This window comes from Rhipicephalus microplus, unplaced genomic scaffold, assembly GCF_043290135.1.
Source record: "Rhipicephalus microplus isolate Deutch F79 unplaced genomic scaffold, USDA_Rmic scaffold_215, whole genome shotgun sequence".
NCBI lineage: Eukaryota > Metazoa > Arthropoda > Arachnida > Ixodida > Ixodidae > Rhipicephalus > Rhipicephalus microplus.
This window is the reverse complement of record NW_027464786.1, coordinates 119108-263286: the sequence shown is the minus strand read 5'-3', so window position 1 is coordinate 263286 and position 144179 is coordinate 119108. Positions and strand designations below refer to the sequence as shown.

At 45.9% G+C, this 144179-nt stretch overlaps 1 protein-coding gene across 1 annotated transcript; it reads left to right on the top strand.

Annotated features, from left to right (window-relative positions):
• Positions 1-41872: 41872 nt before the first annotated feature.
• On the top strand, positions 41873-115270 carry LOC119185129 (suppressor of lurcher protein 1). Its single transcript, XM_075885634.1, has 7 exons — positions 41873-42058; positions 84532-84725; positions 86951-86989; positions 105528-105696; positions 108623-108822; positions 112382-112429; positions 114876-115270. Exons 1-7 carry the CDS (start codon positions 41895-41897, stop codon positions 114944-114946), a joined length of 885 nt encoding a protein of 294 aa, XP_075741749.1. The 5' UTR covers positions 41873-41894; the 3' UTR covers positions 114947-115270.
• The last annotated feature ends 28909 nt before the right edge of the window (positions 115271-144179 follow it).

The window sequence follows — 144179 nt, the reverse complement described above, 5'->3', positions numbered from 1 at the left end:
AAAGGAAGGAAAAAAAAAGGAAAACAGGAGGAAAAGAACGGCATGGAGGTTAAACAGCCTATAGGCAGCGGGTTTGCTACCCTATGCATGAGAGGGAGATGGGAAAGATGAAAGCAGAGAGGAGAGAGGGAAGAGAGAATACTTTGTAGAAAAGGGAGCAGAATCAAAAACTAACAAGTAAACTAATACCAGAGAATTGAACTCAAGACTGTCGTTTCTGGAGACCATGTTTTAGCGCTGCTCAACGTGGTGCTCGCAAATAGGACAGAAAAAAAGAATCGGCGAGATGTTTTGCCAGAGCCACCCTTAATATGCCATATTTTCGAGCTTAGCTAAAATTGACAGCACTAACTCGTCACACGCTCGCACGTGCTCCTGTGGAGTTAGGCGAACGAAACGGTTGTGGATAAAAGAAGCGAGACAGTTTTGGTAGCTTGGTGGTGTGTTCAAGTAGGAACTTATTCCGAGCAATCAAACCCTCGCACCTGCGTTGCACCGAGCACGAATAAAAGTCATCGTTTCCTCTTGCGCCAAAAAAAGAGCACTTGCGAAATCATCGTCTCGGTGCTTCCCGCGTCATTAAAAATAGGCCTTAAAAACCATGTACTACTCATCTGAGTCGGTATAACATGAGCGCCATCTTTCCAACTGACATGTAGGCAAGGAGCGGTCATGTTTTTGCATCACGGAATTGGCGACAGCAGCTGTAGGGAAAAAAGGGAAAGAAAAGAAACAAAGTAAGTAATAATATTCGCTGGTCTACGCATTACTGAAGGTGACGTTAACGTGGGCCCGTTTAGGGAAACGAAAAGGTTTCATTTCTTTGTTCCATACCTTTTTTTCCCGCGTGACATCTGTTCGTGTTCATCCGCGTCGATTCCGTTTCCCGAATTTTTCCCTATCTCTCTCTTTTCTTCGCTGCTCGCTGTTCCTTACAAACGTATCTGGATCTATGGCGGTCTATACCTCTACCTCAAATCCCTTTCATCGCGAATGTCAGAGCGCAGCATCCAACTCGCGTTAGCTCCGAGTTTTTCTTCGGTGGTGAATTTCGGTATGCAGTGTCGCTTTCCGTATCCTCTTACCGTTTTTTTTTGCGAAAACACGAGTTTAAAAAAAGTAAACAGAAGTTTACGTCTTGTACGTGCGTCCCATCTCACAGCCCCAGCCTTCCCTTCTGTTTTTCTTTCTTTATTCTACAGTTTCACGGTGAAATAGCGCCGCTCCGGGTTTCTCCAAAGCGCATTTCTTTCACACTCCTCTTTCAATGTCTTCCTGCGTGGTGTGCTTTGCTGGCCTCAAACCAGATTACGCGAAAAAGCCATTGCATGAAAGGGAGGGTATATCGACTAGCAACTTTTTATTTAGGCTATGACCTAAATTCTCTTCGAACACTTCTTTTCTTATTTTCATTGAGTCAGTGAAACATTGTGCGAGCCACAGATACCGCGCGGATATACAGTACGCAGTTCGCTAGTACGTTTACTCGTTCCAAGCATCGTTCGCGACAACCCTTGCCACAAGCGAGTAATCCGCAGAACCACATATCTTGTATCGCTGCTTCCGCTCCGATAAATTGTAAACCCTCTGCAGATGTTACTGTAACATTTCACGATCTTTACACAGATCGTCAGATCGTAGTGCAAAGACACAAAGACAAATCATGTGTTGTTCGTCATCGTGTATTTGTATTTGTGTTTTATGCTTTATGTCTTGTTTTCTTGTTTCCGGCGCTGCCACCTGTTTCCCCTGATCTAGGGAGGTGGGGACTTCCGAGCCGTTCTTTCGATGAGATCGTTCAAAAATCGAATAAATGGACGCTTGTATACCACCTGTAAATATCCCTTGCTATGGCTTATGCCACTTTTCCTTTAGTCTAACAACGCCTAGCTATGGTTAGATAGACCTGCAAGTAGTTTAAAGGTCTGCTTTTAGTGTCCTTTGTTTATCCCTATCTGAAAGTCAGGAGCAAATACTTAAACTGTTTTGCTGAAGCAAATCTATTCTTAAATCGCTTCAAAAACGCCGGCAGTTCCAAACTTGCGTCGCTCTTAAGCCACAATAACGCTAGTAAAGCCATTGTTATAAGAATCGACTGACGTTCGCTTTTACTTCCTCAACTTTCCAGACTTCCTTATCAACTAAACCGAACATTTAAACCACTATAGCGTGTTCTTTCTCATGCGAAGCTCCTTAGGCGTTCCCTCCTGTAAAAACTTTTTCGACCCCTCTCTCTCCTTATCTCCCGAATCGCTGTGAAGGCACACAAGCAGCTGTTCTTTTCCCCTTTGTCCTCCGCCTTCGATGCCCCGATTGGGGCGCGTTTTCTGGACTGTCCCCTTTAAGCGAGACTTAAATTGCCCCAGGGCTCCGTCGAAACAAAAGGCGTTCGCGACAACAATGGAACAAGTGCCACTGGCGCCGTCTGCCTGCCTGAAGGTCGCTGTCCTCACAACTCTTCTGTTTTCATCCACGCTCTCGTAGGGGCGCCTAAAACAAGGCAGCGCTAAGGTCCCTAGATGAAACAAGTTTAGGCAGCGCTGCAGATGCTGCAGGCAGCGTCATCAAAGTTTTGTCAGTGACTCTGCGTGGCGGTTTGCTGTGCGCTATCAATCGCCTAAGTGTAAAGCTAAGTACGTGGAGAGTAGCATATGCGGAGCGCGTACATTCACTGCTCTCTAACGAACATAGCGGCGCTGTTTGGGGGTTATCTCTTCATTAAAGTATCATTTGTTGAACTTTCGTCGCTTTAAACCAATTACTACAAGCTACGTCCTACGTTTATCTGCAACGAAAGAGACGTACATATGTAAATACGTGAAATCCGCAACCTACGCAGCCAGTGGCCAGCAATTATCTTAATTAATTCAGACATCGATTTAACATATTAGCGATACGAGTAGTGATAAGCTTCGGTTCTGTATTTTTTTGTGTCTGTGTCGAGCTTCAACGCGTACTTGGTCCAATCTCTCACAATGCTGCTCGTATCTTCAACGCATCGTTGTGGGTGTATACGCGTGAGCTTTCGTTCTTAAGCAGCTCTCCACAGCATTCATAGCTCGAAATTGTAGGGACAACTGTGTTCGTTTTAAATACACGCCAGGGGCGCGTATAATTGAGGCTCCGCGCCCGAATCTCCCACGCCTTGTATCAACGCTTTTATTTTTTTATTTTTCAATATTCATACAGCGCTCCTCTTGGAGCTAACACGCGAGAAGGAAGTGTCTTGTTTCCCATTGCGGAAAGAGTGGCCGCATTAACTGAACAGCGGTAACTTGTGTGTTTTGGAGTCCCATCTTGTCTTGGTTTTGAGCGTCGGCCGTGTCGACAGGCTTTAACGATGATAGTTTCTGCACGCTTCTTGCTTTTCTCGTCTTGTTTCCCTTCCTACTCTTCCACTCCTTCGTTGCCAGCGTGTTTCGTTGAAGTGTCACATCCTTCTGACAGCGCACGGACTGCTCCGAAAGTGCGGCGGTCCTGCTGGCATCTTGCGACGACAGCGATGCCATTGTTAATGCTCTCGAAAGCACTCGGAGATGACGCGGAGATGGAGGGAGTTGGTGGATGAAAGTTTGTCAAACCGCGCCCCTTAGTTTATATTCGACCCGCGGCGACATGCGAGAACAAAAGCGTGCAACACACTCCTCTCGTACTCTGTCTGCAAACTGAAGGGTCTTCTTTCAGTGGCGAGCACGCCGGTGGAGTGGCACGTATGGGGTTACTGATGCGGCCGCAGTTTGCATTTGCGGTGAAAGTGAGGAAACTACAGCCATGATGGGAAAGCTTAAAAATAAATACCATATACTTTGTGAGCGTGAACAGACGCTTCCGGGCTGATGTTCACATTTCCTTCAAAGTCAGTATGGAAACAAATAGTAGAAAAGGAATGGTAGAGAGGTTAACCAGTTCAAGGCGACCGGTCTGCTGCCCTTAGGGCAGCAAACCGGTGGTCTTGAAATGGTTAAACCAGTGAAACTTGTGTACACGCAAGGTGATAGGGTCAGTCAGTCACAGTCAGCCATGGCTCTTAACTCTTACACCGTACGCGACATTACTGTCACAGCCGCTTGTCCAAGAATGTTTTTCTGAACAACTTCAGTTGCGCATTCGTCGCCTGCAGCTGCGATGTCTTCTTTCGACATCTCCTCACGTTTACATTACAAATAGTTCTAATAACGTCCCCTATACTTTCCTTCGCTTTAATCTCTGTTAGTTCTTATGGATATTATTATTGATGATTGATATGTGGGGTTTAACGTCCCAAAACCACCATAAGATTATGAGAGACGCCGTAGTGGAGAGCTTCGAGAATTATGAACACCCGGGGTTTTTTAACGTGCCCAATCTGAGCCCACGGGCCTACAACACTTCCGTCTCAATCGGAAATGCAGCCACCACAGCCGGGATTCGATCCCGTGACCTGCGGGTCAGCAGCAGAATAACTTAGCCACTAGACCACCGCGGCGGGGCAGTTCTCATCAATATTGTGTGTTGCAAAGAAAACGAGCCCTTAAATTTACACTTTTCTTCTTTGAACATGTGCAAATAGTCATCGATTGTCAAGGTGCGCCATAATGGACGCCGGTAACATGGTATGCCAGTTCGTTGAACATTCCAGTTCAAGAATCGAAAAGGACAAGTCCACTGGTCGAAACGTCGGCGCCAGCCCTCAACCCCTGTTTACATTTTTTTCTTGTTTTGTTCTCTTATACCGGTCAATCGTATGGAATGCGGTGTAGCCTCTCCTCGCAACGACAGGCATCGCAAAGAGAGTTATCGGCCATATCAATGCGAAAGGAATGAGAGCTCGTGAATGCCACCCCAGCCATAAAAGATTCGGCAGTACGGCCTCTCTTCTGCGATGACCCGTTGGTGGACAAAGACGCATCAGGGAAGACAGGTGGTGTTGGTGAATAACTTGTGTTAGTCTTATGAAATCTCTTCCTAATTGCGTGCGGGTCTGTTCGGCCCTGTTTCGTAGACAACATACGGGAAATGGCAAGCGTATTTTCCTTAGGCACGTTACCGGGTTAGTTGGTTTGCATTCATAATTCACATAGTGTAGCGCACCGCGACAGGGATAGAGAAGAAGGACAGAAGAAGGCGGTAGAGTGTGTGCATTTCCTATCTGTCCGCGTAGGGATGCGATACGTCATATGAATTATTGATGCAAACGTAGTATTGGTTAAAGACACATCATGGAAAAAATAAAGGAGAGCAAGATGGGCTCTCCGTCCTTCATTCCTTTCGTGTGGTTTTTGCACCAAAATTTTGGTTCAAGCATAAACCAGCTAGTCCAACATCGCATGCTGCTGAAAAGAGTTAAGAATAGGTACACTTGAGAAACTAGTCTCTCCGGCTCTTCCTTGATAAGTGAGAGGATGTTCCTATACTGCTCAGTAGATCTCTTTCGACAGAACGTCCAACTTGTTACACTAGGAATCATTAAAACCAAAAGTGTGCCGAACTCACCTGCTGCTCAGAAGGAACCATGGTGGTAACGGGAGAGTGGAATAACGGAACCCTTGATGGGATGACCAAAGCTTTAAAAACTCGGCGAGTATGTAAGCTTCCCGTCTTGCGAACGCAACTATCAAAATGTACCAGCTAGCGCCTAAAGATGTTCTAATTAGCAATCTCTCTCTGTGGGTCTTATGTTAGGTGTCTTGTTTCTCTACTTATGAATTCATAAATTAATCATACGAGTAGGATCAGTTATTAAAGTTATTTCGCGCTTTTTGTAGAATCTCATTGAAAAACAATGAGACAATAGTATCTGGGGTATTACTTGCCGAAGCCACGACATGTTTATGAGGGACACCGTAGTGGAGAGCTCCGGAAATTTTGACCATCTGGTGTTCTTTATTATGCACTGACATCGCAGATTACACGGGCCTCTACCACTTCGTCTCCACCAAATTGCGACAGCCGTGGCTCGGATCGCTCCCGCGACCTTGGGTTCAGTGGCTGAGCACCCAATACATTGATTCACCGTGGCGTACTCAGGGGCATACCATGTTAATGTGCGTAGAACTTCGTACAAGACAACACGTTTCTGAAAAAAAGGTGTAAAAATTCTGTACTTCAGAAACAAAAACATCGGCATTGTCGTGCAGCAGAGCAGTGAAAAGCGACGCATCGTTTTTCGCCGTCACGATGACACTAATAGCAATAATTGAGAGCTATCTTACGGCGAAACGAACCAAATGAAGAACGCTAAAAGGGACCTGTTGCTGCGGTGTCTTTTCAGGGCAAATGAATCGTTTTGAACACAGCGGCGACAAACGCCCAGGGCATCATGGTGCGCGTACCGAGCAACGCGACGTGTACGCTTCTCTTTTTTCTTTTTTAACGCCGACAAGCGAGACAGTTGAAATGAATGTTCGTTAATCGGCAGGGGGGAGTCAACCACTTTGTGTGTTCATAGACATATAGGCGTCGCTGGAGATGACACAACGATTGTTGTCCCGTCTATCGTCGACCTGCCTCGCTGTATTTATTTTGCTATACGCGCGCCACGAGGCGTCACGCCTTTTTTCCGCCCCCGGAGCAACGGGTGAGATTGGCGTCCTCGACAGGACAACCAAGTCCGACGCCTGGCAGCAAATTAAACAACGCTAAAGTGGGTGGTAACGCAAGAACGTTCTTGGAAGAGGCGAAGAAACGCGACACCGCTTCGCACGCCTGTGCGAAAAGACAGCCGAGGAAAACTTCTTTCTTTCCGTTGTGCGTGATTGGTTCCGTTACGGAGCGTTTGGTGGCCTTCCTTTGCTCCCATCTCGCCTTCTTGGCTGTTCCAGCCAGCTATAGGGACAAAAATGCTTAGGCGTTACTGCACTAAAACTGTGCAGTGCGACAAAATCGAGAGCCGCCAGGATTTTCCGAGGAGAAATACCGAATTCGTTAGAACGCAAGTATGGCTTGTTGGGCGCAAATTTAGAAATGGGGAAAATAGCGTTACATTATACGAAGCACAAAGGAAGGAACGCAGTGCCAATACTGCGTGTTCTTTTGCTTTCGCTTCGTCTCCTATTGCGCTGTTTGTTTTTCGTTTTTTTTTATTTAAATACGTGTTATATCATGCCTGCTTGCTATGTAGTAGCGTCGAGTGCTCTTGGAAAATAGTTCGAAGGAGATACAAGGTTCGTAGGAAGGTGGATATTTGATACGATGGACGAATTGCGAACGTGTTGGGTCACTGGTGAATATTCGTGCACTTTAAGGGGAAACAATTATTTCTTATATTGAAACATTGAAAATGAAAAACGAATACCCTATTGGAAAAATTGCCATGGTGGATACTGGAAAACATGGTGGGCATGGTGGAAATAATAGTGGGATTGGTGGAAATAATAGTGGGCATGGTGGAAATTATGATGGCTATGGTGGGACGTAGTGGAAAATATGGTGGTTATGCCGGGACATACTGGGTGGTATGGTGTACAGATGATGGGTAAAGTGGAAATGATGGTGGAAAGCAGAGGCTAGATAGTGGGCAATAATGGGACACTCTGCCCACCATTGCGATAATGCTGGGAAGCCCTAAGCATATGGTGGGTGGTGCTTATTATGGTGGGCTACATGGTGTACCAAGCTGAGAAACTCTTCCCACCATTGCGATAATGCTGGGAAGCACTAAGCAGATGATGGGTGCTGCTTGTTATGGTGGGCCACATGGTGTACCAAGCTGAGAAGCTCTGCCCACCATCGCGATAATGCTGGAAAGCAGTAAGCAGATGATGGGTGGGCTTATAATTGCAGGCAATTTATGTAGTGTACCAAGCTGGGATCTGTACACTACATGTTCTACCACAATGATTTCCACCAAAGGTTAGGCCTACTGACCGAGCCCGTACAATTGTGTTATCCGTGCTTCCGGGTTTCAGAATACACGATTTCGACGATTAAGTATGACAATACAGCGCAGCCATGGCATCAATTAACCTAAATGAAGCATTTTTCATTGTGTATGGTGTCCGCTCAAAGAGCAACAAACATCGATGCGACGCGATTAAAGCACTCCCAGAGAACGTAATTAAGTGTCTTCTCACCGACAGCCACCGGTCGCGATCGCCGGAACTTCTCTAGCTTTTGTACGAGAACTCAGACGAGGCAATTCGTGTGCTTGGTGAACCAATATGATAGCGTAATGTTTCCGGCACACTGCAATCGTTTTGGCCAAGCCGTTATGTAGTTGTTGCTTTAGCGAAAGAGCTACAGCATTGCGCTGGCGCGACCACCCTCTACATTGCACGAAAAGAATCCCAATACTCAATCAAATAAATTAGGCGGGCGTATCCATGGAATGAGCCTAGAAGCGTCATAAAGCGTGAACAGATGTCACCCTTTAGAACGAGCGCGAAACAGATATTAAACTTGGCAGACCTCGCCGGTAAACTGTTGCTACTCCCCAGTCCACTTGGTTTTTTTTCTTGAAGTTAACATAGTGACAATCGTTAGAGGCCGCAGTTGCTTGTGTGTAAGAAATGTGCAATTTTTAGTAGCAGATGTAGATCTTGTCTATGTTGTGTGCACGACAAACATAACTTAACTTGAACTTTAAGTCTATATGCGAACTAAGTATTTAACACACAGTGAACGCCATGTTGGTGTGGCGCAGTGGTTAGCGTCTTCGAATGGGAATCCACAGGTTGCACGTTCGATCCTCCGTGGCGCTCATTTTTTTTTTTACGGGACGGGTGTTTTTTATACCGTTTTTATAGAATTCTTTTTTATTTTTTGTGGCAGCTCGTCACAGTGATTGTGACGTCATTTCGCGCTCAAGTGTTGCCGGCATTGCTGCACCCACCATACCCACCATGCGCCATGGTGGGCGTTTCCCACCATTCACCCACTACATTAATCCACTATAATGGTGCGTGGTGGTTTCCACCATGCCCACCATTAGTTTTTTTCCGATAGGGTAGTGTTATTTGATTGACTCGATTCTTTGCTGCACCCAACTAATGAAAGCAATGGGTCGAGCATCGTCCGCGTGATGCGAAGGTTCTCTGTTGGGATCCCATTGACTGAAGTGTGCTTCTTTGTCCACTTTATTTTTTCAATTTTTATCATAATAGTTGCACTACCGTGAAAAACAGCAAAGAATATCTTCTGTGCTCGAATTGGCTAAATTGTCTGATGGTTTCATTGGCTTTGTCACATGGAAAATCATAAAGCTGCGATATTGAATGTATTCTCGCTGTAAAGTAAAGTAGATCGCGTAACGCATGATACGTGCTTACTAGGGCCGCGCTTAATAACTACTTGCACCAATTTCTCTTTGCATTGTAAAAACTCGCTGCTAATATCGGTCACACCTGCAATTATGTACTTTACTACTGCAACTTTTCATATATAGGTCTGATATATATTCAATCTTCCCTGCAATTATGCCCCGCCGCGGTGGTCTAGTGGCTAAGGCACTCGGCTGCTGACCCGCAGGGCGCGGGTTCAAATCCCGGCTGCGGCGGCTCCATTTCCGTTGGAGGCGGAAATGTTGTAGGCCCGTGTACTCAGATTTGGGTGCACGTTAAAGAACCCCAGGTGGTCTAAATTTCCGGAGCCCTCCACTACGGCGTCGCTCATAATCATATAGCGGTTTTGGGACGTTAAACCCCACATATCAATCAATCCCTGCAATTATGTACAGGTTCGTCAGAATAGAAACGTTTTGAGTTGTTGCCAGACTCGCTCGCGAATGACCAGAGTTCAGCGGAACGGAATAGGTACTCCTATATATTGCTTTAACAAAGCTCGCGTAGCGAGAATCGGCGCTGCACGGTTCTGCTTCCGTGCGCCCAATCGCTGTCAGCTCACAGTGCTTTACCGTATACTTCCCTTAACAACGCTGCACGCTTTGTTTTCGTGTTACGAAACGAGACACGCCAAGCGAGTGTTAACCCGCTCGCGTCTTTCCGTTGTGCGTCCAGAGAGAGGTCGTCCCTCGTCGATCGCCAGTGGACCGTGTTAATCTTGTTTGGAGGAAGGCTCGCCTGCTGCCGCTCTTCTGTCGCTTCTCTCGGGGATGCACGCTCGACTATCGTACCGAGGAGGGTGTGGGTTCGAGACCTTGTATATATATATATATATATATATATATATATATATATATATATATATATATATATATATATATATATATGAGCTTGCGAGGACACGATTACGTGGGGATCTGAGCGGCGTTCGTTCGGGCTCCGAGTCCGGAGCTCGTCTATCTGTCTGTCCGGTGGTGTTCGAGGTTTGCGATTCTTTTTTCGATTGTGCGCGCCGGCCACAGAAGATCGGAAATGAAAACGGCGCTGTGTGCGCCCGAGGGGCGGAGCGGTGAAGCGTGATTGCCTGCTACCGCGCCGCGTCGACCGACCAGCTCGCTGTGGGAGTCCGCGCTGGCCGAGCGAAGGAAAGGGCGGGTCGTTTAGATTGCTGAAATATGGTGGGGCTCGCCCCCCCCCCCCAACTTTCATCCTCACCGCGATCGCCTCTTTTGTCTTACCGTTGGAGGCCGACCGAAAAAGAGTTGGCGGAAGGTAGAGAGAGGGGTCACAGAGCACCCTGTGAGCGTCTCTCCTGTGCCTCGCGGGCGAGCGCTAATAAAAGTGGCGACGTGAGAGCCATGTTGAATTCGGGATTATTAGGAAGGGCGATAGAATTTGTCCTTGGGGCCTGCAGCTTTCGAGGTGTATTGTGCGAGGTCGACTGAAGAAAGTAACCGCAAGAATCTCCCGTTAGAAAGATGGACCAACTAAAAGAGGGTTTGCTGGAGTGGTAAGCGTTTATTTATTTATTTATTTATTTATTTATTTATTTATTTATTTATTTATTTATTTATTTATTTATTTATTTCAATACCCTCAAAGCCCGAGGGCATTACAGAGGGGAGTGGGTTACACAACATAATGAAAAAGCGGAAAATTGGTGGTTACACGGATCAGTGAAGGAAACCAACAAGAAATAATGCACATTATCAGAACAAAAACAGGTATTAAAGAACTACAAAGCTTAACAGGTCTACTGAACAATGAAAATACTATATTCCTGAAAATTATGGCGACAGGTTAGTTATAGCAGCCTTAAACATAGAGGTATTAGACATCTCGACTACAGATGCCTGACTACAGATGCGTTGCCTTTGTTTTATATCGCGATTTCGGGTAAAAGTCTCTGAAAGAGCGCAATATCGTTCTTCTTGTAAGGCCTCGGAGATTTGTTTCTGGTCTTCTACTACGGTAGACTCACTGGTGCCGCTGTGCAACTTCAGAGGCACTCTAACTGGCCTTCGATGTAAAGTTGTTCTTCTAGTTGTAGAGACCAATGAAAGTGCACCTGCATTTACCGTTTGAGGTCCATCAAGATGCAATCCATTCTGTTGCTTTCAACATAATATGAGTGCACGTGCTTTAGTAGGATGCATGCTATATAACTATAGTAGCAATTGTCACTAAAGCGCTCTCAAAATGTAGGCGTCATTTTTTTTTATCGTCTGCAACGAATGCTTTTGCGACGCCTGTCGCGTAAAAATGCGATCTTCAGTTTTACAAGTGCAATCAATAAGTGATAAGGGACATTCATCCACTTTCGAAGCATAGGTCACAATACTTGAAGCTGGTTGCTCCAGCAGATTAGCTAATCAGACAGAAGCCTAGCGTATGTAAAATGCGACGTGGATTGATTTGGTCATCCCAAATTACAGTCATCTTGTGAGATACAACTGCGCACATCGTTTGTCTCTTCGCGGCACTAATGCTTGCATGAGAACAGTTTCCTTAAATTTGGCAAACTTATTTATACGCGCAAGTAAAGCAAGAGTTACACGGCTCTCAGTTCGTATGTTTTAGGAGCGAAACTCCTTATAGCGGCACCCGTTAGTCCCCCGTAGTATGTAACAATCATAACATTTTGACCTCTAAGGTAGTGCCGGGGAGAGACTTCTTCTGTGCGTTGTTGAACAATAAAAATAGTGCTCAATGTACATGTCAATGGCTGCTAATGGCGAATGAGAGACAGGAGCAATCGGCTTTTAGTTAACGCGCAGGCTGTGATCACCATTAGCAGCCATTGGCATGTACATTGAGCACTATCTGACAAGAAAGGGTTGCTACGTTATACTCGCTGGGTGTAACCTCCTTAGCTTTAGAAAGGTTTAGCGAGCGTTGAGCCGCAGTGCCATGAATACAGTGAACTAGTATATACCATGAACTCGAGGTGGTTAAAGGTGGGAAGTGGACCCGAAGCGCAAGCTGTAAGAAAGTGTGCGTGTGCCACCTCGCGTTTAGTCCTTGGAATGTCCGCTGGATGGCGGTGCATCTATATTTTTCTTTCGACTACTCATTGGTCCAATAATGACATGTATCGCATAACGACTGGTTGGCCTCTGTCATAAAGCAGAGCGAAACTGTGGTTGTTAGTTACGGCTGCAGCCTTATTTGTGGACAGAAGGCTTGCGTGTGATGCCGTGCTCGGTTTGAAATCATTCAGCAAAGCAGCTGGTGCTTCGCATAGATTATAATTATCGACAGTTATAAAATAAAGGTTTCAATCGCTTTGATTCTCTCACAAGAGTACAAGAAATTTCCTTGTAGGTTTCGGCATCAAAACTTCATTTTTTTCGTTTTTTGCGGTATGACTAACTAGTTCCGCTTTGCAGGCTTGCTGCAGAGATGCCAAAAAATTGTGCTGGAGTGCGTGTATTCGGTTTGATACATTGGAATAAGTGAGCGTGATACGGGACGGCTTATGCTCTCCCATAGTAGAGTACCAAGTACTCTAAATCGTTAACCATTTTTTTCTAAACACCTTACGGGACGGCTTATGCTCTCCCTTAGTAGAGTACCAAGTACTCTAAAACGTTAACAACTTGAAATGCGAAGCATTTCTCAGCAAACTTCGGCGACATTTGAGCGTATCTATCTATCTTTCGATCTAGCCGCCTACGACTTTTAGCTCTCCTTGCCGTTTCGATAATGGCATTGATACCAAACTTGGTATGGCATAACATGACTGTATGAAGAACATATTTGCCTAGTCATAACATGAAAATAATGATATGTATGTCATGAATGTCATAATTTTCGATTCATGGTCTTGTTCCTCTTGCGGTGGTCTCGTTCACACTACATGTTGCAAAATTGGCATGGCATGACATGATAGCATGGCGAACACAAATGACAGACCCTAACGTGAAAATAATGACATGCATGTCATGTAAGTCATGATTCATGACTACGCGCCACGCTCATCATGTGCTCGCAGCCGTCTCGCTAGCTTCACATGTACCAAATTCGGCGTTACGTGATTTGAATGGATGACGAAGGTATATCACTTGTGCGAACATGATAATCATGAGATGCGTGTCATGTGACGTTATGACTGCAAGCCAGACTCAGGATGCCCTCGCAGCCGTTTCGCTAGCTTCACATACACCAAATTTGGTATTACGGGACTCGAATGGACGACAGAAGGATGCGACTAGTGCAAGCATGATAATAATGGGATGCGTGTCATGTAAAAACATGACTACACGCTACGCCTATGATGCACTCGCGGCCGTATCGCTAGCTTCACAAGTACCGAATTCAGTATTACGTGACGCGAAAGGACGACATGCAAGGCATGTCCAAACAGGAAAATCATGACATGCGTGTCATGTAACAACATGACTACATGCCGCACTCATGATGCGCCCGGGCCCTTTTAACTAGATCCATATATGCCGAATTCGGTATTACGTCACGTTAATGGATGACGGAGGTATGTGACTGGTGCAAACATAATAATTATGAGATGCGTGTCACGTAAGAGCATGAATACATGCCACACTCAAGGTGCCAATACACTTAGACGTGACCCGGTGCTCGTGTGCTCCAGCGTTTCGTCAGCGTCGTTTCGTCGCGTCATGCCGGCGATGTAACGCCAGGCGCCCATCTGCCTAGCATATACTCGCAGGCACGCGCCGCACTGCGTTGCTTCGACGCATGCGCGTTTGAGCACGCCCGGCGTCCCTTCGTCGCGAAGCTAGGCAGACGCGGTGAATTCTGGGTAACGTGGTTGGTGCGAAATGCAGCATGTCGCATTTCGCACGGGTTGCCGCCAGGCTACGCCCACCAACGCTGGTCGCGTCTGGCGTGAGACCATAGAGTGTTCGCGTTTAGCTAGCGTAGCGTCGCTGCGCCCAGCGTGCGCTCGTCAACGTTGCGTCGCAGTATATCGGGCCCTTTACAATGGTCTCCCCGCCGTTTCGCTGGCTTCACATATTCCATATATTCACATATATTCACATATATTCACATATTCACATATTCACATATATGGGTCGGTCACTTCAACAAGTTCAACAGGCGCAGTGGTAATTCCGGAGAAATCCACCACGATAAAGTTCAGGACCTCGCATTTGACATCATCCACGGCGGCAGAACTCGCCGCCATTCGTGCCGCTCTGGAGTTCCTAGTTGAAGAACCGCAACAGACATGGTCAATATTCTCCGACTCCAAAGCAGCTCTCCAGGGAATTGCCTCGTCATATCGTCATGGACCAAACGAACAGCTAATTGCTGAAATACGACTGCTCCATCACCGGGCTATAGAGAAACAACATGACATAGCATATCAATGGATACCAGGCCACTGCAGCATTGATGGAAACGACCATGCAGATGAAGCAGCCCGAACTGCTCATGACGATGTCCCTTGTGTAGCTATACCATTATCAAGAACAGACGCCGCTGCAAGGCTTCGATCACTTGCACGAGAACTGACACTCGCTCAGTGGAATTCACCGGCATTCACCAACGTCCGCCTTCATAATTTGGACCCACACCTACAGCTCCGTCTTCCATCAGGAATAACCAGAGCAGAGGAGACACTTTTGTGCCGTCTGTGGATTGGGGTGGCCTTTACAAATGCTTATTCGTTTCGAATCGGAATGGCCAGAAGCCCGACATGTGACAACTGTGGCTGCGCATTGACTTTCTCCCATCTTCTCTGCGAGTGTCCCCGCTTCAGCGTGCCAAGAAAAGAACTGTCAAAAGCTTTAGATAGAATAGAGAATCGCCAATTGTCGGAAGAAAGGGTATTAGGACACTGGCCGAGACCGTCCTCTGCACGCAAGGCATTGAGAGCGTTGTTGCGCTTTCTGCGGGCAAGTGGTCTTAGAGACAGACTGTAAACAGCGTCGTGGATCGTCTGATGACCTTCTCTCTTTTTTTACAACGTCTCTTTTCTCTCATCTTTTATCCCCCTTACCCCCTTCCCCAGTACAGGGTAGCCAGCCGGTCTGAGAACTGGCTAACCTCCCTGTCCTTCCTCATTTATTCCTCCTCCTCCTCCTCACATATTCCAAGTTTGGTATTACGGGACGTGAATGGATGACGAAGGTATGTGACTGGTTTAAACGCGATAATCATGAGATGCATGCCATGTAACAACGCGACCACATGCCACGCTCATGATGCGCTCACGGTCATTGCTCTAGCTTCACAAATGCAAAATTGGTATTGCTTGACGTCGATGGACGGCGAATTTATATGACACGTCTGAACGTGATAATTATGATATGCGTGTCATGTAAAACATGACTACATGCTACGCTCGTAGCCCGCTCGTGGCCGTTTCGCTAGCTCCACGTAAACCAAATTTGGTATCAGGTGGCGTGATTGATGATGAAGGTAAATGACACGCAAAACATAATACTTATAACATGGAAGTTATGTACGGCATAATATACCTCCGCCTCGTAACGTTGTTCTGATTTTAAGCTGACATATAGACCTTCCTCATTCGTGCTTCGCATATCATCGATTCCCACTGAACTTGGGATCTGCCAATTTTTTCTATACACATAGATGTGACGAAGTTTACGTGCCCTGTTAATGGAATATTATGAAGCCTTTGTGTTCTGTACATACTGTAAATAATTTGTTTTCTAAGCACCTCTTAACCACTGCCACTCCCCTTGCTTGTGTTTACACTAATGGAGTATGTAGGTGGTAGTGGACAAAATTGTTCGTGCAGAGCATATAGTATTCTACATTTAACTAGAGGGTACTTTGACGCTGCGATCGTTCAGCGACCATGGAAATGACGGGTAGTACACGTATTTTCCTACTCTTCGTAAAATCAAGCGGCGAATCGCACTTGTGTCTTCGTTTATTGCTGTGTTTCAGTTCTGTTTCGAAGGACAGAACGAACCCATTTGAACTCTGGGGCTCGATTTGAAATGGTAAGCCTAAAATATTACGGTGGTGAAGCGCAACTGCTAGAAATTTCCTGATTTTTGTTTTGTGACAAAACAGCTTCATGCCACGCAAACTCAAACGGAGCCAGAAGTACGAAGATTAGACAAATCCGTGTACTACCCATCATTCCCATGCTCGCTGAAGCACCGTGCGTTGCAGCATCATAGACACTTAAGGTCCCTATAGATGAAACAACTTGGCCAGAGCTTCCTCTAGTGTTTATTTAGGAAACTCTATGGTGCCAAGAGCTAAAAAAAGAAAACACAGCTCATACGAGAGGAACTCGAGAAATGCGTCGTAGAGGGGGCGGGGGGCATCGCGTGAATGCTGCATAATTGGTTATTGTTCGTAAAAAATTTTTATTTCGTCTTTGATATTCTCCTTTATTGAATGAAGGAGAAGCATTGCTCTCAACGAGTGGTGGGACGCTGATGTACGATTCAGTGTCTACATATACGGAGACCAGTGAACGGTTGTGCAGCTCCAGCAGTTAATTGTTACTAGCAGACGCTGCCTGCGTCGGCCTTGTGAGGCGAGAGAAGGACCTTAGGATCTAGCTTCGCTTACAGGTATATATATATATATATATATATATATATATATATATATATATATATATATATATATATATATATATATATATATATATATATATATATATATATATATATATCGACTACGCCCATTGTAGGGCAAAGGCCTCTCCCATGATCAGCCAATAAACCCGGTCTTCTGATTTCTTCTACCATTGTACCTGCAAACTTTTTAATTTTTTCGGGCCACATAGCTTTCTGTTTCCCCTTCGTGCGTTTGTCTTCTCTGGGGATCCAGTCACCTACCCTTATAGACCAGCAGTTACCCTGTCTACGTGCTACATGCCCAGCCCATGTCTATTTTCTTCTTGATTTCAACTATGATATCCTTAGCCCCGCTTTGTTCCCTCACCCACTCTGCTCTCTTCTTGTCACTTAAGGTTACACCTACCATTTTTATTTCCATTGCTCGCTGCGTCGTCCTCAATTTAAGCTGAACCCTCCTTGTAAGCCTCCAGGTTTCTGATCCGTAAGTAAGAATCGGCAAGATGCAGCTGTTATATACCTTCCTTTTGACGGTTAGTGGTTGATTACCATTCGTGATTTGAAAAATGCATGCCGAATATGATCCACCCCATCCCTATTCTTCTAGTAATTTCACTCCCCTGATTCGGCTCCGCCGTTACTGGCTGTCCCAAGTAGACATACTCCTTTACAACTTCCATTGCCTCTCCACCTATCACAAAACGCCATTTTATGCCAAGGCCCAGATTTCATTCTGCGTACCTCTTCTTTTAATGCTAGGAAGAAACATCTTTAGCCGATCACAGTGCTCCAATTAGGCTTCTTTAATGGCATTAGACTCTTTAATGTACATTGGGGTCACTCGGGTAGACTTAGGAGTGCAAAACTGTTTTGTAGTGAACATGTGCCATCAGTATGACAATATTCACAAGAAAGCAGTCTGCTCTTTCAGTGAACTCACCGAGTTATTTAGGCGCACTAGACAAATGAGAGGGAGGAGGCTTCCTTCTGCGCAGCTTCCTCAATCAACTCCGGCAGCGTGAAATCGCGCTGCGGAAGCGAATTTCGGAGGTCATGCGTGCTTCAGATCTGCTCTTCCATGTTCTGGGACGATCCCAGCTGCTCGCAAGGAAAGAGCTCTTTCAATCTACCCATTCAATAAATTTCTGTTAATTATTCTGACCAGCCCCGCCGTGGTGGTCTCGTGGTTAAGGTACTCGGCTGCTGACCCGCAGGTTGCGGGATCGAATTCCGGCTGCTGCGGCTGCATTATTACCGATGGAGGCAGAAATGCTGTAGGCCCGTGTGCTCAGGTTTCGGTGCACGTTAAAGAACCCCAGGTGGTCTAAATTTCCGGATCCCTTCACTACGGCGTCTCTCATAATCATGTGGTGGTGTGTGGCCGTTAAACCCCACATATCAATCAATCAATCAATTACTCTGACACTCTATTCACTCTTACATTATCTAAGGGTATGCTCTTGAATGGTTTTTAATTTAAACGAACGAGATGGGTAGGACTGGAGTCATTACATCCTATTTATAAGTTCAAATGTTTAGTTGGGGTTTCGTAATGTTCAAGCCATCGCTCAACTTCCGGTTCACTAGAGGTAAATCCTGGTGTACTCCTCGAACAATCTCGCTAGGTACCTGTGGCGCATAACTATACCCACCACGCAGCACTCTGTGGCACATTTTAAAACCAGCAGCGGCATCGGGGTGTCACATTCCCCTTCGCAGAGCACGTAGCGGCCCGAATAAAAGCACGTTATCACGAGACACCGCGTCTCACCGAGGGACAACTCACAATATAGTGATTACGGGCGGGGTAAATGTATACGCTACCTTCAGGTAGATTATCGATGTCTTCGGTGCCGCAGACCTTTGATTTGCCTCTGAGAGAGGAAAACACTTTCTGAAGCGTTGCGACAATTGGACGATCGCCAACTCTCTCCCTCTTCAGATGTTTCTGGAGCGCCGTCCTCGTCTTTCGTCGGCCCACAGTGCAGTCGAAGCCCCCTTGAGCTTTATGAGGATTACGGGCCTAGGGGAACGCCTTTGACCTTTGCATAGTACCACCGCTGCATACGCGTCACCCCATCTACTGGCAGTTTTGCCAACTTTTTTTCCTTCTCTCTCTAATCTTTATTTTCCTGTTTCGCAATCCCCAAGGGCAGGGTAGCCAACCGGTCATGTGCCTGGTTAACCTCCTTTCCTGGCTTCTCTGTTGTTGTTCTTCCTTCCTTCTTTTTACCTTTATGTAGAAAGAAGGAAGGTAGCGGCTACGTTAGACTCAAATAACGGAGGATAGGCAGCGCCACCCCACTAACAGAAGCACAAATGAACGGAAATTTATCATCACCTGCCTCCATTGTCAAGCACCTACTGCAAAGTATTCTCCTCCACGACCGCAGTATATGGGAAGCTGCTTTATTTTGGCAGAACTGCGTGTGGTTTAGAAACGTCCGCACAGTTCATGTATACAACCCAGAGCACAACCTGACAAGAAAGGGGAAGTGGGGGAGTCATCTCTGTCCAGCTCAGATCCGAAAGCCAAAGAGGGCCCCAGAAAACATGCAAGGGCAGCCGCCCGCACCGATGGGATCCCGGATGAAAAATAAAAATCCCACTCGCCGACCTCACTGAAAGACCAAATAAGTGTTTTGTTATCTCTCTCTCTCTCTCTCCATTACCCGCAAAACAGGCGCTAACGCTAGGCGGCGAGGGAGAGTAGGAAAGGATAATAAAAGATACTGGTGAACATTTCGATCGGTCGCATCTGGCTAGCACTAAAGAAATAGAGGAAGTGCTGCTTACAAAGCCAGAAATACTTAGAGTCAACTCACCGCTCTGCATCGATCATTTTTGTAAGCACACACAGCTTAACGTTCCGCGTAGTCTTGTTTACTGGGTCCGAACATTGTAAAGGCAGGTCGCAGAGTACAACCTCCCTGCCTTTTTTTTCATCTTTCTTCTCTCTCTCTCTCTCTCGAGTGCATTTTCTCTCTTTCCCTCAAGTGCATTCCACTATAAAACATGCCCACCTTGCTGAACAAGTGTATTATGTCTGCTACACGCAGTTGCCTCTTTTCAACAAAAGGATAGCTTAACCCTCTTCCATAACGCAGTACTAAAATCGTGCCCACTTCATCTCGGCTGGAATAAATCTACTATGGGTTCCTTATTCCAGGAGACATACAGAAGTTATACCATGCAACCACCTGTATGTATAGAGAACGAACAGGTCTAGCAGATATTATAGTGGACGTCAAGCGGAAAGAAATGAACCAGGGTATGCAACGTAATACATAGGCCAGTCATCAGGTGGAGAGTAAGAGCCACAGAGAGAAAAAGAAAAAGTGTATAGGAAAGGTAGGGAGGTTGCCTAGTTTGTCCATCTTTCAATCCCGCACATAGGGAGGTGAATGGGAGAGAAAACGTGAGAAAAGAAAAGAGGGGCACACTTTACAACACACGCACATTGCAAGGTTTCACAAGTGCTCGCTCTATGCTGATGTCATTATGTACCAGGATCGGTCGTGTGGCTTTCTGGGCTGATGTGCTCCGTGACCAGGCTCCCTAGATCCTTCATTCAGTACAAAGCGGACTGTCGAGTCTCTTAAGGGCACACTGGAGAGTCCACACAGCGGGGAGTTGAGATCGAACCCGGGTTCTTAGAGTGGTTACCGAAGCACGGGCATGCGCAGTCGAGGAAAGCAGACAGTTTGATGAAGTGACAAAATTAAGAACTTTGCCGGAATAAAATCGAATCAACTTGCACGGGATAGAATGAACCAGTGTTCATTTTTGCGACGTCTTCGTCCTCCAGTAATTGTAAATGGTAATGATGTTGATGGGTGTTTTGTTTTCTTTTTTTCTTATTCTATAATGACCGTTGCCACGACAAAACATAACTGTTCAAGGCACGTGTTAGCAGAAAATGAAACACACGTGTGGAAATAAATCTCGTTAGACGATACCGGGTTCGCCTTAGCGCGCCCCTTTCGGTCCGTTTCATCTGCCGCAGCAGCGCCTAATTTCGCGCCAAAGAAAACGCAATAGAGAAAGCCAACACGCGCTGCTTAAGGGCGATGCCGCGCAGACTCAGCGAGTGCTGCGCGTTGACGGTCCGAGCTCGCAATTAACGGACGGACGAGTGACCCTAATTGCGCCTGCAGTTGACAGCGGCGCTTCGTACGGCCCGCCTCCTTCTTCTCCCACTCTCCTCCGGTGTCGATGGCGACGGTGGTCAGGGTCATTTTGTTTTCCGCTCTGCCGGGCTAAGCAAAAGACAACTGCGCCGCCAGAAAAACACAAACGGAATCGATAGAATGGGCTAAAGCTTTTGTCGCCTCCTTCGCGACCATTTGGGGCGTGTGAAGACGTGACTGTGCTTCGAGGATACTTGCTGGAACAATGCAATGCCCCGCGAAGCGTGGCTGGAGCCGACTAATTAGAGATAGAAGTTGCGTAGAGACAGTAATGTCAGCGTAGATGGGTAGGACTTTGGCGAACAAACAATGATGAAATCGGAAGCGCAGGCAAAGGTAAAATGAGAGAGACGAAAATAAGTGATGTGAAGGAACTAGACCCAGAACGCTACACAGAAGGAACGGAAGGTAACGTGGTACCCTTGCCCACACAATGGAACTCCTGCATGTACCAGCCACCCTTACACGAGATAAAGGATTCAAGCCAGCCATCTTTACATCTGCAGCCGAGCTATCTATCACAGCGCCAAATTGGGACGCCCAGAAGATACTTCTCGCCAGAGAAACAGTAGATATCATAGGTGTTAATGGACACGTACTTCATAAAGAAAAGAAGAAAAGCTTTTGTTGAATTAGCAGCTATTTCGGTCATATCAATCAGAAACGAAATCGTTGGACCTCTTAAGTTAGCATTAAGTTTGTTAACTATACACATGCGTCTATGCGTGCATCTTTGTATGGGGGGGTTATGCATGCACATTGAGTAAGTCTATCCGTTGGAAGGGTCACCTGTATCGGCGTCTATGAATCTTTCTACTATGTCTTGTTGTATGTGGCAGAACATGTCTTTCAGCAAATACCAGCTGTAAGCTTCTTTTTGAGCAAGAATAGTACCTGCGTCTGAGAAAGAATGGTACTACTTCCTATAGTAGTGCCGCTTACCTTACTGCTCCTATTGTACTGTATCAGTCATTATCGCAACTGGCCAGTGCGTTTTCTGAAATCGCGATCGTCGTGGTTCTTGTCTTACGCCCAATTGTTCAGTGTCCAGTGTTTCCCGCGCTGCACACTTCCTGCGAGGTAAAAGAGAACGTCCTAAGCACATCTGTCCCTTGCCCGGCCGACCGAAATCTCACGCTTCATTCGTAACTTCTTCCTTCTCTCCCTTTGTTCCGCTCTGTCTCTGCGAACCGAGACGGGCACTGTATCGCACTCATTGGGCCAACGCTAATGCCAACCGACTAGGTCGTTAACTCTAAAAGCCGCTTTTTCCGCGTCAACGCGCGCTCAGTGCCGGCGATGAGTTCGTTATCTGGTCGCATTGTACTCAACCGAAAGTAAAAAAAAAGATATTATTGAGGGATTGAGAGTGAATAAAGCGTGGCAAGAAAACTTTCTCATCCCCGAAGTTTTTGTTTGTATTCTTACTTCTCGATCGTAACAGTTGTTTTTTTTTTCATACCCGTTTGTTTTTTTTAGTCATTTCTTCCTTTCACGTATTCTTTGTTTTTTTTTCGCAACCTTCTGAGCTAGGCATTAAGTTACGTGGCCACTTTTTTTGCAATCTTTTTTTGCGTTCTCTGCTTGAGTTTTCAATTATCAAGATTGAAATTCGTCCCGCGGCACCCTTGCAATGTTTTCGTGACAAGCAATGAATATGTTTTGTGCGCGTCATTTCTTCGTTTAGTTTCTCAAGCTGCTATAGTGCTCTCGATCCTAAAATAAGAAGTTTGCTGCGTCGACTTTTAGCTTATCAGCTCGCTTATCTCTCTTCGACACGTACCGCTTTAATAGGCTGACTGTTTCGCCAAGTCGTTTTTGAAGTGCAAGTAGGATTAGATTTTTTTTTGTCTAATGCACAAAATAATCTAGTTCTACCTTCGTTCTGAATTTTATTCGAAGAAACGTCGAAACAAAACTGAATCGCTAAGCACCCAATTTCATGCGGTGTCCTTTGAGCAGCCTGGGAATCGATAACTCAATCATCTAAGGCCATCTATGTGAGTCGACGGCAACAGCTAAGCCGCGTTCAAAGTTTGCAATCTCTGTGCGAGAAGCCTTGCGCTATGTATTACCATACGAGAAAAAGCCGGCCGAGATGATGCGAAGCTGACACGGTGGACAGCCATAAGTGCGTGCGTCGAATAAGCAATCGTCCTAAGAGAAAAAAATGTACGTTTACTTACGAAGGGCCTCGCTCCGGGATCATGTCTCAATGTTACGAGCTTGCATCTACACCGTTCGACCGCGAAAGTTTTAAAGTCGGAGCCCGCCGCGTTTGGAGAAACAAACCGAAGCATTCGGCCGGGGAAGCTTTTCCGTGTTGAGAGCAGCGTGACGAAGATTGATCGAGCGGCGTCGGAGCTTCGTTGGCGGCCACTTTTGCTCCGGCTTTCGCACTACCGTGCATCGTCTTGCGAAGGCCGCGCGCGGGTCTCGAAATTCAAGAGCGCAAGCACTGATGCGCCGTCGTCGCAGTACCGCACCTCCCCCTGCGCACACTATCCTATCTCGAAGCAGAAAAAAAAAGGAAACATCGGAAGTGCCGGCCGCCGATAAAGAGAAGCGATTGCGCTGACAGCTTTGCGAATTCGACTTCTGATCTGCGTCGATCTGGCCGCAGTGCTGCACTGTTTTCTTTTGAGAACTGGGGAGTGTAGATCAAATATCTCGACTAGAGAAGGATGTCCATATTTTGCTTTGGAGTTTTGCTGGAAGATTGGTTGTTTTTTTACTTGGGCTTCCGCCGAAAGTCTCTAGGCATGCTGTCAGACATTGCAGTATTGACGATAAGGGCTGTTCGGCTGCTCGGCTGTGTTTCCGACATGCCGACCGGATCCGTTGCTGACAGCCGTCGCTATAGTCGGCAGGCCGCGTTCGACTGCATGTACTGCGGAACTCAGTCGTGTCAGGGGCGAGCTTTTTCGACTTGATACGCGAAGAGGTCAAGTACAGGCACTTCCGACTTGTTCCTTAAAGCGGCGATAAAGCGGGAGAGGGAAAAGACACACGAAACATGGAAGTCTAGCGGTGAGAGAAAGGGAAGGAAAGAGGAGTCATTACTCTGATTCAGTCTCCTACGAAATGACGCAGAAAGAAGTTTTCCGAGATACGTGATGGTCTCATACGAGAGTATGGAACGTCGCGTCACCGCTGATGGGATTATGAAAGCGGCACGTGTAGGATTACACTCGCCCAGAGGAGTCCCGTAAAGTAGCGCGACGTCTAATTAAAGAAATGGTGTAGTGGCTCTATTAACATTCCAAAATTCAGAGTGCATCGTTTTACTCCTACATGTGAAACGATCCTCACGTCTCATTTTTTAATTTTTTTTTGTCATCACTGAAGCCAGGGAAACATAAAAGTTGTTGCTCTTTCATACGAAATTTGGTGTCTTTTGACTGAATAATTATCGTCGTATACAACTCGCATTGTTGTGCACGCGCGAACGCGACTGCTGCAAGTTGCGAATGCCTTTAAGTAAGCCCCCCCCCCCCCCTTCTTGCTTCTCCTTTGTAACACATGCCCCGCCGCGGTGGTCTAGTGGCTAAGGTACTCGGCTGCTGACCCGCAGGTCGCGGGTTCGAATCCCGGCTGCGGCGGCTGCATTTCCGATGGAGGCGGAAATGTTGTAGGCCCGTGTGCTCAGATTTGGGTGCACGTTAAACAACCCCAGGTGGTCGAAATTTCCGGAGCCCTCCACTACGGCGTCTCTCATAATCATATGGTGGTTTTGGGACGTTAAACCCCACATATCAATCAAATCCTTTGTAACACAATACATGTAAGTATGACTGCCAGTTGGGCGTGTTGGTAATGGTTCATGATGAGACAAGCGCAAAAAATACACACACTCAGAGAGGACACAGACAAGCGCTTACTAGCAACTGAAATTTTGATTTCAGTTCAAATAAAAATTTCAGTTGCTAGTAAGCGCGTTTCTGTGTCCTCTCTGAGTGTGTGTATTTTTTGTGCTTGTCTCATCATGAACAATACATGTGTTGTAAAAGTGCTAATATTTGAAAATATCCAAGCGTAATACATCGAGGGGTTCTGAGGAATGCGTTAGCTTCTAACATTGTGTGCCGTCGTCCAAGAAATAGTTGAGTCACAAGTTTTTGAAACAGAGATTCCCCTCTACTTAATTTACTCATTTAAGCATATGCTTTCGGCAACCGTGCGTGTAAGGTATTCGCATCCATTTTAACGTTCGCGCGCGTGGAAGAAGGTTGAGGTAAATTAAGATAATCTGAGCTAAAATTTTCAGAACGTCCGAGTGTTCCCCACATGTGAAGCAGTTTTTTGTAGGAACAATGGTTTGGACAAAGTGTGATTCGTTTTCGAAAAGGTTGGAGCAGAAGTGAACCGACGAAACCGTGGGAGCAAGATCTTTAGTTTCAAAAGTGAAATGAACACTGATCGGGCGATTAGCGCAGCTATCACAAAGACACGATGAGATCTACTAAAGTTTTGCCAATAAATTGCAAGAGCACTAGTGGAATAAAATTTATAGGGCTGCAGCGCTCGTAAATATTTGCGAATACTGACACCATTTACCAACTCGGCTTGTGCACTTAGTACACTGATACAGATTTGTGATAATGATATCTATTCCTGCTTACAGCGGTTTGCTAATAATGCTATCTAGTGTGTCGCATGCCAAGACCATGATGTGGACATGCGGATAAATTTCAGACGCTCATAGAAAATAGTATGTGAAATATATTTCTTTTCTGGTTTTGTTGTTTTACAATTCATCGTTGTTTTACGAATCATGCCTTGTTCAAAATTTGTTTTCTTGATTTCTATTTTTCTTCTCTCATTGTTATTTTGATATGTATTTGTGTCAATCCATTCTGCTACGGCCTCTAGTTGGAGCTAGCAGTATTGTAAATAAATCAATAAAAATTCATAAATAAATATTGTTATAAGACACGTCATATATAATGAAAAGTGCTGAAAATTTTGATTGACTATCCGGGGTTTTTCAAAGTGCACATAAATCTAAGCACGCGAACTTTAAGTATTTAGCCTCCATTGAAAATGTGACCACCGTGGCCGGAGGCGAACCCGCCACTTTTGTTAAAGCAGTCGAGCACTCTAGTCCCTGTTCCACCATGACGGCTGTCTATAGAACAATAAACAGAGTTATTTAATCATTTGTTTTTAAATTATATACTTATTGACTTCTAAGCCCCAAAAAACAACACCAGATATCAAGGACACCGCCCAAGATTGATTGATTGATTGATTGATTGATATGTGGGGTTTAACGTCCCAAAACCACTGATGATTATGAGAGACGGCGTAGTGGAGGGCTCTGGAAATTTCGACCACCTGGGGTTCTTTAACGTGCAGCCAAATCTGAATACACGGGCCTACAACATTTCCGCCTCCATCGGAAATGCAGCCGCCGCAGCGGGGATTCGAACCCGCGACCTGCGGGTCAGCAGCCGAGTACCTTAGCCACTAGACCACCGCGGCGGGGCACCGCCCGGGAGGAATCACAAACTAACTTGGTGTACATCCCTTCCAAACTATCGCGCTTTGCCAGATTTATTTTCTACTCAGAAACACGATACTCGAAAGATTTAGGCTTACGTCATCACATATATGTTGGTGCCACAACTGTCAAGCCAACCCGCGACCTCGCTTTCGGCAGCAGAACTCCATAGACCCAAAACGGCGTGCAGCGAGTGTGCTTAAATCGCGCCTCCGTACTCGCCTTGGCAAAATGGGCTCGCAGAGTTTTCATCTCGACGGGTGCGTGAGTACGCGGGTTATTTCTCCCTCTCTTCGCAACATTTCTTTTTAACATCTTTCATTCCCCTCACCCCTTTCCCCAGCACAGGGTAGCCAGCCGGTCTAAGAACTGGCTAACCTCCCTGTCTTTCCGCTTAAACTTTCTTCCTTCCTTCCGCGTTAGCGCCAAGCATATCCGAGACAGCCGTCAAACTCGCGCTAGTGCGTGCAGGCCGCACTTTGGCGGACCGCGCTAAAACGGCATCCGAGAATAGCAACGCCAAGTGCTGCCGCCGGCCTTGCTGGGCAGCGCCGCCTGACGGCAAAATGTCGTGCATCCCGGGGGCGTTAATGGGCAGCGGCATCTCGGTGCAGTGTTTGCGAGAAGCAACGCTGATCTCCAGTCACGCACAGATGCCGAGTCAGTAAACCAGGCTATATATATGAAGGGGGGAAAGGGGGGAGGGAGTTTTTGAACACGCTTGTGAGCAAGGAGGAGGGACGGATGGTTTCCACTCAGGTGGTGCAGCTATTTCGCTTGCAGATTATGTTCGCTGCTTGTGGTAGTTATTCTCTAGTCTAGTCAGGTGCAGAGTTATCCAGTCGTATGTTGCGTATTTTTTGAGGTTATTCGACTTTCTATGCTTCATCGGATGAGATATCGGGCATGAACGCGAAACTCTACACAAGTGCCCCGCCGCGGTTGTCTAGTGGCTAAGGTACTCGGCTGCTGACCCGCAGGTCGCGGGTACGAATCACGGCTGCGGCGACTGCATTTCCGATGGAGGCGGAAATGTTGTATGCCCGTGTGCTCACATTTAGGTGCACGTTAAAGAACCCCAGGTGGTCAAAATTAAATTTCCGGAGCCCTGCTCTACGGCGTCTCTCATAATCAAATGGTGGTTTTGGGACGTTAAACCCCACATATTAATCAATCAAACTTTACACAAGTACCATGTGACCGATCAAGCGTAGCTCGAGGAGCGCGAGCTGGACGTTCAGTTTGTTTTTGCGGCGCTCAAATGAAGAAACAATTATAAAAAAGCTACGCACATAATAAGCGCAATTCGAGGCTCACTTCGTCGCTCGGGCGTTCGCGGTGATGAAAAAGAACGCGCTGCTACACTTCGTGATTATTTGCGAAACAGCAAGTCTGATCGCCAGGCTCACCCTCTCTCTAGTTTCTGCGCCTCTCATTGGTTGACCCTTTCCACTGAGCTTCGACGCTGCCTCACTTAGCACACGTCTTACTGGTTTGCCCTTTCCACCGAGCCTGAGCCGTTTGGCGCGGCGCAGCCCTTTATTCCTCTCTCGCCATGCCCCGTGACCACGTGACCAGCACTACGCCAACAAAAGCGGAAGCCTCGACTAAGAACAGCTTGGGCTCTGTCTGACTCGGCGTACTGCCAGTTGTATACACTTTCGTCATCAAGTGTTATCAAGCCTCGTCTGTCGACATTTCCGAAATACTTAAAACTTAAATACTTGAAATCCCGGACCAGGACGAATTTTTCAGAAACTAAGAAGTTATTTTTTCTGAGCAATCCTTGCAGATTTCGCTGTGGCATCGTGCAACAAACGGGTGGCTGTCTTTTCTCCCTTTATTACTTAAACCTTTGTATCACTTCTCTTTCACACAGCTGTTTCCAAAAATTAGGGTCCCAATTCACGAAAAAAAAAATCTCTCACGCTAGAGTTGTTCATAAAATAAGTTCTCAGCCAATCCCGTGTTCAAATCGCTACCAGGCAGTGGCAAATATATCTTTCAACTTTGCTGCGAATATATATTAGCCTAATGTACGTCAGGAATATTTATAGCCGAGCTTAAATGTGTATTTCGCCGACAGCGTGCTTTTCACATTAAGCGTCACTTACGCGAAAGTTTCCGAATGAATAATCACGCTCGCAATTTCCTTTCGCAGCTTCCGAATTAAAATCTTCAGGTGAAGTTTTTTTTTTTTTTTTGCTCACAGCATCTCATTACCCGAGACTCAAAAAAATGTTGTAAAGGCAACGCTAACCGCGATTTAAAATCAGAGGGATTCAAAAGGCGTACCGAGAAAAATTAAAGAAAAACGAAAATCGCTACTGGTGTAGAGACGCAAGCATCTCATCTGCGAGTTTCGAAGAACTGCAGGGGCATAAAATGAAAAACGTGTCAGTAATAAAGACAGCGGATGAAAAAAAAAAGAGGGCAACTAGCCTCGCTCCCAACACTCTTGGCTCCGGGAAACCGCTTAATCGGGAATGGAGCCTTCTCGACAACGTCGGTAATTTCCGGCCGTAGAAATTAAATTGCCCGTCGATTCAACTTAACGGGTGGTTCCCTAACAAGTTGTTAATGAGATCTGCCGGGAAATGGGCATTGTAAAGAATGAGCGAGATGCTTCTCTCCCGAGCTCTCTCTTTTTTATTCCGATTTTTTACGTGAATAAATTACACACGCTTCGTCGTACTTAAAATTTCGCGTCGAATTTTCTGCGCCTGGCATTGACGATGTAGCTACTCCTAGTTTCGTGCTGCCAGTGGCATTTAACCAAAGAAAAAAAAAGACGGCGGGATAAAGAACAGAATGGTTATGTGCTCCGCTAGTGGGAAGAAATAGCTACGTACGTCACACAGGCTCTGTTCTTTCCACAGAAGCTTAGTACAGAGTTTGAAAAAAAAAACGAATGAATCCAAACGAGCTCCTGTTTGTGACAGGAAGAAACGCGTGTCAGCGCCAGCAAATCCTGCAACACAGAGCGAGGAATGGAGGAAGAATACACGCGCGAATAATTATAAAGCCAAGTGTTACGGCTGAGGCGACACGGACGCCTGTTCCATTTCTACGTTTCCGCCTGCAAAGCTTCAGCACTAGCGTACCGCTTTAAAGCACGATTTGAAGGAGCCCGTAACCAAGCCATAGATATGATCTTGTCTGTTTACATCCGTTTCGTGAATTTCGTTGTGTTTTTGTAATCTCCTAAATGAAAACCTTATTGCCTCTGCGTAACCTCGATGCTGCATTAAACTCTAATACAGGCGCGTTGTTGTTTTTTTCTCTCACGTTTTACTTTTAGTGCGAACGAGGATAACGCCCTATAGAAGTAAGCTTTGGGGGCTCAACAAAAGGGAGCTGTAGAGAACGCGAAAAGTAAATACGTAAATAGATGGTCTCTGGAACAAGTGCTATCACGTCGGATACACGTTCTCCAGAAGGGAAGAAACAAAAAAAAAACCAAGTTCAATTTTCCACGCGCTTGCTTCGTTTTTCTCAGAGGGAAAAAGAAAAAAAAACAGAGTCTATTACGGTCGAGCCAACAACACCGTGAAGGTTAATGAAAAGCTGAAATTGACGTCAAATAGAGCGCACTGACGACCCGTTTCACTATGCCCCCTTTCTCAGTTTCCTATACCCTGCCGATGTCACCCCCTCTCCCTTTATGAGTAAAATAGTAAAGTCATATCAACAAATAACGTTCAATCTTATTAATCATATGCCGTCTTTTTTTTTCTTTCTTGCGGTCGTCTCTGTTCTAACGGTGTGAGTGCTGCTGCAACAGCTCTTCCGTGGTATTGTTCCGAACGCAGCAGGAAGAACGTTTTAGTAAAAAAAAAAACGTGAACGTTACAAAAATCTTCTGTGAGCGCCTCACCCCCTTCGTGCTGTGTATGTTGTTTTGTTCGCCTGTTAGAAAGAATGGCGTCGTCAAGATTGACGTTAACGAAAACTTCGAGGCCTCCTGCGCGCACTGCTCTCATCAAAATTCAGAGAATCCGGCCGGCGTATACGCTCGAGCTTTTGTAAACACGTCTTCCTACGATGCGTTCAAAGGAGGAAGAGAAATGAACGGCGAACTTAGGTCACAGTTTATTCATCAGGTGTGTACACAGTAGAAGTATATAGGTAAGACTTGACTCGGATAATCTGGGTTAGCCAATTTTTTTATGCACGTTTAAAAAATTTGTGTGTTTTACTCTAGCTATGGAGCGTCGTGCCTCTCATTGAAGCGCTAAAGCCACTGCAGCTCCTGTGCATTTGTTCGCGTACTCAGCGCAGAATAATAAGTCAGTGCATGTTGAAAACCAGGTGATCAATGTTTTCGGAGCCTTTTCCTGCATCATATCTCATAACCATGTCTTGGTTTTGTTATTTATTACCCCTGATATTATTATTATTATTATTATTATTATTATTATTATTATTATTATTATTACTATTATTATTATTATTATTATTATTATTATTATTATTATTATTATTATTATTATTATTATTATTATTATTATTATTATTATTATTATTATTATTATTATTATTATTATTATTATTATTATTATTATTATTATTATTTAAAAAGTGGCTACTTACTGGTAAATGTTTCTAAAAAAACGTTTGGGGAAATCTCCCTGGGAAACTTGTCAAATACGTTTTTTTTTTTCATTGCAGTATGTGTCGTTAGGTGGACAGTTGAATGTTTGCGTATGCACTTCTACTAATTAAGCCAACTACGCTTTTTTTCACTTGGTTAACCTATGTATATTTGTTCGAATAATCCGGATAAAAAAAATAGTGTTGTAATACTGGGCATACCCGATTTTTTTTACTATCACAGGAAAACACAGCTGATATGCGCATACTGTACCGCCAGTTCTACATAAAAGAAAAGTGTAAAAAAGATGTCACCTCACATATGCACTGACGTCTCGATCAATCGCGTCACTTACTGAGGGGAAATGCTTCACTCGTTCATTTAGCTCTTTATTAATACACAAAATAAAGTGGCACCGCACAATATTAGAAATTTCCTCACTCTTAGTCGCTTAGTTCAGTGTGTCCTTACCATATTAAACTTCTAAGTTGGTTTCAGCTGGCTCAAACAAAAAATCTGCAATAGCCAGTATACATTGCATTTCCATCTCACTAGTTTCTTTGATATCTTACTCTTCGGTGATTTTTGCCTCGTGCTCACGTAAAATACTCGACGCAATTTTAACGGGCACTGGCAGTCCTATAGTAACTAAATCAAAGTCACATCTCACATTGCTCTAGCACTCGGGGTGCATCAAAGGCATCTCCGAATGTCAGACGAAGAATTTTCGAAATCGGGCCATAACACCTACAATTTACGCACACTTGAAATTGGTGCCAGTTGGTCTATATAACACTAAAATTGTTGCTTTTGACTACCGCTGTCATTTCCGAAAAATGTTATCCGAACAGGCTTATGTTTCCTCATATATTCTTGGTAAATTTTACGGAACAAAGCTTTGATATGAAGCATTCAGAATCGATTTGACGAATTCCACTGAGTCTTCTCTACACATGAAGAATTGAATGCCGGATCATAGATAATTTGATGTACTGATTGAAATATGGTATTTCGCTCGTCTAGTAGCCCTAATGACATTATAGTACAGGCAGTAGAGTAACAACAAAAGATTTGAATTTTTTAGGGGCTTGTTTCTTTGTTAGCCACTACCAGATGATCGCAACACACAGGCCACGTAATGCTTGAAGGGCAATAATTGTTGTCCTTAACTGCGGTTTAGTGATTATGACGTAAAGTGAGGGTAAGTAAAGTGGACGAAAAACCACCTATTCCGTCGCTGTGATCACAACTCAAAACTTTTGGTCGATGAAATACTTTGACTAGCGCCTACGCCCAGACGCACTACTGTTTTTGGCTCATTTGCTCTCAAAACGCGGCCATTTCGGCAATGTCGCAAATATACAGCATCCTGCTCAACGAGGGAAGTGACGCAACAGTAGAATTACTGCTCTCGGTGTTCATGTGGCAGAAAGATCAAATCAGAAAGTAGCTTTAAAACGCACGACTATAAAAACGTAATATGAGTGGTACGTTTCATGTTATGTTCATGCCCCCAAACAGCCCCATGTTTCACTGATAAAATGTTTTCGCCCGTTTTATTAAGCCATTTCATTACACAAAGACCCTTTTCACTTCACTTCAACTCTGGGTTTTGAAAAAAAAAACGCACACGGTTTTAGCGATGTGGAGATAGCGGTGGTTTCCGCAAGCCAATATCAGTGATTGACGTGAGAATCTCCCGTGCGAGGTATGAAGAAGAAGAAGAAGAAGAAGAAGAAGAAGAAGAAGAAGAAGAAGAAAGAAGAAGAAGAAGAAGAAGAAGAAGAAGAAGAAGAAGAAGAAGAAGAAGAAGAAGAAGAAGAAGAAGAAGAAGAAGAAGAAGAAGAAGAAGAAGAAGAAGAAGAAGAAGAAGAAGAAGAAGAAGAAGAAGAAGAAGAAGAAGAAGAAGAAGAAGAAGAAGAAGAAGAAGAAGAAGAAGAAGAAGAAGAAGAAGAAGAAGAAGAAGAAGAAGAAGAAGAAGAAGAAGAAGAAGAAGAAGAAGAAGAAGAAGAAGAAGAAGAAGAAGAAGAAGAAGAAGAAGAAGAAGAAGGAAAAAGAAGAAGAAGAAGGAAAAAGAAGAAGAAGAAGAAGAAGAAGAAGAAGAAGAAGAAGAAGAAGAAGAAGAAGAAGAAGAAGAAGAAGAAGAAGAAGAAGAAGAAGAAGAGAGAAGAAGAAGAATCCCTTCGCCATTCCAATGAATCCACAAACACAATGATCGACGTCCATTTGACCAGCGCCGCCCTTTCGCATACGTGTGTACGTGTTCACTCATTTAACACCCCCTCCTACAACCACGTTAACCAATTTAGCCATCGACCCAAGTAAGTCGCAATTTAACACCCCATTTCACAACCACGTTAACCAATTTAGCCATCGACCTAAGTAAGTCGCACTTTAACACCCCGTTAACCAATTATATGCTCCGCAGCCTCCTCAGTGTTCCCCCGAGGGAAGCTGCGGGCAATTTTTTTTCTTTGTTCTCTACGTATACCAATGTTTTCGCATCGAGTTTTCATCACTGTCAACATCGATGTTCCAACCTGTGTAGAACGCTTTTTCCTGTTTTCGTTTTTAATGGCAAATTCAAGAAATTCGGAGATGTTTGTTCTCATCTCTGCGATCGAGCGCCTCGACTTTTGCAACTCCCCTGTAAAAAGCCTTCCGAGCAGTTAACTCTATAAAACTACCAGCCTTCCTTTAATTCCTTAACTTGCAATACTAGTTTACGTTGTGACCTTCATTCTGACTCGGTTTTTGTTAAAATATGAGAGAGCTTCGCCTATATCATTTAGACCGCAAGTGCCTGACACATCAAATGTTAAAGGAATGGTCCTTCATTCCTCAATATGCGCCTTGTAGAGAGGAAGCCTTATGATAATTTGAAATCGAACAGCAATGTATCGGCTTTGTCAAATCTTTTTCTAGTTTTTGTGCAGAACTAAACAAAGATAGAACTCAAACTTGGTGTTCGAATCACAGGCAGGCGAATAGGTATACAGAATGCTGTTTTTGAAGACGCTTCGAGAATTATTGAAGCTTTGATCGGGTGACACTTCGAACCTTGAAATTAAGAAGTCTGACCTACTCACTCAAAGATAGTGGAGAGTGCAGTAAGGGTAGGCTAAACCTGCAAGGTTAGCTTACGCAGTTGTTCAATTGTACATGATGTGATGGCGTCGGCGCCCCCAGTGGCGCGATCGAAGCGTAATGCCACTTTTCAAGTTTCCGTGTTATATATCCAGTTCGTAGACATGTTAGCTGCCTTTGGGTATGTCTCATCTACCACCCCATCCTATCTGTTTTCTTAGACATTAAAGTTGAATTTGTAAGTTGAAGTGAAGTAACCATCTGGTTGGCTCCTTCACACTCAAGTAAAAAGAAAGCTAGGAAATCAGTGAGAGAATATGAAGGTAATCCGTCAACGCAGATCCCATCAGACCTACTAACTAGCATCACATTCTTTTTTTTCAGAACCACTTTGTAGTGATCTACCCCGCACTCATTAATTCTCTCAATATAGTCCACAGTTTCCCATGATCGTATGCCAGCTGCATTTCTGTACACACCCGTCTGACATAGTAATTGAGGCTGACGGTTCATTCCGGTGCTTAAGCTGCATTCAATGTTTGCTTTCGTAATCTCGTAATTATATGATTATTTGACCATCGAAACAAACCACTAAAATCGCAGTGGGAAACAGCACACTTAACGCGAAGGTGCACTGGCTTAAATCTCTCGGAGAGTGCACCCGCATGCGCAGGGCAGTGTGGACATGTCGACCTTTACGACGGCTATTTAAAGGGGGAACATGAGTTATGGCAGCGTATTTCCGTAAAGCTTAGAATCCGACGTACATCACAATCATAATTCCATTAGTGGCTTAAGCAACAATTAGGCCGTCCCGTTTGTGAGGCACGTGTGCCCGCATAATACGCTTGCGATGACGCCGAATGGTTTATCGGTCGTGTGAATGCCGCCTCGGACTTGAATCCTTAATTGTTCCGTCGGCGGTGAGGATTACCAGGAAAATCATGCGTGTATTGATTGATTGATATGTGGTGTTTAACGTGCCAAAACCACTATATGATTATGAGAGACTTCGTAGTGGAGGGCTCCGGAAATTCCGACCACCTGGGGTTCTTTAACGTGCACCCAAATCTGAGCGCACGGGCCTACAACATTTCTGCCTCCATCGAAAATGCAGCCGCCACAGCCGGGATTTGATCCCGCGACCTGCGGGTCAGCAGCCGAGTACATTAGCCACTAGACCACCGCGGCGGGGCTGTGTGTATTGATTGACCAGCAGGGTCCTTCGAGAGAGTAGAACTACACTGTGCAACATTTCGGTGAAGGCGGAATGCCCATGTTTGTGGGATGTCAGTGCTCGTCAAAGGCGTAGGCAGAATTTTTTTTTTCGGGGGGTGGGAAGGCACCTGCTTGATTTTGGAAGGGGCACCTCCTCGGAATAGTCATTTTTTGCTCTGTATGCTAAGGCAAAAGAACAATTTAGGGGAGAGGGGGTCTTGGGCTTGGGTTCGAGGTGCCATTCCCTGGATACGCCACTGGTGCATGTTAAATAACGTAGGAAATCCGAGTTTAACGGCACCCTGCTCTGTAGTGTCTCTCGTAGTCATATAGTCGTTTTGAGACGTAAAAACCTATATATGGTGTCGTACGCTTCCACCATGGCTCCGCGCTTGTCATTGCTACGAATGTAACACCAGAGAAAGTTCTCCTGCCAGAGGGCACTGCAGTAGCCTGTGTTGTGAATGCTGAGCCTGTCAGCGTCACGCCACCTAAACTTGCCTCTACCAACGACCGTTCTATGAGGAAGCCTGGATCATCCTCTCCCTTCACAGCCCTTATCAGTGATGATTTAACAGCTATGCAGGCACAGCAGTTGCTTGCGGTATTAACAAAACACGCCGGTTCTTTCGACACCTGCTCCTCGACGTTATCGATATTATCAGAAGCAGGACTCATAGTTGGGCTAGTTGGTGATATATTATGGGCAGTAACAGCCCATAATGTATCTTTGTGTATCTTCTCTTCGTCCCGTGAGTTTGTGCACTGTTACTGCCCATAACGTTATTATCAACTACACAGTAGGACGAGCGATGACGCACAGTAACCAGGGTTTCTGAACTAAGAAGTTTTTCGGTCGTCACGCTGTCTGAGCGCGTATTAACAATAACGTCTTATGCTATGAAAATTTTCGTAAGACGATATTTCAGCCAATCACGATGCGGAGCGTATCGTTAGTGAAGCCAGCTGTCCAATGAGAAAATGCGCTTGCGAAAGGAAAGCTTTGTGGATTCGTCACTTGGTTTCTCCTAGAAATTTAATTTGCATTTACTTAAACTTCAAACCTGAATACTATGAGCCGGCGTATCGTAACTCTATGAAATTGAATTTTTTCCCTTCTCTTTTGTCACTCTCAATTTATCCCGCTCTCATTGCTAGTTCGTCAGAATTTTACGGAATAAATATGGAAAGAAAATGAAACGTCGTTCATGAAAACCTGTCTTCAATACGCCCGATCAGCATTTCATATCGCTCCACAAGCGTCGCTCTGCTAAAGAAAAAAGAAACTCTCATTCGTTATATTGCCAGCGCGTGAATGAGAAATGACGCAACAACTTGAGTGTCGTCACAAGTACATTCGATCGCTATTCTACGGAATACTCACTAACTGAATTTTGTGCGAAACATCTTCACACCATCAAAAAGGCGGGTGCCCACTATATAGCCACCTCTCAAAGCGCCAGAGAGGGCAATGCTTGAAAATAGGTTCATCCACGTGTTCCGAAAATCCCTTGACAGCGTAGACGTTCCGCTGCATAATTGAGCAGTCCTCTGCTGAGCACACGTACAGTCCCCCACTTTGCGTGGGCCCTCATTGTGCAGCATAATGGCACATGAACGCGTCGCCTCCCAGTTGAGCATTAACGCTCTGAGACGGACACCTCCGCTGCTTCACTTCTATCCTTGCATCCCGTATTGAAAGGATCGGCGGTATAGGTGTAGGTACTGTCATTTTTCGGTTGCCTAGATCCCGTCTTCCCAGAAGTTGATTGCTCGCGTGTACGATTCTGAGTTGCTGGTCTTGGCTCTCGAGGGCGTGGGCTGGCTGGCCCCTGTCCACTGTTGTCTCACCTCACTCGGCAGCGAACGCTCGTCTAAACGTGTGTTGGCGTCAATGAACATCATCTGGCGCCGACCTCCGCGTCCCTGACAATATTCCGCGCATCGAGTAAGTGCTGTGGTGACGCCAGCCCCGCCTGTCCCTGTTGCGAAACAAGTAATACGTAAGCGTGCAAACGGGGAGAGACAATGTACAGAAAGCGAGACGGGCAATACAGAGGAGCGGTCATTGTTGACTTCGCCTTGAGTGCTCGGGCTGATACCCCGTATTTATCTAATTGCGTGCAGCGCGAAAAGAGCTACGACATGTCCTGAGGCAGATGGTTCCACAATTGAAATAAGTGTCCAGCATTCTTGTGTGTCCGTGCTTTATCTACAATGCCCTTATAACTCAAGCAGGAGGGCTTGGAAATTCATGTTTAATGCCTTGATACACTTTTTTCTGGCGGCGTCCACGCTTACACTTCTTCGAAAATGAAAAATGATTGCTCATAGCTTCTGTCTTCACGGATGTCCATTTGCTTTCTGGCGCAGTGTCCCCTACTTAAGCTGATTTTGATAGTGCTGTTGAGAAAGTTTCGTCACTTAGCGTGAACAAGTCGGCTGCTGGCATTCATTCTTGATTCTCACCGTATAATGTAGTATATGGATACTGGTATTAACGCAACTGTCCGCTCATTCAGCGTGGTGGGTTCGGCACAACTGATGCAATAACGAATTCGATTGAAAATAACAAAGGGAAATGATATTGTCTCACTCGCTCCCCGGCGACACTCGGGACTGTTTGACACCGTGATTGCGCAGCGCATTGCTTATATCTCTAGGCTGCCGGATATTTGTCTCGATAAACACGCGCGCACAATGGTGAGTGAGGCTTCATGTTTGCCTACGGATATGATCCTAATGGTGTCCCCGTATCGCGCGTCAACACTTAATCTCCATGTGTTGATCTTACTAGACAATACGCAGCTGTACAGGTTTTTCACCGCGTGATTGGCTGACGCGAGCTCACACTGGCGCGGCGCTGCGCTCATTTCGATGCGGGGACGAAGAGCTACTGGGCGCGGAAGGCGCGGGCATTATTTATCGCGTCCCCGATGCGCACTCGTCGCGGCTCATCGTGCTCGTGCTCGCCGTTCAGCCCCGTCATTGTCGTCGACGCCATCACTCTTTCAGGAGAGGATCCGTCGCGCTGGCGCCCGTCGCCGCCGTTTGCTCAAGCCCCGGCGGGACCACCGGAAAGGGAGTCCGAGTGATAAATTAATCGCGAGAGCGCGCCCCCAAAAACTTTCGATTGCCGCTCGACGTTTCCCGCTGTTGGCGAAACGGTTGAAAAATAACCCTTGTCGCCACTTCCGTCCTTACCTAAGGAATGGTCTTTATGCACGAAACCCCGGATCGCGCGGGAAACAAAAAATGCATTGATCGGTGTTCTGACATGGAGTCGAATCCTCTTTGAGCCTCGTGCACGTGTTAGGACGTAGGCCTGAAGACGAATCTGTGTTATTAGTTTCTCGCCATTGTTAATAGCCAGTAGTGAGACTTTGAAAACATACATTGCCCAAACCTACTTCGTACAACAAGCACTCCTATGGGACACGAAGCTAAAGTGCCTTATTCTCTTTATCCTTTTCATCTTGCGAATAGTGGCTGACGAAAACTTGCGTTCAATTGAATCCTACGTCCGCTTTTTTTTAGTGCCTTCTGACTCTTTTAGTCTGGTTTACTTCAACCCGTCTGCTCTCGCGAAGGCTCTGTAAGAATAGACAAACCTTCGAAAAAGTTCGAAAAGAAGCCGCTCGAGGCACGTAAGCTGGAACGCCTAATTGTATTTCTTTCATCGGCGAAACCAACAAAACCAATTTATCGTACTCTGTCGATCTACATGGCTGTGCGTGTGTGACTGTAGCAAACGTCGTTGAGAGACAATAGTGTCTGCAGACCGCTCCCGCAAGGTCGCCTCCTTTTGTGTTCTCAGAAGGTTAGCGCGCGCGGTCGTGGCGCCACCGAACGACTGGGTAAACACTCGGCGAACGAGGGTAGAAGCCATGCGGCTCGGTTGCCTCGTCCTTTTCGGTGGCCTTCTTCGATAGAATGTAGATGTTCTGCCACTGACTAGTGACGTGCAGTGTAGTGGAAGATAGAGACGTGGCGGTACGAGTCCTCGCGAAAGAAGGACATATTTCCTGACACGCGGTAAGCGCACTGGCTGATCTCTGTGGTACGACAGCGAGGGCTTTGAGCTTGTCGCGGAGCTCGTTCAATCGCTGGCTGCGTTCTGACAGCAGATCTCAATTAGACAGTGCCAACTGCATCCTCTACTTCGCTGCACCTATCTACGTCGACAGTGTATAGCAGTGGCCCACCGTTTGCTCTAACCCGTACAAGTGTCGACGCTTCGGTCACGAGTGGCCAGGCGTTGCAAGCTGTACTGGAATTATGCGACTCGTCGTTGGAGAGTTTATCTTTGCATTGTACCGCACGGCGTTTCATTCAGAACAGGATTGCTTTGGTCAGGGTGCAATTTCACTGGTTGCTTCTGAACATCCAATTAGTCTAACGTTAATGTGCACTGAACTGTGCGTTAAGGTGATTTTAATTTGGGTGGGTCTACAGAGCGAGAAAAATTATCTTAGCACAAGCATCAACAGGAATGTGGGTAGGTAGATAAACGACTTTATTAATTCATGAAAGAATTGTGTGAGGAGGCGCAAGGGAGAGGGGGTGATGGAAGCAGGACGATGATGACCACTAGGGTCGCTATAGGTGGCCTCTCTGGGCCTAGCCCCCTGTACGGAGCTGCAGCTCCAGTTGCGAGCTGCAAAGAACAATTTACAAAAAAAAACAGAAAGAGGCACAGTATGTAGACTTCACGATGAAGGTATTACTGATTTACTAGTAACAGCAGAACCGCACGTAAGACCATAGTAAGACATATATTGAGGCCATTCCGGAAACTGGGCGAGCATTGTGTAGCTGGTGAGGGGAGCTACTCGCGTATCTGCGTCTGCCTCCTCGACTAACGCCATAGAGATGACAAACAAAAGTTGTTGATTTTGTTATGTTATGCAGGAAATTGATTTGATGCATCTTAGGAGAGTAAACGGAGGTCAGGGAAGTGCCTCCACCATCTTCCTCGGCATGTTCTTCTCCAACACTGACTTTTTTGACACGTGTCAGAACTATTTCTTGCAGGTTAAGTTCTTTTCGACGAACTTCGCAATATCTGCTCGAATCTCATCATCTTGCGGAGAAATCACTATAGTCACTAAAAAATATATTGGCTCAAGCGTATTCGGTCTTGAAGTAATATGGTGACGTATCCAACACAACCGCTGTGATTCATATCATGATGCAAATGCATTGTTTATTGTCAAGGCGTCATATTGGTGTGCTATAGTCTGCGTGCTTTTTCTGTGAGTGTCTTTAGTCGTAATAACCGCCGCAGGATGCCTGCGCTCACGTTTCCTCCACCCCCACCCCTCCCCCACGTCCCCGCGTCACTGTCGCTGAGAGACGTGTTTGTGTGGCGCAGAGGTAATCCGGGCATCGCTTGTTCTTTGATTGAATCGCGCCTAGACGCATGAATCGGATTTCCCGCAGGCGACGTCCCTCATGATACATCCATTGAAAGTTGAGCCGGCTCTCCTGGGTCTCCCATTGGCTGATGAGCGAGTACGCACTGCGTAGCCATGCTTCGCAACATGACCCCGTCTTCTGGTTCTTCGTTATTTTCCGAAGAGCCTGACACCGCCTCGCCTTCGCTCGACATACAATTGTGCTTTGTGTCGAGATGGTCTGGAGACGAAACAATGAGAAATCGCCACTCTGCTGATTATTCATAGCGACGCGAACGAAGCAGAAAAGAATGCGAATATGAATTCGGGAGCAGTCCTCGTGCATAATAAGGCGACGAGCTGTCGATGAATGCAGTCCAGGTCGAATGATCATGCCATATTTCAAATATTTCATATGCGCGAGCGTAGGCTAATGTGAATTTCGGTGCGTAAAAAGGAAGACCATGATTTCGACACCACGGCAAAGACACCCGATGATAGAGAGACAAAAGCTATACGTGCATAATAATGAAGTGACTTTATTAGTCAAAGCGTCTTTGTTTCTGCAAGCCGTGGTTGGCGTGCGCGATGCACTGCCGTGAAAGAATGAAAACCGAAATTTGTAGTAAGTGTAAAAGTGATAAAAACACTTAATTATTCAGTCGTATTGTAGCCGTATATGAGGGAAATATTGAAATGTGTTTTCTGGGGCCACTTTCAACATGTTAGGAAGCAGATTTCTACTTTAACACGTCCCTTATTAGCGGCCGTTGCAGTAATCATTTTAGTGCTTCTAATGTTGGGATTACTGTGTTGAGTAATGTGTCATTTATGAAAAATAACCGAACAGAGGTGCTATCAGCTCAAGCCCAAGCATGGATAATTTTTTATCTTCTTGAGTCTCCGTCTTCTCGGGAACTATTCACTTGTTTGTGTAGATGCAGGAGAGCCTCCGTAATTTTCTCAAGGCACCCGTTTCATTCCTACATTTAAGTCATGAAGCGAAGCGAAGCTCTTGTACTTGCGTTTGTAATACACATCTTTTTTTTTCTTTTCTTCTCCTTGCGCAGGCAACGGTAGCTGTGACCAGGTGATCATGAGCAACAGCTCCAAGAACGGCACCATCACGAGCCCAAACTACCCGAACCCGTACCCGCCAAGCACGCGCTGCAACTACCACTTCCAGGGGGAAGGCAAGGAGCGCGTCCAGATCAAGTTCACCGACTTTGACCTTTACATGCCTCACGAGGGCATCAAGGAGTGAGTCAGCACTTTATTCTATCCTCTACTCGACAGATCCCGCTGATCGAAGTGGCCAGGCTGTTCGCTGCGCTAAAAGTTCATCGCTTCTTCCGATTCAAGTGTCTTAAAGGCTTCGAGGTTTGCTGCCTTTTCAATGTGCCAATGCAGATTATGCACGCTTTATCACGGTTTTTCGTCAGCCACAAAAGCAGTTTTCGCATGATCTTCAACCAATTATAGCGTGAAAATGGCAAAAAATGGCGATATATCTCACACTGCGCCTGATTCACGTGTATGTCAAGGAAACACGGAAGTTTCTGGACATTAGTGTGGTTGACTAGTACAGAAACTTGAGCGTGTTAGTACGCGGCTATAATAGATGAGGAGAAGAACATAACAAAAAAATAAAAATGACATCAAGCTGGGTTCCCTAATTGTGCGCCAGAAATCAAAGTGGCATACGTTTGCACTTGTGCTGTACTATTTGTGTACATTTATATCCTCTAATTCTTGCGAACCTGCTATGGCTACTATCAAGCATATCATAGCAACTTCTTTTTATTACACCATCGAGACTACTATAGGCGGCTGGGACATAATACTTTTTTAATTCTTTGACCAAACTCACATGCAGCACTATACACTAAATTTCAAAAGGCGCTCGCCCGTTCTCCTTATCACTTTTATATCTTTCATCACAAGGAGAAAAATGTCCGTTTCACTAAAAACGTCGCAAGCTTTCAACTTCCGTATACGCCCGCTTGTACAAGAAAAATGCTCGCGACAGCAATCGCCATCATTTACATGTCGTTCGGCACGCATCGCTTTTTCTTTTGTTTTGGCATTAGTTTATTATAAACTAGATACAAAAAAAACGGCAGCAACGCGCACTCGGGACCTGTCCACGAATGTCTACGTCACTCAGCAAGAACGCGACACGCTTCCCTCCCTCCCTCTTTCATGCGTACACGTCGAAACTATTTGTCACCGACATCCATTCCTCTTTCATTTAAATCACCGCACTCTTCTACTGCACACTGGTGACACAGAGGGAGCTGACAAAAAATTCAAAGCGATGTAGGGGACACAAGAACCGTCAGGGTGCTTTTTCATCGTCCCCACTTTAAAAGAAAAGACGCCTGCCGCGAAGCGCCAGCCGGACTTGGCTGTCGCATGTTTTCTGTTTCTTGAGAAGACGCAATTATTCATCCTTCTAGCGCACTCATGTTAACAAACTTAGCCGTTCTTCGTATCTTCTTCGTTCACGTTGTTTTCACGTGGGCCGTGTGTGGCGACTATCTTTTATCGCTCGCTCTTTCGATAACAAATTGAGGCCGGTTGCTCTCGAAGGCCACTCCCTCTATAGCTTGATGTGGACGCCAGGAAAAGAAAGCAGAGCGAGAAAAAAAGGGGGGCCAGATGTATTGCATCATTGAGCGACCCCATAGGCCCACCACGTCGCTCGCGTCGCATATAATCGAGCTGAAAGCCTTCGGGCTTTAAAGGATCTTCCGGCGTACCCGTTCCGAACGCAGGGCGTTCGGTTGCAGTATGGTTCTTCGGTCTTTTGTTTTCTTTGACTCTCTTTCTTTTATCTAGACACTTTTTCCTGCTCTGCCGTGACCGATCTCCAGAACGCTGTGCTCTCCGGGAGGATAGGTTAAAGTCAAGCTTTCAGGAGATTGTTTCAAACGACATTGATGAAGCAGCTTCGTTGCAGCGTTCTGGCATATGCCGCTGATTATGGCGCTCTCCGTTCGAGTTGAACAATGCGCTGGTTTCGGAAAGCCTTTAGCCGCCCACGAAAAAATGACGTTTAAGGGGCGAAGCTCCTTAAAGCGGTACCCGTTCGTCTCTCGTCGTAGTACGTAACATGTGTTACTCTTTGACCTGCAAGGTGGTGCCAGTGAGAGATTTCTCCTGTGTGTTGTTGAACAATGAAAAATTCGCAGCGTGCACGTTAACTAAAGCCGCATTCTTCTGTCTCTCATTCCCCATTAGCAGCCATTGGCATGTGCATTGAGCACTATCTGACAAGAAAAAGTTGCTACTTTATACTCGCTGGGTGTAACCTCCTTTGTTTTAGAAAGATTTAGCGAGCGTTTGGCCGCATTGCCATGAATGCATTGAACTAGTATATACCATGAACTCGAGGGGGTTAAAGGTGGGAAGTAGACACGATGCGCAACCCGTAAGAAAGTGTGCGTGTACCACCTCTCGTTTCGGAAGAAGGCACGTGACTGGAAGTGCTTGGAGGAGAAAAGAGACGTGTCTTTTTTTTTCTCTTCCCCTTAACAAGACAGGAAAATGAAGTGGGAGGGCGCAAGCGACGACGTCTTTAACGGATACTGTAAGCGAGCCGATGTGCGTCCTGTAAAGCGTGCACTTCTGCAATACTTGTCGCTTAGCGGCAGAGTCAGCTTTACAAAAACTTGTGCTTAAAAAAGTTTTGTCAACGGCAATTTTTGACACTTTAGAAGTGTACTTAACTTATTTATTAAAATTACATAGCTGAAAATTAGCGTAACTTTCTCACCCCCCTCCCACCTGCAAACAACGTTATCTAAGAAGCAAGTATACTGAAAGTGCCCAAAAATAAGCCAAATGTAACTGCGCACTATGGCAGTCAAGGTCTGGTGTGAAAAGGCCACCCGCTAAGGTAGCTTAGCATGTAACGTGTCGTGCTGCTAATCTCGAAGGCTCGGGTTCAATTCCAAGCCACAACTACCGCATTTTAGTGGGGGCGAACGGCGAAGAACAAACGTGCGCTTAGATTTAGGTGCACACCCTACAAGAAACGCAGGTGGTCGAAATTTCCTGATATCCCAACTACGGCATCTCTCATAATCATATGATGGTTTTGGGATATAAAGACGCAGAATTTATTGTTATCTGAATACCCTTGCAAATCAGGTACTTAATTTGTGCATTAACGTTGGCAAACGCTATCTTCTTGCCTTTCTGGTGTATGCGGTCAGAATGCTATACGGTACTAGCCCGGAGGAGACGGTTTCTTAGAATTCATGGCATATCAGACTGCTATTAATATGTACAGGTACAATTTATAAAGGTGCGGGGGCTGCGACAGCCGCAGTAGTCTGAATAAATTAAGCTGATTTATGGTACATTAATAGTGCAAAAAGCCGTACATAGAATACTGTGGTTATCTTTCGGTTTTGTGTAGTCAAGAGTTAAGTGTGGCAGAAGCCAAATCGAATAACAGCGCGTGGGACATGAAGCCAGAACACAGAGACATGCTTCGCTCTCGCTTCTTCTCTTTCGTTTCGTTCCACGAGCACTTTTATTTAACTTAGGCATGTAGCAGCTTGTCAAAGTCAATAAACGTACGACAGGCAAAGAGGCGTAGATTCTTTCATAGCGACTTTCTTTATTTTTTTTTATCTTCAGTGCCGTTAGTCTTCAGACATCCCGGTTTTCTGCGTTTTATTCACCAAGTTGAACACTTGTTTTTTATACATCATTTTGTATTTGATTTCCTCCTTTTATGAAAAAGCTTGTTAAGCTTTTTTGACTACCCTTTATCTTGTCATCGGTGCTCAGCGAACTCAAAGTCAATAATCACGCGTCGACTTTTAAGCCACATCAATCTAGCCTTAATTCGGTACTCTGTCTACAAGACAAAGAAGTGTTCGGCTTATTTGTTTGTTTTTTGTATAGTAACACAGAAGGGGTGTTTCCTATGCTTGTTTCACTTGATTTTATGTATCTTATATCAATCCTATGTACCTATGCATTGATCAATTGTGTTCGCAGCATTTTAATGTGGTGAAGGGTCAGTTTTACTTTTTAATTAATTGATTAATATGTGGGGTTTAAAGTCCCAAAACCACTATATGATTGTGAGAGACGCCGTAGTGGAGGGCTCCGGAAATTTGGACACCTGGGGTTCTTTAACGTGCACCCAAATTCGAGCACGCGGGTCTACAACATTTTCGCATCTATCGGAAATGCAGCCGGCCCAGTCAGTATTCAATCCCGCTACCTGTGGGTCAGCAGCCGAGTACGTTAGCCACTAGACCACCGCGGTGGGGCGCTTTTATTTTTTTAATGTGGTATGTATGTATGCATGCATGCATGCAAGTATGTATGTATGTATGTATGTATGTATGTATGTATGTATGTATGTATGTATGTATGTATGTATGTATGTATGTATGTATGTATGTATGTATGTATGTATGTATGTATGTATGTATGTATGTATGTATGTATGTATGTATGTATGTATGTATGTATGTATGTATGTATGTATGTATGTATGTATGTATGTATGTATGTATGTATGTATGTATGTATGTATGTATGTATGTATGCAAGTAGAAAACTTCCACGTTCGCGCAGTACTTTGGCACTGTTCCACCCCGCCGTGGTGGTCTAGTGGCTAAGGTACTCGGCTGCTGACCCGCAGGTCGCGGGATCGAATCCCGGCTGCGGCGGCTGCATTACCGATGGAGGCGAAAATGTTGTAGGCCCGTGTGCTCAGATTTGGGTGCACGTTAAAGAACCCCAGGTGGTCGAAATTTCCGGAGCCTTCCACTACGGCTTCTCTCATAATCATATGGTGGTTTTGGGACGTTAAACCCCACATATCACATCATTATGCACTGTTCCAACACGTGCGCTACCGTAAATGTGACGCAACAAATAAGCGTGTCATGTACAATTTCGGTGCAGCTTCCATGTCGTCCTGTTAACACACTTGCGTTCGCTTGCTTTTTGGCTGGCTCCGGCTCCGTTAAACGTTACGAGGGCTCCGAGGTCGCGAACCTTGCCGACGTTATTACCTTTACGGCCGGAAATACTATGCGCAAGGACGCCGTCCTCTTACGGCGAAGGCCTTGAAGTGGCGGCTGACCCAGGTTCAGCCGCATCGATCGAACAGGTGAAACTGGGACACGGTGGCAGAGAGAAACTTGCGCTTCGCTTGGGCCGCGCCCGCTCGTTTTCTGCATTCGTATAGCGACGACCAACGCGCGGCCGCTCGCTGCGGTGATGCGTGCAAATCAAGGCCAGCCTGCGCAAGCGTCGCCGCCAAGCTCCGTGCGTTATGTTCGAGTCGGCTGCGCTGTCATACGATCAGAAGAAACCTCTAACTCCGCGCGTTCAAAGTTCGTGTGTCTGGTCAAGCTGTTTTTTTTTTTTCAGTTACGCCTGAAAGACGGCTTCGTACGAACCCCCTCGGCCCCACTCGTTCTTGCGGCCAGAGATGCTGACCTACTTCTTGTTGTGTCTGGATCTGTTAACTAACTTAGTCTGCTTAGGTCAAGTTTCTGTATTGAGTTTACGGTTTCTGCTAGACGCTCTGCATGCTGAACAGACAAACTGGACATTGGGGATAAGTCCTGATTGATAACCCGCCACAATGGTCTATAGTGGTTATGGGACCGGGCCGCTGACCCGGAAGCCACGAATTCAAATACCCGGCCTCGGCGGCTGCATTCTCAGTGTGAGCGGCTATTCTCGCTGCCCACGTACATAAATTTACGTACAAGTGAACTCCGTGTGGTTGGAATTTCTAAAGTGCTTCACCACGGCGTCCATCATAACTATATCGTGGTTTGGGACGTAACCCCGGCGATATTATTTATTGTGAATGCAAATTGATTGATTGATTGATTGATTGATTGATTGGTTGATTGATTGATTGATTGATTGATTGATTGATATCGCGACACTGCAAACCTATCTCGGTCTCCTGCAAATGCTTAGCGGATAAATCTAATTCGGTTTGTGATTGCAAAGAAAAGCCCCGCCGCGGTGGTCTAGTGGCTAAGGTACTCGGCTGCTGACCCGCAGGTCACGGGTTCAAATCCCGGCTGCGGCGGCTGCATTTCCGATGGAGGCGGAAATGTCGAGGCCCGTGTGCTCAGATTTGGGTGCACGTTAAAGAACCCCAGGTGGTCCAAATTTCCGGAGCCCTCCACTACGGCGTCTCTCATAATCATATGGTGGTTTTGGGACGTTAAACCCCACAAATCAATCAATCAATCAATCAATCGATTGCAAAGAAAAGATCCACTGTGTTAGCTTCGTTACTAATGCGCCTGCACGTGAGCTCTAGGGCGCGTGTATCGTTCCCGGCAAAGGTGGCCGTACATCTGTGAGGGCGAAATGTAGGAACTCTTTTGTGTTTGGCCGTGGTGCGCGTCAGAAAACATTAGCGACGCATATTATTCCTGGGTTTTCCACAACGGTGTTCCTCATATTCGTATTGTAGCTCTCTAGCACGTATATAAATTAAAGTATTTGACTGTGTACATGCAGCACTGCCAGTTGAACTTGTTCCGTTTGAAAGGTAAATGCACTTAGAGGTGTCCTGTTCACTTTTTACTTAGCTGCGTGTCCATGAACCGGTATGTTTTTTTTTGGACTTCATTGAGTGAACTGTGCAGCCGTGGCCACGCTTGTGTAGAGCGCTTGAGCAGCCGGTTTTCGCTCTGCGGGGCGAAACCTTGAGGCAGTTTCGGGCTCTCGGGAAGTGGTGTATCAAGAGCATGCGCGGCCTAGTTGTCAGGCTGACCACGTCAGAACCTGATACTGCCTCAATGTTTCGCCCCGCAGAGCGAAAACCTGCCGTTTGCGTGCTCTACACAGATGTGGCCGTGACTGTACATTTCAGCTGGCGCTGATTTGACTGAATTCGATAAATGACGAATAGGGACCAGTCATGACTATTGCCTAAAGTGTTATCCAATCAACGTGTGATGAAATGAATGACCCACTACGCGCACTATTTACAAGCACCTTCTCTTGTTTCGGGATAGCAAAACAGAAACATAAAGGACTAGGCAATATCTCAAAGCACTACGCTGTCGCATCATGCGGACGCTCAGTGAATCAGCACCTTGTTGTAGACTACCATGCGCGGTGCTGACCAGACAGGAAAAAAAATTAACCTGTTCTTTCTGTTATGTTGCCTCCTTTAGCTGTCTACCTCATTATTCCGACCACTATCTGTCTAAGCCACTAAGCCATCCCTATTACAATAGTAAAGTTAATACTCTCTCAGACTTCTTAAAGGCCGTCTCAATCGTGTACATCAGCCACGTCAGGAAGCGGTGGACATTTTTTGATATATAAAAGTAGAACCCATGACCAATCGCTATACAGCGGAATGCCAGGGCGTACTAACAAAACGTTGGGATAGTAAGTAAAAATGAAAGCGTATTCACTCTCCGCGTGTGTTGTTCACTGCATTTTGCTGACACGACACCTTGCCTATCAGTAAACTGAATCAGGCTTTATTAAAGTTATGTTTCCAAGATATAGGCACCAGTGTTTGTAATGTTGGTACCGAAATAGGTCTTTACACAAATTTGTGGTTGACTGCAAAGCATTCCTGATCTCTTCACTGTAACACAACAAGCCACGGCAGTCCCTGCAGGTCATCGCGTAGATTGGGCCACAAAGTTTAACGAGCTCGCTTGTTTGTCAGCAAATGCGAACATGAATTTTATTAAAAAAAGATTATAATTTCAGTTCACAAAATTTAAAGACTACAGGGCACAAGGAAGTAAAGGTCATGAGCCCAAGCTTGGCGAGAATTTCGCTTTGTTGAAAATCAGTTTTATGTTTACGCACTGATTTTTAACTCGTCGTGGCTCATGTCACCCGCGAAATCTATTAGGCCTAGCTAAATTGCCCAGTTATCCGTGGTTTGAGCCGGTGTTGTCTTCTCGTGCTTATCTGTAATGTTATGCTTAGCGCAGCTTCTATTGCCCTAAAGGAAAAAGAGTTGTAACGCTCGTTCATTATCGAGGCAGAACGCTGCGTCGACATAGATCATGTCTGGCGCCATGGACGAATCATATATAATTCACAACGACACGACGCGAAAATCAGCATTCGATTCGCCAGCACGTGTTAGCAAACAAGCGAGGCCGTTTCTTAATCGAATAACGAAATACGAGTAATCAACAAAGGGCCGGCTGATACGAATAACGTCACGTTCATGCCTCGGCCGATAATCTAGGGGAAATGCCGCCGCCGCGCTATCACCCAATCATGCTGCGCCATTGGCACGCATCCTATAGCGTCCGCGCGTGTTTTAAGTCATCCCCGAAAACAAGCCGTTTCGAAGCCCGGTCACGTTCGCCGCTGGCAATTTCCTTTGAATCTCGAATGCGGTGCCAAAAAAACTGGCTCCACGACTCCCCCGTGAGCGCGTGAATTATGACTATAGCGGGGAGAAGCGATTTCTTTTTTTTTCGGACACAGCTGCAGCTTTCCTATGCACGTCTAGCAGCGCTCCCTAATCACGCGTCGGAGACGTGCTTACGGGGTTTTAAGGACGACGTGTGGACGACGCGGGGTGATTATCCTTTCATTACGGAAACAAGCTCCTCTGTGCGCAGCCCTTTTGACGGTTCTGTCTTAGAAACAACTTATTCACGACGCATAGTTGGTACTCGTTATGGCATGCAATTACAGCAGATAAGACACATGCAGCGCAGGGCGGCAATAATATTTAGTAGTATTCATGGTTCTTCTTTGAGTCATTTGTGTTACTAGCGGAAATTTTAAGGAATCGTAAAATCGAACCGACAATCAGGCCAAGGAAAACATTAGGGATTATAATTGTTGTGTTTAACTGCAGAGTAGTGATTGTGAAATAAATTGAAGTACATCAATTAATGATGACGTCATCGCATGACAGCATTGATCATAGAGGCCGTGCAAAACCACGTCAACTGAAGAAAGTTCTCAAAGGTGGACGGGAGAGAATAGACAACATAAACTACGAAGAAAAAGAATATACCTTTTGCCTTCGCGTCGTCTTAGGTCAGGACTTAGGGACCCTATTGAGTTTTTTGACCACTTCCGGCGCTAACTTAAAACTATATATCCTACTTAAATCGCGGAAGAGTACGTTCCTGACTATCACTGTACACTTTGTTGTTGTTTTTTTCATCACCACCAACGTTTGACGACATGTAGTGGGCGGTTCTCATTCCCCTTGCGTAGCCACCTCTCCTATAGTTGCCATACTTAACGCTGACCCCGTAAACCTTCACGTTACCGCTGGCTGAAAGAACTCCCGGTCGTTGTGCCCCAGGTCCCGGAATGCAACGCTTGTTCGTGAAATTCCGCTAGCGTTGAACGAGCCTGGCGTCGACCCGAGAAAATGTCACGGCACCAATAAGCGTTTATTCTGGACCCCGCGTATACCGCTGCAACGCCTAGCGACGCGTTCGGTGTAACGAACACCTCACCAACATAAAGCTACCGCATACCTCCGTACCAGCGCCCAATTCTTTGTTTATATAATTATTGCGTCGACTCCCGTAGTAAAAGCGTTCTCCTCTTACAAGGGGTAGGACACGAAGATTGCATGCGCCGATAAAGGCTGTTGGGCTGAGAGTTTGCCGAGCCGCCTCATCTGCTTCTACCGTTCTTTCAGCCGCAACAGCTCAGCGTTACGCCATCGCCTGTGTCATTAGGGAGTTTTAGAATACCGTTTGCAAGCGTTGCGGGCGTTGCGGGCGTAGCGGGCGCCATATGAGTTTTAGTATAGCGTTTTCCCTGCTGCGAACCGGAAGGCACGATCGCAGCGACACCGTAGCCTCGAAACCAGCGCTTGCAGGCCACATGCGGGCCGCCATCGCCGCGCGCAATTTCGTATTTTTTTGCGTGCGGTCCGCGAACGTGAACACCGACTCGCGTTACGACGCACGCGCAGTGGCAGTGACCGCACCGCAAGGACTTGCGGTGCGCTTTTCTAAAGCTCCCTATTCCTTGCGACGGAGGCACGCTACGTCATCGTGTTCTGCAGCACTATAGCGCGCAGCACTGTTGGTGCTATATACAAGTATGCTCGCCTGCGCAAGAATGCGATAACTTTGCGTGGCACAGCGTGCGCTGCACCCTTTTCATTTGTCTCATTCGTAACCCAGCGCTCACGGGCACCGGTTTTTAATTGCCCTCAAGCTACATTTAGCGACGTTTAGCCTTAACCATCTCATAAAATTTTAATTATTCGAGTCCCAGCACGAAACATGCTAAAGATACCCCTCCGCCTCCCCGTTTCTTTTACTAAGATGGGATTACGATGTTTCTTAATTATCGTTCACAAAGCTTTTTGTTCGTCTGTTTGTTTCTTTGTTGTTATTAGCTGACCACTTTCGCTAATGTGCTTTCTCGCGAACGATTCAAGTTTAGAAACACTTATGTGCGAATGATATCCCTGTACGCTTTACGATGGCTGAAAAGCAAGTAATAATGCCGTCGCAGTAACTTTCCACTGCCCTTATGGTATATGTCACATTATACAAGATTACCAGACGTAAAACATAGCATTAGAACCACTGCAAAGAAACAAGGCTAGCAGAGCTCTTTTCTGCATAACAATAGTAACACCGCTGCTGTCAACATAAATATGATTATCATGATGGCCTATATGAATGGCTCACACCAACGTAGAAGGCAGTAGTTCCTATCTTTTTCACCTATATGCGTTTTTTTTTAGCCAGGCTGCATTCTTGTCAGCAATAGAGTTGGTAAGTTAGCACCATCGCGTCGACTGTTAGCTCCTTTGAATAAGTTCTCGAGATAGAACTGTTCTCCGAAAACATTTAACGCCCCCTAAATATCCGACTTTCGTTTAGAATAAAAGCACGGGAGAAGAGTTCATAGCAATTACTTTCAACCTGCCTTTTTTGCGTAAAGCTCGTACGAGCTCGTAAAGGTGTCTATATTGGAGCAGTCGTCGCTTCCGTGGCGGCGGGAGGTGTCCCATCCACCGCGTGGCGTAGCTGTCACATCGTCGACGTCTCTATAAGCTGCTTATAGGAACACTGACACGTCGCTTCGCTCCGGTGTCTTGGTTGTGCCCCATCGGCACTATCACTCGCTGCACGGATTTGAGGAGGCAAAGAGTGAAGAAACCAAGCCGTAAAATGTTGACGCGGATAGAGGTCGCGGCACGTGCCGAGTCGCACCGCCTGGTTACGACAACCTGCAGCCCCGCTATTTCTTTCGCTTTCTTTTTATTTGCTTTGTTGGTATCCCTTCGATTCCTGCGTCTGTCCCGCTTCTCGACAGCTCGCCTCCGTGAAAGTGGTAGATCGACATACCATACAGGTGGCGCTAGAGCGTCTTCTGATCCTCATAACCATGATCGCATGTCTGAATGTTGATAAGGCATTTGTTTAAAAAAAAAGAATGGGTGCTGGGCTGGATGCTTATCTGTTGGAGCCACGCGCTTGGCATTGCGTTTACGAGTGCTTCTGCGCGAAAATCTGAGAGCGTGTTTCCGTGTTTGCGATGTCACGGGACACTAATGGTGTTGTCGACCTTGTGAAACCCTATTAGGCGCTTATATAGCTTCGTCAAAGCTGTTTGCAGAGCTTTGCCCGCGTTGTCTGCACGCATCTTGGTGCTTTTGGGGGAAGGCGTAGCGCGGTGGGCGTCCTTCGCTGTTCCACAACGGGATGCCAGCATCTGGAGTGAACGGACGGGCTGTAAACTAGTATCTTAAAAAGGAGCCGTAAAAATGTTGGGTGTGCGATGATTCTCACGGCTGAAACAAGCAACTTAAGGTTGCGTTCTTCAATTCAAAACTACGCAAGTGCTGTTGCCATAATTAAGTGGCGTGAACATTACACATAGTTGTTGGTCGGGGACGTCAAAGAAACGGGGTATATATGTGGGCGTGTGGTCTGTATGCTGTGTATGGTTGAAGCAATGAGTTGGTTAGATAGTTGGTTAGTTAGTTAATTAGTTGAACAGTTAGTTAATTAGTTGAGCAGTTAGTTAGTTGGTTAGTTAGTTAGTTAGTTGGTTAGTTAGTTGGTTATTTAGTTAGTTAGTTAGTTAGTCAGTTAGTTAGTTAGTTAGTTAGTTAGTTAGTTAGTTAGTTAGTTAGTTAGTTAGTTAGTTAGTTAGTTAGTTAGTTAGTTAGTTAGTTAGTTAGTTAGTTAGTTAGTTAGTTAGTTAGTTAGTTAGTTAGTTAGTTAGTTAGTTAGTTAGTTAGTTAGTTAGTTAGTTAGTTAGTTAGTTAGTTAGTTCAAGTATGCGTTTCGGCGCGCATTGAAAATAGCTTGCCAGATTATTTACTACACCACCAGATTTCACTGAAAAAACGAATTGCGCTCCCGTCTTTTTCTGCAGACTCAGATGAGCAGCATCTCCTACTCAGTGATGCATTCCGATAAATTCATTTTTGCTATGACAGCTGCGAATACGATCGAGAGCGAGGGCTTTCACTGGAGTTACAATGGTAATAATACGCCTTCTGTATACAAAGTTGTAATTTCTGTTTAAATATATTTGCTTGAACACACTAATGAAGACTAGTCGTGCTTCCTCGTAAACACAACTTCTATACCGAGTCGGCCATGGTATTATCATGCAGTGCCATTCGTGTTCCGGAGCGTGCGTAGATTTTCTCGGAACTTTGAATCGTTTCTTGTCGCAGGCAGGGAGAGCGGGGGTGGGAGGGCAAACTACGCCTACAGTTTCGTGCCACCTCCAGATTATAATCGTTATTTTGCTTGCGCGCTCTATCGGAAGCCGTAACGATCGACTAGAACGCTTTTTTTCCTCCGACAGGCTTGTTTCCTCGTGTAAAACACTCACAAACAAATCAGCTTACCTCTACGCGAGTATGTTCACTGCAATAGCGCTTATGTGCGTAGCGTACAAGCCATCAAGTATGTGAAGTGTGCCTCGTAAGGACTGGGCTTTTTTTTTGTTGTTGTTGTTATGTACCGCTTGCTCTAAGTTCATCTCCGGCGCATGCGACACGGATTCGATGCAAGAACGCGGGCGCATTGGCAAGCAAGGTGCAAACGTAAAGAGAACAAAACAGAGAAGCACCAATCGTGGGAACATGGGGCGATGCGTGCAGCCCTCACTTCCGATCGATGGGGGTTCTAAGAAGTGAACACCGATGCGGCGAGGAGAACGTCTTGTTTTTTTTTTTTCTCGTTTTCTGCGCCCTTCTATCTTGCGAGGAACAGCGGTGGTACGTGCGAGAGATGTATAGCTACCAGAAAGCGAAAAGAAAAAGAGACACAAATAAAAGTGAGACGGAAAACGGTGGCTGCAGCCGATTTGCATGAAGGCAGCCAAACGGGCACCGAGCCACGGAGCTCTCCTCTCGGTCCGTCTGCCGCTTTTGGGGAACGAGGCTGCCGCACATGCCGCCACACACTCGGATTCCGCAGAGAAGCGGCACCGTTTCAAAGCACGCTGATGGCTGAGCGATTGGGTCGCCACCAGCTCTCCTCCGAACACAAACAAAACGCCGCACCGCGCGTTAGCGTACGGTGCCCAACTAACGCACGCATTGAAGCCACGCACGCAACGCTTATCCCAAACGCCGAGCGTTCGTCCTGCTGGGAGGAAGAAATCCCCGCTGTTCTGGTTGGCTGCGATGCGCGCCGTTTACTCTCCACCTCGCGTGGCCTGTGGCAGCTGCACCGGCCTCGTGCGACGACCAGTTGCGACGCTTTGGAAAGCAGTGGCCAAAAATCGATCCAGATGGCGCGGTGGCGGGGAAAGGGGGCGGTCCGTTTCAGATTCCTCGGATTTCTAAAGCCGCCGCACTTCGAGTCCGTTGGCCGAAGTGTCGCACAACGCGGCGTGCGCTGCACCTATGTGTTAGAACGGAACACCGCGCCGGCCTCACAAATGCTTTCTTTTTGCGCGGCCGTAGCTCCGGTTGGCAGTCAGTTATGTGCAGCAGCTTGCGTTAATAGGCGAGCGTTTCAAAGAGCACCCGCCCCCCGATTGCGTAAAGTGCTTCGACGTCACCGATTAACTGAAAAAAAAATTCGACAACGCTCATATAGTAGAAGGCAGTGATAATGAACAAGACGTTGGCGTTCATTTAAATACTGGCACACATTAGTATTTCTTTCAGCATCTGCTTCTGTATCTCTCCATTTCTTGAGCCAATTCACTCCATCACTCGCCAGCTTCGAATTCGGCTACGTCGAGTGCTGACTCAGCTTTTCAGTAGTGACCGTCGCAAATGAGTCACGTTTACGAAACGTTGTGCGCGAAGGAACCCGTCGCTCCGGCCACCCTCCGATCTCCTTATTTGTAGCACGAAGTTAGCGCAAGACGACGTGAACGAAGAATGCGCTCATTAGCCATATAACTCGCTGGGACGCCGCACCGCACGTCCGGCTGCGCTAGGCGCAATTTCGACGCAGCCGCCGCACAGAATTAACCCAGGCCCTCGCTGACGACAGACGCTTTCTTTCCTGTTCTTAGAGGGCCTAGGCTATGGCAGCCGTGCGCACTCAACGTTGCCACATTTCGGCCCGGGCGAAAGGAGGGAGCAAATAAGATGTAAAAGAGGAACCACTGGGGCAGTGTGCGTAGATGAAACGAATCTGCATGCAAACACTCTTTTCCAGCTAAAGTGGCGACAATGGAGGCGCGAGTTTGCCGCTACGCCGGCGCGTCCCGTTTCCGGCTGGGTTGACCGGCGGAGGACTCCGGGGGATCGGGTTTCGGAGAGCGCATTAGCCGGCCCACGCGCCATCCGAGAAGGGGCCCATTCGGCCTGCCTTAGTTGCTTTCAGTTTGCGCCCGGAGGTCTTCTGCATGCATTAGCGATGCGGCCGCTGCGCCGGAAAGGACCTAAAGGAGAGCGCTAACTTTCGACTCCGCGAAGCGCGTCAGCTTGTTGCGAAACTGCGAGGCGATTTCTCTGACCCCCTCCTCCGCCTGACTTGTCCCGTTCCACAAACACACACACTCTCTCTCCCACTCTGTGTTACTGTCGTTGCTACTGAGAAAGCCAATCTGATTTGTGTACCAAACGGAACTCGACTCGGGGAACTCTCGGCGTCTAATTAATACCTCTGGCCCGTCCCCACCCCGAAAATCGCCCAGGTGGAGTCACAATTAAACGAGAGAGAGCGCTGGGCGGTGGGAAAAAAACCGGGGACCCAGCCAGCCTCCGGCCAATTTTCGAGATTAACGCTCCGAGCCCGCCAGAGCGTCATGATATTCCGGGATCTATTCAAAGTCGAGTCGATGCCCAATAAGCTTTGTCGGAGGTTCTCCCTGAATTTCGCGCACCGCCTGGTGTATCAGACCCCCTCCGACGAAAGTTACGAAGATGTCAAAGGCGTGTCATACTGTTGGGATAACCTTGCACGAACTACTATAGGTTATTGTTCTCTTTGTTTTTCTTTTTAGCGAGCCTTCGCTCGCTCGCTCAACCTCGGAAGCAAGTTCTAATGTGAGTGTGCATTTTCCGGTTGGCTTCTTTGGTTCTGCCGATTCGTTTCTTTTTTCCCGCTAAAAAATCCGCGTTCCTGAAGTTCCAATTCGGAGATAAGTAAACTCTCCCGGATGACGTCAGCTTACGCGTTCCCACAATAACTTAGCCCCACCGATTTTTTTAAAAGCTGTAATTTCATTGCCCCTTTTACCTGCCTGTTTCTTTTTGCTAATTGCATTTGCCGTGAGAGAGCCGCACTAGGAAAAGCATCAACAAGTACGCTGTTGTTTATACTCACACTCTTGCTTTTCTGTTAGGTACTTTTGTTTATGGTGAAGCCAACTTCAAAAGAAGTGAAAAACCAATATTGATTTATTGGTTCACTTGTCACGAGCGTCTGGGCAAAGTGGTTTTCGAAAACTGTGTGGCGTATGACGTAGGCAGTTGACGTGTGCTGAGATTTTTATTGTGTTTTGTTTAGAAAACCGTTAGCGTTAGCTCGATCAACAACCACAAGAATTGAGATGACAAGAATACTGAAGGCAGATTTGCATGTGTATTTTTTATGCCACAAATTACCAGGGCCATGGGCAGGCTTTAAAAAGAAAAAAAATTCCTAGATTTTTAACTAATTATTCAATGTAAGTAAATCAATAAAGAAGTTAGTATTAGGCAAATAAAATGAGCTACTCGGGACAGATTCGGGTTCAATAAACGTCTAATGTGGGTCATTGAGAAGCACGCAGGAAAATCTCAGTTATTGGTAATTACAGCGTTACGACCGATAAAAACTAAGTGTAGAGCAATGTCAACAGTGATACATTCAGTAAACGTTTTCAATTAAGAGTGAGGTGGTGATTTCGTAAATAAGGTCACCGTTGCGCAAACCGCTTCCAAAAGACCAATAGCAAAATACTAGTAACTGTGCCGTTTGCAAAAATAGAATCCAACAATATAATGCTTTAAATGTTCATAACAGATAAGCCTGTCCATAAAAAAGCATTCTATAAACGCTGGTGCTTTGCTTCGGGACAACTTTCCTGGCAGATGAAGGTAAGCGTACGCTTTAAATACAGTCCTGAATTCACGCCCGTATTTATGATGTGAAAAAATCAAAAAATAATCAATACTCTATTTCTTATGGGAACTTATTTCACAGAGGGCGCAATAGATGCGGTGATATTTACATACGTTTTCAACACGTTGCCATTCAGAGCGTGCTGTTTAACATGATTTTACATACTTTTACATTCGTACTTTTAAGTCTGTAATGCAGTGAGGCTGTAAGATATATATCTTGGTGTTTTCAGATGTTCTTTTTTCTTAATTCCTAGCAGCGTGAGTATGGCGGGATGCAGCCTAATCAGTTCTGGAGGTTCCTGCACTATCAGACAAAAAGGAAAGTAAAAAAAACACATTTTGACAACATCTCTGAGTCTGTGTGTTAAGACTAACACCTCAGTGGAGTATCACCTCGGCACCTATGTAGTAATAGTTTCCAGACAAGACGGAGCGAGAAGTTACTATAAAAAAACGGGCTATTCTTGTCGGCGAACACCCAATAACACTGCGTCGCGAATTGTTTTTCCCGGTTACACAACAGCCACAGGCGTATAGTTCGAACAAAGATTGATCATTTGAGAAAAAACTCTGAAACTTCACATATGTGGTGTTCAGTCTTCCTTCTCAGAAAACCCGGCTGTTGTTCTTTGCGTAGAGTGGGCGACCTAATCTTTCACACTGGAGTGCCCCGGCTCCCAAGAGTTTGTTATAGCGCGCTTCACTCGATGCTGGGATTGGTCACCCAGCGACAGCCACTTTGAACGATCCAAGCTCACTACAAGGCTTCCTTTTCCCGCTCTCATCTGAGCTTTGTGTGTCGAAGCTGGCGAAAGTGGGAGATCGCCTTTAGTCGAGCGACGCCATTGATCCTCGTCTATTGCGCACAATGAAGCGTCTTTTACTCGGTGAAGGTGGCGTCCTCGCAATGGTTCTCGAGAAACAATGGCGCCGCCCGGATTGGTCGCGAATAATTGTGAGCGAACAGGCGTGTTTTATAGATGCTCCCCGTATGGTGGCCGATGAAGTTTGGCCGTCTCCGTGTCCGGAATCTTTGGAGTCTTTGGTTTAGTGTAAGGGCTGGTGTGTATTTGGGCTCCGGATTATGCTTTGCTCATGCGCCGCCTGCTGGACGCCCGTCTACTACACGCTTCATTCTCAAAATATAGAGCGCTCAACACAAAGGCTCCGATGGTTGCGACGATTCCAAGAACTGTCGATCAAAAAAAGTAGCCTCATCCTTTTGGTTCTCACGCTTTCTTAGTGATATATGAACGTACAATGGAAGTCACTGTAAAATCATTGAAGATAAATTTTAAAAAGGGGGCAAGTTTATAAGGCGTGATTCAAGCGGTACAGTGTGAAACCAGTGCATAATCACTCTTAATCTAGTAAAAGACAGGTCAGTTTTGCTTATACTGCCATGCAATGTCATTACGCCCCTGCGCGCCTACATTTTTTGACTAAGCATGGTACCACGTCAAAGTACATGCAAGGAAATCTTGAACCGTGTCTTCAGTATACGGGTGTGCCCTTGTGCTTTCCCCCTTTTTTTCTCTTTCTTTTTTTTCTTTTTTTGAAGCACGTCAGATTTTATGATGCGCATTGTAATGCTAACCAGCGCAGATGGTGCTGACCTGTTATTGAAATGAGCTTTTAAAGCTATGTATGAATTCTTGTCACATTACTCTGGTAAAGGCTGGTCCACCAGCTGAAAACGTAAAGACGCTTCCGTGAAGTATGTTCGGCTATATATATATATATATATATATATATATATATATATATATATATATGTGTGTGTGTGTGTGTGTGTTTGTGTGTGTGTGTGTGTGTCTTTTGCGTAACACTGACTCTTTCCTTCTTACATTCCGGCAGTTAGTTAATGTTAGACCTTCATCCACGTGCTTATCCGCGCAACACGTCTGTTGCCACAGTTGAAAATAGGCGGTCACGCTTGAACCTGAAATGCAACGATGAAGTGTGGCAGTGGAGAAGGACTCGCGACCTCGATAAAAGATCAGATTGCCACATCAGAAACGGCTGATTGTCGACAAGCCCACGATAATGGGAACATTGTTCACTGGAAAAAGGCGCATACAAATACAGATGCTAACGGCATCGCTTAAAAGGGTCTCATTTCGATTCACCTTCATATCTTCACACTATCCGGCACCGGGTTTCTCGCCAGCTCCACCGCCACGATCGTTAACCACGATAGCAGTGTAGTAAGGGACTACGGGACGGCTTCTTGCTCTCCCACAGTAGAGTATACCTCGTACTCTAAAATGTTAACAACTTTTTGCAAACACACAACTTTTGTTCGAAACACACAGAACGTAGTACTTTGTAAGGCCCACGAAACGGCTTTCTGCTCTCCCATAGTAGAGCAGTAGAGTACATCGTACTCTAAATCGTTAACAACTTTTTCTACACACATCTCAAAGGAGACCATCATCTCAAGCATCAAGGTATGGTGGTTTAACATCTTGTAACCGGGATGGCTCAATGCTCTCCCATAGTTGAGTACAAAGTACCCGAAATCGTTCAACACTTTCTCTGAACATCTGTAATTTATACAGGTTCGCTTAGGCTGCCTATAATGTGCAATAAGAACAGCGATATTGGTGATAAACAGTCTAACCTAGTGCGCTTCAAAACTACATGTGCAGTCATGAAGCACAGTTGATGAACAGTTGTCCGGTGAACGCGTATTTACCTTTTACGTAACGTATAATCCCGAAGTTCTTGCTACCAGCGGCAATAAGCTTCATCCTATATTAAAATGTGTTCCGCCAGAATGCACAGAATGAAACTCGTGTAGACTCATATTTTGTCCGTGCCACTTGCTTGCTCACCACTTTCGAGTTCCCGATAACTTGAATGTATCAACGCTTCAAACCTCTTCGCGATTTTTTTTTTTGTCCTGCACGTTATATAAACCGGCAAGGGGCTCTCAATGACAGCACGTTATAAAACATTTTTATAAGGAGCAAGCAGAAACAAAAAAGCGTAATGCCATTCAGAAAGTGTAACAGAAGTTACGTAAAGCCAATTTTCCGGGTTTTGTTCCTTCTTTCTCGTCTTTTCCGAGCCAAGCGACGTCAACATGTTACGACATACAGCCCATGTTTTGAAAGCAGGGAAAAATCCGTAGTGGTTCGAGCACTAAAGAGGACTGAGGTTCTTCCAAACACACGCAGCGGCTGCAGGAGGTTCGTTTGAAATTGTTGCATAAGCTGCCAAACTGGTTCTGTCGGAGTGTACCAAATAACAAAGCGTTTTCAATTTGTATAGGCTGATGTATATTTGTGTCCACATGCGCTCGTCCGTAGATTTGGCACAATGCGCTTATACGCAGTGCCTACGAGCAATCCGCATGCTCGTAAACAGGAAGTGTGCAAGCATTCACGTATAGTTCAGTTCCCGCGAGCTTGAAACTACGTTAACGCTTCGCTTTGGCACAGAATGTTTTTATCCTGGTCCAACTCTCGAGGTAGCACTCTTTCCGGAGCATATTCATGTGAAATATGCCTTACATAATTCTTACATATTTCTAGAAAATCGCAACTTAAATTGTCGGCTTTGTTTGTCAGAATAGAACATGGTGGCCACTCCACCGGAAATTTGAGACGACGCTTTATATTGCAGCTTGTTAAATGAAATGCCATCTTTGAAAATATATTGACACAATGATGCGGGTCAAGATTTCATACTCTCTCATATAGAGATGACAACGCGTGTAAGATATAGCAAAAATGCTACAAGTACAGTGGTATCAGGTGCGAACAGAGAGGTACATCAACGTAATTTAGTATATTATCGCAGTGGTGTTCGTGGTATCGCTTAGGTGGAATTCGCGACTCCAGCAATTCATGCGGCACCTAGCGGCAACATAGGGAAGTTGCGTACTGAGGTCCAAACAGTTCAAGCGCCAGTCGTATACGGTAGGAACACGGTAGGATTGAGCCACCCGTGAAGAAAAAAAAACGAACGGTCAAGCATATTTCTTCTTTCCAGGTGAGGCACCAGAGTTAACTTGGTAACTCGGCACCTATTAAATGACCATTGTATTCAGTGACTACATGTCATTGTGGCACCCAGAGTATGTGAACTTATTTCGCAAAGACACGGTGCGCCATGTGCGTTACACACACAACGCGACCACTTCAAGAACGCCGCTCGCGTTCGCGGGACCACTGGTAAAATGAGATTCTCCGCGTCAGCAACCCGCTCCCCTTCTACAAAGCGGCACGAACTCCAATCACACTGCAGAAAACTTAATGTTTGTGTTAGCGACAGCCGACGCGGTGATCTTCGTGAATCCGTTATGCAGAGACTCCGCAGTGCCCTCTCATGTTCGTTTGAGTTGCGAAATGACAAAACTTAATACCCATCACGTTAACATTCGTGTTAGCTGCCTAAGTGCTTCTCTAGTTTCTGGTGCTACATTTTCAACATCAATGAATACCAATTCGCAACGTTCGTTCATCTTTCTTACAATTCATGGTTGACAAGTTAGAAAATACACGCTGAAAATATAACGAACCACTTGCTCAACGAAAAAGCTAAGAAATCAAAAAGATAAACTGAATGCTGAATTTAAAATGTTAACACTTTGTACAAAAAAATTTGAACTTTTGCAGAAAATAAATTGTTCTAAAGCGCTTTTACAACTATTAGCTCGCATATGTTATTATTACAGTCAGCTGAACATGATTTATGATGAATATAATGTATAATCTGAATAATATACAATATATAATGCGCGCCGTATTTGTCCGCTGTCGCCTTCGCTGGCCGTAACCACTATCGCACGATAACACCAACAAACGAAAAATCACAGCATATCCATGGAGTGAATGATGATGAGTGGGGCGAAGCGTCCGTCAGTCCGTCTGTGCTTCCGTCTGTCCTTTCGTTCTTGCTTCCGCCCGTCCATGCGTTCGTCTGTGTGCCCATCCACACGTCCGTCCATTCATTCAGTAAACACTCTGAGTACCGCCATCTCGCATCTTTTCATAATATATTCGCCGTATACAAGTACTGCCATCAAGCGAACAATCCGAGGACTAAACGAGAGGTGGCTACTACAACTACGACGACGACACGCATCGGAGACGCACGACCCACTGCTTGAGGAGCTTCGCCCCTAAAAAACACCAAAGGCACGATGAGATTCGAACCCGGGTCCCCTGCGTGCCAGCCCAGTATTCTAAATATGAGCAACGCCGGTTCTTGAAAACGCTTTACAAATTGGCCTTAAGCAGGCTTGATGTTGGGAAAGGAATTACGTTAATATTACTAATAAAGCGTTTTAGAACAGCAAAAGAACATTCAGGTGTCACATAATGCAAATTGCGTAAAGAGTGGCTCGTCTAATGCTCCAACCATTTACAAATGCTCGATCTTGTTCACTTATTAACTGTGACGTATACCGACTGTGGGGGATTGTGGGGATGAACAGAGCTTCTGCCATAATTCTTCATTGTCGTCAAGCACAGCACACAAAAAAGGTACCACGCTTCTTCAAAGAATGACGAAGTATGACATAATGAATGCCTGCTTACAACACAATTATTTACGGCGTAGTGAGTACGCTGCAAGTGTACCTGATAGTCACCTAAACAGCGTTTAAAAAAGACTCTGAAAGGCCGCTTTTGCAGCTTTCGCTGTCAGTGCTGCGCGTTCCGCGCAGGCCTGGTGGGTTTTCTTTTTTTTTTCTGCTTTGGTCAGGTTAAGTTTTGTTTCATTATACAAATAGTGACACAAGGATGAGCATAACACAAATATAGACCTCCAACGTGGATTTTATTTTTATATGTTTATTTTATTTTATTTCATTTTATCATTTTTTGCAGTCTCCTTTGAGTGATTCGGTTCTCCCACAGAATTAGAAATCGAGAGGCTCTTTCGTTGTCCACACGCTCGTTAACCTGATAAAGGTGCTGATTAGACATAAGCTGATTAAACCTAATGAGGTCATCTCGCGCCTAATGAGGTCGTCTCACAGCGTCGTCTCACGCCTCTCTTGCGCTTCTAGTAGATTATATCGCACTTCTACAGCAACCAGTTTTTTTTCGTTTATAAGCGACGACATCGAAAAAGAAAGGCTGTGTGAAAGCCGCTTTTACAGAGACCACGAAACTGTCATCGCATTTGAACAGAAAGAAAAATGGCGAAGCTTGTACTTAGCCACGCAGTGCTTCAAACATCGAAGCTGGCCGATTCTGAAGGCTAATCTGGTTGCTATCTACGTTTTTTTTTTTTTGAGCCTTAGCTATATAGGTGCATCAACTTGCTTCTACGTTTCTTCGAGGGTGTTGCTAGGATTTCAGTGAGACGCTTCTAGCCTGTTTGTGCGCTGATTATCAGCTCAGATAGGTTAGAGTTGAACCACAGACAGTCGCAGCAGGCAAGACACGGATGTACAGACCTCAGAGACAGAGACTCTCAGATAGGTTAGAGTTGAACCACAGACAGTCACAGGAGAAAAGACACGAATGTACAGACTTCGGAGACAGAGACTCTCAGACAGGTTAGAGTTGAACCACAGACAGTCACAGCAGACAAGACACGGATGTACAGACTTCAGAGACAGAGACTCTCAGATAGGTTAGAGTTGAACCACAGACAGTCACAGCAGACAAGACACGGATGCACAGACTTCAGAGACAGAGACTCTCAGATGGGTTAGATTTGAACCACAGACAGTCACAGCAGACAAGACACGGATGCACAGACTTCAGAGACAGAGACTCTCAGATGGGTTAGATTTGAACCACAGACAGTCACAGCAGACAAGACACGGATGCACAGACTTCAGAGACAGAGACTCTCAGATGGGTTAGATTTGAACCACAGACAGTCACAGCAGACAAGACACGGATGTACAGGCTTCAGAGACAGAGACTCTCGGATAGGTTAGAGTTGAACCACAGACAGTCACAGCAGACAAGACACGGATGCACAGACTTCAGAGACAGAGACTCTCAGATGGGTTAGATTTGAACCACAGACAGTCACAGCAGACAAGACACGGATGTACAGGCTTCAGAGACAGAGACTCTCGGATAGGTTAGAGTTGAACCACAGACAGTCACAGCAGACAAGACACGGATGTACAGACTTCAGAGACAGAAACTCTGGCTGAAGCCGAGCGTTCGCACCTCTCGTAGATCTGCGAGCATGCACGTAGACGTTGGCGCAGGTCTTCCATCCCTTCGGGCTCCCTTCGCAGCCGCCGTTGCCTTTCCTATTCCCAAGTGTTGGGCTGGCTATCGCCTTCTTCCTGTCTGGTGTGCAGCAATGCTGAGTAGTCGGACTTACCCCATTTTTATGGCACACACCCGTTTGGGATGATAGTTTTCCGATAGGCCGCCCGAATTTCTGTGGCACATACCCGTGGGCTAACTGTTGGGTTTATCTTTTTCTAAATGCGAAGCAATTCTTAGCGTACTGCAAGCACTTTTGGCACCTATCTATCTATCTATCTATCTATATATATATATATATATATATATATATATATATATATATATATATATATATATATATATATATATATCCGTTACGTCAGGGTTGTCTCGTGATCACCCGCTTAACTTGGCGTCAAACAAAATTAGTGTAGAAGGGTAAGATGGTTTGGCGAATATGACGAGCTGGTCAAGACATCAACAATGTCACAATCCCGCCGAGTACGTCGTCAAACACTTCGCCTACGTCGTCAAAAACACGTCGCGCACGCCGTCAAAAATGTGTCACTCCATAGAAAGATCGCAACACGGTCACCCTCTCTCCGCGCACTTCGCATAACATCGATTCTTAAGGTACGTGGGATCTGCCGAACTTTTTTTTTCATATTAGTGGGCCAGGGCTTATTAATGGGATTAACCCCATTTTTGGCGCATACCTGAAAGGCCGCACAAATTGCACCTGCCTTAAGCAGCTTCACTATTAAAAAGTCAGTTTCACCTCATGGGCGAAGCTATAACTACGATAGCCATCAACTTAAATGACATATGCAGGAAGAATAGCTCGACACCTGCAGCGCGCTGCTCAGACACGAAGATGGCCGCGTGAAAACAACACAGAGCGCTTGTCCTGTGTCATCCTGTATGTTCTTTTCGTGCGACTTTCTTTGTGCGTGAGTAGCGCGCTGCAGGTGTCGACTATGCGCAACCGACTAGTCCCTACTACGACTCTTCTAGCCAGCAGCTCACCCTTTCCGCAACCACGGCCACTGCAGCGGACTGAATGGCTTTCGCGCACAGTCTATAGCTTCAATGTAATATTTGCGGTGAAAGCGCTGCATGTGCCCCTTCCTCTTCCTCCTCCCCCTTCCCTCAAGAGATAAGCACGCGAGAGCGGGCGAGCGTGTCGTGTAGTACAGTGTATACAAATCGGGGGCACGCATCCCAAGTCCATCCAAAAAGAGATCGGGGCGACAAGATTTAAAGTGCATCCCTTTACGCCTTTTCGCGGGTGGCAGGGAACAAACCTCTGCCACCCCAGAGCTCCGCGCACCGTCAACAGTAAATGGTGTATGTAAATAGCTTGCCGACAGCTTGCTGGTGAATGTATGCAGCGTGGTGAAGCTTCCTAATGCAGTGCGCTGGCTTGAACTTTGTATATCCAGCCAGTCGCACAGCTCGGAAGAATGGTCTTCTGAACGACACTTGCAGGCAATATTTAAACATGAATCGCCTGCGTACAAGAAATTTCCTTATTGGCAAAGCTCGCAACGGGATTAAGACGTGAATTATCAAGCTGTTGTTGATTGATATGTGCCTCACTACCACTGTCAAGGAGCGACCGAGCATCGGCTGGGGTATTTAGCCAAGCAGGAAGTGTACAACTCCGGAGAAGTTTTCAATTGATCCTAACATAAGACCTTCCCGTGTACTCGGATTTGGGTGCACGTTAACGAACCCCAGGTGGTCAAAATTTCCGGAGCCCTCCACTACGGTGTCTCTCATAATCAAACGGTGGTTTGGGACGCTAAACCCCACAAATCAATCAATCAATCTAACATAAGACCTTGTGCTTTTTTTTGCCTTTTATCTAAGTTCTGTGCGAATCATTACGATAATCTTGTCAAGTTTCGTTACTACCTCGTGCGTATAAGCGCGGTGTATTCTTTAGCTCCACCCCAGAAGTCTTTCGTCGAGGAATACAGACTTGCAGCCAACTGCGCTGCGAAATATGCTTCATCGTCGGCTGCTTTTCTCGCTGTCACACCATTGTCGCTCCAACGCCTTTGGATGTAGACCCGCTGGATGAACGACGTGCTTTGCAATTCCAACAAGCTCCGACGTCAAATATTTTTTTTTCTTTCGGCTCACTGGTCGACGTTAGGAAATCACTGAAAACGTCAAGTCTACACTCAGACTTCTTGGAAGTACAGTGTCAGCACCGTCGATTCCATTTTTCTTTTTCAACCTGCACTCTTCTTTTAGTAATTTCTGTTTTTTTTTTTTTGCGAACTCACTGGAGAGCAATTTTTAAACGCACTGTCGTCAGCAGGGCGGCTATATTGGACGCAGTAACGTTGCCTTGGACTACTCCTCCCCCACCCCAAAAAACAAAAAGAACAGACTGGGCCATACGGAGATGCCGAGCTACGAGGATTGCTGCCGTGGTCAGAACCCTGCGTGACGGAGAATTATGTTGTTTCTTTTTCTTCTTTTCTTTTTACTCCCCCGACTTCTTTGCGGAGATGTGCGCGAAAGAATTTGGGCCTCTCAATCGTAACAATGGATTGCTACAAATATAATAACTTCGAACGAATTCATTAGGCTTTATCTATATACGCTGCAACCAACCGTGCTGACCACCAGCTGCTTCCGGGTTTGTCTAGCGAACAACAATATTAAATTCAATTTCGCTGCTCTCGTTCCTGAGGCCTTATTAGTGTTTCCTCAGTGACGCCGTAGTGAAGGGCTTTAAATTAGGTACGAGTACGTGGGTTTGACCAACGCGTATGTAAAGATACGTGTACGTGTACCATTGGTCTGAACACAGTCTGCATCTTAAACACCATTGTTCTGCCTAATAAACTAGAGCTCTAGGTTATTTTTCTAGCGTAATCTGACTTTATTTGTTTTTTCTGTGTATAACCTTCCCATGTTGTTGCTTTTTTTTCTGTGATCACCATACACTATTTGTTGTAGGTACTTAAAAACTTTTGGCGTATTTTTGGATTTGTGAGCTCAAAGAAAGGCGTTTATTAGCTCTACTAACGGCACGTGAAAGCAAGAGCTGAATGTACGTTACTGTGTGACCCACCGCTTTCTTGGACATTTTCGTAATGCACTTAGTGAGGTGACGCAGTTTCTGTCACTACGCTTTCTTTTGTGAGGAAACAATGTACTAGATTGTCTGACGAAGCAACATTTTTCTTTTGTCTACGTGACGTCAGCGTTCGTACAAATTCATTTATTTTGGTTTCATTTTGCTCATTTTATTGTCGATTGACCCCATCAGTAGACTCGAATATTTTTACGCTTACACTAACGTTTAGAGCAAGCACACATAATCTCGACGCCAGTTTTCATCTGCCGGTGGGGCGGCGGGATTGTTAGGTCACTGTTCATGGCGAGCCAACACCGGTGGCCATTGTGCGACTATTTTTGCACATGAAGAGAAAACTATATACGGCAGAGCTTCTGCGCAGGCGCTACGCGAAGTGGTTTGGTATGGCGCGCGTCTCCCATTGTAGTGGAATTGGCGTTTCATGCCTATGAATACGTAGCTTAGCGTTCGAGTTACTTGTAGTACTCTCGACTTTCTCGCGCGCGTGTATAAACGCAAAGTGACAACGTGTATTCGCACTTTCCGACACCTGTAGGTGGCGCGGAGAGCGTTTCAATATGGCGGGTCGAGAGGTGATGGAGGCTACCCTATAAAGCATGAGCGTCTCGAGAATAAGGCGGCTTTCGAACCTCTGGTGTCTCTAAGCACTAAACATGGAGATATATAATGTCGAAGGAGGGGCAGCGTTTATCGCTGGTCACGTTTTGCAAACTATGTACACTATGCGAGAATTTAGAGCGAACAGCGGTAGCGCAGATGTAAACAAAGCGCCACACGTGCGTTTACGACGAGATGTATACGGTTCCTCGCGCCGACTGAGCTGCGAAACGATCGTTCAAAGTTGCCGAGTGACACGGGCGCTGTGAAACAGGAGTGATTTAGGAGATAGGGACACTACACATGCGTTTGCTTTTAGCTCGTAGCTCGTTTTTCGCCACGGTGCAGCACGACTACGATGAGCCCGCACCCACCTACCATCACCGTCTTCCAGCTTCCGAAAAAAATCCGCATGGTGGCGCTAACTGATCTGGAAAGAGCGAATACAGTAAAGCAGAAATACCTCGCTGGTGTGAGCTGCAAGTGCCTAAAAGAGCTACGTGCATAAAATAAAAGATATCAAAAAAATTGCTGCGCTAACACGACAAGCGCCCTTCGGCTTCTTTCGTCGTGCTTGTCTCGTTATCGTAGCAATGTTTTTTTATATATCACGCACAAAATACGAGCACTATTTTGCGACTACGTGCATCGGCGCTACCTTGCGCGCGATTTAGTTCTTTAACGTTCGCTTCATTCACACATAAAGTTGTCTGTGAATATGTCATTTTTTTTTACTAGATAACGTAGGTGGAGGGCGCCACGAACCCAAGCATAGAAAAATTCAGAAGCCCTTCTTGACCTATTGGGAAATGGGGACAAGAAAGCTTAGGTTGTGCGTGTCTGTCGTACTACCTTCCTTTCTTTCTTTCTTTTTTTCTTTCTTTCTTTTTTCCCCGGTGGTATCGAAATGGCTCTGATTGGCTGCGGGCGTGGTGTGAGGGCGCGCCTACGCACTCGCGTAGGCGCGCCCTCATGTTACGGCGCCGGAACGTGAGGTCGTGCGTTCACATCCAAACAACAATTGAATGTTTGAAATCAGGCAACAACCAATCTACTAGTGATTTCGAAAAACATATCGAATTACCATATCAGAAATGACTGACCGCCAATCAGCCCACACTCGGGAGAGCAAAATTTAGGGGAAAACAGCGCACACGAGTGCGCACGTCATCAGCGCAGCTTTGAAAGCCGCATTCCTGTACCTGGCTGGCACCACTCTATTTATTTATTTATTTATTTATTTATTTATTTATTTATTTATTCATTGATTTTATTTATACGACAACGTTGCCAACGAAATCCGTGACTGGTATGCTTCGCTTGAAAATGAATAGGACTTAGAGGAGGACCTCTACATTCACTATGCCTTACGAGCAGCCACTTGCGCTGCAGTACTGCACAGTATAAGTGGTGCCGCGAAATATACACTTCTGTCTCTTACTATGTTAAACCTGATAGATGTTTTTTATCATTATTGCCTCATCTACGCATATGTCTGTGCTTCAAATGTATATACTTTGGTGTTTCATGTGAACAAGCGCCAAAACCGGCCTTTTATGCCTCCTTTACATATATATGGACACAGTTTCATATATGGGAGTCATCCGCCGACCATTTCGGTCAGTCTGTCGGGCATGTACGTCGTAAAGTACACGCGCACGGAGAAGACTGACCAAGAGGGACGCCGAACTCCCGAAACGCCGCGGCGATTCGCATTTCCATCAAACGCGTCGGCCGGCTGTCGCGGAACGAAAGCACAGATAAAAGGGAGTTGAACTTCCCGGAATTGCGAGCAGCTGCTTTAAATAAGCGTTGGAGTTTTGGCGTGAAGCTAGCGGATGTATCATCTTTTTATTCTTTTTGGCAGTTTCTTACGTACCCATCGTTTCAAAGTGAGACCTGCTTCTAACATGTCTCTCGGTCTGTCAAAATATATCGACCATAGGCAACTTATTCGAGTAGAATATATGTAGTGCAAACGGTACAAAAAAATTTTTGATTTAAGCTGGAAATTCTTTCCGGTTGTGCGGCTCTGAATGTGCAAGATTTATTCATTGGAGAACTGATTTGCGGGTGGAAATAAGACTGCACTAGCGGGCAGGTTTTCGAAACCGCGTTTCTGATGCGTCCGATCATTTTTATACGTTTGGTGTCACTAAGCTACCTCCTCCTATAGCTTCTTCAATCTCGCCATGTGTCAAATATGTAAGCGAAAGAACCTCGCTACCCATCGCCACCAGCGAAGGCGGACCGCATGTGCCCGCGGCAATGCACATTTGTGAACTGGACGCCACTATGTTATCACGCGATATTGAAGATTGGAGATGCGACCTGTTCTATAAGTAGATCGACTCTGACTGTGGCGACGTCCATGCTTGCAACACGGTCACGGAAGGTGGCACCGGATATGAAGTTGTGTGCATCGCGAAGGGTGTACTGCTGGCCAGGATCGGCGTTGGTTGATACGTTGCCCCCAATAGACTACTTTGCAATCCCGTCTTGCGATGGAAATTTCAAGTTTCCTACATGACTACTTTCGAACTATATTTTGGCGCATTTCCTAGACGTTATAATTTAACTCGCAGATAAAATATAACAGAAACCTTAAGAATAACCATTGTTCCAAAGCTTTCCTATCGTGGTTGCGGACGCGCGCGCGCATGTTTTCAATCCGCCAGCCGGTTGGTGCGCACTGCGGCACCCAACGTGTGGCGCGATGCAGAGACGGAGTGACGAAGTTGCACCCACGTAAGCAAATGCTTGGCGATCCCGATGCTGACGCTGCCTACCGTCTATGCTGACGCTGAGCGCCACTTTTTTTAAGCTGCTGCGCAGCGCGTGTTTTCGCGCAAACTCCACAAAAACGAGATATCCGTAACGAAACGAAGCTGGGCTCCTAATCTACAGAGATTATTGCGATACATGTTGCGATACCACGATGTGATTATAAGGGACGCTGCAGTGGAGGGCTCCGGAAGTGGTGCCCACACGTATACTTCTTTGACGTGCACCTAAATCTAAAGGCACGGGCATCTTTCGTTTTCGCCTCCATCGAAAATCCAGCCTCTGCATCTGCGATCCGACTCCACAACATTGCAATCGGCTGTCGAGCATTGTAGACCCACCACGGTCAGTCTTTATCTTCAACCAGGGTTCAATTCTTGTAGCTGGACTATAGTATAGAGATAACTCTACTAAATCAAGCTCTGCTGCGGCTCTGAGGAAAAACATGAAAGTTTAATGTCACTATTGAGTTACGGGATTAAAATCACTCTGGCAAGAAGTGTGTCTATCCTAGAAAAACTCCGTGCTGGAGCACTGGAGTTGCGATAACTTTATGATTTTCAACTAACCTGTGCCTTGAAGGTCAAGCGAGTGGTGAAAGTATTTCACAATTTCTTCTGCGTGTTCCCTTATTCAAAATGATGTTATTCTTAATCAATAAAAGCTGTATTGAAAATATAGTTTCACTTCTGTTTGGCTACAAATGTAGCACGGAAATTTAATGGTATGGCTATTTTTGGTACTTTTATTGACTTGAAGTTTGACTCCCCCTAAAATTTGCCCAACGGCAACCCTGCTATAGGCTATCAGGTTACCCAGATCTATGGCGGTGCGTTAGTATGTGTCCCTACTGGTTTATGTTGCATGGTGGCGCGTCATTCTTTCGTACGACTAGCGGCATATACAGCTGTGGCGTCTTCACACGATTGCAGGTGTATCGCCATTTCGATGCGTTAAAATGAAATGAACATCAGTGTACCTATAGGTACAAGTGAACGCTGAGGAATCCCAGGTACTCGATATTAATCCGTAGTCTCCCACTGCAGCGTCCCTCGTAATATTATCGTCATATTGGTGCGTGAAACCCCAGAAATTGATATCATGGCAGCTGTATCATGTTCAGTGTGCGTGCCTTCTTGACTATTACTAAAAAAATAATACTTTTTGCATCAGCGTCCTTTGTTGAACTGTTAGGCGTTTCCCAACATGATAATTCAATGGCGATTACCTTCGTGCCATCGTCGTGCTCCATCACTAATATTGCGGCACGCGCCGACTATTAGGTTTGTCATTCACGATGCCAAATTCCGCAATCTTGCTAACTCTCACACAATAATAACGCATTTCTGCATTATAATGCGTTGCGAAACGCCGCGGAAGCCAAATCAATCCGAATTTCAAGGAAGGGAGAGGGGGGGATTGTTAAATATAGAAAAGTGAGCCCCGCAAGTGTCTGCATCAGAGTGCGACACCTCAGCAGTAATCCGCGTCCCTCAACAGGAGCTTCACCTCATGGGTCGTTGTGCACTTTCTGGACAAACGACAACGTTGTACTAACTTCCACTGGTTGATATGTCTTTATTCTGGATCAAATTGGCGTATGCAGATCAAGACGCAAGAGAAACATAGCATGCCAACGCCGTCATTCGTGCTGGCAATTTACTATTTTCTGAGATCTTTATTTGCGCGTCTAACTTTTTCTTCCATGAATCACACTTATGCACGTACAACTTGAGGTCAATATATTACGCCGATTTTCTTTCAATATTCGCATTGCGACACCTGAATAAGTAAGCACCAAGTTCTGTGCAAGCAACTAAATAAAAAATAAAGCCTTCCTTCCTCTCGAAGGCTGGTGGCCCCACTCCTTGGGCAAATTCGTCCGATGCTATCTTCCTCTCCCTCTCTCTTTATGTGGCGTCCAATAGATCCGCCGGTTCTTCTCGGGAACTCTGCGCAGTGCATGTTGATGCTGTTTACTGCTCGCCGCGCTGGCGTTGCTGCGGAGTCATTGCTCATTCGTCCAGCCTTTTCTTTCTTCTCCGGCTGCTGCTTGTGTACGCTCGAATGCTCCGACTCACTATAGATGGCGCGCCAGGCGCTCCTTCCAAGTGGCGCATGGAGTGCCACACTCTTGACGGAGATTTATCGCGAGCACCAAAGTCGTGGCGTATACGTCCGGGATTTGCTGCTGTCGTACGAGGCTCGATCCGACGAACCCCTCTAAGTCTTCTAAGTCTTTCCCGTCCACCTATTTCTCTCTGCTCTCCTTCTTTTTCTTCTTCTTTTCTTTGACGCGTCCGTAATTCTTGTACGCGACACTCTCCGTCACGGCCATGTGTCACGCTGCTCGCCTGAGGAAGAAAGCACGTTACATCTACCCTTCCCCGTCTCTTGCGCTTATGCGTGCTTTTAGCCATGGCCTCCGAGATGCCTGGTGCACGACACGCGGCGCGCCCATTATCTTGGAGGCAATGTTTTAGCTAAAGATGTGAAGCGTTAGGCACCAGAGAGGGAATTCACAAAACTTCTATCTCGTAAGCTTGTTTTCAGATTGGTCAGCCGGCTTCACCAACGATATGTCCTATATCGTGATTGGCTGAAATATCCTCTTACAAAAGTTTTTAGTATAAGGAATTTTTTTAGCACAGACACAGAAATGATCACTGAATGACGTCGCCCTCATAGAGAGGATCTTATCTATCCCATAGGTGCGTACGTTCAACTCAGTGTATTGTCAACATGTCGTTTCATGCTTGAAATCGGCATGTCAGATTGATATAGCATCAATAAATTAGCTTTCTACTCCCCCTCGTACCACATGAGGTTCAGATATGTTCGAATTCTACAAGTTTGGCTGTGTTGTGCAGCCCTCTGGTAATGAGATTCACCCACAAAAAGGGGCGGTGGGAAAGGGGGGGGGGGCTGTAACATTGTTTTGGCAAGGAATTTCATCTTGCTTTATACGCTTATTTCTTTGTGGCACTGCTCGTCTTGTGTGACAGTAAGTTGGCCTGACAGTTACCGCTCTAAGTTGGCACAAGAATAATTGGGCATTTAAAACAACTCAGAAACGAAAGGATGACAAAAAAATAATTTGATAGGGGTGCTGCACACTGAACTTGCACAGGCTTTGCGCGAGCCTAAGTGCATAAACTGAACTTTGCACGGGTTTATCTTGCACGCGCTTAACTTAGCTTGCACCGGCTGGCACTTAACTTACACGTAATTTATCGCATCGGTTAAATACATGCACATAAAAAGGCACGTTGTACATGCAACACATGCAAGGTGCAACAGCGAGTCGTGCCCCCGACTTCGAACGTCCTTTTTACGTTTGACTATAGACGACTGGCTAGCAGACATATGCAGCTGTTGGGCATAGGGCAGACCTTGTCTAGTTCAACGGTTTCAATCTTGAATCGAAACACAACTTTTCCCCCTGAAACTAGACATCTCAATTACTAAAAGCACTTTACGGCATAGGCTACCCTTGCCATCAACTGCTACTTTATTTGATATTATTCGCAATTATGACGTTCTACTGTTAGGTACATTTACGCATACATCAAGCCTGCAGCTCCTCAGTTTTTGTTTCGTGCTTTTCTACACATTGACATTATTTCTTCACTTCTTCTTTGTTGTTTTATCTTTTATCACGAACGAATGCACGTATATATAACAGGTTAAGAAACCCGGCGTGTAACCTAATGTGATACGTGGTTATAGGATGACCGGTGAACTGTCTCGGGCGCTTTGCGTCACTTGGAGGAATACCCTGCGCAGTATTATTAAAGCGTGATATACTGCTCAGTATCCGAGGCTCTTTTAAGTGCCGCGTATTCCTTCTTATTCGCGTCGGCGAAGCTCTTTTACCTCACGAAACTACAAGCCACTCGCTAAAGAGCGGCTCTGCCGTCGTCAGTGGTTCAGCGAACAAATGAATCGTCGCCTCGCCCGTCATCGCGAGCTGCTCGGCGAGTCTCATGAAGGATGACTCGTCACGCAAAGAGTGCGAATAATAAGCCTCCATTGTGTCCTCACTCGAAAGTTTCCTCCGACGGCCGCTCGACAATGGACCTGTCGCTTGGAGTCGCGCCTCGAGCCACCACCGTCTCAATTTTATGCACATGGTGGGCTTCAAGGCTGTCCGCAAGTATACTCGTCGGCGTCTGGGGAGAGAATCTGCGAGGCGAGCACAGTGGCGAAGTTGGCGAAAATTGTCTTTTTGTGAGCGTCTAGGACCATCGAGCCATTTTTGTTAGTGTAGTTTCTCGCTGTAAGAATGGAACAGGACATGTGCATCAACGTTATACAGGATGCCTTTTTTTATTGTACAGCAAGCACATTTACAAGTGCCAACAGGACGACGTACTTTGACACCTCCAGGATGCGCTATATAGGTAGATGTGTAGGCAAGTCAGTGATTTATCATGTTCTTCCCGCAGTGCGCACATTGTTGTCTACTTCCTGTGGTATACCATATACTTCGCGCGCATGCTTGTGTGTTTGTGTTCGTGTGTGTTTGTGAAAATTACGTTGTAACAACCAAGCAACCAAAATGTTATGCTAAATTTATTATTTGAGTAATGTTCACGTCAGACACAATTTTAAAAAAAAGAAAACAGAGATTGGACCTGTGCAAGCTGCCACCGAAATAAAAGTGCTGTCCGTGTTTCTCACTCGCTCTCTCTTTACTATCTCGGTTTTACATTGGGCATAATTTATCCGCATATTAGCATAACCTAACAGCCTTGCATAAGTTCTACATGTAACAAGTTCCACACTTTTTATGACAATGACGGCGATTTTAAAATTACCTCTACAGCCCCCAGAGCGCCTGGATTTCTTCGAAAGGTACTGTGCATAGCACTTGCGTCAGAACCCGCGAAAAGAGCCTCCGAAAACGGCGCTCAAGAACACCGTGCGTTTATGCAGATAACAGGCACATTTACGTAACAATGTTTTGCGTAACGGCAACCTCAATGTTCCCAGCGACGCTATTCCCCTCCCTACTCCCGCCACCTGCTTAACGCACTCGAAGTAGCAATGTGTCGTTCAAGTATGCAAACTGAATCGAATGGCGCAGGTTTGTGATATTTTAGTATGACATAAAGAGTTGGGTAATCTGCAGTCAGGCACACTTTATGAGCTTAACCGCCAGGGCAAGCGTAGTGTTTCCACATGCAGTTGCCGGCTCTCCGTCACTGCACATTCCATTCAGTTTTCGCATACATAACTTTCTCCGGTCGTGTCGGCTCTGAGTTTTGAAATTCAACGAGAACCTGTTACATGTCCACGTCTGGTCAATCCGAAATGTTTCGTAAGATTCCTCTGTTTCGATGTCCTGCTAGCTTTGTGCCACTTGCGCTTGCACAAAGAGCAGGAAGTTTTCAGAGCTATTTTATATATATATGTGTGTGTGACGCTATGATGACTGGGAGACTCGGCCTGGCTCGTACCTCATGTTTATTCTATTCTCACTTCTTCTTCATTAGCCTCTACCATCAGTCACTGTTTTCCTACGTCACAGGATTCCCCCTTTCCCCGAAAGATGGCACCGTTTGCAAAGTACAACAAACTACAACCAACAACCTACAACAATATACAACCAACAAAAAACAAGCTCTCAAGTTTCACTTTTCTTTTTTTTTTATTCATAGCTAGCGTCTCACATCGGCAGACTTGGTGCCTTCGCGTAGCATGTGAGAGCTTATTGGACAGCTGTCTGCTCGTTAAAATATCGCGTACTACGGGCAACAGTAAACAACCATGGTCCACACTCGCTGTCACTGCTTTTAGAGACGTTGACTAACATTCCCCAGGTTTGCATGCGCATAATTACAAGATAAAGAGTACGAGAAGACGACCGCCGCCGCATATTAATTGATAGGTCATCGGGCGCGTAACACAAAGGTCATAGGTTCAATCCGTGCGCTCTTCGTTCGCTTTACTTCACAAAATTGCTGGGAATTGACCTCGCAAAACCACCATATGATTATGAGAAACGCCGTAGCAGCGGGCTCAGAAAATTTTGACCTCTGTGGTTCTTTAGCACCTAAACCCAAGTACATGAGCATCAAGCATTTGTGCCTCAATCTAAAGTGTGGCCGCCGCAGCCGGGATTCGATCCCGTGACCTGCGGGTCAGCATGCAAGCACACCAACCACAAGACCACTGTGGTGGGTTGTCCTCTTTACTTTATTCGCATTCATATTCTAATTATTTAAATACAATTCAAAGAGTACATTCAGCGTTCTCTATACATTGATTGGCTTCATTATGTGTTGCTTTTTCATTAGGGTAATACTCGTGAAGGACAACTTGTTCTTTCATGGCCACTTCCGACCTTACTATCTGTTTCTGCAGAATGCTTTTTCTTTTACTGCTAAGCTTTCTTTGTCTATATCCACACGCCAGTTAGTCGACATTTGATATTTTCTCTCAATAAATTCCTTCCGAAATTCCTTCAAATTTTCCTCCACGGAATTTTTCCTATTCTGTTGTCTCTTGAAAACCAGAGTTGAATGGATCCAGTGAGCTTTCCAGCCAAAGTTTTAAGGAATTATTGTTACCGGCTTCGTTTTTGTTTTTTTTTTCTGCTTTCGTGATCGCGGACATTGATCCAATATAAAGACTTGAGTGAAAGTGGATCAGCCCGGCCTGAACAGCACGATAATGAATTGCGTAAGCGCTTCCAACAGCTAACTCGGTCGGGGTTATCAAAAACAACTATACACAAACACGATGTCCCATCCATGTATGGAATGGGAAACTTCTTTGCCAGTATAGATGCAACAAACAAGTATAGAACAACAAAATGTAAAAAAAACACACCGATCTCTCTTGAGCTCGTTACATTCTATACTTTACGACACCGCTAAGCTGCCTCAAGTGTCCTATTTTTCACTCGCGTCCTGCTTTTGTTTCTTCAGTTTTCGCGGGAAGCTGGTACGCTTCTCATCGCATTTAACTGGTGAAGCACTGCCCTACGCCTATCGTCATTCCTCCTCATCCCTGCTCCCTAATGAGTCTTTCTTCGTCGTAAAATTACTGCCTGCATCTCTAAGAAAGCAAAAAAAAAAAAATCACACTTGCGCCTTAATCTTGCGATAGCTGCAAAAAAAACAGCAGAAAAAGAAACAACTTCTTAACCTTTTCTTTTTTTTACAGTTTTTGTGGTGAGCGCTATACATTCCTATTTCGGACGCACCGTCATGTCCCTTGTCAGGAAAAAAACACCCTTAACGAGCGGGGAAAATGATTCGTCGAAGATAGAAGTTTTTGTTTGTATTTATTTGCACCTTCTGTTCCTTATATCAGTACATAACTGCGTTCTGTGCGCTCAGGCCACTGTGCCCTCGTTTATGTTTTCTTCGTATTAATGCGTAGTCGCTACCAAGTTTAATAACGCAGCATGTGATGAGGGCTAAAAAAAAAATGTCAATCTTCTCCGCAAAGCGCAGCCCAGTCTCAGCGAGAGCATGAAGAGCGGCTTTTCGGGGGCCTTTTGTGAACTTTCTGGGCCAGAACTGTAGGTACACATGCATGGCACCCACTACGACAAAGCTGATCTTTTTTTTTTGTGAAGTAGGGAAGCACCCAGTCCTCCATTATTCGGTAACCTGCAGGTAAGCGAGGTACCCGCTTACACATCGTCACTATGTGCAATTTGTTGATGCAGCACCTGATAACGATGAAGAGTTATGGCTAAGCCCTTAGAAATAGGTTGAAAACTTTAAATGACCTACTAGTTTCGTAATTGTCATTGTGTGGCACCCTGTCACTATGTTAGTCTCATAACGCGCTTTGTTACACATGTTAACGGTGTTCCAAATTTAACTACACTTGCGAGGCACCCGCTACTCCACACATCATCGACATCTCTGTGTTGCTGGGAAGCCATCCACCATGCCATTATTCGTCAGTCTGCGGAGAAGCGAGGTACCCGCTTACACATCGTCACTATGTGCAATTTGTTGATGCAGCGCCTGATAACGATGAAGAGTTATGGCTGAGCCCTTCGTAATAGGTTGAAACTTTTAAACGGCCTACTAGTTTCGTAATTTTCAATGTGTGGCGCCCAGGCACTGGTTTACTCCCCTAACACGCTTTTTTACACATGTTAACAGTGTTCCAAATTTAACTACACTTGCGAGGCACCCGCTACTCCGCACGTCATCGGGATTTTTGTGTTGTAAGGAAGCCATCCACCATGCCATTATTCATCATTCTGCGGATAAGCGAGGTACCCACTAAAAATGTGTAGGACACCGTGTGAACTTTGTTGAAGCGGGCCTCGCCACGGTGTTCTAGTGGCTAAGGTACTCGGCTGCACACCCGCAGGTCGCGGGATTGAATCCTGGCTGTGGCGGCTGCTTTTTCGATGGAGGCGGAAATGTTGTAGGCCCGAGTACTCAGATTTGGGTGCACGTTAAAGAACCCCAGGTGGTCGAAATTTCCGGAGTCCGCCCCTACGGTGTCTCTCATAATCAAATGGTGGTTTTGGGACGTTAAACCCCGCAAATCAATCAATCAATTTGTTGAAGCGGTGGCTGATGACAATGAACAATTATGGCTGAGTCTTTCGTAATGAGTCGGAAGCATTCAACGACCCACTCGTTACGCAAGTGGAATTGTCATTTCTAATTTTTAACGCAATTCCGTGCACGTTAATGCGATTCCTTTTCTGTCATGAAGCCTGCATCGGGTCTTTTTGCAAGGGCTTTCCAAGCACTTGAGTGGCTTTGTCAGTGAAGAAAAAAAGGTGAGGCTCTGTGGTAGAATGTTCGACTACCATGGAGAGGGCATGGGTTCGAATCACGTTGTTTTCTTTTTTTTTTTCTTATTTTGTGTGCTAGTGGTTTCGGACACCGGTGGTGGTGTCGGTGGACAAGTACGACGCCAAAAATGGTTGTTGTTGTCATCTCATGACAGCCATCGCTGTAAAAGAAAGTATATTCTGAACGACGCACGCGCTATGGGTAGTCAAGAGGGGGGCGTGAGCGACGGTCATTTAAAATGGCTGAGTGAGGTCGCAGTTCGGTGCAAATACACGTACCTTTACGTCAAACTAGGCACGTAGCACAAGTTACACGCAGCGTTAAATATATCAGGTATTCACCTGCCAACTTCAACCATGCTACTCAAGATGCTCTTCTCCGTTTTTGTGCTTTTGTCCTCGTTCAGCCGCTTGTCGTAGGCAGACCTTGAAGATCAAATAGCAGCAGTGCTATCTGGTGGGTTCATGGTACCTATTCCTTTTATGCCGAAATTCTCTGATCATCAGCCATTGACTCTATTCCGTTTCTCACCGTCATACGAGACCTAAAAAGCGCTGCCTGTCAAAAGGAATCACTCGTAGCTGTTCCGTTATGTCGGTTTCTGCGGGCATCCCGAAGCCACGTGCGCATCGCCCAAAAGCAAATCAGCACGAGACTGAGCTCGGGTCCACGTTAATTCGACGCCCACCGCGCTCGCAGCAGAATAGCCGCGATTACCGACTTTCGTAATCGCCACTCACCGCTGCCCAGCACACTCACGGCGTCACAGCCGCCCCGTCATCGCAAAATGATGCATCGTGTGGCCAGAGAAGATAGAGAGCACTCTAATGAGCAGCGAGAGGAGCCGAGGATTCACGGAGGATTATACAGAGACCCGAGCTCGGGAATTCGGGATGGAGTGCATCGGGCGGAAAGGTTGGGAGCAAGCCTTGCTTTGTGCAGTCTGGTGGTGTACAGTGAGCACGAGTGTGTGTGTGAGAGAGTCTAAGCGGATTATGGCCTCGGGGTCGGGAAACGAATCCCGAGGAGGAAGACGTCACGCAAGCGTGCGCTGTGGTCTCGGCGATACCCAAGTGGCGACACCCCATCCCAGGGGCACTCTTCACAGCGGGGGTTTTCAGAGCTTGATGGCAGGCCGCTGTTTCAAAAAGAAAGGGATAAAAAAAAAGGATTGCACTGCCGGCCCAGCTCATCGGTGCGCAGCACAGACGCATTGCGGCTGTGGAAGTTGTGACCTCCACGAATCTCGCTTTCTCTAACTTTCTTTTATGTTGTATCCCAGTGGGCTTTAGAATAGAGGCTTCGCAAAGAGCTGTTGCTTTAACTCTCGTGAGTTCTTTCTTTAGGTGTACCTCGCCGATGTGAACTTTTAGCGGTTACCCTATACGCTGTTGTGTCTCTCGCGTAAATGTTCTCGCGCGTGCGTTTTAATGACTTCCTCGCCGGGGCGGCCGAAAGGCCAAATGCTACAGTCCCGTGTACTTTGATTTAGGCGTACGTCGAAGAACATCAGATCGTCTAAATTTCCAGAGCCCTTCACTACAACATTCCTCATAGGGATATCGTTGTTTGGGCACGTAAAACCTCAACTATTGTTGGTCACGGTGGATTTGGGACTACGGCACTCGGCTGCTGACCCGTAGATCGCGGATTCGATCACGGCTGCAGCGTCAGCATTTCGCTGGAGTCAAAATTGTAGGGTCCTATGTACTATGCGATGGCAGGGCACATTAAAGAACACTAGATGGTCAAAATTTCCGGAGCCTTCCACTACGCCATCTCTCATAATCATATCGTGGTTTTGGTACGTTAAACTCTATGAAAATATTATTATCAAAACCCCAACTATTGCTATTATTATTTTTAATTACTACCGTGAATGTTTTCGAATACGTCACATGGTTTGTCTGCATGGCGCCAATAGGTTAGCCCCGCCGTTGTAGGCTAAGGTACTTGGCTCGCAGGTCACGGGATCAAATCACGGCTACGGCGGCTGCATTTCCGATGGAGGCGGATATGTTGCAGGCCCGTGTGCTCAGATTTGGGTGCACGTTAAAGAACCCCAGGTGGTCCGAATTCCCGGAGCCCTCCACTACAGCGTCTCTCATAATCATATGGTGGTTTTGGGATGTTGAACCCCACATATCAATCAATCAATCAATCAATCAATCAATAGGTTAGCACGCTCTAGAAATTACGTCTGCAGCCACTGTGCACTAATGTGCGTCTTGTCGGACAACCACCCACCATTGATAACGCTGGGACGTGCTACATCAACGCATTTATAGAAGCCGACGTGTTCCAGCGCACGATGGTGTTTTCCAAGATGGACGACTGCTCTCGCCTGTATCGTTGTACCGTGAGTGCTAATTATTCCTGCTGGGCAAAATTTCATTCGAAAAAGAGCTGAAGCATTACATCGCGCCTCATCTGTTGAAGTCTTTATCGCTACAGAAATCTGGCTGTACAAATCCTTCGTTGCAAATCTGCGATTGTAGTACATATACTCGTGAGCGAATGGTCAGAGATACATGTGATTGCATCACGACTACTTCGTATTGTTCGTAGTTGGCACGTGCCCAGTAGAAGCGCTGATGTGTGTCACATATATTTGCTATGCATGGGGATGACGACAATTGTTTTGCAATATCTATTTCTCTTTCTACATGGATCGGCTCATTTAGAAACTGTTCCGCTAGACACCCTTCAACTCATCCGCTTTAGCCAGATATGAATGTCCTTATCGGCAGCACACGACAAACACAAAATGCTTGATAAGGGCGTTTTCAAATATGAAAAAAAGTGTGGGGCCCATATCGTGTAAGTGAACATTATGAAAGCGGGGTATTCTTGCGCTTATCGGTTGGTGGTCGCCATTTCATTCCCCTGATCCCTGTTGTGAGAGACAAACCCATGGTGATGAAATGCCCTTACGTAATATAAGATTTCTTGCGGATTACTCCGGTAAGTTTATCGTATAACGCGGTTATTCAGCGTCACTATCGAGCTGTGAATCTAAATCGACTTCCGCTAGAGCACAGCAGCACGGTGCAGCGCTTCTTGTACACTGTCGTCCTTTATGAAAGGGAACACGCGAACGCGTGGCCTGCGCTCTGCAGTGGCTGCCTACAGCACCATCAACCGACAGCAAAAGAAAACACGTTCACCTTCAGCGTCATCTGTTGCCAAAATAAATAACGAGTTATGACCAGCAGACAAGCGTTGCTAAATTGCACTCCCTCTCTGCTCTGGCCTGCAGTGCGTAGTTCGCTGCCAACATATCAAACGTTGTGTGCTACCGTGGCCCAGGCTGCAGTAATCGTTTGATATCGCTCGCCGCGCGAGTGTTGAGGGAAATGTAATCTATCAGCGCTTGTCTACCGGCCATGACTCGTTATCTCGCTTGGCCATAGATGACGCTGAAAGCGAACGTGCTTTCTTCACTTGTCGGTTGATGGCGCTGTAGAGAGCCACCGCAGAGCGCAGGCCACGCGTTTGCGTGTTCCCTTTGATAAAGCACGACAGTGTATACGTGATAGCGTGAAACTTGCAGCGATGCTGCCATGGCCGAACCACGCATCTCCGCTAGCCGCGCAGCTTCGCATTGAGTCTAACGGCTCTGAATTTTCTTTGTACACAGACTAGCCAGGGCGGCCATCTTTAGGGCTAGAAATGCTACCGTCAGACTTTCCATTGTGGCTTTTCGCGCCGAGCGTCGCGATCTGCAAATACGTGCTCCTACTCTGGTGCAGGTGCGAGAACGTGGACTCTGTGATCGGCTTCATCACCATCAAGGGACAGCGCGAGCGGCTGGACAACTTCTGCGGCTCGCAGCTGCCCAACCAGATCATGTCCAACGAGCACCGCATGACCGTCATCTTCCAGAGCTTCGGCAGCAGGCCGCCCAGCGTCAAGGGATTCCGGGCCATCTACCAGTTCGTCACCAGTGAGTGTTGTTTCTTATGCACATAACTGCTCTTGCACTTGTATCGATATACAGTCGAGTATAAAATTACAGGTACCATGGTAGTGTGTGCCAAATTATAGTTGCAGTATATGCTACTTTCAAATTGCAAAGTTGTGCTAGGTATGGCTAGCAAACACAACCATGTGGTGAAGTCGTACTCCGTTCTTGCAGATAACCTGCCTACCATGTCACTTACCGACGTGTTTATAGTGTGTTGAAGACCAGTAATTGATTTGACTGCTGGTGACTGGCGCCAATCGAGATCGCTGCAGCTGTGGCGACTTCAAGAAATGCAAAAAATTGGCCCCATCATCAGCTTCTCTGCAAAGTGCAGTTCCCAGTTGCATATGAAAAAATGACGTGCACATGCACGTTATTTCTAACTAGAGCATCGAACTAGAGCCCAATTGCATCGCAGCGCCTTCTGACGGCTTCACGGCTAAGTTTCGGTGCTTGTAGTTCTCACGCGCATGCTTTCCTTCTCTCCCGAAACCCCTCCGTGGCGGTCTAGTGGCTAAGGTACTCGGCTGCTGACCCGCAGGTCGCGGGATCGAATCCCGGCCTCGGCGGCTGCATTTCCGATGGAGGCGGAAATGTTGTAGGCCCGTGTGCTCAGATTTGGGTGCACGTTAAAGAACCCCAGCTGGTAGAAATTTCTGGAGCCCTCCACTACGGCGTCTTTCATAATCATATGGTGGTTTTGGGACGTTAAACCGCACATATCAATCGTCAATCTTCTCTCCCGTCAGCTCGTTCGCTCGCTTCAATTGCATACACACCTGAACGTGAGACAAAGCGCAAGGACCCACTGCTGCAGTCACCGTGAGAGCGATGGTATTCTTACGTAGTCGTGACGGTGCAGAAGACTTCATCAGAACTCGGAAACGCATAACTCTTTATTTGGCTGAACTTGTGGGCGGGAAACCCGAAATCAAACTGCAAGCGGGCAATGCACGCTGTGCGTACACCGATAGCGGCGAACAGAGCGTCGGCCCCCGATAAACTAACCATCGTTGGAATGCACCGTCTTTTCGAACTTTCCCGCCTTGTTGCTAGTGCCGCGCAAGCTCGGCAATAATCCAGGCTGTCAGCGTCCTGCGCGCATTCTTATCAAAACGATCTGCTACAATCGCGGAGCTTCTCGAACACTGGGGTGTCGTCTGCGCCGAGCATTTCTGGCAGCCTTTGTGGGTGTAAACCGAGTGCAGCAAAATCAAAACGAGAGGCGTGCGTCGCAGTATTGTGGCGAAACTACTTCGTTTATACAGCCCAAGCGTCATTGTCACGATATAATCGCTTCCATATTGCACCCTCATCACCGGTTATTCCCTTCGCGCACTTGTGACAGGTGCCCATTGCCATAGTGTTTCCTAATATACACTAGAAGGAACTCTGGCGCTAGTGTCTACGGGAGCTGCAACGCTGGCACTAGTGTCTATGGGAGCTTCAACGCACGGCGCTTGAGCGAGCATGGGACTGATGAGTAGTACAAACATTTGTCTCGTACTTCTGGCCTGCTTTTGGCTCCGTGTGTGCTCGTGTGGCTTGAAGCTGTTTTCTCACAAAAAAAATATTAGCAAATGCTCAGCGGTTGCGCTTCACCATCTTATTCTTTTAGACTTACCTTCCTATATCGGGTTACGAAGTTCAATAGGGTTTATTCTTTCTTTCAAAACAAAACCTAAACACAGCAACAAACGAAGCCGCAAGTACAATTCGCTGTCCACAAGTGCGAGGACTAGGCAAATGCGTGTACTGCCCATCATTCCCATGGTCGCTGAACGATCGCAGCGCCATTGTCCCCTCTAGTTAACTTTACGAAACTCTATGCCCCTTGCAACCGCCGACGACTCTTTTACGTGTATCGCGATACTCGGTAGTGGCACTTCCCACCAGGCTCCTTTGTCTCATGACGTATACCCTAAAAGATGTCGGTAGTGTTGTGATGAGCGTGCAGTTGCCCTTTGAACTTGTTGTGTAACGGACGAGTGTCGTTCGCTCGGAGGAAGAATATCGCGAATCAAAGAAGTGCCAGCACTCACAGATTGGTGAAAGGGCACGGAAGCGACGTGAACCTCCCGGCTGCGCTAGCTGCCACCTTCACCGTAGGCTTAGAAATGTTTTTGTTACTGTTTTACAAACTTGCCCTTTCTTTTTTTTATTTCGACTCAATGTGGCTTTCTTTTTTCTTTCTTTTTTTACAGATTTTGGCATTCCTTCCGGTCGTCAGGACCCACAGGGTGGTAAGTTTCAGTTTTTTTTTTTACTTCTCCGCCTCTTTTGTTATTGCGTACTGTCGTTCACATCAACCCGGGGGTTGAACATTTAGCGATTGATGTGCATGTCCCACATAAAACGCGTCCTTCAATTCGCCATAGTGTACATTCAGCGTACATTGCTGCTCCTTCAGCTACGCTCGATTGGGCTGGTTTGATCCCCGTCGTCATACTGTTGCTGGTATACTTTAACGTCGCTCCCGAAATTCACAAGCTCGTTAAACGCCCTGCTGTTGGCGCCATCGATTACCGCATAACTTCAGAGACACTCCGGAATTTTTAGTTGGAAACGCTATGTTGCACCTGAAAAACCTAATGCCTTTTCGAGACGGATGAACCAATGGGTAATCGTGCACTTATACCACCATTTTCATATCGAATAGCACCGATAACAAAAAATGGCCATTTTAACGCAGGCAAGCTGCATCAGTATGCGAGCCCGCTCCACTTCTGAAAAAGCGAAAGCACATATATAGGCTGCGGCGTTGCCCGAATGTGAAATTCTGCTCGCTCAGCTGGAACATTCAATCTTAACGCTTAGTGTTAAGGAGATTTTTTGGCAGATATTCTGGTGACTGTTATGAGCGAAGAATTGATGTTGTCCACGAATGAACATTCTAGGTATACGCAAAGTAATAAAAAAAATCTTGTGTTAGAGTGCAAATCGAAGCTAGGACTTCCTCGAGGCAAACATCTGTTCTAATACCGAACCACGTACGCCAGTGCCTATAAAATTGTTTTGAAAAAGAAAAAAAAACAAATATGTGTGATTACCACGCAGTGCGAGTAGCCTCTTTGACGCATGTATTTTATTTCTTGACAGAAGCGTAGAATCGCAACATGGGTCAAAATATATGAACAGCTCTGCTTATGGCCGGTTTTAATGCCCACAACTTGAAGAGCAAAAGCACCAACCAAGAGTATAGATTCGCGGGTGCGCTTGTTGCCTTACGGACTAGCACCAGGTGCTTCGACAATTGACAAAATAAATAATTACGGCAGACTGGGCCCTTCGCTACTGTACTTGCAGCGTGGGATGTTGCGGCCAATGTTGAGAGCATGTGTGTTCTTTTCCTCACGGCGTGGCGTCCACCGAAAAGCGAAGCTACGCTAGCGACTGAGAAGGCGATGTGAGCGGTTCCCAATTACGCAATCATGCTTTATCCTGAACGCAAACTTCAAGCGCCCTCCGAGTTTTAAGAGCGAGGCTGTTTAACAATCGTTCGTTGTTCAGTCCGTACTGAATCTTCATCCTAAATGGTTGTGTGCCACAAAAGTTGGGTAAGTCCCACCTCCGCTAAAAAAATAGGAAGGCAACAGTACGTTAGCACAACGAATCGCTGCAAAGTGACTGCGGTTAACTGAAGACCCCCCTCCCCCCGCACGTACGAGAATAACTATAAAAAACGGGAAAGGGCAATAGCGGTTGCGAGAAGAACTCGAAGCGATTGAAGCTCAATGCCAATGACGTGCACGCCCGGTGTCTGTGACTGACTGTTCTTAAACTCGGACCTCTCTGCGCTGAGACCTATAGCAGAGTTTATCCAAAGCCTAGCAACGACCTATAAGCAACCTAGAAACAACCTGCGTCACCTAGCTGAGACCTAGAGTGACCTAGAAGCAACCATTTTTAGTCTTGAGAATCGTCCAGTTTCAATATTTCAAGCCTGGCGCGGCTTCATTAGTGAAAGCTTGGCCATTTTTTACAGCGAAAGCTGTTGAGGTCACAACTCGGGTCACGTGCAGTTGTCCGCCGCCGCCGCCGGTGTCCGTAACTTAACACCAAAGACACAGTGGGGCTCGAAACCCGGGTGTGTTGGGTGTCAGCCCAGTATTCAACCACTCAACTATACGCCGGTGCTTGTGCCTTGTTGGCAAACCTAGCACCAAAGACACAGTGGGGCTCGAAGCCAGAGTCTGCTGGGTGTCAGCCCAGTATTCTACCACTGAGCTATATACGCTGGTGCTTGTGGCTTGTTGGCAAAATTGCCTTTGGCAGACTTGATGTCGGGAAAGCAATCGTGTTAATACGGCTTATAAAAAGTTCGAAAACACCGAAAGAACAACCTGTCGTCGCAAAATGCGTATGGCGTTACGTGTGGGTCGTTAGATGCTTCAACACATTACAGAAGCTTGTTCTTGTTCCCCTATAAATTGTGGCACATACCCACTTCAGCAGAAATTCCTCATTGTCGTCAGCCATTGCATGAACAATGGGCACGAAATTCCTTGCAAGCGGATAACGCGATTTTCAGAAGAATGGCAAAAAATAAATTAGCGAATGCCGGCCTACTATTCAGAAGTTTAATATTATTGCCCTACTGGATATCAAGCAAGTGTGATTGCAGTAGTTACCTAATGAGTGTTTTTAAAAAGCTCTGAAAGGCCGCTCGTTTAGCTTTCGCTGTGACTATGCTGGCGTTTTTTTTTCTTTGTTTGAAGCAAAGCTTGTTAAGAATTGTGTATAGAAAAAGTGTAACGATTTAGAGTACTTTATATTCTACTATGGGAGAGCAGAATGCCTACACAGATTTCTGTAGCCGCACGTTTTGTGCAAAAATCCGTCATCGGCGAAGGTGCAAAAAAAGAACATTTAAAAAAAATGTGGTCACGGAATGTGCACCAGTCACTTGCAGATTTGTGTGCGTAATTTCTTTTTTTTTCGAATAATGGATGATCTCTCGAGTGTGGGCTTCTTGATTATCAGCCCTTACTGATATGGCGATCCTATCTTTTATCGAGGTCGAATGTCATTTCGCGCTGCCACGTTTCATAGTTGCCTGGATTATGCACGCGTGACCCTCTTTGTTGCCCATAGGAACATAAATGATGAGCGGCTAAGCACGCGGATTGAGAGGTCGTTCCTGGCGTGGAGGAAGGAAAAAGTTAGGAGGGAGCATTGAGCGTTGGGAAAGAAAGATAAAGAACGAGACAGAGAGAAAGAAAGGGAGAGAAAGAGAGAGAAAGAACAAGAGAGAAACAAAGAGAGAGAGAAAGAGAAAGAAGTATAGGAAGAAAAAAAGAAGGAAAGAAAAGAGGTAGGCCAGCTTCGCTTGGCGTTATTTTCCTGATAGAGCAAGAACTTATGTGTTTTTTTTTTCTCTAAGCGTACGAACCTTGGTCACAGCATGAGTTCGAATGACTATGCTTGCTGACGAACCTTTCTCTCTCATTTTTTTTTTTGTGCTTCCAATAGTTCCGTCAATTGCGAGGCGTGGTCGAGCAGCCTTCCCCGCGGATCCCGCTTCGAACGCCACTTTTCGCTGCGACGCGCAGAAACCGGATAAAACGAAATTCGAAGTGTGAATTCCTCTTCCTGGGTGCTCGTGCTCTCTTCTTTATCGGAAGTCCACTTCAACGAAGAGACGGTGGAGCTGCAGTGTCTCCTATTCGTGTCGCCGGCAGACTTAATTCGCGCGTGTTTGGGGATAGGCCCTTCGGAAGACGGGATCTCTTAAGGAAGTAAGGGCCGTTTAATCTCGCGTCGACAAGTTCTGCCCAGCTTTCCATTTCCTCGCTGTTTCTTTCTTCTTTTTTCCTTCTTCACGCTCCTGCGTTCCGTTTATTCAATTTGGCAGAGTGACCCGGAAGCCGAGGAGAGAGAACGTCAATCACGGACGTTTCGCGCGATTACCATAGCGCAAGCAGGGCGCAAACACGGGAGACAAAAGGAAATGTCGTCGCGTTGCTCGTCAGTCCAGTTGGCAATAAAGTAACGCGAGAAGAGAACCGGGACGAGAACGAAATGAAGGGGATATAATTCGCGACAGGCGGGGAGGGAAAAAAAGGGGTGGTTAGGGTTAAGGAACAGGGTGCGCTGGTAAGGAGACGAGGCGTGGTGGGCCACTATGGCTACGTACGAGCGTAGACAAGCCGCGGCGGTGAATGCATGGCGCCGTAGCCAGAAGTGGCAGCTTGGTAACTTTTTTTTCTCGCGAAGCGAGAGAAAAAGACGTATCCCACCCCAACCCATCTCGGGCCCCGAAGCGTGGCGTCGTGTTTGTGTTGCGGCGGCGGCTTTGTTCTTGGCCCGTCGTTTCCCATCTCGGCTTGTTGCTCAACGACGCGTCTTAGTCGTCATCGTATATACGCAACGAAATGCTGGGACGTCGCGAGTGTTGAGGGATCTCTCGGGCACACAGCGGCGCCTTTCTCTGTTCGAGTGTTGTTTCTTTCCGCGGCGAAGAAGAGGCGATGCTCGACTGGGATGCACGCAGAATGGAATAGACGAGAGAGAGAGAGAGAAAAAAAAACGAAATAAATGGCTTCCTCCGGGGATGGCGTTTTTAGCTGCGGCATCCCAGACAACGCCCGTTTATTCGAGCAGCGAATGACTCTCCGGGGCAATAATTTCTGGGCCCACAACTGCGCGTCTGCAGCGTTTCAAGAAACGGTAAATATGGCTGCGGAACGGGGTACGAGAAAGAAAATTGGAGATGAATGCGCCCAACTGGTGGGAGAAGCGCGAGGAATAAGCAAAAAAAAAAATGTGAACGACGCTGCGATAACTGGCCACAGGCCTTGCGACGAGGCTTAGGGTCGCTTGCATCTCTTCACTTGTGAGGCTGATAGTGCGAGACGCCTGAAATGCAGACCCACTACGCTATTACTCGTTTCCCGAGCACCGTAAGAACAACGCTTTAGACGATGTTCTTTCTGAATTGCTTCGACTGGTTATCACTTTTCATTTAACGCTTCTCCTGACTGTTGTATGTGCGGAATTTCTTCTTTATTCAAAGTGCCTGTTGTGCACATCAATCGCATTTGTGTAGGGTTTGCGCTGAATGTCAGAACGTGCAGGCCGTGCGCTCCTAATCTATTGACGATCCTTGCGACTGCGCGTCGCGCTCTCCATATACCAACCAAACAACGACTGCGAAGAGTGGGGCGACTCGACAGTTCACTCTAAGGTTCTCGACCGTTCACTAAAGTTTGTCTCTGCAGATACTTACGTGCGCCCTTTTCAGGCTGTTTGGTTTCTATTTGTTCTTTTTTTTTCGCCTTCTTTTAGTCTTAGCTTTGCTCTTGCGCAAAACTTTACGAAGCTCCAAAAGCTGTTCACCCCCATTGTCAACGAGTAGCTTGCCTTACTATGCCGAAAAAAAATGACAGCCTCTCGGCGCGCGATCGCCCTAAAAGGACCCTTATAAGTGTTCGCGACAGGTCCTCGTCCTTCGTCGTCGCCTTCCATCGCCACCGTCTCGCTCTTCGTCTTCCTCACTCCAGCCCCATGCATGTGCTTCCTCTTGAACGCGTACCAACGGCTTAGAAAGCCAGGCTCACTTTCGGGACAAGAACTCCTCGCCAGCTGTTCCTTGAAAAGGGAGAAGAATCCCTCGAGAGGCCAGAGATTTAGCGCCGCCTGGTGCCAGAGACAACGAACTGCCGCCGAGCGCCAAGTTTGTTCCTCCGCTGCGACGTGGAGCGCTCCAGTCACGAAAAAAAAGAAAAAAAAACTCCCCTTGGCACGGCCACCGTTCACGCCAGGGTGGCCGAGAATAACTCTTTGCATGCATCTCCTCTTTTTGCGCCCTCTCTCTGTCGGTCTTTTTTCTCTTTACGTGCTAGCTCTTTCGTTTCTAGAAATGTGGCGTAAGGGACGGATGAAACGTCCACTGCTAACGATAAAGAGCGTATGTATATGGCGGTGTGGAAGGCCGAACCGGTGGTGCAGCGTAAGGAAATATACATTCCCTCCCTGTTTATTGGAGAGTGAGCCCTCGCCAATCTCTCAGCTGATTATTGACGACGCCTGCAAATGAAGACGGAAGAACGTGCCAGCATGCGTTGCGCTGGAACCTGTCGGTTTGAACGCGGTGATGTCGCAGGAGACGTGGTTTATTTTATTTTCCATCTCGAGCGCATAATACGCACGCTGAACTACAATTCGGCTACTGCGCCGTAGTGAGCTTGAGAAATTGTCTCACTGGAAAGCTAATTTTAAAAACAAGCAAAGATGTTCTGTGTTTCAATTCAAAGTTTGTTGAAGGGTAGACAAACGGTGAAAAAAAGGAAGCGTAGTTATTTAGGCATTCTATAGTATGCTTCCCTACACGTTAATCAAGTTACATAAACGTTACATAAATATTACATAAGTGCTTCTTCGATACAGCCGTCACGTCGGGTTGACGTCAATTGTGGTTAGTTGTCATGCGCTGAAGTTTGTTTAGGTAGCAGTGTCCAGGGCCAGCGTCCTCGCGAGCATCAGCACTTCATGTCAGCTTCTGGTGTTGCTAATACGCATGTTTCAGTTGGCATCGTTGCGCAAGTGCAAACTGGTTATATAAACATCTGCAACTCTTCAACGTGTCTGTGCGTGCAACATTTGTACATATATTTAGCGTCATTTCATGATGTATCACTCAATAAGAAAATTGCAACACGGTCACCTTCCCTCCGCATGCTTCGCACAACGTCGATTCCCAGGCACGTGGGATCTGCCAAATTTCAATTCATAAGTGGTAACTTGGCGTTTTTGCACACGTAAGAAGGCAGTGCCTTTTAGAAAAACCTCAAACGCCAAGCGGTGTCTACGTCAATGTTATAGAGCATATTCCAGTTCACTGTGGGCCATATGAAACGCTGATCGCGCGGAGACATCACTTTCCACATCGGTATAGGAAACGCATGCCACACCAGACTACTTCGCGTATAAGGTCGTACATGTGCAGAAACTACACCTCTGTAGCTTTCCCTTCGTTGCCAAGAAAAGTTGTCTGCAATTATAGCTCGTAGATTCGCCTGAAATTCGTTTTTTTTTCTCAGCTCCGTGTGGCCTACAGCCGCTTCGTCACAAGACGCAGTTCAGCAAACGTTCCGTCCCACTGCATTGACCCATTTAGGCTCACAAATTCAATTCAGCCCACGAGGTTCACAATCAGCCCGTTTTTTTATTCGAAACAGAAGCAAAGTACCCTAATGAACAACTGCACAAGTTATACACGCTGCAGTGAAATTACTGTCAGTCTCTCCCCCACCTTTTTTTTTCTTTTCTCTCGCTTCCCTCTTTCTCGTCTTTTTTGTCCCCTTCCCTAATCCCCCAGTGTAGGGTAGCTAACCGGATGTCTTTCTGGTTAACCTCCCTGCCTTCTCCCTCTTGTTGCTTCCTCCTCCTCCTTATTCGAAGTTTCGAGCATGAAGGCTACACAACTGCATGCACTATTCATCATTCACGGGGTGGCTGAACGATCGTAGCTCCACAGTTGCCTCTAGTAAATATTTTAGTACGCCCTATGGTCGTCGTTCTGTGGTCATCGTCCAGTGTTGACAATGCCGGTAAGAATAGAAAGGCGCCATTTTTGTGGTCTCAAGTGCGATTTCTCCTAAACACGCACTCGTGTCGCCCACTCCGAAGCGGTGACGTACTACAATGAAAACTACATTCGCAGCGCGTGGTGCTGTTTGCAACCGTATTCTTCGGCTACGCGTATCTCTCGAAATTGCTTAAATGTTTTCACTATCGCACTCTTTCTGCGCACTATAATAAAGCTATCTCGTAATCGTACTGAAGGCTCATATCCTCCTTTTCGCTCGCATATTCCCAATCATTAGTATTTCCAATGTGGTTGTGGGTTACGAGGTCGTCTTATAAAGTGATACGGTAAGTAAAAAAAAAGAAAGAAACCATACATGTGCACCACGGTTTTTAATGTCACAAACTTTCGTCATCCATTGGCACTACACACATTTTACGACATGGTCATGATTTAATTACTTCTGTGTTTTTCCCGCCTTAGCAAGAGGAGTTTTAAGGCCCTTATACAGCAGCTAATCACAATCATTGTCCACATCTCTAGTCCAATGAACTGGCGCTCTTTGGCCATCAATTGGCCCTTGCGCCAAAAAAACACAAAATATTAAAAGCAAAAAAAAAGAAATAGTTTCCCTGTTCCTTCATACTTCTCTCTCTCTCCCCCCTGTTTCCTCATTTTCTTCTCTTTTTTTTTTGCTTTGTGGCATTATTTTCCTAATATGAAGCGCTCACGGGAGTCGTATTACGTAGCGCTTCGCGGCTGTTATAGCGTTAGTTTGCGCAGTGAATTCTCATTTAGTAAAAAGCGCGCCCGAGAATTCCAATAATGCGAACTCTCATTTTAGGAAATTTCGTATTACGCTTATCTTTATACGAGTCCCAACTCACGGACTGCTTGTTTGCCTCCTTCTCGGAGCTGCGTCCAATTACCTAAGTGAACAAAGAAAAAAAAGTTTGGCTGTAAACACTCGGCTCAACGGGGGGGCCTCTCTAGAGTCTTCAAATATACGCTGCAGACAAAGTGAAGCGAAAAGTGAAAGAGTGCCCCGAATGCGCACCAGGCCCGTGAGCTTTGTTTGCCTATAGCGTTATCGAATCGTAAACAACCAACCTGCGCCAGCCAATGAGCGGCGAGTAGCAGACAATGACAACACACACACAAAAAAACTTTCTTCACACTCTATGATGTGGGAATCGGCGCAGCCGTACACAGATGTCTGGAAAAATAGAACATAAGCAAGCAGGTCGACGTCGAGACGGCGCATGAGAATCCGAGCAAGGTGGTGCAGCCTACAGGGCAGGGATAGGCAGGCCCTAGGGAGAAGCCGGCGCTCTCGGGAGCAAAATAATGCGACGCATAAAGAGACAACCAAAGGATGGTTGCTAATATATTGATCAAGCCGGCGGGGCACACTGCGACGGACAGAGTTCGAGAAGGGGGGCAAGCCCGGCAAAAGGATCGCCTTTGTTCCAAGCTCACGCTACAACTCTGGTTATCGAGACAGCGCTTCTAGGTTTTTTTTGCGTGCTCGACCAACGCGTAGAGATCAACGGCATGAAAACTCAGTCATTTTTTTTTAGGTTCTGTTCTTGTTACCACCAGCACAGACACGAACATAGATAGAACGATCAAAACGAAAAAAAAATAAACTGTACGATGCACTCATTGCCTCTATAGCTATAAACTATCAAGAAGCTGAATTTCTTTGGTTTTGTTTGGAAGTATTTGACGCAGCTGGTTTCGACAGAACAAAATCTAGGAAATGAAAAACTTTATCGCTATATTCAGTAAGCCTGCGAGCGCTTTCTTTTTCATATATTTAGAGTCTTTCGCTTCCCCTTTCTTGCTTTTCGACTCCGTTCTGTTCTTTTCTTTCTTCTTTTTTTTTTTTTGTTCACGGGCAATCTGCTCAGTTCTACCATCTTATACTGTCAAACACAGTGTCGAACCGCTTGCCGAAAAGTTGTAGCAAAACGCGTCTGATCCGAAACAAAATGGTGACGTTTCATTTCGCCAATCTTCGTGAACTGTTCACACGGTCGTCGAACAAGTAACGACGCGGAACATTCCAGAATTTGGCGTTAAAAAAAGAAGAGTAATAAGGAAGGATACCGCAGTGGTCTGCGAGGATTCGCAGCACTCTAAAAAAAAAGGAAAGCAGTTCAGTGAAAGAGAGCAACTGCGCAGTGCTGGTGAAACGCGCTCAAAGTTCTCTGCAAACTCTATATACTCAGCCAGAACTGCAACAGAGTCGTGTTTCCTGTTCTGTTTTTTGATATTTCTTATTTCGCATGCATCGGAGAAGCGTCGCAAAGACCTATTCAGTCATTTCCAAACAATTTCAAGCAAAACGAAAAAAGAAAAGAGAGAGAGGGGGGGGCGTCTGCTCGGAAGCGAACGCTTCTTTAGTTGGACGGTCGCGCAGAATGAAGGAGACTTCTCCAGATGTGCGCCAGTGAAGCTTAATACGATGCAGTGCGCTCGAGTTTAACTCCCGCAATCTCCGAATTCAGTAACGTACACTTGGGATGAAACATCAATGAGCTGTTTAAGCCTACTTATATATTTTGTACAATATGACTCTAGCATATCGGCGCTTAAATGAACGCTTAAATGTGATATATGTTGAATTTTATTTGGCGCATCAGTTCGTAGTTGGTTTGCTGAAATATGGGCAAAATTAAAGATCGTGGCAGCTTATAACAAGTTGCTTTAGAAAGGTAAATGCGTGAAGTGTTCCGTGCTCGGATATGCGTTCTGAGGCACAAAACTAATCACTTTATTAATTAAAAAAGAAGGATAGAAAGGCTATTCGATAAGTCGACCTTAATTGGGTTAGAGACAACCCCATACAATGAATCAGCGAAAAAGGAACAAGAACATGGCAATTTAGGTTACTATAATGTTTGTATGAACCTTGTTAGTTCAATGACTCCGAAGCAGCAACCGCGAAGTAGGACTCGCTCCTATAAAACACTTAGATATCTTGAAATTGTGTTCGCACTGTCTTATGTTAATGATAAACATCAGATAATAGCCCAATCGTCGAGCTTCCAATTGCACGCCTATATCAACAGCATTCCGTAAGAACACACATTGTTTTCCGGCCGTTCGATTTTCAGTGGTGCCAACATGGAGCTTAACGACTCTCCTTGGACCGGGGCTTGAACTTACTGGAAGTTTTATCGTCAAGCACGCGAACAGAGCTTTGACTGCTCTGTGTTTTGAAATGAGCGTCGACTGATAAAAGCGAGTACAGCCGGAAAGTACGTATAATTTTCTATTCGTCTGGCTCGTTCATTCATTTGGCATTATTTCATCTGACCCATGGAAACGCCTTGGACTTTTGAATCGTACCACCGCTGCATACGCGTCAGCCCATGTACTGACAATTTTATCCTCTTTCCCTTTTCCTTCCTCTCTCTCATTTTCTTAATCCCCTTTCCCATTCCCTGTAGCGTAGGGTAGCAAACCAGGCCTGGTTAACCTTCCTGCATTCTATCTTGTTGTTCTTCCTTCCTTCGTATTATATAAACGTATGTTTCTTGTTTACTGGGTACTTTTTTATTATTCGCGCAGTCAAATTGACTCCAGCCACAGTTTATAGAGAAATCCTGACGTTTCGAGGCTAATTTCTTCCCTTCCTCAGAGAATAAGTGTGCTGGTCATGAAAGCATTGTCGTGTCTTGTCTTCTACTTAGGTTTGTCTGCCTTCTTGTCGAATTCCGGCAGTATCCTTAATAGACTAATGGTATAGTTCAATGCGCCGGCCTATTTACTTTAGTAATACAGCAAATTGGGCTAGGTGGTACTGGTTCCTGATTAGTTTACCGGTACTGGCACACGGGGCATCACACAGTATGCACTGAATGTGCTGCACAGACATGCACGCGCTTGCTAAACTAACAGGGTGAAGGGGAGTACCATGTGATAGTTTAGTTTACAGGAACATTTTTTAACACAAAAGCGCTGTAATATTTCACAAAAAACTATATATGTATACTGCAGTCAGCATCTACTTTTCGTGACAGGCACAGATTCAACAAAAGATAGACATTTAAATCGGCTTCCCGAATGCCATTTGTCTCAACTACTTTTCAAAGAGCACGATGCAGTTAAAGCTGTTCAAGTACAATTATTATTTAAAAATTGACTCCATGCATAACGGAATATATAAAGGAGACATGCTCAAACAAATACATGCGCAAACCATCAATGAAAGCGCTCGTAAACAAAGCAATGCACGCAAATTTGGAATATAAATTTTTTTGTTTATTTTCCTCGCTATGTGAGCGCTTATTCTCCAGACGATTCGTATTCTGCCATCCGCTTCCCTCTTTTCTCTTCATGAAAGACCATCTCCGTAAGGAAAAACGCGCACCAATAGGGACAGCCTGCATGACATTAACAACGGTGTGTTTCGCCAATCAGAAGCGCTTCTCTCGAACGAAATGCTTCGTTAATTCCTCCCTCAGTTCTTAAGGCTAAGGACCACCTTCGTGTCTAAGGTGGAGGCACACATCAGTATGCAAATTTACTCCGGCGTCGTCGTTATAAGATAAAAAAAGAGTCGCGAGACGCAAATTAACTTCTCTTTGTACTTCGAAAGGTAACGGCCCCCCTCGGTCAACCATTAATACAACGGTCCGTACGGACTGCGAGAACTTCGGAAAACAAAGCCGTATGTGACCAAAATGAAGTGCACTCATTTTTTTCCATCTCCTTTGCGCTGGAGGAGGATAAACGGGGAAGGGGCGCTGTTTGTTTTTGGCCTGCGTTGCGAAGACGTCCTTTTTTTATGGTGTGCGCCTGCCGAGAAAACTCCTTAGGCGCCACTAAATAAACTATGTAGTGTTACTGTTTATCACAAACACACGTCTATACTTAGATTGCAGGCTGTTCTGCATGTTTCTAATTAGAATGCCTGGAATCTTCCAGAGAATTTCATGTTTGCTCGTTACAGCCCATACTCGTTAATGCTTGGCCGCTATGTGTTAGCGTCATCATCGATCGGGCTAAGCGCATTAGATGCTGCATGGACCAATGAAAGAGTTACTATAGAAATAAATAAGGAAAGAAGGAAAGAAAGAAGGGAAGGAGGTAGGGAAGAAAAAAGTTAGGGAAGAAAGGAGGAAAGATGCCACCGATTTTTTCTAACTAGTGCTTTATCGAGAGTTTTTGAAACTTGTTACAATTAAGTATACAGAAAACGTAGAGAATCTAAGCTGTGCTCAATATAAGCAATATCGAAACAACCCGCTCAACTGGAAGATCGGAGCGTATTACTCTAGCAAGATGCCACGTAAGTAGAGTTACGTGCCTTGTAGATATAGGCTAACTCGTGCACGGTCAAAGCGATTGACACCACGTGCTGCTGCTCATCATATTTCACTACTACTCCCATTGCGATAAGCGACGACGATAGGCAGCCGAGATAATTTGTCAGAGGGACGCCATAGTACATTATAAATTACCTTCAGAGATGCGTCAAAGTGCAACGACAAACGCCAAGTAGTCAGTCATCACATCTACTAACACATATTGGACGGGCTCTTTTTTCTTTACATGCTGCTGCAACAATGTATATATGCAAATAATGGCGATGTAGACCCAGCACATTTCAACTGGCTTAAGCATGATAACGCGCTTCTTCTTGGTATAAAAAAATTACGGCCATATCCCCAAAGTGAATGGTGTTAGAGGAGCCTGCTCGGAGCTATAGTATACACCGGGCGTTCCTTGTCGAGTCCATTGGCGAGTCCTATGTAGAGCCAGCAGTGGTCAGTTTCAGTTTCCAATGGGCATTACGGCTTTTCGAGTGCATGCTTTGGGGTACGTGTAAGGAGGTTTAAAAAATTGCGTGCATGCTACCACGTCAACTGAGGTATCCCGAGGCTTTACGGTATATAGGTCGCCAAATACCAAAGAAATGGTGAACCCTTTGGACGATAATAAATGATAAACGCGCGTTGAATACTAAACCCTGCTTTTGCGTCATGCGTCTAGTCAAGCCAATCCACGCCTAGTCGATGGCCGTGGCTCATGTTGCGAAGGAAGGTGCTACAGTGGTCTGATCAAGGCTGAGACACTGTGCGTTACCGCACTAAGCATTACCTCACTGAGTGGCACTGAGCCTTAACACAATTGAGCGTCACCACACTGGGCGTTAACCCTGAGGGTCACCGCAGCTAGTATGCTGAGGCAGCAGACATGTGGACGCACTTGAATTATGAACGCGCAATCAGGACGTCGCAGCGTCTTGGAGCCGCTTTTTCCGCCCGCTAGGCTGTGTGGTGTGACTGCAAGTTTCAGTAGTGGTTCCCCAAAGAAGCAGCCCGTGTTGCACGGTTTTATTCGGTACGACGCGAAGTGGGTTCCGCGAATGTGCGAAACATTCACTGCACGCTGCACTGGACGTATTCAAAGGGCGCGTTTCTCCGCCGGCGACCGTTCACCATATAAAGTGCGAGAACAGTTGTCGATGTGATTCATTCATTACTCGGCCCCCCTTTTATTCGGTCCGGTGGGAAGTGGCATCAAAGCATTTGCTCGCTCGGCCGTGAAAGGAATCGAGCTGCTGTTCCCGAGCCGAGAGCTCTCGCTCCATGACGTGTGCTTTTCACGGAATTTCTTTTTTGATGCCTTTACCAAAACACTCGAAATCTTTAAGGGTTATTGATACTTCCAGCAAAATATGTAGACACTTTCAAAGAGTGGGAGGGGGGTAGCAGTAAAAAAAAAACTATCAGTTCTGTTTTCCAAGAGCACAGCAGCCGGTCAGCCTTTCCTACTATGCATTGGCGCTATCTCGGCCGTTCGCGACAACGTTTACGCGTGCAACGTCAGAATCCTGTAATATTGATGTGCGTTTACGTTAATCCACGAAAGTAACTCGAGCGCACTCTTCCCATTTCGTTAAGACTATACCGATGACAACAATCATCATCATCCGCCTGACTACGTCCACTGCAGGACGAAGGCCTCTCCCTTGTTCCGCCAGTCAACTCGGTCCTGTGCTTGCTGCTGCCAATTTACACCCGCAAACTTCTTAATCTCATCTGCCCACCTAACCTTCTGTCTCCCCCTAACCCGCTTGCCTTCTCTAGGAATCCATAAATCTAGAACAGCAATCGGTAATTGTTATTGGTGGTTTGGTCGTGTTAAGAGCATACTATATGGGTACCCACCTTAACACTATTCCAATGGTCAGGACACAGAATACGCTGATTTTTTTCCGATCACAAATCCTTCCAAGCAGGCCTCACAAAAACATTACACATTTCCTTCTGCGGGCAACACTGGTTGTATGCGAAAGCGTGGTCGATGATGGCTCTGGCCAACAAATCACATTGCCTCGTCGCTTATGGATCGGGAGCGGCCGCTCGACGCTGTCGTTTCCCTTCAACTTTCCGAGCCTGGAGTTCTGGGTCAGCCTTATAACGCTGATGTTCCACTTTGGCGTGCCGACCCAGTATTGCTTCCGCAGAAGTTTCCTGCCAACGTTGACGTTTGGATTTCCTGGCCCAAAGTTTGGGGTCCGCTCGCCGACGCTGACGTTTACGTTCTGCTTCCCGAACCTGCCTCTGCTCCGCGGTGGTGGCGCTGCCGCTGTAACTAGCGACGACGTTGACGTTGTTCCTGGCGTTCCGTAAACCGTTGCAAAGAGACAGGATGACGCAAACACCGCGAACGGGTGTTTTGTACTGCGCCGTTACAATTGCACCGTATACAGACGTACCCTCAAATAGAGAGGGAGAGAGAGTTATACGCAATGATTTGCTGCGCCGCACCTGTGTTGGAGAGAGCGATAGTAGAGAAGGAGAGTGCACACCTGCGTGACAAAGCAGAATCAGGGATAGTGGCGAATACGCAGTATGGGTGCGGACGTCGCAGAATGGATACTGCCCCGAGCACAAGATGCACTCGCATCTAAAAGACGTAAGCGAACTTTCTCCAATAATCTATGCCATGCCGTTTCGCGGTCCTCACTGTTTTGCCAGATTCGCTACCACGAGAACCAGAGCCGACAGCGTCGTGCCGCTCGACCAATGACGTCAAACGTGACGTTTATACGCAAATCAAGTGACTCTTCTGCACGTGACGGCGACTCGTAATACCACAATGGTACCGCTGTTGCGCTCTTCGGGTTACAAAAACGCGGCGGAACCAGACGACTTGCTGTCTGATATTGTGTTTCAATCGCTCAGTAATGTATCAATGGGTGCCTACTATGCATTCGGATAATGCTACACTTTCAAGTTTATGGGAACCTGACCAGGTACACGAATGCTATGCACAGACTATGGTCGGGGTTTGTTCACAAGCTCACAACATCGTCCATCTCTTGCGTTTTCGGCGGCGCATTGATTCGAACAGCTCGACGGCCTAACCACTGACACCTCCCATGCGCCACGCATCAAGGCCTCCCTTCTAAAGACTTCCTAGCCACTCCGATTCCAGAACACTCCCATCACGTGGCATTTTCCTGTAGTAACCGTATCCCCGAAAGTGAAGAATCGCGAAGAGTGCGCTGTTGCTTCGCACCACCCCCGCTCTGGCGAGCGCGTTGCTTGCGGGTGCATATTTTACGCTCCTCCGAGTGCTCTCTGTGAGTGGGCATACATAAAGTGCGCGGTCATTTTTCTCCGCGTCCGGTCCTTCCCTCGCTCTTATAGCGAAGGTTTCTGACAGCTCACAGAGACGCGCAAAGTTCGTGAATAATATGCGCCCTAATCGGCCCCCTCTTCTTCTTGCTGCTCTTTTATCGTTGTTTTCTTTCTGGCAGAATCTAATAACCGCGCGGCATCTTCGTGACGAAGACAAGTGTTTACCACGTGCAGAAGCGCTGCAACGCGTAAACCCTTAGACTCGCACAGCTTGGCTCCTATGTGTTTTCCCTTGACGTGTGAAGTCCACTCACGTGACTCATTTAAGAGGGGTCGCCCAGGTAAGCTTTGTATAAAGCCTGCAACTCAACGTATAGACTCAGAAAACTTTGTCTCTCCTTTTACACACGTGGTTCTCACGTGTATAACACTCCCTTTAGAGATGCACGTTGACTCTCTTTAAGAGAGTCGTGGGACGAACGACTCTCCTAAAGAGCGTCAACGTGCCTCTCTAAAGGGAGTGCAACACATATGTGATTCTCACATGTATAAAAGAGGAGATAGAGAGCTCTTTTTTATTTCAATTAGAATGCAAAATGAACGTAGAAGGGGAAGAGTACACTGTTTAGCTTATAATTAACTGCAAGTGCAAACAGTAGGACGCAAAGCATTTATCCTGTTATTATATAGCTAAGTCTAGTATAACCTTTTCGCTAAATTTTGACTACACTTTGAAAACTGTAACTCTTATTTTTACATGTGGTAATCACACGTATAACACCCCCTTTAGAGATCCTCGCTGACTCTCTTTAGGGGAGTAGTGGCATGCCCAACTGTCCAAAAGGGAGTCAGTGCTCGACTCTCCTAAGTAGAGTCAGCGACTCTTTAGGAAAGTTGTGCACAAACTTTTTTTCTTTTTTTTGAAAGTTGGGCGTGCCACTACCTCCTAAAGCGAGTATGTGTGCCTATTTAAAGTAAGTGCTACGCATGTGACTCGCACGTATCAAAGGAGGATCAAAGGACACCTTTCTTAGAGCCCCGTGGTGGTGGTCTAGTGGCTAAGGTACTCGGCTGCTGACCGCGGGATCGAATCCCGGCTGCTGCAACTGTAAGGCCCGTGTGCTCAGATTTCGGCTCACGTTAAAGAACCCCAGGTGGTCGAAATTTCGGGAGCCCTCCTCTACGGCGTCTCTCATAATCATATGGTGGTTTTGGGACGTAAACCCCACATATCATCGTCATCATCATCACCTCTCTTAGAGTAAAATAACTACAAATTTCAGAAAGATGTGCTTGCAATCTATGTTCTGACTACCAGAACAGCATGGCCGTACTCTTTCTTTCTTGCTAAACGCTGGTAAAGGTAAAAATAAGAATAAAGGTGAAGTCACTATTAATGTTTGCAATGTGCGTAACCCATAAATACTTCGAATCTAGTTTGGAAACCTTACTCTTCAATGTTTTAGGCCCGTGTGCTCAGATTTTGGTGCGCGTTAAAGAACACCAGGTGGTCTAAATTTGCGGAGCCCTCCACTACGGCGTCTCTCATAATCATATGGTGGTTTTGGGACGTTAAATCCCACATATCAATCAAGGCTTACTCTTCAATTCCGAATACAGAGTGAAACGATCTTTCAGCAGTGGTCTCTTAGCATGTTCATTTTTTTTTTCCATGTGCAGGTCTTCTTACGTGTTACAGTTCCTTATATTCACTTGTAAGGCGCTGCCGTCGCTTTCGGTCTAGAGAGCCTACCCCGCCGCGGTGGTCTTGTGGCTAAGGTACTCGGCTGCTGACCCGTAGGTCACGGGATCGAATCCCGACTTCGGAGGCTGCATTTCCGATGAAGGCGGAAATGCTGTAGGTCCGTGTGCTCAGATTTGGGCGCATGGTAAAGAACCCCAAGTGGTCGAAATTTCCGGACCCTTCCAGTACGGCGTCTCTCATAATCAAATGGCGGTTTTGGGACGTTAAACCCCACATATCATATCAAATCTAGAGTGCCTATGCATGACCGGCGAAATGACCAGTCGTGTGAGCTCTCTATTTTTCCATTCAACAGTGTAGCGGTGGAAAGGTACGCAGCGTTACAAAGAGAGTCCCCTCAGCCAGAAACTTTGTCTTTTGTAGGATCACCATAAATTGTATGGCACAAAGAATCGACGGGAGACAAAAAAAAAGATGAACACGCAACAAAGCGTTACAAATAGTGCTCCGTTGTGTGTGTGTCTTTCCTGTGTGCCGTTGATTCTTTGCGCCGTCTAATCTGCACTGATGCTATGTTAACACGCCCAATAATAAACACGCCCTGTAGGTTCTCGTTCTACGTAAAAGGAACTGTAGCTTTAACAACTTCAAACGATTGAATTTATAATGCACTACAGATTGCGAGATCACCTTGAAAAACTGCAGATATTCCCTCAAGCAAAACGAATCTCGTGGTCACAAATCTTGAGCGGACGCGTACGGCGCATGCAGGTCATGGGGGCGATTGTGTACACTGCGCTATGGTCATATTTTCAGGTGCAGCTTGCGTAAGTGAAGCGACTTCTATGAGTGACCTTGTTTTCTTCGCATTGCGCGGCCTTACGTACGTGGCCCGTAAGGGAGACGCGTATTTGACATACTTCACCTGTTGCCCCACGCAGTGTGCACCTTCATCTACAACAGTTCCGAGGTGTCCAACGGCACCTTCTCCACGCCCAACTACCCGGGCGTCTACCCGCGGGACACCGAGTGCCACTACCTCTTCTACGGCAAGAGCAACGAGAAGATATACATCGAGTTCGCCTACTTTGACGTCGAAGGCGTGCCCCCGTACGTATACACGCGCAACTGCATCGCATCCGCAGCAGAGTCTATAGTTACCTACAGCTCGCTCATCTTATAATCTGCAAGTGTTAGAAAAATTGAAGACAATAAATTACTATTGACCGAGCTTATAATGATAGATCCTACATTAATGGTTCTTACAGCGGTCGTTACCGCTTTGAAACGCTATGTACACAATTGCGTACACCACTTGTATTAATGACAGGACTCCTTCAGGAAAACTCGGTAATTGGCTAGTTGGTTAGACAAGATCGACTTTTATCACGCAAACTGTACAGAAAGGGGCTGAAGAGACCGACGAAAGACGTACAAAACACATCAGCGTGTGGTCTTACTATATATATCATGCTCATCTACGTATCAAGCAGTTAGTTTGCGCTGTTGTGTTTTCTGCATATTTCATCACTTTCTTCAGTACATTTTCAGGAGTTTGCGCAAGAAATGGCGAGTACGCGCTACGTAAAGCGGGTATGTGTCAGCTTCTAGTATACTTTTGTATAGTATAGCTTTGCTTAGTATAGTTAGTGTTGTATAATACACAAAAATGGTAAAAAAGGAAACAGGAAAGCTGAGGTGAAGGTCAACATGAGGAAAGAGAAAGGAGACGACAATATAAAAAAATTAAAAAGTATAAAAAATATATGTAGTAAGACGTAAAAAACTAAAAAAGAAAGGCAAAAAGAAATATCAACATTATTATGAACAAAATACCAAGAAATGACTAAATCTGCGTTCTTCAAGTGGTGGCGCTTTTTCTCTAGCTCTGCTGTTATCTCATATTTCACAGACATACAGCTGCCTGTGAAATATTTTTTTTTTCTTTTTTGTGCTTAGAATTGACATTGGGCTAAGAAAAGCAAGATGCGTGAAGCTTTTCATGAACCTCCCGCGTAATAAATTTGCCTTCATTTACATTGATTTTGAAGTGTATGGTTCCGTACATGTTGTCACTCCGCTGAAAGCACTAGATTATTTCAACGTTCTGCTTTCCACGAGCCGTAAATATATTATAATTTTTTTATTGAAATGGTCATAACTAAAAACCGACTTGCACTACATGTCAAGTCTGAAATTTGATTCTCTTTATGCAAAACAGGGCGAGGATGACTTTAAGGTAAATAAATTGTTATTACAATTTATTAAGGAGAAAGTTCAATTACAAACAAACTAATGTATAAAGGCATTATTTTTATTAAATTAGGAGTATTGATTTGACGCATTCACCAAGATTTCTTCACAGCTAGAGTCTGAAAGGGTTAGCTGTTTTTGTTTTAGCAGTCTTTCGATTTTGTAGGGTCCGCAGACACAAAGCTTCAAAATATATATATATACGAAGGAAGGACCCCTCCCGAAACTGTTGGGAAACAAATATATTTCTCCATGTTGAGAACGCTTCCGTTGTGCCATATGCCATACCTTCACCAAGACGAACGGGCCAATTGAATTAATACTACCAGTATATATATATGCAATGCTCCTTAGAACAACCGCTATTTTTACGCTGTGCATTTTTTGTCCAACTACGTTAGGCTTGAACTAGTTTTAAGACCTCATATTGTCGCAAAGATGAAATTTACAGTGTACATTAGTAAAGAGGCACGCTATATTCAGCTTCACCAACTGTAAACGTTCGGCGCAGGGCTACCCAGGATTTTTTTGAGGGGAGGGGAGTGCTGCAGAACGACTAATTTGTCAATTGGTGGTCGCTGTGAATACGTGTAAATATTTTAGTATACCTTGAAATGTTAATACGAAAACATCGTGCTGTAGGGGGTTCATATTCCCTTCCTCGCTCCTCTACTTACGGCCTCCTGGTTCTGCGTGCGTTTGACACGGTATTTTTTTCATCCCACAGCTTTCTGAGCGCAGCTAACTTCCAATAAATCGACTCAGTTATTCATAATATTGTAGACGCCTGCTCAACGAAGAAAGGGTTGAGAGAAGAAATCAGAATTAGACATGCCCTGCCTAAGTAATTTTTGATCTCTCACAAGGACTTTTATGGAGCTCAAATTCAGTAGATTGGCGTGTCATACTTCAAGGGTTGACATCATGTGCTAGACATGAATGATGGGCAGGCACGAAGAAATCTGTATCAAAAAAGCACAGCTGAGAAGCCCGAGCGCAGAGCAGTTCCTGCGCGCGGCGCGCGGCTCTTTCAGTACTATTCGACTGCAGCGCCGCCACTGCGGGCAACGCGGAAGGCATCAGACGGCGACGCGCGGTCACGTGACTCAACACTTCTAGCACACTCTAGTATGATTGAGGAAAATATTAAGAAGTGTAAGATAGAATGCATTTGGTTGAAGAAAATTCTTAGTCCAAGCCCCAAACACAAAATATATTTCTTGGGTCCGCCAGAACTCATCCAACCAGAACACATCAGTCTGGGTCGGCGTTCCCACCAGGACATATCACAGTGGTTCGGCATTATTACAGGGACACACCACACTGGTTCGACTTTCACACCACAACACATTCCACCAAGACACAACAGAGTGGGTCGTTGTTCCAGAACTCATCCAACCAAAACATACCACATCAGTGTAATCTTCCCACAAGAACACACCAGTCTGGGTCGGCGTTCCCACCAGGACACATCACAGTGGTTCGGCGTTATTACCAGGACACACCACACTGGTTCAACTTTCACACCAGAACACATTCCACCAAGACACACCAGAGTGGGTCGGTGTTCCCACCAGAATACAGCACACCAGGCTTGTGTATTCACCAATACACATCAGCGTGTTCTGGTGTATACACCAGATCAGACCAGAGCACACAAGACACACTTGGGTTTTTCAACTGGGGTGGATCTTATGTTGGCCGTAATGCGAGCGCCTCCCATACAGAGCACAACTTCAGCGCCTTCTTTAGAAGAGCAGAAATGACGAATGCGTCATCGCAGGTGCCTCTCGGACACGGCGAGCGACTACGTGGAGTTCTCCAACTTCCGCACGGTGGACCGCAAGATCCCGCGCCACTGCGGCAACCTGCGACCGACAAAAATTGAGTCCGACGCCGACTTCTTCCGCGTCTCGTTCAAGTCCAACGACAAGTTCGACGGCACCGGATTCGAGGCCTTCTACCAGTTCAGAAACAACCCCGGTGCGTATCTCTTACCTTTATTTTTATTGCTATAACAATTTTATAGGCACTCTATGCGGGTCTTTTGACTTCGCCGTCATGTTCCGTATAAATTCCCAATTGATAGCATTCCCCTGTGCATTTCATGTTCAACTCGTGGGTGAAAGTGCGAGAGGGGGGGGGGCGATAAACATGGCTGAAGCAGAGATAAGACGTGCTTATCCATCTCCGCCGCACGGAGAGATCACGTGACATCACCCAGCGTGCAAGACCTGCCAACGATGGCTGCTCTAACAAAGAGTAAATGACCCACCCGTCTCGAAAGAGCGCGAAGGTATGTGAAGGCGTGTGTCACTCGAGCAGCATCTGTGAGCTTTTGATTCTGAGGGCCGGGTCTCGATCACTAGAGCACGCCCTATCTCGGCAGCCATCACCAGACGGTTTATATATCCTTCTGCGAGCTGCGCTGTTAATGCAAAGAGACTGTGTGAAAACCACCATTTTCCCTGTAGAAGAAGAAGAACAAAACTTTATTAGCGAAAAAGACTTTGTTGCCACTAAAACAGTGGCAGCGCCACGTGGTCGGGCCCCTATTACAAGACACCGCTGGCTCTCGCCATCCTTTCAGCTTTCCTGACCAGGCTCCGCTGGTCCTCAAGGTCTGGACTGGACAGCATTGCCACCTACATCTCCCTGCTGTTGTTCTCTTCGTGTTCTTCGGTGTGTGCCGTACATTCCCACGTGCTGTGGTAGAGCGTCGGTGTGCTTCCATACCGCGGGCATATGTCTTTGTATGATGTTGGGTAGTACGTATGCAATCTGTGGATGTTAATGTATGTGTATGTTTGGAGTCGGCGTAACATCGATGGCCGAAAGGTTCTTGTGTGGTACTGGGTGATGTATCCGCGAATTTCTGTAGTATTGCAGGATCGCTTTGTAACTGGGATCGATGGGTGTCGGGTCCTCCACGGGGTCACCATCGGCAGCTCGGTAATTAGTGAAACCTCGAGCCACCCCATCTGCATAGAGGTTCCCCGTGACATCCTCGTGTCCCGGGGCCCAAGTGATTGTCTGGGTATAGAGTATGTCTAGCGGTCTGCTACTTTATGTCAGTATCCGGTGTCCCTTGGCGCCGATTTTCCCTTTCTTATAATTTCTACATGCAGCCTAGAATCTGTGGTGACAGTCAGCGCAGTGTTGCGCTCCATGACTTCCCTTATAGCTAAGGCAATGGCAATCTTATCTGCTTGTATGACAGTTGCTTGGGAAACCGAAGCACAGGCTATGATCTTGCCGCTTCTGTTTACCACAACTACTGCCATATTTTTTTGCATTGGCCCAGTATGGCGAAGCATCCGTGAATCTCGAAATATTCGGGAACCTTGTTGTTTTGTCGATGTATGCCGCTCGAGCTTTTCTCCACCCTGCATGTAATGTCGGATCCATGTTTTGTGGTATTGGCGATACCCCATACAAATCTCTGATCTGGCATGGTAGTAGTGCCTTGGTCCTTTAGTGTGTGTGCATACACCTTTCAAGGCCGACTCTATGAAGAAGAGCTCTGCCTGCTGGAGTTTGCGCCAATCGTGTCCTCTGCGCTCTAGTTTGGGGCTCAGACAGCTCATCAAAGGCGCTGTGGAGGCCGTGGGATAGAAGCTTTTCATTAGAAGTGTTACACGGTAACCTCAATGCTGTCTTATATGCCATCCTTATAATTTAATCAACCTCATCTTGTTCCTCCCTATTCAGGGCATGATAAGGGAGCGTGTACATTACTCTGCTGATTACCAGGCTTTTCACGAGTCTGAGGGTGTCATGCTCCCCCATCCCTCTCCGATTATGGGCCACATGGGCTATTATCCAATTAATCTGTTGCGTTGTTTTTCTTATTGCGTTTGAAGAGTGGAGACAGCTGTTGTTCGATCGTAGCCACATTCCCAGCACTCTATATGTTGACCGCTCTGGAATAACCGTCCCCTGAAGCCGGATCTCGAGTGCGAGTCCGGGATCTTCTCTTTGTTTCTTGTCTTTTGTGAGGCGAATCAGTTCCGACTTCTCCGGCGACCACTGTAATCCCCTTTCGTTTGTATATGGTTCTATTTATCGGCTGTCGATCGGAGATTTTCCTCCATTTCGCCCATGTTGCCCTTTGTTATCTTTATTGCTATATCATCCGCATATGGATAATGTTGAGTGTCGGGAATTTCTTGGAGCTTTTTAGCCAGTCCAATCATGGCTATGTTGAAGAGCGTTTGTGAAATGACTGATCCTTGTGGTTTGCTTCTGATCGGAGGATGAATGACGTTGGATTCATCGTATTCTACTTTGATGACAGCTGTTCTTTCGTTCAGGAAGCTTCGAACGTACTGATACGTCCTAATACCACAGTTAGTCTCGACTAAGCCGTCCAGTATCCCTTTGTGGCTTACGTTGTCAAAGGCTCCTTTTATGTCAATGGCCATGACAATGTGTTTTCCTGGTTTGGGGACGTTGGTTAAAACTCCCCCTTTTAAAAGCAGGAGAATATTATGTTGAAAGATACGGCCTGAAGCCAAACATGGTGTCAGGCATGAGGTTATTTTCTTCAAGATTACGTTGTAGTGGAATGTTAACTATTCTTTCGAACGCATTTCCTAGACATGATGTGAGAGGTATGAGCGAAAATTTCCCAAAGCCAATTTCTTCCCTGGTTTTGGGATCATGATAATAACAGCGTGTTTCTATTGATGTGGTATCGTTTCTTTAACACAATGATCATTTATGAAGCTCGTAAGGGCTGTGATAGATTCATCGTTCATGTTTCTGATCATGGCATTTGGTATTTGATCCGCCCTGCCACTGTGTTCCGCTTTGTACAGGCGATTGCTTCTCGCACTTCTGCTTCCGTGAAGAGCTCATCCATTCTTGGGTGTGGGTGGCCATTGTAGTCAATTTGGTACAGAGGTGTTGAGACTTTGTCACCGAAGCATTTGGTATAGACTGCATGGAGAAGTTGGTCTTCAGTGCCTGGTACGAGTGTAACAATCTCTTCAAGTTTTTCTGGCTTTCGCATCGTGTTTTTAGATCATTGATCTAAGGATGCTCCACGCTTTCGCTCTTCCTAGTGTTCCCTGTAATTTACCACAGAAGCGTTCCCAGTGTGTTGTTGCAAGTTGATTAGCGTATTCTTCCGCCTCTTGTGTTATGTTTTTTATTTTAATTTTGAGCTTTCGGTTGCGTTTTTGCCGTTTCCATCACTTTGTCAACCTTCTTCGTGCATCCCACAAATGTAGTAGGCGAGGGTTGACTTCAGGTGTTTTCTCCGTCCTGGTGACACTTTTGGTGTGTTACGCCATCCTCATGTATGGAGTGGTACGGCATCCTCATGTGTTCCATCCAGAGCAGCCAGAGCGGCATCATCGGCGCGTTCATTTCCTATGATGCCACAGTGACTTAGAAGCCACTGAAACCTCACGTGGTGCCCTTTCATGTGTGTTGTGTGAATAAGATTACAAATTTCATATACGAGCTGTTTGTACGGCCCGCGACGCAGTGCTGTTTTCGCTGCCCTGATAGTGGTCATTCTTTTTCGGCGTTACAGATCCTTTCACAGTCCGACAAGTCTCCGCTGTGCAGAACAAGCAAAATGGTAAGTAACAGAGAACATCTGCCAATTGGTCGGGTTATATCATGTTCGAGTACTTGCACCTTATTTTAGTAACGCAGTCGGAGAGTTAATCACAGAGCTGGAAACTATTCTAATTTGACATTACACTACTGCTTGACAGATGTTTTGTTTTTATGCTTATCCTGAGCATCAGGTCAAGAGTGATTCCACGTAAGATCGATGGCTGGTCAACCTCCTATTTTTTTTAAACTTTATACATTGTTGCCGGGTCAGTGGAAAGAAGAGATCCGAACTAGTCTCGCTGTAAATTGTTTAGAGGCACAGTAAATCAATAATGATGGAGAGTTGGAGTGCCATCCTTACGTGTTCTGCTGCTTTTTTTCAAATTTGGCGATGAAAACACAAATGTTTTTAAACCTACCAGTCTCAAACTCATTTGACTACATATAGGCTTACTGGCGCTTACGTTCATTACATTTCGTTTGCCAACGTAGTGTGCATTTGTTTGAAAAATTCTCAAATTTGATCTAAAAACGTTTTTTTGCCAAGTTTTCAGGTTTTCATTTCACAAAGCACCTATGGCAGAGCGGTGAAAATTCCGCAATTTCTTCAACATGCCTATTTACAAAACTGCAAAAGCTTTTACTAATAGCACTTCTTAATAAGAAGATATATTCGGGCTAACTTCAAGAAGAGAGCATGCAAGGGAAACTTGTGATGATTAAAAACCCTTTTTATATTTTATATTTTCCCCACTTATTCTACTGTACATCGGCTTTCACAATCAATAAAAACATGTTGCATTAAATGGTTTAGCTTGCAGTAACGGCCCGTCAAAAATTACCTTGCGCAAGGACTGGTGAAGTCTATTTGCTATGGTGTTGAGACTCTTATATATTTCTTTTTTCAATATAGTAGACGCCGATTATGTTATGTGATTGAGTTACAGTGGCTATCGTTTGAGAAAAGTCACTGTCAAAACGAAGAGAATGTCCAGTCGTGGCCAATATGAGTTGCATGCATCACGCTGGCTGAGCTCAAAATGGCGCCCACGCTGCAAATCAGCACCTACGTAGAAAAAAAAGGTAACTTAAATTCTCCCTTAGCAGTTCTTTCTGAACAAATTTAACGTTTGTTGGTGTCATTGTTCAGGCTTGGGGTCACTTTACCCACAGCCAGCGTGCGGCAACTCATGTGTATACATTTTTTATCAAAAAATAACGTCAGAGGAAACGTAAACGTTAAAAAAATTGTTTCACACTTTTCACCAATGTTTTAATCAGAAAAGCAATAAGATTTGAGGAAAAGCGCTCTCTAATTATCAATAATTAGGTATCTAGATGAACAGTGAGGTGCACATCGCGAATAGCGTAATGCAATCAGTCCCTTTATCTTTGTCGGTCGATGTTCGTCTTCCAGCCCTTTTTGTTGCGTTTTTTTTGCGTTTTCTTTATTTCAGTAAGTGGCTGAGCCTGACCAGATTATGCACTGTTTACAAACCAGATTATCAAATAGAAGCAAAGATGCAGTAATTTTTATCGTATTAAGAGGTGCAGACCTTAAGTATAATGAGCGGCATGTAGCAGGAACCCCTGACGCTGTTTGTGTTTATAATGCAAACACTCCCTGACAAGGTTACCGCTCTCATCGCTGGTTACCGCTCTCAACGCAGTAGCCCCACTGTACACGCAACTCTGCTTCGGAAAGGGCGCTTTCCTCATCGTATCGACCCTTTTGCAAACTAGATTGAATGGGTGTCTATTGCAAACACTTCTTTTAAGGGAGTACTGGTTGATTCCGACAGTCCGTTTTGTCTGTTCTACTTCTTCTGGCTCGTGGTAGGAAGAACTGGAATTTCGCATTTATTCAATGCCCACACTTTGCTGAAGTTTTCGTAAAATATAAAAATGAAGTGTTATTTTTGAAGGCAGCAGTCGCATTGCACTTCTACTTCAATATCATTTGCTTGGCAGAGTTGTAGTCAGATTTTTTTTTATTTAGTGCACACACGCGCCTAAATTGCCTGTTTATTAGTATGCTAACGGGACCGATGGATCCCCTGTTCGTGTCAGTAGTCTGCTGTAGCAGTTACACAAGAACGAACCTTAAAAACAATAACAAGGTTTCACCGTATTGTGTACAAGCATCATACAATTTACCGCAAATACGGAGCTTTAGTACATGTTAATTTTGGTGCTCAATGAAATTTCAAAGCTCTGCCGAACGACAATGCAAAGAAGGCGGCTGCACGACAACATGCGGCATACTTCGTTCTTTTTCGTTTTTTTTTTTTCGCAGGTTGATTCTCGCGTGCGCGAGTCACACACGAGAAAATGTATTGCATCAATCAGTTTGTTGATTCAAATGCTTCATCACGTCACTGTATTTCTCTAAAAGACTTTATATGTGCCTGCATGTATAATTATAATCCGCGTTACGAATTTCCCCGTGTTCTCTCTCTTTTCAGTGCACAGATCTTCGCCCGCAACCGCCCTGCTGTCTCTGGTTCTGCTGTGGCTTCTGGCAGCCGATCACTGAGGCGATCCAGGCGGGCCTCTCTCTTTCCGCTTTACTCAAAAAGCCGCTCACTCGTCGAGTTCAAGTCATACCCTCATCTCTCTACGTTCTCGATGTGTTCTCACGGTCACCGAAAAAGTGTAAACGAAGCAACAAAAAAAAACAAAGAAAGCACAAAGGCATCGACATACTTCACAACTCGCGCCTCACCGCACCTCCGTTGGTGCTCAGAGCTCGACTGTCTTCGTACGCAGAAGAGGACGAAGATTGTGCTGTGTGTGTTTGTGTGTGAGTGTATGTGTGTGTGTTCGACGTACCCGCTGTGGAAAACGACGCTACAATTCAACGCGCACAGACTGTCGGTCATGAACTTCACGCCGATTTCACTCTACCCTCTCGACGTCTCCCTCACCTCGCCTGCAACGTGAACTTCAAATTCTTCTTCTCCTCCTATCAGTGCTTCTCCACTTATTATTCATGTGCGGCCGGCACGAAGGGCCTCTTGAAGCTAGACGTCGTTTTTTTTTTTCACTGTTATGTGAGCGCTCGTTTGTGTGCGCTTGTGTACAGTGCTCGTGTGTGCGTGTGCAGCAGATCATTGGACCGCGCCCCTTCCTCACGAAGAAACAAAGAACTGCCACTGAAGAACCTCGATGAAGACGTTCGCAGCACGTCTTCAAGGTGGCTGGAGGGGACTCAATGGTGGAAACATGGGGAAGTCGTGAGAAACAAAACTGAACAATACGAATGATGGTGCGTCATCCTGTGTACTATCTCTATCTCTCTATCTCGAAGAGCGAAATGAAAGCAGCGTTATGTAGGCGCGGCCACCGCGACGTATTACACTGTTCCCGAAACGAGGACAGTGACCCCTTTCCGGGACATGTCACTTACCCGACATCCCGTTCGAGCGTGCGTTGTTGTTTTCCTTTTCGCTTTTGTTGCTTCATTTTGTCACTTAGAATCTCCCCGACACTCGAAATGAAGAAGAAATGGGCTTGGACGGGGTATGTTGCGAGAAGCTGGGATAACCGCTGTTTGTTAAAGAACTGGATTGTAAATGGAGGAAAGCGCGCCAGGGGAAGTCCGAAAGTTCGGTGGGTAGGTGGGATTTAAAAGCTTGCGTGAGTAAAGTGGCCGCAAGATGCACAGGACCGGATAACCGCTGTTTTTTTTTTTATGGTTCCTTTTTATGGTTCCACTACGCAAACGCCGTCCCCTAGTGGGAAAATTTTGAAACGTTGCGGTAGCGTCTCCGGACATCTTCAAGTCACTGAGGCTGTTGTTCTGGCCGTACCACTTGTTCCAGATCACCCGCTACGCTTTGCCTCCCGGCAATGGCAGCAGATGGCAGCACAGAAAAGGGAAAAACGCGGATCGAAGAAACGAGGTAGCGGACACTGCCCTGCGTCGGGTCAGGCTGACGATAATAACGCTGATAGTGGAGATGATGATTAGGCACGACATGATAAGAGGCCGTTCTTCAAAATATGAACGATGTTGTCTTGGAAAGGGGCCGCTTGCCCTTGCCCAGTCCACAATGAAAATCGAGCGAAGGGTGGCATGTTTTCGAGTGCGTATCGCTGGTGTTGATAAAGATTTTGGTCTGCTTCCCGTTCGTGTCTGGCTACAGAATCTCATAAAGTCGTTCACGTGCTTGACACTAAAACAATGTGTTCATATAAATGTGTTGCGCACGCGGTGGTAGTTGAAATACTTTCTTTTCGTATGAGAACTATCTCCATGTGTGAGCAGGCCGAGACGGCAAAGAAAATTGGTTCTGGTTTCCCAGTCAGAAAAAAAAATGTACTAAGATTGGACCCGACACCAAGGCCCAATAACGGTGGTCGTTGTGCTATATGGACTAACACTGGTGAATGGCAACGCGAGGATGAGTCTGTCTAAATGCTCGTAGCACAGGAATTCCATATAAACTTACATTGATCGTTTAGTGTTCTTGTTCTAAAAGAAGTTGGCGCTCTCTTTGTTGCTAATCTCGAGTCTAAACTTGTGATTGCGATAGCACTTATATAAGCACTCTAGGCGCTATTTCACCGTGGCTGTCGGCGTGAGGTCCCGTTAAAGTGCAAAAGCTACAACATGAAACCGATCACCGTATACTCTATATGCGAGCTTTCGTTTATTTTTTCCTACGATTCCACTCTTGCGCTACGCTCCTTGTAGCTCAGAGAACTAAGATCACGCGCATGGGAGCATGGTAGCGTTTTCTCGAATAGAATCTATCGGGCGTGCAGTTTTGAAGAAGAAATGTGAGCGTATATCAAGTTTATTGTTATAAGTTGTTGAATTTGCAGCAGTAACTTAATCATATTGTCGTTACACTGACATGCTCCAAATTCCGACTTCGCTACCCTCTGTGACTACCGGACTTGGGTAGCGGTGATATAAAAAACAAAGAAATTCCGGGTATTAAAAATTGATTTGCAGTTTCCCTGCTACACGGTGCACAAGTGGTGGGACCATGACTTCTGCACTGAAAACAGCGTAGTAATGTTTTTTGTTGTTTTTGGCGACACTGTAAGGTATAACGTCTGCACTTTTTTTTAGTGTGCACTTGGATATTCAGCAATAATACTGCCTCACGTCACGCTCGGCCAGTGTCCTTACTTGGTTGCTGTAGTGAAACGACCGCGCCGAAAAGGTGTTGATCATCACCAGTTTGAATGCTATGCAGTAAGCTCATTGCTATTATTTAACGCTTCCTTTTGTGGAGACAACTCTCAGCTTTGCTTGCTAGCTTGTTTCTGCATCCTGATGAGTATTCGGAAAAGTTGGAGCGCAAAAATAAACATACACCTTGGTCGAGAAACACCAGATAAGTGCGCCTTTTTTTTAAACTTTCCCAATTTTCACCATCTCGCCCAAGATCAGGTTTGGTTAAACGATCTTTTCACATGGTTTTCATTTCATGTAGAACATTCACCATCTTTCAGACAGGCGCAGAACTGATATTCCACTGTTCTCGTTCTGCGGTTTGTGCTCAACACTCTCCTTGTTTTGTTTAAAAAGATGGTTCTTCGTTGTTTTTTTTTCGTTTTTTCTAATAGGAGTTATACTGACATTTCTTAGTCTTGCTTTACAAGTAAGTATATCGCCAATTTCACATATTTTTTCACTTCCCTTTTTCTTCACATTGTAATTCTTATCAAAATCCGGCTTGTGAATTCACACGCTAAAGATAAACACACACGCATTCACACGCTCCGTAGATAAAGTGGCTATTAAAACTATTCGGTACGATTCCATGTTGTGGTGCACTGATAAAGTTATTTCCAGGCGACGGTATATATTGCGTTTTTTTCTCTTCTACCTTTGAAGTAACAAACAGTGACACATGCAAAGTTTAAAGCTATAAACAAACAAACCTCATCTTGTGGACTTGCCTGTTTACAGGCAAGTCCACAAGATGAGGTTTGTTTGTATTGCTACAAAGAAGCACGCTTTAGTGTCTATGCAACACAGCCAACTTTACATATCTATACCAGTTTTTTTTTGGGGGGGGAGGGGGCAAGACAATTGCATTAGCTGATTTGCCTCCTTTAAAACGTTAACTTTATTGCTGTTTTCCCAAAGTAAGCTAACGAATATTTTACACTCGCCTGTGGTAAACATTTTCGCAAGGTTTCTCGTTCACCTGGATCATTTATTGTATTTTTCCAGAGCCACAAAAGACCTCGGACGGTGGCGCCTTTAACAAACAAGGTCAGAACGCATGCTTAATTTTTTATACTTTTCTACAGCTGGCGCTGGTTTTCCTGCGTCGATCAAAGAGGCGCTTACTTCAAAGGAAGAGCTCAAAGCCGTGCGGTGCATTTCCTCTGGTTAGGCGTTTGGTTAAACGGCACAGTCAAGGGTAACGGAGGCTTGAGAAAGTCAAAACTCACCGTGGCTTAGTTCTCTTGTAAGTTTTGAAAAGTTATGTTGAACATTAATGAGCAGGAACACGAGACTAACGACTGTATGAGCGTACTGGCTCTGCTTTTACAACTGCTGTTATATTTAATATTGTTGCGAAACAATCAGTATCTGTACAGTCGTAAGTAAGCCCAACAATAACGCTACGACGCGATACCTGGTCTACATTGACTGATGCCAGCCGCGAAGCGCTGTTGTAGAGACAGTACCTCGGCATGCTCGGATAGTGTGTCGGCATGAAAGGGTGACATCTCAGCAACGAAACCCAAGCTACGCGGCGCTAGCATCAACCAAATGATTTCAGGACACGCTGTGGAGCGTTCGTGTTAAGCTTGCTGATGACTCCTGGTTCAACATTTTTTTTTAGACTTCACGGAATTGGGCAGTGAACTCAAGGTCGAAGTGTCCGACTTTTTTCACAGCAGGCTCTTGTTTCACATGAGCCTTGTCTGCGTTATGGGGCAGTTGCACTCTAAAATTTAGTTCTTGATGGATCGCATGCACTATGAGCAGGCGAGCGATGGCCAGCATTTTAGACAATCGCAACGTCCTGTGTTACACGGCGCATTGCGATCGCCACAGACACTCTTTTAAAGTGGCATAGCTTTCATTATTGGCTGCGCTACACACAAGCGGACAGAGGTAAAAATACAGAACACGCGCGCAAGCTCGCAACTGCTCGCCTTTTAGAGCCTGTGTGAAGTAGGAACCGAGAGCTACAACATCTGGTCAGGAACTGTTTATTGTTTCCCGAAAACGTGAGCACGCGCGCAAGGTGACGCAAAAAGGAAAAAGGGAGAAAAGGCGCGTGGTTCGAGTTGTCCTCTGTCTTCCCCGCGCCGCCCGACAATAGTTTTTATTTTGTTTCTTAGCGATGCCGGAGGCGCCTACATCGGGGCGCGACGTAAAAGGATGCGCTACAAACTGTAAACGAAGAAAGACAACTCTATCTTCATTACCACAGAAGAACTCTGCAGCGGTGTACTCGAATAGCTGCGAAAAAGTAAGACACATACCGGTTAAACAAATCTGTCATGTAAACACAAACACATCAACAGCCTGTATCAATCTCGAAGTTTACGTCACACATTTCTGAGGAGAGTTCTACTCGTGCTCCACAAGAGACCGAATTCCTTGTCTGACATCGAGATAGATTCCTGATTCACGCAATTATTTCTCGTATTTCTACAACAGAAGGCTCCAATGAATCCCAGCTTTAGTTTTTGCCTATCTGGTGAAGGAAGGTTTGTGTCTGCTAAGTCAACGGTGTCCATTTTTTGTCCGTGTATGTGCTGCGGAGCTTGCCATAAATAAGTATGAACTGACACAACTGTTTCAAAAAGTTTTATAATATTATTACTATTAATATTATTAGTAGTAGTAGTATGCTGTCAAAGTTTTGCCTAATTTGTGATAATGACTCGTTCCGCTAAATATTTTTTGTTCACCACCGCAAGTAGCGTGTTTGTCGGTATGAAACAATGATAGACCAGTCTTTATCACTTCTTGAATTCGTCTGTTTCTCGAGCAACTTTTTATTTTGTTTTAACATTCCTTAATGCACTGATTGCTCCGACTCAACAGAAGTTTATCGCTCAGTAGAACTGGTGCGATGTCAGCTGTTTCGTTTCATTTTTGCTTGAACGAACAAGCAAGCTTGAAATCGTGCATTTACGAAGACAGCGCCATCCGTCGAAGATAGATGGAGCGATCGATTGCTCTGGTTTCGACCAGCGTTCACGTGTGGCACTCCAGTATCGCGAGCAGTGTTTCTCCCCGTTCGTCAATGCTCCTCCAGCTCCTGTGCGGCGGTTGATTTTAAATCGTGCCATTTTCGCTCCCCTGAATGAAAATGTTATCCCTCATCAGGCACGTAATAACACCACGATGTGTCAATGGATGCAAACTGCTGAACGTATCCAGTCACCATCAGACTGACTCTGCCAGAACCTTTTTTTTTTAAGTGCAGAGCACTTCAGAAAGGCAAGCCTTCGTCTCCACTCTTAGCCACAACCGGAAAAGCAGACTGGCACCATTTTGGAGTGGTCCAGTAGGTGTATGAACACGTAAAGCGTTGGAGCGTTTTTTCTGTGGTTATAAAAGGGAAAAGAAAAGAAAAGTGAGCCCCGTAACTATCTGCATCTGGTGCGACACCTCGACAGTAGCTCACAAGGGATGGGGGTGAGGAGGGATTAAAAGGGTAGAATTATAAGGTAAATAGAGAGAGAGGCTCAGCCACAGGGAGCGACGGAAGTAAAGAGAAGATAGGAAAGATGAACACGGTCACAGGAGTCTGAGGACGTGGCACCACTGGTGAGAGTTCTTGGCGGTAACAGGAGGTGGCGTAGGACCAGCCCAGTCGGCCAGAGCTGCACTGTCGTCGGAGATCGCGAGGGCACAACCGGTCGGCACGGAATCCAGCGAGCGAGTCGTGGTGCTCGTTGTGCAGTCTTCTTGCTGTATCCCAAGTGCAGAAAGTAATACAAGAGAGAGAGAGAGAGAAACGAGAAAAGAGGAAGGCAGGGAGGTTAACCAGATGCTAGTATCCGGTATGCTACCCTACACTGGGGTTGGGGAATAGGGGGTTGAAAGAGAAAGGGAGAGTTAAAAAAAATAAATAAGGAAATACAAGTAATACAAGACTGTGCAACTGCCAATGAGGTGAAATTGAAACTTCTTTCATAAACCGAGAGCAATCGGGTGTAAAGATCAATAATTCGTCGCCAGTGCTGAAGAACAGGACGATGCACCACAATGAAGTGAAATTCATCATCGTAGATATTGCTGTCCTGTTGTTTCGCTTCAGTGTTGATACGGATGTGCTGCTGACAATGCAGCAGACGAGAAATTTATTCTTCACCGAAGGAGGCAGATGAATTGACAGGCGCAGCGGAAAAAGCTATGTCAATCAAAAAACATGGGAAATCGCCATAATACTTCTAAAATGTGCTTGCGGAGCCACCATGGATGCCAATTGGTAGCGGCTCTCGGGGGTTACCCGAAAGGCACGAGTTGGATCCCCACCGCTGCGGTCGCATCTATTCGTAGAAGGACTTGAAATGCTATAGATTCGTTCGCCGTTTTAGTTCGGCGCACGTTAAAGAACCCCCGGGGCTCAAAATTACACAATCTCCTCCTCCATGGAGTCTCATAGCCTGAGTCACTTCGAAATGTTCAACACTATAAAGCAACCAACCGTCTCTTGCAGTATATCTTGTAATTATCTTCTCGAAGATGATGAAGAAAACTGCAGGAGACAGACATTATGATAGTCGGTAACAAGGTCACGTTGGCTAAGACAACGATCATGAGTTTCCCGGCTTCGACTTCGATGCACGCGCCGTCCAGCGTAGCTCTCCAGGGACGTAGCCACGAAGCGAAACACCAGCCCCCCCCCCCCCCCCACACACACACTTCCCAAATAATTTTCCGCCTTCGCATATAGGGCAAAACAATTTTCAAAGAAGTGCCCCTTTCGAAATCAAGGTGCTCCCCCCTGCACCTGGAAAATATTCTGACTACGCTCCTGGTTCGCTCCATCTGTTCTTCCGCTTCGCCTCGTGTTTTATTATTCAACGTGGTCGCGCGCTCGACGACTTAAACACGTCACCGTACCCCCGTCAAGAGCCGCTTTCCATTTCATGACATGCGGTGAAAGCCAGCCCGCAAAAAGTGACGCTGTTTGCGTGGCGTTTCCTATCTTTCACACATTGGCGAGTCACTCGTTGCATTTATGAATAAAAGAACCGACGTCCTATATGTCATAGGGCTCTGAATATATACTATGCAAGGGTATACGCGCATGTCGTGGGTTACCTCATGTCGCCTTATGCACTCCTAACGGTCGCGCCAATAGGAGAAACCGCAGCGCGTACCCCTTTTGAGCTATAGTTGTGTTCATTGCTGGCGAGGGTAATGGGTTTGCAGCGCCCTATCCCATTTGCCTTTCTCAGGGTTAACGTCAAACTTCTAAGAGTAGTTTGCGCCTATAGAGACACGCAGAAGCATGCACGCAAGCATGGAAGCACGCACCGGCTAGTGCCAAACAAGAGCTGAATCGATGGGAATATACGGCCCCGTGCGTTGAGTATACCCCAAGGAACGTTTCTTCTTCCTTGCAACGCCGCATCTCATTTGTATGCCAACAGCCCCGTTGTCGCGGCAGGCCAAGACCTCGTTCGAAGCCGGCCGCACAATACTTTGGGCAAGAACGGCCGATCATCGGACAATAACAAAGGGGCCAACGCAAAGCAAGCAGAGCAAGCCGCTCGAGTGATGTGTGTGCGTATGCAAAACTATTGGGAAGACTGAACAGCGGGGCAAAGAGTGGCCGGGGTGGGGGGGAGGGGGCAAGGAGTGACAGGCCTAGAGTTCTACAGGGTGCGACAACTTAATCTGCATATTCAATGCGTTCGATGCAGCGAGTTCGGTCGAAGCACAGGACGAAAAAAGACATCTGCGTGTCTTCTTGGGTTGACAGTGTGCCCGTGCAGTTAGGGAATTTTTTTCGTCTTTCTTTATCGTCGTTCTTCCGGAACTCTGCCGGAAGTCCTGGCAGAGTGCTTGGCGATCGAAGCGTTCTGTGTACATAAGGAGCAACAGCATAGACGAAAACAAAAGAAGAAAACAATGGAGAGGCGGGACTGCGGCGAGGACACATTGATCTAAAAGAAGCAGCTAATTGTATGTACGGAAAGTTTATTGACAGAATGTCTTTCTTGATGGAGCCAGTACAAGCGAACAAAAGAAGGGAGCAAGATAGGAAGAAAGTTCCGTCCGCAAGTTGTAACTCTGAGCATGTGCATAACTTCGCCCTTAGCCGTCCTCTCCGCAATGGCTAGAGAAGTTCGCTGTGTGAACAGAGACACGTTAAATACGTGCAAAGAACGTCAAGGCTAATTTTCGTTTTCTTCTTTGCTTCACAGCTACTCAGCAGTTCTGCCAACGTTAACGCATTGTAGACCTTCTTTGAGCGTTTAGTTCGTATAGGAGTCTTTCAAACAAACAGCGTGTGAATTCTTCGCATGCTTTCGTAACGACCGTGGCGAACATGCCATCAGTGTGGTCGGGGAAGTGGGCAGCTGCTGCCCGTTTCGTGGTGGACACAGTCCAGCCACAAGTGATCACCACCATCACCATTAACACAGTCATCAGTCTCACTGCCCTCAATGCGCTGTGAAGCCCTGTCCTATTGACCAATAAACACAATACGGCGCTTGTAGCGGCCACGTTATCCCTGCAAAGATTATTCTTATCTACCCACTTATCACTTGGCGTTTGACTCGCGTGCTTGGGTTCTCTTGGAATCCAGTCCGTCACTTCTAATGGGCAGCGGTTATCAATGATTGACCAGTGTTTAACTACAAATGCCTTGCTTATGAGTATTTATCCAGAGTTTCTGCGCAAAGACGTCCTTAACACTAATTTGTTTCCTGACCCATTCTTACCACCTCTTGTCCGTCGAGATCACACCTCTCATTTCCTTTTCCCGTGGCTTGCTGCGTCATCCTTGAATAATGCTAAACCCTCTACGTAAGCTTCCAGGTTTCTTTACCGTAAGCACCGGTAACATGCAGCTAAGATGTCGCCAGCAGCCATTATGCTTGGTGACAAAACAGGTATACAGATTGCTTAATGAGCGTGAGCTTTGACGTAACAACTATCATTACTGTTACGCACGCACGCGCGCACACAAACGCACTCACGCATGCGTGGACTCACACACACGTGCGCAATGCCAGAAACACACACGTGTGCTTCAAACTGTCAGATGAAGGAACCATCTGAGAATAAGCTTCTTGTAAGCTCTGAGGGTAATAAATAAATAAATAAGAGACATTTAGTCAGTTTTCATTCTGAAGCGACAGGGCATGCAAACACGTACACCAGAAAAAAAAATGTCATGACACTACAAACACCCACTAATTATTGAACACACGCAAGAAAAGAAAAGGCACTAAGGCTTACCTGCGAATGGCCGTGCAACATGCCAACCTATCGATTCGGCACGCCTAGGGCTCTACGTGAAAGATAACTGTTAAGGCATCTGGTTTTATCTTCGCGCAAGTTAATCCGTGGTTGGCTTATCTGTACGATATACAACGTCTCAATCATGGAAGTATTTCTTCATTCCCACGTAAATACAAAGCTGCGCATTCATGAAATTTTGGTGTTCACTTACATTATCTATAGAGATATTAAAAGGTGAGCTTCTATTTAGCAATGTTATAATAGTGTCTTGCATAAAGACTTGCTAAATATTAACTTGCATAAAGATGAAATCAAATGCCTTAACAGTTCTATTTCGCGTAGACCCCCACGCGTGGCGGATTGATAGGTTCACCTATTTCATAAGCACGCGTGGATAAGTTTTCGTTCCTGTTTTTTTTTTTTCCTGCGACTCTTCAGTTGTTAGCCAGCGTTTTTTTTGGTGTCGCAACTTTTCAAGTAGACCCTAGTGCTCGTTAAACGTCAGTTGTGGTGGCCCTGCTGGCTACACAAGTTTATTGATTTGATTGATTTGTGAGATTTGACGTCCCAAGAACAACCATATGATTATGAGAGACGCCGTAGTGTAGGGCTCCGGAAATTTCGACCACCTGGTGTTCTTTACCATGCACCTAAATCTGAGCACACGGGCCTACAACATTTCCACCTCCATCAGAAATCAAGCCGCCACCGCCGGGATTCGAACCCACAACCTGCGGGACAGCAGTCGAGAACCTTAGCCACTAGACCACCACGGCGGGGCTTGTGACCGTCTTTGCTCGCATTGTCTGTCTAAAACCATTTGAGGAGGTACGAAAAACGAGGATTGCATTGCAGAAAAAAAACATTCTGTACTGTTACATGCAAAACCCAAGGTATGATTATGATGCCGTGGTACGCCGGAAATCACTTGGTGGAGGACACTGAAAGTTCCCATTACCTGAGTTTATTAATGTGCACCTAAATCTAACTACACGGGTCCCTAGCATTGTCGCTCCATCAAAGTGCGGGAACCGCAAGTGGGATCAAACCTCCCTTTCTCGGATTTCGGTGGATTCCGGTGGTTTCGGTGAGCTTTCGGATCACCGAAACCGCCACCGCAATGCCGCAGCTTCTTGACGGCCCTATTTAGAGCAATTATCCTTTGATATATTTCTATTAGCACATGTCTGAAGAGTACATGTATTATATGTGCACATGTATAGATACGCACTGGTTCGTTTTTTTTTCTTGTCAAGATCGCACACGCGAGCATGGGCAGTTATTTTTTTTTCGTGGACAATGCACACTTTCAGTGTTATGGCGAATGCTCATCTACAAGTGAACTGAGGTGGGGCCTAACGATTCATTTTAGGTGCAGTGACTGAACCATGACCCGGAGTTATTCAAACTTATGATGCCCTACACTTTCACAATCAAGCTGACACCCCATCGCGGTGGTCTAGTGGCTAAGGTACTCAGATGCTGACCTGCATGCAAGTCGCGGGATCAAATCCCGGTCACGGTGGCTGGATTTTCGATGGAGGCGTAAATGCTCCAGGCCTGTGTGCTCAGATTTGGACGCACGTTAAGGAACCCCAGGTGATTGAAATCATCTGAGCCCTCCTCTACGACGTCTCTCGTAATCATATGGTGGCTTTGGGACGTTAAACCTCACATATCAATCAACAATCAAGCTCACGACAGAGTTGGGCTGGTTCAAATTGTAGTGTTGCCCTTCGGGATATTCGCCTGAAGGCATGCGATCGCAATCAAGCAGCCAATTAAGGTCGCGAAAGATAAATCTCGTTCACATTTGCTTTCATACAGTAACGAATACACACAGGATACAAAGATAAGAAATACGACCTACTATACCAGATGACGTGGTCAGCCTTTGTCAGCATTTGCCACCATTATATTCGTAGTTAAAACTTACGTAGCTTCTCTTTTCCCGTCAGGTTTTGCGCATGGCTTCCCAGCCGAGTCGATTTTCACAACCTTTTGTAATATGGTCGCTACTTTCCTTAAATAAATATTGTGTAAACAAAATAAGGAAAAAAAATAAATGTAAACCTTTTTTGGCAATCGCCCGCAGAGAGTAACTGGAGGCTCCTTTAGGAGAAGAGTGGCAGGACCTCAACGCCGAAGGGCAAGAACTTTGCGACTCTGCGAGAATAGTGCACTTCGCCCGCAGACCCGAATTGGGAAACGCTAGCGTACTCCGCGAACATTTCTGCGCCATTATTACCACAAGTGCACTCTCTAGCGAACTTTCCAGGACGAGAGTCGATGAACTAGAAAGTGGAAAAGAAAGCGCTGACTCGAAACTTCTTCTTTTTTCCAGCAGCAGGCACCAAGAATGAGGAGAAACGGAACGCGTCGGCGACGTTACAAAAAATCAACGCACTGCGTACCTGCACTTAAGGCCGGAAAGAAAAGTGACGCGTACGCAAAAGTAACTGGCGTAGTATTCAAAGAGGAAAGGAATTGCGATGAAAAGGGCAGGATGAAGAAGGAAGTTGGGGGGCGGGGAGAAAAAAAAAGCAGGCCCTTTGGGGCTTTATTTGGCAGCCTTACGGTGGTGCATAGACGTCGCATGCGGGCTTCATTTATCATCCCCGCCCTCCCGGGGGCATTCTTATTCTTGGAATGCTTTTGAGCGGGCTGTCGATGCGCGAATATTGAATCGCCCCCAAGTATCGTCCTCTCGACTCTATGCACAGCTGAGGTCTTGACCCTTCCCCACATTCCCTTCCGCTCTATCTTTCTTTCTCTCTCTATCCATATACCATTATTTCTCCGACAGTTTTTCCTTTGTCATCTTGCCAGCCATCGATGTCAAAGCACGAGGGAATGCGAAATAAGGCCACATAGTTTTTTCTCACTCTAATAATAAGTCCCAGAGCGTCAATAAAAAAACGAAGGAAGTCGTGGAAAGGTTTTCAAAAGACGTCATGAATTATTTTTTTTCTGAAAGAAATATAAAAGCAACCAGTCAAAGGTGGACGGCTGGGAGACAGGGCTCGGAGGAAAGGGCATTGGGTTGAAGGGGGGGGGGGGTCTCAGACAAAAGTCTCCGGGGAAGGGGGCTTAAGGTGAAGCTCTCTTGGCGTCTACTCCACGACGGCGCTCTCTGGAATTCAAAATGTCCTGATCGTTATGCAAAAGCGGAACGCTAAGCAAGTCTGCTCCCGCAGGCTTTAAGCGACTCCCCCTCTGCTTGTCGCGTTTCTCCGTACTAGGCCCCCGCAAGACTGTTTTCCTTGCGTGTATGAGAAGCTGTAAACTGTTCATTATTCTTAGAGACTCCCGCTCCCACCGTTAGAGAAGAGACGCGATCCGGAAGAACAGCTTGCGGGATTTGGGGTATGCGTGCGATCGTCCCGCCTACGACAGGTGTTCTGCAGAGTAAGCTACGCGGTTAGTTCGTTGCTCATTTAAGGTCGTTGCTCATTTAAGGTCGACCATGGTGCAGTAACTGCACCTAAAATGAATCGCTAGGCCCCACCTCAGTTCGCTTGTAGACGAGCATTCGCCATAACACCGAAAGCGTACATTTTCCTAGGAAAAAAAAACAATAACTGCCCATGCACGCGTGTGCGAACTTGACAATAAAAAAAAACGAACCAGTGCGTATCTATACATGTGCACATATAATATGCCATGTACTCTTCAGACATGTGCTAATGGAAATATATCAAAGGATAATTGCTTTAAAGAGGGCAGTCAGGAAGCTGCGTCATTGCGGCGGTGGTTTTTAATCCTGAAAGAAGTAGGTATGCGTTGTCATTTGTATTATAACGCTTGATTAATATTAAATCTTAGATTATAGGTCGTGAATCCGTACTTGAACCAAAATGTGAGAGGAGTTGGTTAGATGTCTACGAACTCAAAATGGAGTGTTTTCTTGCGACAGACAGTTCCTAGTTGCGCTAAAGAAGGATATAAAGTCTTGTAAAAGTGTAAACTACCACACAAAAATGATCCTCAAAAACCACGGTGCGCATGAGGGGGTGCTTTTTGTAGACGCCGCCTGATATTCCCTGAATATTTACACCAATGATAGGGTCGCGTGTGGCTTCCTCTTTGCGATGGCGGTTAGAGACACGAAAGGGAAGACCGGGACAGTGGGCTCCGTAAGTACGAGATTGTCGGAGGCAGCGGAAAAAAAATTGTCTTTGCAGAGGACGTGATCAATGATCGAAAGCAAGACAGAATAATAATGAGTTACTCCAAGATGGACAATAAAAATTTAACAAAGGAATGGATCTCTACCGAAGCAACCAAAATCCTGAACCACAGAGCAGAAGACTTCCGGAACGGCGAAACTGCACTCAAATACCTTCAGTGGATCTCGGCGCACATGGGAAAATAAACCTCGAAGACACAACTCTCCCTTCAAACTTCAATGAGAAAGCCCACCGAACCATGCAAGAACCGATTAAGCACGGCTCGGACAGCTACGGCCCGGCACCCCGCACCCACCACAGAAGATGGGGGCGACTCCGACGGGGGTGATGGGGACAATGGAGGTGATGACAATGACGAATATGCGACACAAGACTACAGAGACAGACTGGTCACGTCGTCCTTGACATATTGACATACTATAAGCAACGACGAAAAAAATATCCCCCACCATACAAACAGCTAGACAGATTTCAAGAAACAGATTGGCGACGATGGCAAACCAGAACCATTCCAAATCCAGTGCACCGGAATAGAGTATACTCCAGATGATACCCACAAGCAATCTGTAAGCTCTGTAAGAACGAACACACAGATATGGCACATATTCTATGGCAATGCAGACGGGTCACAGCAATATACCGAGAGTAAGATGCAGGACCGAACCTTTTGGAGGAGCGTTGGATAAGTGCGCTGGGCTGCTCAGATCTGCTTGACCAACTGTGGGCAATCCAGTGAGCCAATACAGCAATGGAAAGACTACGCATCACCGTAAAAATATATATATATATATATCCGGGTGGCCGGAGGCTGAGCCGGTAACCTTTCGTGTTTTTTTTTAATTTTTCAATAAAGTTTTTTTGCCTCCGTCGGTGAAGGTAAATGACTATGATAATGATAAGAAGTGCGATGTCTTTCATTCGATTATTCGTAATAACATCATGCTGTGAGTAGCCTCTTTTTTACTGAATGTCGTGGTACGACACGTGAAGGTTGTACAAAAGTAAATCAAGCTTCAGATTGAATGTTGTTGTATTGAACTTCCTACGTTTCGTGGAATATTCATGAAACTACGAATGAGACTAACAGTCTAATCCCGCGTGTAGAAAATGCGTAAAAGAACTAATCACATTGATAAGCCGTGGTGCAGCTGATTTTATGTTGACCCACTTTCATAAAAGGATGAGTGCGCTTCGAAAGATTCCCTCGAAAAACCTGTTAAGACCTCCATAAATAGTCTCATTGGCACCGCATTATGCTACAAGCGAGAGATATTCCTCAGACGGGGCTTAAGTTTTCCATCACAGGTTCCAGACGTACAACGGCGTCTTCATAGGACGGATTATCATATTTGGTACGCTTAGCTGCTCAGCCGACCAGCACAAAGTAGTTAGTATGCTAACAGAATTCAGTGCTGTGTACTGCAATATCCAAACGAACCCTTTTGGCCGATTCAAGAGGAGTGCCGTTGATGACACATAACTACAATTTATTCATGTGCATTCACTTAATGTCCTTGTCTTACTTTCTTGTTTACAATACTGAATATGAATAGTTTGTGTCACTGTAGCTTATAGACCATTCTTTGTGCAGAATTCTTCTTCAGTTGCTTCAAATTTTCAGCACTCTATAGAATAATTAGTAATGCGAAATACTTTAAAGTGTTCATGGCCAACACGATTCCAAACGTGTAGAGAATGTTCATTTATTTACAAGCAGTGGTCAAAAAAACGTCTGACCTCGCATGTGTCAAATGCGTTTGATGACCGTTTCGTGCAATCTTTTAGAGGTAAAATGTGTAGACGCACGACGTAAGCATTTGTGCACTTTGTCCGTGACTGCGAAAAAAATATCTATTTGAACATTTTTCTATATCTGTTTGTCTAAAACACTACGTCGACTCGTGCAACATTGTGAGTGACTGCATCGCCCATCCCTCCTGTGCCGCTGTTCGCTCTCTTTGCCATGTTTACCACAAGCTGGCCGGCTTCTTAACGTGAAGCGCGTCTGTCACGAAGGAAGGAAAATATGAGGAAAAGAACGGCAGGGAGGATAACCAGCCTATAATCAGCCGGTTCACTACCCGGTGCATGAGAGGGGGATGGGGGAGATGAAAGATAGAGAGCAGAGAAGGAAGATAAACACAGCGTCTGTCACTGTTATCCATCTAGCGGAGGAGCTGAAAATTAACGCTGTGCCCGCAACGCGCTGACAGCAGTAAATCCAGCAGCCCTTCGGTTTGCCTAATTTTTTGTTTGTTTTTCCTACTTCACTCACCCGTTGCGAGTGCTACACCCCCACGACATCCTTGAACCGGAGGCGGCAGCTCTATGCAAAGGGCGTCTGGGTGGGCAGGGTTCCTCAATTAGCGATTCCGAAACGCACAAAGAAACGCGCCGGTATACAACGCTCAAAATGCGGCATGCAACGAGGCCCTTTGTGTCCCTCTCAGTTTGTTGCTTGGCCCAGTTCGTAAAGCGACGCCTGTCGCCGCCCAGTCTGCAAATGTCGGGCGCGTTGAGCGTAATTCAGACGCGTGCTGCCTTCCCTTTACTTAATTCCGGCTCGCCGAGTTCTCGCGCGGTTTTCGCGTGTCGAGCGCCTCCTGTTGTCACATGCGTTCTAGTTTCTCGTCGCCGTTCAAATATTTGCGCGGAGCCTCGCGCTTTGCTTATGGAAGGAGCCGGAAGTTTGGCCAAGCATCAGTTTTCGTTCCACACGGCTGAAAAGTGCGATCTGTTTCTGTGATGTTTCGCCTCTTCATGTACAATGTAGGCGCAATCTTATTCTTCCCTACTGACGAAGTGACGTAGTATACCACACATTAACTAACACCTTTTCAAAAGAAGGCTGGAAGAGGGCTTGGAAAATATGATTAGATGACAGGAATAATGCATGAGACATGCTAGAACTCTTGACAATGAAAAGGAGGATGGAGGGGTCGATCAGGCAACAAGCTACGGAAGGGAAAATATGGCATCCGTGAAGTTTACGAAAAAAAAAAGGCGTGTCAACAAAACTCGAGGTGAATGAAGGCGAGGAAGTATTTATTTCTGCGCACGAATAGGTTTGATTCAGTCTCTGTTGAGTGCAGGCAATATAAGTTTAGTTGAGCTGCAGCAGGGGCTAATTGTAACCGATCGCCGAGTGTACTTAATGCTTTGTCGTTTTGCCTGCGTTTCCTGCGCCTTGACTTGATCAAAGTGCAGAGACACTTTCATACGCTCACCTGTCTAATTCACCTTCGTTTCTAGCGCTTAAACTACCCTGACCTTCAAAACATACATCTTTGCATATTTCATGTTTGAAAACTGGCTACAAGGCAGTGTGGGATAATGTTTCAATTTACGGTAATGGTTCATGGCTGCGTGCACACATTGCAAACGCACGTGTGCGTATCATGCACGCATGCGTGTCTGCACATACATACATACATACATACATACATACATACATACATACATACATACATACATACATACATACATACATACATACATACATCCTGGCCTTTATAACATGCCTGTAAAGCGTGCTCCTCTGCGGTATTAGTGTTTATGCAACGCAACCTACTTTAGAATTTTTAACATTTTTTTAGGCAGAACAATTTTAATAGATGATTCGCCTGCTTGAAAGCGTTAACTTTATCACTGTCTTCTCAAAGTGAGCTACAGAAAAGTTTTATTACTTCCTAAACACTTACTAATTATTTGTGGAAGTGTGGAACGGGTTTAGCTTGTCAAGCCGGTTAGCATCAACTTCCTCAGGCTGTGTGAAAACATTGCAAATGTAATTTGTCTCCATCTATAAACAATTAAAACATCCATCCATCCATACATACATCCATACATACATACATACATACATACATACATACATACATACATACATACATACATACATACATACATACATACATACATACATAGATACATACATACATACATACATACATACATACATACATACATACATACATACATACATACAAACGCGTAAACTAAGCGCTAATCTATTCCGATATACGAATAATGAACGCCCGAAAGCTGGACACAGCGAATGCGGCATCTCCGCTCATCCGGTTCCGAAACTCCGCGGCTCCTTGGCGTTAAGTATCGACTCATCCTTCAAGCTCATGCATGCATGCATGCTCGGAGGAGGGCCGAGACAGGCACCACGTGCAGTAAGGTATAGCGAGGGCCGAAACAACCGCGCCCTCGCGTCAGCACTTCCTGGAGGAGATGGGCCGCTTGCGCTACTGCTGACTCGTCGTCTGCTCTTTTTTTTTTAATCTCCACGCTCGGCCATTAGTATCTGCGTTGGTGGATCAAAACGCACGACGTGCACGGTCGGCACAACTGGTAATCGCGGGGAAGATGACTCCTCCCTGTGGCTTCGTTATGTCAGACTCTACCAGGGGCGAGGGAGGTATGTGGATGGGCGAGGAGGAGCAGTCTCTCCTCTTCGACTTGTTCCTCCTCTCTTTTGAATCGCGCAGTAGGGCGGAGAGTAAAGAAGCACCGTTCGTAGGCTCGCGAGGGGATGCGAGGTGGTGTAAAAGGGGTGTCGGAGTATAAAGCTCGAGAGGGCGAGCGCTGGCGGCAGCGGGCGGGCTCGTTCAATTAACGCTAATGCGCCGGCTCAGGGCCTCGTTAAAGACACGCGCTCGAGTTCGCGTTGCCTTTATCACGACCACGCAGAAGGCTCGGCGGCGTCCTCCCCTTTTTGACAGTGGTATATGGACCCCGGCCAAAGAAGCTCGCTCCGGAAACGTGCTTGCCGTGGAGCTACTCGACGCTACAATAGACGGAGTCAGTACAGAGGCCGTTGTCGCCGTGTTTGTCGCGTTGGCGTCGCCTTTCGAAGAAGCGCGCGCAGAGTTAGTGGAGAAAGAAGAGGGAGAGAGGGAAAGGATGGAGAGGGAACAACGCTTCGACAACGACAAGTCGTCGCACTCGCCGAACGAATGGCGTCTCGTAGAGAACTTTGTTAAGACAGTGCGTCACGTCGACAAATCGAGACATCGCGGCATTGAATGCGCAGAAGGGAACGATGATCATGGTGCCCTTTTTTTTTTCTTCCCGAATGCGCCGGTCGACGGACGTTGTATTTAATGCGTCGACGGGTTGCAAAAGGCGTCGTGAGCTGATGTTAAAAGGCTGCAGAGCTTGGCTCACGTCAGAAACTTGCAAAGCCTGGAGTTAATTGACGTCACAGACGATAAGGTATTTCATTTATATGTAACCTTCAAGGAATCTCGAAAGACGTTGATTCCTTCGTTTATTTTAAAGCTTGTGATGCTTTGTGGTACATGCATATTTGCTGGGCCACTTACTTAAGTTTATAATTCCGTAAGGCATTACTTCATTACATTGAGGATTGTTTCGATATGCCTCCAATAAGGCACAATTTTTTTTTTCACGCTGTGTTTCTTCTATATAAACACAAGGCTTCCCAACGTGGTGCGTTGCCACAGTGCTTTGTTGCAATGCGCATGGATGCAACATGTATGGGAAAAAGTACATACTGTCATAAGTGATATATATATATATATATATATATATATATATATATATATATATATATATATATATATATATATATATATATATGCGTGTGTGTGTGTGTGTGTGTGTGTGTGTGTTTCACCCGCAACGAAGCCCTAATAATCGGTATCTTCAAACCTAAATATGGCTATCCTCTGAAATAATTTTCGAGCCCCATCAATGTTGTTACAGATATTCTCTTATTTTTCTTGCTTTTATTACTGCTATATTTCATAGTTAAGTTTTGGGGGCAGTTTATGTAATAACACTGCTTAATTTATGTGAAGTTTCCTTGTCATCTGTCTGTGCATTTTAATACATGCAGTATTCATCATAAGTCCCCCTACAGTCTTTGGACTGTTGAACTTTAGTTTAGAGAACGTCTTCTTCATTTTACGCATTGCTACTTCACCATTTAACTCGAAACTTCGTACTCTTCTTCCAGAGTGACAAAAAAAAAACATCCTACGTCGAAGTGCCCCAACATTCTGTGTAGTTATGTTCATGAACCTATAGCTTGAACGTTTACGAGTTAAGCAATTAATTTGAAAAAGCGCTCTCTTCTATATCCAGATATCTCATGGTGAAGCTATTTTATGGACACCAACGGTCACGCCTGGGCAGTCCGCAATCACAATGCCGGAGGCGTGGTTGACTGCACTTTAATTAGCCCGCATCCGTGTCGTGATGCACGCGCTCTTTCGTATCGATCTCGCGAACAAGCCTTTGAAGCAAGCTCAACGGAGACGTATGTCAGAGCTTTTCTCGAAACTCTCACAATGCATTTTAAAGGCCCCCATCCGAGCAAGACGCATTTGTAAAGTATATACGAGCTGTACTTTGTACGCTCTCTCGACGCACTCTTCCGAACGGTATTCGTTCGCTCCTTTTATGGGCATTACCTGCGTGCACGTGAGCTTTTTCTCGCTGCATACGGGCGTGGAAAAGGAAGCGTTGCGAAAGGCGAGACCCTTAGGCGCAGGCGCCGCTCGCTCACCTCCATTGCGAAACATCGAAGGCCGATGTCCTTTGGCCGCAGGCGAAGCGCGCGCTTCCTCCGCGAGATGCATTAATGGTAGCCGGCAGCGTCTTGCGCAAGCCTTTCGTCGCGAATTTCAGTTGGGGAGTTTTGTTCGCTCGAGGAACGAAAGGATCTCGGAGGGTCAGCGAGATACGGGCTAGGTAAAAGGGGTGGCGAAGAAAACGCTCTGTGGACCGTTGAAAGAACGCAAGGGTCGTAGCAAAATGTTGCATCACTTTGTGTCTGTCGCAGAGAATGTTGATGGTGCGCCGGCTGTGACGTTGAGCTCGAGATGGTGCATTTGATGTTGTTGCTGACTATAGTGAGGGTGCCGATTTTGTGGGAAGTGGTGACGACTGGCTAAGCCGGGGTCAAGGGGGGTGGTGCTGATGATGATAACAAGACTGGGGTGGTGAGGGCTATGATGGGGGAGACGGTGGAAGGGGTGGTCATCATCATCATCATCATCATCAGCCTGACTACGTCCACTGCAGGACAAAGGCCTCTCCCATGTTCCGCCAGTTAACCCGGTCCTGTGCTTGCTGCTGCCAATTTATACCCGCAAACTTCTTAATCTCGTCTGCCCACCTAACCTTCTGTCTCCCCCTAACCCGCTTCCCTTCTCTGGGAATCCAGTTAGTTGCCCTTAATGACCAGCGGTTATCCTGTCTACGCGCTACATGCCCGGCCCATGTCCATTTCCTCTTCTTTACTTCAACTATGATATCCTTAACCCCGTTTGTCCCCTAATCCACTCTGCTCTCTTCTTGTCTCTTAAGGTTACACCTACCATTTTTCTTTCCATTTCTCGCTGCGTCGTCCTCAATTTAAGCTGAACCCTCTTTGTAAGTCTCCAGGTTTCTGCTCCGTAGCTAAGTACCGGCAAGATACAGCTGTTATATACCTTCCTTTTGAGGGATAGTGGCAATCTACCTGTCATAATTTGAGAGTGCTTGCCGAATGTGCTCCACCCCATTCGGAAGGGGTGGTCATAGAGTTTCCTAAATATATACTATAGGGAACTCTGGCGTTACAGTCTATGGCAGCTGCAACGCACGGTGCTTCAGCGAGCATGGGAATGATGGGTAGTACATGTATTTTGTCTAATCTTCGTATTTCTGGCTCCATGTGTGTTCGTGTGACTCAGAGCTGTTTGCTCACGAAACGAAAATCAGCAAATGTTCAGCGGTTGCGCTTCACCATCTCATTCTTTTAGGCGTGCCATTTCAAATCCGGTCAGGAAGTTCAAGAGGGTTCATTCTCTCCTTCGAAACAAAACCTAAACACACCAATAAATGAAGCCACTAGTGCCATTTGATCTGTTTCGAAATGAAGCTTAAGATACCACCAGATTTCACTATCTGAAGCTTTACTGGTATTATAAAAACTCTACTAATCAAATTCTGTCTCTGGCTTCAATGAAAACTGCTTGAACGTGTAATGCTCCTGCGTAATTGTTGGCTGGAATGTTCTAAATCACTTCATATCTGGCCCAGAACTCTGTATATTCTATATAAACCACAATCAAGCGCTCTAAAAAGCTTATAATTTATTCATGTATTTTCAACTTACCTGCGGCTTGAGAACCACGCAAGAAATAAAACTTGAGCTAATATTAAATGATATTTCTTTCTTATATATATATATATATATATATATATATATATATATATATATATATATATATATATATATATATATATAGAGAGAGAGAGAGAGAGAGAGAGTGAGTGAGCTTTATATATATTTTAATTATAGTATAGTAATATACTATATAATATACCGTATCATGTATTATAGAACAAGATATGATCATGCAGTACAGGTTTCAGTACGGGAGACTAGCGTGGAACGTAGGTCCTTAGCAGGGAGACTTGACATGACTGAACTGCTCACGCAAGCGACCATCCACAAACTTACCGCGGCGAGTGCTCACACGTGCGTCACTCCCGTTCTTGATATTGACACGTCATAGCGTCACCTAACGCGGCGTCACGTGACATCTCACTTGGTCTGAAGTTGGGCTGATCACGATGCAGTGTACAAGCAGGTCAAGTGCAGAGAGGTTGTGATGCCCGCGATCCTGCCTTTGGGGGAAAACCTCAGTATGTGCAGAAAACTTTCGATTAAAGGCAAGGGAGGATCAATATCTTGTAATAATTGTTGAGGTTTAGCGTCCTCAAATTCTGATATGGTTAAGAGGAACGCCACAGTGGAGTTTTCCGGAAATTTCGACCACCTGGTGTTCTTGCTGAAGGCAGAGCTGATTGCAACGCCGAACTCAACCGCCAAAGCCTGGCCGTCCGCGTACAGGCCACCGAGCTCGGCTCGACGGTCCGCGCTATCTTCCCATCTGGACCCAAATAAAGTTTTCATCACCATCACCTAAATCTAAGTACACAAGCCTCATGCATATTCATCTCCACAAAAAAAAACGCCAGGCCTGTGCGGAAGGCGCAGCACAGTCACAGCGAAAGCTAGAAGAACGGCCTTTCGGAGCCTTTTCTAAACACTCATTGGGTAACTACTGCAAGCACAGTTGCTTGATACCCACTACAGGATTAATAAGAAAATTTTTGGATAGTGGGTCGGCATTTGCTATGCTTTTTCTCGTCATTCTTCTGAAAAGTGTGGTATCCGCTGAACACTTGCAAGAAATTTTGTGGCAGTTGTTCACACAGTGGCTGAAAACGATGAAGAAGCATGCCTGAAGAGGGTTTGCGCCACAGATAATAGGTGAAGAACAACAAGTTTTTTAATGGGTTGAAGCATTGGACGACCCACTCGTTACACTCTGTGCATTGTGCGATGACTGGTTGTTCTATCGCTGTTTTGAAACGCTTTATAAGTCGTATTAACGCGATTTCTTTTCCCGCATTAAGCCTGCCTAAGGCAAGTTTGCCAACAAGTCCCAAGCGTATACAGTGCAGGCCCAGGACAGAATGTTCTGAAATGCGTTAAAAGAATGCTTGTAGACCCAGGGGTCAAAACGGTTTTCTTTAAATTACATACTGGTACCTTACCAGTTAAAACATGGTTGCAGGATAGGGGGTTATTCGTCCCATGGAGCACACATTACCACTTATGTAGTAAACCGGAAACAATTGAACACGTGTTTATAGATTACTGGAGCGGGATCTTTTTCTGGGACATATTGAAGAGAACCATAAAAAAAGAACTACTGCGCCCACAGCATCTGTTTTCTTTCGGTTAAAAACGAGGCAGGCTTATCTTATGATCTAATCATGCTTATGGGCCTGCACAGTATATGGAAAACCCCATGTGCCTTTGAAAACATGGATGTATAAGTGCCATCTGTGCGGCAATATTTTTGCGAATCTGTGTGCCATTTTCTTGAAGTGCTGAAGGGCCAAGAGGTTGTACCGGACTGAATTGTGCGCAATCAGCCAGTTTTAGGAATGCCGAAGTATTGGTCAACAGTCAGCTAAGAGCTGACTGTACTTCAATCAATTTTTTGGGTGTATATTGTTACGCACTTGTATTTTGACCAATATGTAAATATGTGGAAGGTGAAAAGTCTTGATATGTTAGACAATAAAGAAAAAAAAACGGCGGGGCTTAGTGGTAGAATATTGGGCTGACACCTAGCGGGCGCAGGCTCAAGCCCGACTGTGTCATTGGTGCTAGGTTTTTTTTTTTTCGTGCAATGTGATTACGGAAACCGGCGGCGGCGGCGGGGGTGGCGGACAGCCATGGCACCGCGCGTGACCCGAGTCTGATATCAGAACAGCTTTCGCTGTAAAAATTCTATCGCGGCGGCCTGGATCTAATACCGTGACAGATGATTAATCCATCGACTGAGAAGGAAAAAAGTGGCTTTCGCCTTCCAGTGATTTTAGGGCAACTTATAATAAATCCAGTGTACGCATGTGCGTGCGTGTGTGTGTGTGTGTATGTCTGTGTGGTGTGTGCTTGTGTGTGTGTGTTTGTCTGCATTTACGTGTGCTTGTGTGCGTGTGTGTTTGTGCGTGAGTGTGTATGTGTTTTGCACTAGATAGCAATTTTCTATGTGTCGAAATGGAGCGGCACATTCTGACTGCGGTCTTGCTGACCAAGGCTGGTATTCTGTACCGATGGCTTTTCTGATGCTAATGCCTTTTCGTGCTTTTCGCGCTTGGTCTTCGGTTAGAGCGGTGATCCGAACGGCTTAGCAATGGGGTCGAGTGGCCATGGGCGGTGTATGATAGGACTAACGTCAAACCTAGCGCAGCGAATCGACCCGAAATGCCGACCCAATATGTGAACGCAGCTGCAGTGCGGGAGGCGAGAAAAGAGCTGATGGAGATGATCAAGAGATGTCATCCAACCTAAATGTAACTGCACTCTATAACCAATACGTGCTATATACGAAGCTATTTTTTTTCTAAAAGAGAGGCAGGTTCGCAACAGACCATGCGCAAGTCAGCCATCAGAACAAGAACTAGAACGAAATGTTAGGCGGGATTTCAGAGTTTGACGCAGGCCCAACGTGCAAAAAAGAAAAAAAAAAAGATTGTAGAAGAATCCGCTGGTTGTTGATACTTGGCTTGATACATGCTTAGCTCGTGCAGTGCAAATAAACAAAGACATGGGGTGGATACGGGGGACAATATATATCGCTTTGCGTGTCCTAAGCTTTGTCTTAGTTTGTTTGCGCTGCACGTTGTAAGTATAAATCAGGAAATAAACTGGATGAGAAGGCTGTCGAGAATTTCATTTGTGTTCGGGGGAAAAGAAACAATTTCGAAAGCGAGAGCTCCAAGAAACGCGCACTTTCGGATAAGATATTTGCAATTTCGTTTGAAGCGAAACACTAATAGATCCATATGCTTTCCGGTAAGTGTGATGGTACTTGCGTTTTCTGCGCGCCGCCACTTCTGCATAAAGGTCCAATAACAGCTAGAAACAGAGTGGGCGGTAGCGCTTGCATTATATTCTCGCGCGCTAGGTTATTACGGGGGAAACTTCTAGTTTTCATCATTATTCGAACAACGAAAAGATCCGCCGCTGCAAAGAAAAGATCCCGGATTGCGTGAGAGTTTTTTATTTTTTTTTAGTCTCTCGCTTCTAAACGAGAGCTCTTCTTCGCGCCACGATAGATCGGGCACCTCCCGTGGCGGAAAAATAAACGAAATATGCGTCTAATAGGGCGAGTGATTAATTGTTCCAGCGTTCTCTCTGATGATCTGCTCGTATCGTGCTAATGCACTGTGGCGTCATTTGTAAGCGCGCCACTGTGCGAGAGTCCGAAATTGTTCGCTGCTCCACCAAGGCTCCATTATAGGCGAGCGACGTGTATAAAAGATGCGTGCCCTACGGGAAAGAGGGGAGGGGAGATAATAACATAAAACAACGTCAAATTGAGGAAAGCGGAGACAGGCGACTGATGTGTGTACGCATTCTTTTAATTGTTTCCCGATAATTGCTGTTCACCTCAACAGCAGTACTTCTGGCGGAAAAGCAAAGCAACGCAGTTTTCGTTTTGTTTCGTTGCTTTGCGCTGCAAAAAGAAAGAGACAACAAAGAGGTGGCCGCGAAATGACAAAATAACGCTGCCAAGAGAAAACTTGATTCGGTTGTTTGTGCCTCCAAGCACCGCTTTTCTGTGCGGGCTAATTTCCGGGAGGGAACACGTGCGCCCATAGATCATGATGCTTTTAATAATGAGAAACTGTAAACGCTTGCCCGCATGCTTGATGGTGTTGTATCCCACTCCAGGTTTTGAGTGAAAAATATGATGTACGCGCGGATCACACAAATGTAAATGAGCACAAACACATGTGGGCTTACACGCGAGTTATCTTTTTTTGTTGACATCATGAAGTAATTGTGCACGTCTACAACTACAGTTACTTTTTGTTTCTATGGGTAAATCATTTCCTATACGATGTTATAAAATTGGCCCCGTATCTGCATGTATTCTGCAAATGTCGTCGAAAGACGATAGTCTTGCGTGTGGAGAGAGTGAACAAGACATTTATTTGATGTCCTGCGCAAGAAAATCGGTGAATGGTATTCTGGAGGCGCTGCGTTAGAGTGCCTCGAGCGTGCAGTGGAGGCAGACGAGCGCATCAAGTCACGTCACACGTGAGACATAAGCGCCATCTGGCAGTTGTCTTAGAAAACATAGCGCGTGGCTCTGAGACGGGTGTGCGCGCCCATCTCAGAGGTGATGAGGTGTAGAACACAAAGCGACGGGTAGGTGCCACCACCGTTTCGTTTTAGCAAAGCGTTGGAAACACTCGCCTTTCCGTGCAAGCATTGCATGGTCAGCGCAGCGTGATAAGCGCTACCGTCGTTAAAATTACTTATGTGTGCCTTTTCTGGTAAGAGAGGCACATGCAGAATATATACGTGTTGTTATGGCGCCCCAGACATGCGCAATAATTGCTTTTCGATTGACAATTGCACAAGCATGAACGCTCAACCTTGAGCAACATAGGTGGGTGCTGCGGATGGGGTTGGCTGTTTCAAGTACCCGATGCCGTTAAGAGTGGACAGACAGACAGACAGACAGACAGACAGACAGACAGACAGACGGACGGACGGACGGACGGACGGACGGACGGACGGACGGACGGACAGACAGACAGACAGACAGACAGACAGACAGACAGACAGACAGACAGACAGACAGACAGACAGACAGACAGACAGACAGACAGACAGACAGACAGACAGACAGACAGACAGACAGACAGACAGACAGACAGACAGACAGACAGACAGACAGACAGACAGACAGACAGACAGACAGACAGACAGACAGACAGACAGACAGACAGACAGACAGACAGACAGACAGACAGACAGACAGACAGACAGACAGACAGACAGACAGACAGACAGACAGACAGACAGACAGACAGACAGACAGACAGACCAAAATTTTTGCGTCTAAGGTCCCCAAGAAAGACTATCGTCTTTGAAAAACGCCAGGCCTGTGCGGAAGGCGCAGCACAGTCACAGCGAAAGCTAGAAGAGCGGCCTTTCAGAGCCTTTTCTAAGCACTCATTGGGTAACTGCTGCAAGCACACTTGCTTTATGCCCACTACGGCACTAATAATAAATATTTTAGGGTAGTAGGCCGGCATTCGCTGTGCTATTTCTCGTCATTCTTCTGAGAAGCGTGGTATCCGCTAAACTCTTGCGAGAAATTTTGTGCCGATTGTTCATGCAGTGGCGAACGACGATGAGGAATTATGGCTGAAGTGGGTATGCGCCACAGTTAAAAGCTGAACAAAAAACAAGCTTTTGTAATGGGTTGAAGCATTCGACGGCCCACTCGTTACGCTATTTGCATTGTGCGATGACTGGTTGTTCCTTCGCTGTTTTGAAACGCTTTAAAAGTCGTATTAACGCGATTGCTTTCCTGAAATCAAGCCTGCCCAAGACAAGTTTCTCAACGAGTCACAAGCACAGGCGTAGCTCAGCTTACACATTTTTATGGTTTCAGCGATACTTTCATATTCTTTACAAAACCCAGCTACATCGTTTGCGCATGTCAGTACCCGTACTTCAGCTTTTGGTATTTTGTACCCTTCTATGTTACTACTTTTCATGACTTTCTGGCAAAACGACTATATATAAATTGAAAATAGGAGGTAAGACAAAGGACAGCCTTGTCGTGCAGAACGTTTGACATTAATTCATTTCCCAAGAACTTTGTTGATGATTAGCTGAGTTTTACAGGCAGTATATGCCGTTTGAACTGTATCCCAAATTACGTTACCGGCATTGACATAGTCTAACAAAAGAAAAAGAATATTGTGAGGTACTCGGTCAAATGCTTTTTCTAAATCTATCTTGATCATCGGGATGTGATCGTTTATTTGGTAAACTGGAGCAAGTGCGTGGATTGCTGGCATGGGGAATGGCCTGTGAGTCCAGAATTTGTGGCTAGTATTTGACAGACTAGTACTTCGGTACGATACCTAGGTGTGCTATTAAAATATCATAGTGGCAGTGAACCGTTCTGGTGGCGTCGGGCCATGGAGCTATATACGAGAAAATGCTGAACAACTTAAAGGTTTCCAGCTATCAGTTTTCGCGACAGCGACCTTTTGTAGCATATTTTTAGTTAGTAAACTCTGGTATGCATTGTTCAAGTATTGCATTGTTCACGTGAGAATGTACAGCAGCTTCATCGAATACTTGCTGTTTTCTTGTGGGGTTCTTCTTGGGAGCGAACAAGTAGAAAACTTATTCAGATGGGTTCGCTCTGGTGGGTTTGGTCTGTGTCATTTGTACCTTCGTCAGTTAGTTATACAGTTCATGTTTTTCCAAAATAGTCGAGACCCATTCATACGTACTGTTATACAACTTAGGCTTGGAAGACGGTTGCCAGAACTTGTCGTAGCATCTTGTCACAGGAAAGCAAGCATTAGAGGTTACCTAAAAGAAGTTTTTTCAATGAAATATCTCAGTACATTTTCGCGTGAAAGGTTATACAAAAATCTAGTAGAAACGTTTCTTCCTGTTCCCCTATATAGATCATTATACCGTGTAGGCCCAGGCCGGAATGCCTTAAGCCGTGTAAAGAAATAGAGGTGTCACCTGGAGCTAAATCCTTTTTCCTTAAATTGCGCTCTGG

Bases quoted from the DNA above. Each gene is read 5' to 3' on its own strand.
- LOC119185129 (XM_075885634.1), top strand. From the start codon at position 41,895: ATGAGCAACAGCTCCAAGAACGGCACCATCACGAGCCCAAACTACCCG. The intron at 108,823-112,381 runs GTGCGTATCTCT...TCGGCGTTACAG, and splicing joins CCAGTTCAGAAACAACCCCG to ATCCTTTCACAGTCCGACAA. The intron at 112,430-114,875 runs GTAAGTAACAGA...CTCTCTTTTCAG, and splicing joins TGTGCAGAACAAGCAAAATG to TGCACAGATCTTCGCCCGCA.